The sequence below is a fragment of the Patagioenas fasciata genome, chromosome 20 (genome assembly GCF_037038585.1).
Source record: "Patagioenas fasciata isolate bPatFas1 chromosome 20, bPatFas1.hap1, whole genome shotgun sequence".
Lineage (NCBI taxonomy): Eukaryota > Metazoa > Chordata > Aves > Columbiformes > Columbidae > Patagioenas > Patagioenas fasciata.
In genome coordinates, this window is record NC_092539.1 from 9,277,511 (window position 1) to 9,414,992 (window position 137,482).

General features: G+C 53.2%; 6 protein-coding genes, 1 long non-coding RNA gene and 2 other non-coding genes across 17 annotated transcripts; 6 read left to right on the plus strand and 3 right to left on the minus strand.

The window, feature by feature from the left end:
* The first annotated feature begins 40,662 nt into the window (after positions 1-40,662).
* Positions 40,663-52,362, plus strand: PPP1R26 (protein phosphatase 1 regulatory subunit 26). Of its 4 annotated transcripts, none has more exons than XM_065853542.2 (4): positions 40,663-40,861; positions 43,591-47,685; positions 50,688-50,810; positions 52,087-52,362. In XM_065853542.2, exons 2-4 carry the CDS (start codon positions 43,652-43,654, stop codon positions 52,133-52,135), a joined length of 4,206 nt encoding a protein of 1,401 aa, XP_065709614.1. In that variant the 5' UTR covers positions 40,663-40,861; positions 43,591-43,651; the 3' UTR covers positions 52,136-52,362. The 4 variants fall into 4 exon arrangements, with proteins under 4 accessions (XP_065709614.1, XP_065709617.1, XP_065709618.1 ...); XM_071817205.1 differs by lacking the exon at positions 40,663-40,861 and adding an exon at positions 42,638-42,752; XM_065853545.2 differs by lacking the exon at positions 50,688-50,810 and having other exon boundaries at positions 40,664-40,861; positions 52,087-52,361.
* Positions 52,363-52,426: 64 nt separating this feature from the next.
* Positions 52,427-53,535, minus strand: PIERCE1 (piercer of microtubule wall 1). The gene is made up of 3 exons (XM_065853550.2): positions 53,329-53,535; positions 53,164-53,242; positions 52,427-52,933 (listed from the first exon to the last, which is right to left on the minus strand). The coding sequence occupies exons 1-3, from the start codon at positions 53,439-53,441 to the stop codon at positions 52,751-52,753; spliced, it is 375 nt and encodes a 124-aa protein (XP_065709622.1). The 5' UTR covers positions 53,442-53,535; the 3' UTR covers positions 52,427-52,750.
* A 22-nt stretch (positions 53,536-53,557) lies between these two features.
* MRPS2 (mitochondrial ribosomal protein S2) lies at positions 53,558-55,249 on the plus strand. Of its 2 annotated transcripts, XM_065853549.2 has the most exons (4): positions 53,558-53,690; positions 53,766-53,828; positions 54,031-54,160; positions 54,373-55,249. In XM_065853549.2, the coding sequence occupies exons 1-4, from the start codon at positions 53,663-53,665 to the stop codon at positions 54,914-54,916; spliced, it is 765 nt and encodes a 254-aa protein (XP_065709621.1). In that variant the 5' UTR covers positions 53,558-53,662; the 3' UTR covers positions 54,917-55,249. The 2 variants fall into 2 exon arrangements, with proteins under 2 accessions (XP_065709621.1, XP_065709619.1); XM_065853547.2 differs by having other exon boundaries at positions 53,583-53,828.
* Positions 55,250-55,735: 486 nt separating this feature from the next.
* On the plus strand, positions 55,736-59,719 carry LOC136110451 (uncharacterized). The gene is made up of 5 exons (XR_010652618.2): positions 55,736-56,026; positions 56,309-56,364; positions 56,829-56,873; positions 57,600-57,649; positions 59,341-59,719. It is a non-coding gene; the product is annotated as an uncharacterized lncRNA (long non-coding RNA).
* On the plus strand, positions 56,544-56,676 carry LOC136110633 (small nucleolar RNA SNORA17). The gene has a single exon (XR_010652639.1). It is a non-coding gene; the product is annotated as a small nucleolar RNA SNORA17 (small nucleolar RNA).
* LOC136110634 (small nucleolar RNA SNORA17) lies at positions 56,911-57,044 on the plus strand. The gene has a single exon (XR_010652640.1). It is a non-coding gene; the product is annotated as a small nucleolar RNA SNORA17 (small nucleolar RNA).
* Positions 59,720-61,316: 1,597 nt separating the features above from the next.
* Positions 61,317-67,442, minus strand: DIPK1B (divergent protein kinase domain 1B). 2 transcript variants are annotated; one of them, XM_065854198.2, is made up of 5 exons: positions 67,269-67,442; positions 64,732-64,866; positions 63,376-63,483; positions 63,036-63,212; positions 61,317-62,541 (listed from the first exon to the last, which is right to left on the minus strand). In XM_065854198.2, exons 1-5 carry the CDS (start codon positions 67,329-67,331, stop codon positions 61,729-61,731), a joined length of 1,296 nt encoding a protein of 431 aa, XP_065710270.1. In that variant the 5' UTR covers positions 67,332-67,442; the 3' UTR covers positions 61,317-61,728. The 2 variants fall into 2 exon arrangements, with proteins under 2 accessions (XP_065710270.1, XP_065710271.1); XM_065854199.2 differs by lacking the exon at positions 67,269-67,442 and adding an exon at positions 66,671-66,775.
* Positions 67,443-77,470: 10,028 nt separating this feature from the next.
* On the plus strand, positions 77,471-84,617 carry AGPAT2 (1-acylglycerol-3-phosphate O-acyltransferase 2). The gene is made up of 6 exons (XM_065853877.2): positions 77,471-77,723; positions 81,350-81,483; positions 81,826-82,001; positions 82,197-82,292; positions 83,497-83,569; positions 84,250-84,617. Exons 1-6 carry the CDS (start codon positions 77,536-77,538, stop codon positions 84,399-84,401), a joined length of 819 nt encoding a protein of 272 aa, XP_065709949.1. The 5' UTR covers positions 77,471-77,535; the 3' UTR covers positions 84,402-84,617.
* Positions 84,618-87,516: 2,899 nt separating this feature from the next.
* EGFL7 (EGF like domain multiple 7) lies at positions 87,517-104,319 on the minus strand. Of its 4 annotated transcripts, none has more exons than XM_065853892.2 (10): positions 104,150-104,319; positions 100,123-100,192; positions 94,908-95,091; positions 93,294-93,416; positions 93,004-93,116; positions 92,234-92,329; positions 90,906-91,070; positions 90,030-90,094; positions 89,579-89,741; positions 87,517-87,792 (listed from the first exon to the last, which is right to left on the minus strand). In XM_065853892.2, the coding sequence occupies exons 3-10, from the start codon at positions 94,985-94,987 to the stop codon at positions 87,770-87,772; spliced, it is 828 nt and encodes a 275-aa protein (XP_065709964.1). In that variant the 5' UTR covers positions 94,988-95,091; positions 100,123-100,192; positions 104,150-104,319; the 3' UTR covers positions 87,517-87,769. The 4 variants fall into 4 exon arrangements, with proteins under 4 accessions (XP_065709964.1, XP_065709965.1, XP_065709966.1 ...); XM_065853893.2 differs by lacking the exon at positions 104,150-104,319 and adding an exon at positions 100,522-100,542; XM_065853894.2 differs by lacking the exon at positions 104,150-104,319 and adding an exon at positions 100,274-100,302.
* Positions 104,320-137,482: the final 33,163 nt, after the last annotated feature.

The following is a 137,482-nucleotide window of genomic DNA, read 5'->3' on the forward strand; positions in this document are numbered from 1 at the left end:
CACAAATCAACACAGCTCCACTAATTGCTGGGATGTTAATGATGCTCACACCAGGACATGGTCCGGCTGAGCAGCCCAGTGCCAGCTCTGCATGGAGCAGCAGGACTGTCCTGCAGCCTACAAGATGCCACCGACCCTGCAGTCCTGGTCCATGGCTTGTTGTGCAAGATAAACTTGCCTTGAGATAGACACTCCCAGAACCTAAAATGAAAAGGTGACAGCAACTTTGGCTAAAGGAAAAGGAGCGATGATGTAAAGAAGGAATTTAGCCCTGCAGATAAGCTGCCCCACAAATGCCCCGGTGCAGAGAGGAGAGGGCTGGTAGTGATAGACCAGTGTTGGGTGAGTCTTCTCTGAGAGCAGATGGGCTGAAATCCTTATCAGCAGATACAGACGGGGAGAATATGGGAGTCAGCGCGGCGTGAAAGCCAGTGCCGAGGAGGTGTTGCAGCAATCAGCACTTCAGAAACAGCCAAGCAGCTCCTGGATCGGGCAGGCTGCCTTCCTGTGGTCCTCCTGCCCATCACCTGCCTCCTCCTGCCCATCGCCTGCCTCCCTCCTCCTGCCCATCGCCTGCCTCCCTCCTCCTGCCCATCACCTCTCTCCTCCTGTGGGCACAGAGCGGGGCTGATGCTCTGGGGATGCTGCCCAGAACAGTGACAGCCACATCCTGTATCCCCCCAGGGCTGGTCCTACCTCGACACTCCGGCCCCAGCCGGAGTTGCTGCTGTGCCTGCAGCAGAGAGACTTCACTCTCACAGTTAAAAATGACCCTGTCACTGCAAATCCACAGAGCTGTGGTCAAGCGGCAAAAGAGGAGCCAATTTGGGAACCCGAAACAAATGTATTCCCGTGGCTGGTGATTAGGAAGAGGCTCAGATTAGATGTAAGGCTTTATGTGTGTCTACGCTGGCTCATGGCTGTGAATCCTCAAGCATCCTCCCCAGTAACCTTCCCTTCGTCTTTATTTTGTTCTTTCATGACTGATCAGTGACTTCTCTTCCCAGCACTTGAAACAGGAGAATAAGAATTTCAGGGCACTCTGCAGGAGTCATTCATTTACCTGTTACCTTCTCCTGCGTGGAGGAAAAGCTCCTTTTTATCCGCTCAGTCCTCCTGGGACAAGGGCCAGCAGCGGAGCTGAAGCCCAGCCAGGTTTGTGCAGAAACGACCTGCAGGAAGAGCTACGGGCTGGCACCGAGGACGATGCCCGGCTCCAGAGAGCCACAACCAGCCCAGGGCCGGACTCTGCTGCCAGCTGGCTTTAAAACATCTGCCCCTCTCTTCCCCTCCTTTTTTATTCCTCGTTCATCAGCAGTGGCGTTAAATCCTTTAGGAGTTTTCCGCAGATCCCCTCTGAGGCTGAGGAAAGGCAAGCGAGCTGCTTTCATGCTGCCCCGGTGTTTGCCCAGCGCTGATTTACACCCTTTCCCGGAGGGCACAGGTCGTACATCAGGGCCAAGCTCATGCTGCTCACCGCAGCAGTAGTTCTCCCCCTCTCCTGAACCGTGGCCTATTTTGGAGCTAATAAATCCCCCCAGCAGCCTGCCAGACTCCTCCTGTTCAACCCCAAAGAGTGGGAAAGGGAAGGGAATAAAAACAGGGAAAATAAAAAACTGGCATCACCATGGCAACCTCCTCTTTCCTGGCACTGCAAAACCTTGAAGATCCCACTCCCCATTTATCAGTTGCGTTCGACCAGGCAGTGATGACAGTCGGCATCACTACGTGTTACAAGTGTCAGATGCTCATGGTTGTGCTTAGAGCAAGTTGTACGGTTTACGCATCCTCCCTCGGGCCGGCTGGAGCTGTGGGTCCCTCCGTGGGCTGTTTTCCAGTGGGTGACTGTGTGGTTTGGGGAAGCAGGACCATCCCTGGGACATCCACCCGGGAATTACCGAAGTATTTATCTACTGCGTGAGATGTTTGACCAGACAACTCACCCCAGGTCAAAATGGTGAAATACTTCTTCCCAAAGCTGGCCTTTGCCAGGGTTTTCCTTTTCCACAGTGCTGCTGGACATCATTACCTCTCAGTCCAACTTTGCATTAAATAGTTGAGCTGTCCTTCACCAGGAAGGAAACTGAGGCACGGACAGGACCTTCTTGTGAATGTCCCCCTGCAGCAAAGGCACCATAGAGCAGCCCCTTCCCCTCTGTCCCCCGCAGCTGAGCCACCTCCCATGGTTTTGTGCAAGGCAGAGGCTCCGGCACTTGTCCCATCTTGTCCCCCACCCTGTGTGCCACCACATCTCCCCAGGGCGTTTGCTTAATGGAGATGAAAGAAGCGCTGCTGCAAATATGTCAGTCATAAAATAACATAAAATAATAAAAGAAATAAAGCACTCCAGCTATCAGCCCGAGTGGAAGTCTCAATTAGCAAATATATCAATCATTGATGACATCTTAAGTGGCATTTACAGTGAGAGTATTACAAAAATGATTTGCAATTACCGCGCTGCTGCATCTTTGCTGGGAGCAGAGCTCCTCGGGAAGTGACATCACCACAGGGAAGCACCATCCAGGCCCCCAGCCCAGCACAAAGCTGGGGTTCACCAGCCTGGGTGTGATTTGGGAGTAGTGGCTCTGCAACCCCAAGAAATGTTGTTGTCTTCAGAGCTGTCAGGACAGAGCCCTGGAGGCTGGTAAGGATGCTGTGGCACAGCTCTATCGAGGGGTACCCAGGTATGTCTGCTCCTGCCTTGGTCACTGCATTGCTGCTGTTGGCACTGGCCGAGGGTGGGTGGATGTTAGATTGGATATTAGGAACAATTTCTTCCTGAAAATGGTTGCCAGGCACTGGAACAGGCTGCAGTGGTGGAGTCACCATCCCTGGAGGTGTTTAAAACACGCAGAGAAGAGCTTCTCGTGGACATGTGTTAGTACCAGGGTTGGGGTAATGGTTGGACTTGATGACCCTGAGGGTCTCTTCCAACCAAAATGATTCTATGATTCTATGATGTGATATTCCCATCCAGCCACAAGTTGGGGATGGAGGGAGAACACGCAGCTGGGTCTCACGCAGCTTTGCTCCAGCCTCCTGCCCGGGAGGGGTTTTGCTTTGCAAAGCAAACGAGGCTCTGAAAGAGCCAGGCAGCCAGGTCCCATCTGGCTGGCCCTGGCCCTGGTACCAGGGGAATGAGCAGCCCCGTGGCACTGGCTGCAAGGAGCAGGATAATGGTCCAGCACGCTCTGCCAGCATCATTGTCAGGTACCCGCTGCCTGCCCCTGCCCCTACCAGCCCACCGGGGATGGAGCCAAAGATGATTTACAGCTCCACTGCTAATGCCTAAGGCCCAGGATAAAAAGGGACTGCACAAAGGCACTGGAACATGCACAGTCATTTATGAATTTTGCTAGATTACAGGCGGCTTACAGGCTCCCAGCTGTGATCAAACCCCTCCAGACAGTCCCAGTGAGATAAAGATGATGGCGTGTGCAGCAGGAGCAGTGAAGGCTCTCCCAAACCTCCCCTAGCCCTCAGATGTGTTTCTACACAGACACACACAAAATCCCACTGTTTGTTTGTTCGTTTGTTTTAAAACAATTTGTTGGATTTTGCACAAAGCCCCAGCTGCAAACATCCCGCCTTGGCCATAGATTTCAGCAGTGGGGAGAATCAGAAAAGCGCCCACACACCATCCTGCAGACACAGGTACTTTGCTGGACTGATTTAATCAGCTGTGCAACCAGATGCAAAGGCTGAACGGAGGGAAGATGCCTGGGAGAGCACAGCACAGCCAAAACATTTCTGTGCTCAAAATGCAACGTGAGCTCCCGGGGCTCCAGCATCCCGGTGGGATGATGCCCGAGTCCCGCAGGGTCCCGGCTTTGCTCCGTGTCACTGCACATGTTCACAGGGAGCAGCGGGGAGTGAGTGCAGCAAATCTCTCCTGGGAGTCCCCCACTGCCCTGGGTACCCGCAGTTTTCTGCACCAATGAAGTCTCGTGCTCAGCTGCAAAACCTCCTTTAGCTTCAGGGCTTCATGATGGAAAGGGTGGAAGGATTTCAGGTTTCCCAAGGCAGGTTTCATCCCCGCAGGTTTGGGCACCAATAGGGGACTGTGGTGCTGGTGGGACCTGCTGTCCTGAGTCCTGGTGCCGGCAGCATCCTTGGGAGCATCCCCTGAGCCTGCAGCCTCCTCCCAGCTCAGCTGCTTTTCCAGCTCAGCTTACATTTGCCCAGAAGTTCAGGAAGTTTATAGCAAATTTGCCCTCGGCGGTTGGTCTCCTTACAACTCTCTCCAAGGAACTGCAGCGGTCAAAAGAGAGAGGAATTATTCAGAAGAGTGTAACGAGGAATAATGCATCGGCAAGGGAAGACAGGGAGATGGGAAGTAAGAGAGTAGCAGGAATAATAACGATTATCTCTAGGTGAGTAATCTGCCCCAGGGTTTGCTTTCTGGAGCAAAAGGCTGAATGGGGACTGAGGGAGCCCAGAGGATGGGGGGAGCTTGGGGTTGTCCCGTGCAGGACAGCGGCGCACAGCTCGGTGATTTTGGAAGGTTTCTGGATGCCTCCTGCCAGGCTGTGCTACCTGCCTGCTCCCAGCCCTCTCAAGGAGCTGCCCCAGAGCACGGGGTTCAGATTTGGGCAACCTCCAGTTATCCCAGTGCAGGGTGGGATGTGAGCTGGAGGCCAGTGCTGGTCTCTGCAGCATCCCGGAGCTCCCCATTCTGATCCCACGCTGGGGCAGCTCGTGCGCAGGCGCCGCTCCGATCCGGCACCGTCGCTGTGATTCCATTAACGCGCAGGCAGAGCCACTAAATCACATTTAATAAATACCTAATGAGAAGATGACAGCCACTTCTGGACTCTCAGCAGTCGCTTTGGTTATTCACAAGCTCAGGAAAGTACAACTTGGCTTCAATAATTGATAGTCCACTGATGCAGAGCTCAGGGGTAGAAGGCACCCCATTAATTACTGCTGGGCAGCCGCATGGAGCAGGCACCAAATGCCACCAAGTGAGCGCTTCCAAAATGATGCTAATAAATACAGCAGCTCTGCGTCCTGAAAGGAATCAGCGGGTCCTGTCTGCTCCCTCCAGAGATGAGCTGGTGGTTCTGGGCCTTCTCAGGGGACCACACCAAAGTGCAATTAAAATGAAGGTGCTTTAGGAAAACCAACCTGACTGCGGGTCTGCAGTGATTTTTTGGACACAGGAGGTCTTGGGGTGAGGTGTGATCCCTCCAGCCCCAGCCCCAGGAGGTCAGCCCAAAGCCATCTGCTGCTGCACACCCCCTGCTCCAGGGTGGAAATGGGTCTGGGAGGGCTCTGCCATGTTTTCTTGCCTTAGAGCAGGGTGATGATCTTTCTGGAATGCTTTTTGAGCTGCTTGAGTTACAGCCAGCAGCAGGTTGTTAGCATTGCCCTGGGGCTGGAGGGTGGGAGCTGCACGGCTCCCTCCGAGCTGGCTGTAAGGTGAGGGAAGAAAAGGGATATTTGCAGAGTGGATCATCCAGTAAAGATGAAAACAGAGGCAGACAGAGGAGAGCTGCTCTCCAAACCACCCAGGAGACTGAACCCCATATTCCTGCTCTGCTCCAGCCTCAGCCCATCCCCACGCTTCATCCGTGCAATAAAAATGGGGAAATTTCCATCTACGGCAAGGGAGGAAGAGAGGTGGCCCCCAAGTCTGTAAAGGTCTATAGAGCAAACAATCAAAAAGTTATTGTAAATGCAATCACATTAAACCCTACACTTCAGAAATGTTCATGCAGCTTCCTAAAGCCTTCCCCTGCTGCGGCAATGAATCTCTGGGTAATCTGCGCAGCACCTGTCAATGAGAAAATTTTCACCTTTCAATGAGGTTTTTAGGATGTTTCGGTCAATGGGATTTGGGGGGGATAAGAGGGGAGGGAGGGTGCGGTGGAGGCAGAGGCTGGTGATGAGCCCCAGGGAGCCTGGGGTGCATGATGGGCTCTTGGAAAGTCAGTGTAAACCTGGGCTGTGACCCGGGTGTCCTGTCTCCCCCAGAAATGCTTTCCTCCCCCTGCCACCAGGAAGGGCTGCTCTTGTATTTTGGTGAGAAGAAAGCAATTTTTGCAAGAAAATATGGTGTTGCAGAAGAGGGGACACAAGGAGGTGACAGCAGGTCTGGAGAGGAGAGGGCTCACGATGTCCCCACGCAGGTTGTGGGGTCCCATGTCCCCCCAGCAATGCTGGTTTGAGGGCTCCCGTGTCCACACCACCTCCCTGCTCTTGGCATCTCTGCAAATCCTGGGTTCAGACAACTGGTTTTCCCTCTTAAAACTCCTTTAAAAGTTTTAGCTAAAGTATCCAGCACAAGCCAGGCATTCGGGATCCAGGCAAGTTGTCCTGGGAGAGAAGGGTGTTAAATAAGCAAGACCCACACATATATATCCACCAAAGATGCAGGAGTTATTAATGCATATGCATAAAAATGGCTTTTCATTAGGAGCCAAATAATACCTCGTCCATATGGTGTTATATTTACCATCCGCACTCCTGTCAGCTCTGAAAGCTTCTCGCTAAAAAGAGGGTGGAGGTGATAATGGATTTTCAAAGAGGCAATTATTTGCTGGCACTGTCCTGATGCAGAGATCAATGGCAGATGTTTCTGCCATATCCTGGCCCATTTTTGATCCTAAAAACGAGCGCATGTCGGGGCTGCCTGGACCATACAGAACTTGCAAAGCCAGGCTGGAAATTGTCCCTATCTGCTTGTTTTTTGCAGCTCTGGAAGGGACAGCAGCCATTTACTAATCTGAGCGACAGCTGGGTTGTGGTGGCGTTACTGGGGCTGATCCCCACCAATGGGCTGGTGGGGACAGTGGGATTTTGGTTCCACCTGCAACAGGGATGGTGATGAGACTGCGAGAAACCACATCCCAGCCCTCCTGCCATAGAAAACACACCCTGGTCCGAGCTGGGACTTGATGTGACACAGAAGAAAAGCATCAGGGTGTCCCTGCATCCCTCCCAGCCCCTTGCAGGAAAGCTGGTCTGGGTGAATCATTCTTAAGCATCGTGCGGTGCCTGGGAGACTGTGATAGTTCGGGTGAGCAGATGCCTCCCTACATCAGCTTCCTGCTACATTGGCATTAGCTTTTTACAACACCAGCAAGCTGCTGGCTTCCCAGAGCACACCCTTCTGCTGGGCTTTAAAAAGGGCTTTGCAGCGCAATAACCAGCCAGCATCACAAGAACAAGTGGTTTCAGGTTCCAGCCCCTGTGTGTTCTATGCCAAGCTCGGCAGGATGGCTGCAGAGAGCAAAGCGTTTCCCAGTGGTGCTGCTGACCTGCCCGGGTGCTGCTCAGCACGGCAGAGCCTGGAAATCGGGCGGGTTCCCAAAAAAGCGGAGCTCCCACTCCGCGCCGCTGCTGGGGCCAGAGCTGCTTTGGTTCCCAGTCCCAAGGAGCACTTGTCTTGTGTGGGTTGGTGGATAATTTATAGTTTGCTCATGAGGAAAGGCAATGTGGAGTGTGGAAGGTGGGGGGAGAATAAATATGTATTTATAAAAAATGGAAAAAGCTAAAAAAAAATAATAATATGCAAACCTACCCTGTAAACTGCTCCTTTGATCTAATCCAGAATAAATTATACATAATGGAGTTGGTTGATTTTGCTTGCCGACAGCATGAATAAAAAACCAGAAAGCAGGAAAGCGAGCCAAACCATTTGAGCTAATAACAACGTGCTCAGTGGATATGCTTCATCTGGTATAATTTTGCAGCAGCTAGTGCAGATTTTTATGCAAAAAACCCCCATTTTTAAACTGGGGATGTGCTGTGCAGGCAATGAGCGGGCGATAATGCTCCATGGGCCTGGAGCATCCAAGGAGAATCTTCTTCTTTCTCATGCAAGACCACGAGATTCCACAATATCTTCCAATAAATAATCTGGAGGTCACCAGGTCTTTCAAGGCAACACTTTGCTGCAGGCCTTAGTGCAGATGCATTTACCAAAATTCCAAAACAATATTGTTTCAACAAAAAAACCCCTAACTTCTGACTTACAAAATAGAACCACAGGAAAGTTTTGAGGGTCCCAGGTTATTTTCCCAATGCCTTCGCTCTCCTTCCTCCTCCTCCCCTCTCTACCCTCCTTCCCTCTCCTGCAGAAAGGAAATATTGAGTGAAGCAACTTAACAGAACTGATTGTTCGCAAACAGCTTAGCTTATTGCTCCAGGATGCAGATTCATCAAGAAACACAGCCCATAAAGAATTCCCACCCAGCTCGGGAGCCGATTCCGTTTCAAAGGCTAATGGAAAATCACTACCGCTAAGAAGTCAGGCTGCACTGACTTTTCCAGGCAAGAAGGGTATTGACCAAATAGCCAATGCTCCAAAAATTAAAAAAAATATATCCCCCAGGGTTGGTTTCAGCATCCAATTAAAAATCCCAGCAAAAATCCCAGCCCTTTGAAACAAGCAATTACAGAGCCGGGGAATCAGACAGGTGCTGATATGGGGGCAGAAGGGGTCAACTGCGAACCAAAAATGCCTCCTCGAATTTAGTCTTTTGTCAAAAAATGAGAGAGATCACCAGTGGCAAACGGCAATCAATTAGCTTGGGAAGAATAAAAGGTCTCGGAAGGTCTGCACTGAATCAGCATCCTCAGCTAAGCAGGGCTCCAGCCTCTCCCACCATGCCCTGGCAGAGCAAGAAAATCAGCCTGTCCTTTTTATTGAGGGAAAGCCACAGTTTTCCTTCTGGATCGCTGCTTTGGGAGCAGAGGGAGTTTCCATCTCAACCAGGATGCTCGGGATGGCTGTGGTGTGGGGACAAGCCAGGAGCATCGTGAGCAAACATGGAGCTCATTGAGAGTTCCCCAAGAGCCTCCTCAGCTGAACACCTTTCACACGGGGAGGCTCGCAACAAAACCCAGGGTGAATTTCATGTTTGCATCACTAATTGGTACCTGGTTGCTGTGAGCTTTGCAAGCCCTGAAGCCCGGGAGGAAGGAAACAAGTTACCTGTGACCGCGCGGAGATGTGGAAGGAGCCAAGCAAAGCTTCGGCACCTCGTGGATCAATCACAATTATAAATCTAGTTAGAAGTAGATGAATGTTCACTGGGGGTCACCTAAGGGCACCCTTATTAGAGTAGTCTATTAGCAAAGAGGCTAATAATATATGTTAGACTGCCAAATAGCCTAATTATAAACATCACACGATGGCACAGGCTCATCTGCTCCCTGCTGGTGTTTTGCTTTGCTCCAGACATCAGCTTCACGCTGGAGGTGACACATTTTCTTGGGGAAGATGCAGAGGTTCCTGCAGTATCTGTGGGCCCAGCTGTGCCCACCGTGCAGCACAGGGGTTCTGCAGCTCGCCCCAAAAGCACTGACCTGCTGTCCATCTTCAGGGGAAGGCGGTGCCCTGCAGAGGTGACGGTACCCAGGCAGTGTGGTCGTGTCCTTTGCATGGATGAGCAATGAAGACCAAGGTCCCACAGAAACCCGCCATCACCTGCAGTGCATCCTCCAAATGCAGCTGAAGCTCATCACCCAAAGCTTTGCTTGCCCTAGAAGTCCCTCCTGTGTGACCTCTGCAAACCTCGTGTCCCCCCAGCACAGACAGGAGGCAGCCAGGAAGGGCTCAACCCCCCCAAAATGTCCCAACAGGACCATGTGCTGCCCTGAACACTCATCATCCTCCAGAGAAGGGACACATTGGTACCAGGGCCTCAGGAGCATCAGCAAGGGTGTTGGAGCAGAGGTAGGGGGAGCAAGGCTGACCCCGGCCGCTTTGATGGAGACATCTTTCAAGGAATCCTAAACAGCCTTATTATATGTTTTATTCAGTTTTTATAAGTATTCCTTGCTGTAAAAGAGCAAATGAGGAGCCTGGGGCAATGCCAAGGGGTCTCTTTTTGTTCCTCTTGGCAGTACAACAGCTTTCAAACGATTTTTGCCATAAGGAAAAACAACATGCAAATTCAGGCCCCTCTCCCTTTTATCTCCCCCTCCCTTCTCTTCTCTGCAACCACTCTCCTTTCTGCTGATTTCCCCTCTTTTAAATGCAGATCAGCCCTGGCACTCCTCATTCAGTCTCTCCCTGTTGTTGGGAGGTGGCAATTGTATTTTTCTTATTCAAACTGTTATTGGGGGTTGGTGGAGTCCTTCTTTCTGTCCTTCCTTGTCCCATTTTAGGATGCAGGGCAGGAGCTGATGCCCAGGCAATGCAAGGAGGTCACAGAGATAAGGGTGGGGTGATACATCACTAAATGCCATGTGTCTGGGTCCATCCACCAGCCTGAGCTGCTGATGAACATCTGGGATGGTATATGAGAAATGCTGATATCTGGAGCAAACTGGGCATAGGAGAGGGATGGCGGGTTCCCCGAGGGGGCAAATGGCCACATTGAGTGCAAAGCACCAGTTTGCACAATCCTGAGTAAGATACAAAGTGACAGTGATGGGGAGAGGCCGAGCAGGTCTGAGTGAGCTGCTGCCAGAGCAAAGGTTTAACCTGGACCTGGGCATCAAAGGAGAAATGATTGCTGCCCTCAGCATGGGACCAGACTGCAGTGCAGGGCAGTGAGCAGTCAGGTTCCCACTGATGGAAACCCACCACGAGCACAAAGTCCCTCTCTTCGAAGCACCAAACATGTTTCCCTGCGAGCACAAAGCTGAGAAATCCCCTACTGCTCTTCTTTCCTATTTGAAAAGCCATTAAGAAAAAAAGAAACGCTGCAAACATCTACAGAAGTTGTAAATAAATTATAAAAGCAACAGAAGGGAAAGCCAAAGGGGAAAATCCATCAGTGGCTGCGGCAGCGACGCTCTCCCAGGGCTCGCAGTCGCCCCCGGCACCGACACAGACACAGCACCCACTGGGTGATGATGTATTTAAGAGGAGACTCGCACCTCCGTGTCTGGGTAGACAAAAGGGCTTTGAGTAAGATCAGGTCTTCTGATCCTGCCCAGAGAGCCCGAGTCAAACACCAGCATTTCTCAAAGCGCGATAGGAAAAACCCAACCCATTAACTGTTCCAAAGCCTCGCGGTGCTGTGCTTGGGGTGCTGCGGGTGCTCTCAACAGCATCCCGAGCTCCGCGGGATGCTGATGTGAACGGCAGGCAGGGATCCAGCAGTGGTCCTGAGCGGCTTGATCCAAAACACACATAAAAAGAGAAAAGTTGCTCTGAAGAGCAGCCCTGGAGATGCAGACGGCTCCGGTCAAGGGGGCTGGGGGTCACATCCCCAGCGGGCGCGAATCGATGTGGTGCCATTAAATCCCAGGCAGCTTATCTCCTCCCGGAACTCTGACCCGCTCACCTCCTGGCCCTCTTCTCGCCTCCCAGCCTTTATTAAAAACCTGCCTCAGGAGATGTGAATGGCATGAAATATTGCTGGAGATTTGCATGAATAAAACTCCCTGAAACAAATCACTTTTGCGGTGCAAAAGTTCACATCAGAATGGCCCACAGGGCACCGGGGTGACTTCGGGAACATCTCAGTGTTGCTTAATGCCGTCAGCATCATACACTGATTTTCCCAGCAATGAGGCGGGAGCAGAGCTGTGCTGATGTGAATGAGAGCAACCTCTCCCAATAGCTACAAAGCAACATTTCCCGGGGCTGCAAAAGGACCCTTGGTGGCTTTGGTGAGCCCGTCCAAGTGGCACCTCGGCTGGTATGTGGCCAGTCAGCCCGGACGGGCATCCAGACCCCTCTCCCCATCCCTCGGGTCCTGCGGGGGCACAGATCCCTCTGGGGTTGGTTTGATTTGCAGTTCGGCTTCAGCATCTGCCTGGGCAGGTTGGAGCGAGCTCTCAGCTCCTGGAAATAACTCCTGCACCGCTATTCCATCAATAGCAGCCTCCGCACAGTCGATTGCTTTTTGTGTTTCTTCCCAATGCACTGCAGCACATGTATACACACATAAAAAACACAAACTAGTATAAATTACCTTCCAGGCAAAGCCTGAGGACTTATAAATTGCTTAAAAATCAAAGCACATTCCAGGGGGAAAATGCGGTAAATTGGAAGGGGAAAAATGTGCATATAGGCTTTTAATAAAAACAGTGTCATGGAGGAATTTCGCAGCCCTTTCAAGATGTTAATTAACTGAGTCCCAGCGCACCCCTTCGAGGCAGAGAAGAGTTAATGCCCCTCACCATTTTCCAGATGGATGTGTACGCACAGCCTGCTGAAACCTGAAACACCCCAGCCATGGCGGGGGGAGCATCTCGGGGTGCCCTCTGGGGTGCTGCAGAAGCAATGATTTCCCAGCTCCGCTGTGCTCTGAGCACCAAGAGCCGGGGCTGAATCCCCGGGGTGTGTGAGCCAACAACGGCTTTTCCAGGGGAAGGAAATAGGGTCAGAGGGAAAATAGTTTGGAAGGAAAGCAAAACCTCCAACTAAAATATAAAAGAGGGGGGAAGGGGTGGCTCTAAATGAAAAATATAAATTTAAAATGTAACATCAGCTTTTGTCATTGCAAAGCAATGAAGTTTTAATGTCTGATGCTGGAAGACAACCAGCAAGTGATGAAAAGGAGGTTCAGCCCGAATATCCCTGTTGGGAAAGCAGAGACCTCCGCGCTCGCTCGACTGCAGGATGTGGAGCCGTGATCAATACACCCAATATTGCAAGCCGGGAGATCGTAAAATATTTCCTTTAATTACTCACATACTGCAGCTGAACAGCAAGCCCGGATTTAGGACCCAAAGCCCCTCGGGGGCCGCGGTGGCTTTGCCGGGCAGCCCCTGTTATGTTTTCCTGTTGAACTCGCCCCAGATCCAGCCCGCTGCCCATTCCCCAGCAAGCTTTAGTATTTCCCTGGCTAATCTTAGCAAAGCCTGAGTCAGAATAGGGATTGATGTGTGAAATGGAATATATTGAGATATATTCTGAATATATAGCCGGGAGCATTTCATGCTGTGAAACCAGCAATGACTCTCGCGGTGTTTTTTCCCCAGACTCAATCTTGGCACTCTTTGGTTTTTCCTCCCAAGGACCCATTAGTCACTGCCCTGAATATAAACCAGACCTGCGAGTAGCAAACCACCCAGTTCCTTCAGTCTCTCCAAGATTCCTCACATTGCAATTCCAAAATAACATCACACTTCTTTAATGATCAATAGCAATTACTAAGTCATTTATATCCAATAAAGTCTGCAGCAGGAGGTCTGTGTGATGCATTACTGTATAAATTCACACTATGAAACAGATTAACAAAGCATTATGAAAAGCAGGCTTATTATTTGCATGAATACGAGGCTCAAGAGCTAATTGAAGCAATCCAGCAAAATGTCAATGACTTCTTTTGTATATGAAATATTCATTAAAGGCGAGCACTTATTTGCGAGCGATTGTTTATTTATACCTTTTCATTTGCATTCTGCTGTAAAACTGGCTGTCTTTCCATTAGGGTCGCAGCCAGCACCGCTATAATTTGGAAATGCTGTGTCTTTAAAATTGCCTCCTGTCTTGGGAGAGCGGCGGGGGATTTTTCTCTCGCTGCTCTTGTGGCTGGGGAGGGAAGGGGAGCAGCCAAATGAGTGATGAGCATCCTCACCCCTCCTCATCCTCCCTCTGCCCTTGTCCTGGTGCTGCCCTTCTTGTCATAGAATCTCACTTAATGCCACGTTGGACACCCCAGTCCTCTGCAGGAAACCCCAGGGCTGTGCTCATCCCAGGACAAGGGCAGGTTCTCCTTCCCTCCCCCTAAACCCACTGGAAATGGCTGGTTGGGGTGTTATTGCTCTTGGTGTTGTGTCCAAGCCGCAGTGCAGCGAGTGCTGAGCAGGGCCCACGGGGCTGGGGAAGACCCCGTGGAGCCATAGGGAAAAGCATCCCAAAGAAAAGAGAGAGAGCTGGAAGAACATCACTCCGGGGTTCGCATCCCCTTGTGCCCCGTGTCCCCAGCGAGAATGGGGACACGGGGTCCGGGCACTGCGCCCCGTCCCCATGCTCGCTGCTCTCTCCATTTTAAGCCACAAATGAAGTTTTTTCCCCAGCCCATCTATTTGCGAGGACAGCTCTCAGACTACAAATCAATGCGCCACCGTATCTTATTTGCTCTGCAGCCAGCTGAGCAAAACAATGTAGCACCAACAGAGACATGAATCTCCTTCATTTATCTTCACGCTAGAAAAATTTCAAGGCTGAAGCTTTTTTTTGGCCATTTGGCGGCACTGTCAGGAACGTGATGTGTTACAAATGGCTGGATGGGGGCTCCGTATTTGTTTTCTCCTTGATTTCCTTGGTCTAAATTGCAGTTTTACTAACATACGTCCCCAGTTACCGGAAAGACAAATGTTTGACCAACGGCTTAGGACGGGACGCGAGGATCAATCTTGCATTGCCTCTTGGAGGAAGGCTGCGGGGGAGATGAAATTGTAACTATCCCTAACAACACCAAAGGAAAATGCCACCAGCAGAAGCCCATGGAAGGGGGTTGTCCAGACCCCATCCCCGCACTCACCCCACAACAGGAGCGAGCAGGACCTTTGCTGGCCCTTCCCAAAGCCCTCAGCACATCACCGGTGCAGTGAACCCCCGGGAACCCTGTGGCCACATTGCAGAGACATGTCCGGTCCTCGCAGGTGGGAGCACAGGCTCCATCTCTTGAGCATCAGCAGGAAACACCAGACAAACACAGGCAATAACCCGCATGTCCCACAGCCCCCGCACGTCCATCCTGCCATTAACAGCAGCTGTTGTTTTCATTGCCAGTTTATTAACAGAGATGCTGAGGGGTAAAGACTTCATTTATTTTTTGAAGGCACCTAGCAAGCCCTGCCCGGTGCTCTCCCCTGAAATGGAATTCAGAGTATGATGGAAAAATACCTGCTCCTGTTGCAGGAGCTCAGCCCCAGGTGTCCCAGAGACCAGCAGCGAGCACAAAGATGCAGGAGATGAGTGTACTGAGGATGCAGGGGATGAGCATGCCCAAGGATGCAGGGGATGAGTGTGCTGAGGATGCAGGCGATGAGCATGCCCAAGGATGCAGGAGTTGAGTGTGCTGAGGATGCAGGGGATGAGCATGCCCAAGGATGTAGGGCATGAGTGTGCTGAGGATGCAGGAGGTGAGTGTGCTGAGGATACAGGGATGAGCATGCCCAAGGATGCAGGGGATGAATGTGCAGTGCCTGATGATTAAGACACAGACAATTGCCACCCACGCTGCAGAGCTGCAGGAGGAGAAGGATCCCGGCACTGCTGAAGCCCCACACCAGCAAACACATGGTTTTTAGAGCCAGGAGCAGCACTGGGAAACTGCTGACACCAATGCACTGGCTGGGGCCTTTAATGGCTTTTAAATCACAGAGGTTCAACAGGGAAAAACAACCCCTAATGTTTACTCACACTTGCGCAGTCTCTTATTTGCATATAATTGCTTCCTGTCACAACACGGACCATCCAGTGCCACCTTAATTGCAGCAATCAGTCCTGGCGCAGCGCAGGGCGTGCGAGCAAACAAGTCCTCGGATGCTCCAAGGAGCTGTGGCCACGTCCCGTGGCAGCGCAGGGGTCCTCGTGGGCATTGCAGCAGAGGATTCATTATAGAGGAGAGCACAGCAAAAAAAAATGAGGCTGGTGAAAACAAATGAGCCCCCCTCCTTTCTTTTTTGATCGATCCCCGTTAATCACGGGGATCCCAGAAACACCCGAGCACAGCTCGCTTCTGCAGCAGACTTTTTTTTCCTATTTAGCATGCACTGCTATCATTTAACTTCAAAAGCGCCTAAAAACTTCCCAATAATCACATTAAACTGGGGTGATTACACAGACCTGCTGCACACCCCGCTGCCCCAGCCTGAACCCAACCCAGCACCCTCCAATGCAGAAATGGCTTTGATGGTTCATTTGCCAGTGGCCTGGGCCAGCTACAGGGTTTTCTCTTGCTGCTGATTTTCAAATTTGAAGTAAACTCACTGCAACGCCTCCCAGGCCTTTTTGCAGGAGAAATAACTGCTGCTCCCCCACTTTGGCGCTGGATTTGAAGCGAGGTATCAATGGCACGGGACGGCTCAGATGATCCAGGACTTAGTAAGCGGCACCAGCAGCCCAGCACTGGTGGGGTAGGCAGGCGTGTGGCGAACATCGTGCTTGTCCTACTTTCCTGCTCATGTGATGGTGCTGATGATGATGATGCACTCGCGATGCATTTTTTAAAAACCCGAGTCTGTCTTGAGGCTTTAACTCCAGAGACATTTGCTGAGGATGACGCTAGAGAAGTTGGAAAACATCGTTTCCAGGGAAGGCTGAGAACCAGCTGAAACCAGTCCTCTGTGCATCTCCAAAGCTGTTAATTAGACGAGAATTAACACCCAGGGAAACATTTGATTCCTAACAACGGCATATCTCTGTTTCTCCAGGATTAGCATCACTTGGACTCCTCAAGCTCAGTAACATTCTCTGGTACATATATCTGCTTTTCCCCCTCCCTGCCTTTCTTAATACTTTGGTGTTAAGTGGGCTTAGAAGTTTTTTAGGGCTTTCAACCTCCCTCTTTACATAGAGCATCTGAGGTTCAGGGAGAAACTTTGGTGGAGAAAGCCTGGTTACAACAGCAAGGCAACAGATTTAGGCTGACATGTTACAGGAGGTTGAGATGAGCTCGTTTTTCCCCTAACAAAAGCCCTTAGTGGGGGGGAAGTGCCCCATATTTTGTTGCATTGCGTTTTATTTTTCCTCTTTCCCAGTCCCGCGCTCTTCCCTCAAAGCCGTCACCGCGAGCGAGCACGAGTGTGAGCTCCCATGATTTATTCAGAAGCCACATTGGCTCTGCCTTCCACTCTAGCGGTCTCAGGATCTCAATATTTCATGTGGAAATCTCCAGTTCTCTGCCCCTGTTTCCGTTTAAAGCCGCTTGGTTTGTACACTCATCTCCGGGGTGCAAAGACATAACAGGTGTCGCGCTCCTCTGCCGCTCCGAAGTTCCTTCTGAGTTTTCTGGATGCTTTTGGATGTCTCCTCCCCTCGGTCCCTCCAGCAGCCCAGCCCGTCAATGGAGTGACAGAGCGTGTGACGGACCCGGGAGGGCACCGTGTCCCCAGCCAGTGCCACCATCCCCGCTCTGTGCCTGCAATTCATCCACGAGCCGCTTCCCCGGGTGACAGCCGCAGCGCGGCAGCAGGCGGCAGCCAGCCGAGGTTGTGCCTGGAGTTAACCGGCTTTCACCTGCCACGAACCCCTCTTTTGGGTTTAAAACTCTCTTTCCCGGAGCTGAAGAAATGGCCCCTTCCGGGGTGGGCACAGGGGATGGAGGGCAGGTTTTGTCTTTTTTTGCACTGCAACATCTACAAAGATTTGCTTTGTGCACGGAAAACAGCACCTGGGGTTTATTAGTATTGGGGGATGCTAAAATCACCGCATTTCTGGGGTTGCATCCTGCATCCCCGTGGGCTCACCAGCATCTCAGGTGCTGTGCTGGGCTTTGGCGCTGCTGGCAGCAACATTTTCCTGCCCAAAACCACAGGTAGCACCTGCACACTGATCTGCTTGTAGGGTTGAAAACTGTTCTGAGGAATAAGGCAGTGAAACATGTACAACCTAATTGCTCCTAGGGAGAGGGTAATAGCATTGATTAATATGATTCTCGCAGAAACACTTGGTCGTGATGTCGTGTAACTTGTTGCCAGGGATCAGTTGCCCCAATTCTGTTCAAATTTGGGGAGGGGAAGCGGGATGGAGAACTTGACTGGTGGGGATGTCTGGTGGGACAAGTGGTCTGTCCCCACAAAAACCAGCACGGTCCTGTCCCAAAGTGATACACTGGTCCAGAGGGAGAAGCAGGGACGGAGCAGAGGGGCTGAGATGATGCTCAGACCCTTCTTACATCTGGCTCAAAGTTGGGGAGTTTTTAATTTTAAGGTCTGCATTGCTCCACAAATAATAATAAAGGTCTCTTTTGGAAGGCAATTGCAAACCCACCCCAAATCCTTGGTTTCTCAGGCCGGCTTTTGAGCTCCTCAGCACTTTTTAAACTTTTTGAACGCAAATTCGGGTTTTGGTTGAAAGGAGTGAGGGATGTCAACCAGCTCGATGTAAAGAAACCAGAGCAGGAGGTTCAAGAAACTGCTGTTCTCCCCTGGAATGTATCAGAGAGAAGGTGTGAGGATGCGCTGGGTGCAGGCGGCTGATTTCTGCTCCATATTTCCATCCCACTCCATCCCACAGCATCCATATGGAACAGGGCCGCTAGCGAGAGAGGCGAGAGCGAGCAGAAAGTTATGGTTCAATTGGAGAGAATAAAGGGAACAACCGAGATAAATCAATTTCAAGAGGGGGGAAAAATTCATATCTTTTACTGCTCTCCCAACAAAAACATAAAACACAAACAAATCAAAGGGCTGGAAGTGCTTCCAGTCCGGGACATGACCTGACTGAACAACAGGCTTTAATGTGGAGGAAGCTCCCACGAGTATTAAACTGCTGATAATAAATTATTGAGAAATATTAAGCAGCAAATAGGCCTGACGCCAGATTGATTCACCGCGACATTTGTGGAGAACAAATGTAAAAAAGAAAGAAAAAAGGAAAAAAAAAAACAACTGGAAAGAGAAGCAAACAACAAGACCATGAGCTTTGAGCTGAGAAAAAGGGAGTGAAAGCCTCACCCAAAAGCTGGTTTGGGGCATGAAAGGGACCTGGGCAGGGGCTGGTGTTCACAGGGAGGATCATGACACCTGGTTCAACTCATTTTGGCTGCAAAAAATGTTGAGGAGCAAGAAACCTGCTCATGCTGCTGTGTATGAGAATCTTGAGGGCACAAGCACCCCTGGTACATGAGCATCCTGGGTATGTGAGCATCCTGGGTACATGAGCATCCCAGGTACATGAGCATCCCTGGTACATGAGCATCCTGGGTATGTGAGCATCCTGGGTACATGAGCATCCCAGGTACATGAGCATCCCAGGTACATGAACATCCCTGGTACATGAGCATCCTGGGTATGTGAGCATCCCGGGTACATGAGCATCCCGGGTACATAAGCATCCCAGGTACATGAGCATCCTGGGTATGTGAGCATCTTGGGTACATGAGCATCCCAGGTACGTGAGCATCCTGGGTATGTGAGCATCCCGGGTACATGAGCATCCCGGGTACATGAGCATCCTGGGTACATGAGCATCCCGGGTACATAAGCATCCCAGGTACATGAGCATCCTGGGTATGTGAGCATCTTGGGTACATGAGCATCCCGGGTACGTGAGCATCCTGGGTATGTGAGCATCCCGGGTACATGAGCATCCCGGGTACATGAACATCCCAGGTACATGAGCATCCTGGGTACATGAGCATCCCGGGTACATAAGCATCCCAGGTACATGAGCATCCTGGGTATGTGAGCATCCTGGGTACGTGAGCATCCTGGGTACATGAGCATTGCGGGTACATGAGCATCCCAGGTACACAAGCATCTGGGGTGCACAAGCATCCCGGGGATGCAGGAGTGATCCTGCCCGCTCATCAGCTGCCTGATGTAATGAAGGGAACAAAGGAGCCACACACAGACGCAGCCATTAAAGGCAGCTCCATGAATTTAATTTAATTTTTTTTTTTTTTGTTAATGCTATTAATCACCATAGCACACGTCAGGAGCCTTATGCATATTTAAACTGGGCCAGGAGCCAGTGATTTCTCGTATGCAATTTCCTAATGTTAATAATGTTTCCATTAGCCATATTCAGGAAATCTGCCATTTTTTGTCCCCTTCTGGCCCATACTTTTTACTTTTAATTATGACCCAGTGTCAGCTATTGAATAGGTTGACGCATTTGAAGCGTCTGCAGAGATTTCTTTTTAATAATGCAATTTCTCGGCTGTAATAGCCCTATAACTTGAGTAATTAATGAGCCTCGCAGGCAGTGTGCTCTCAGACGCTGCCCATTCATTCGCAGCAAAACTTGCTGGTGGAAAAGACGCTGCAAACGAGGAGAGATCCAGGAAAAACGCAACAGGGCCAGTTGCCACCCTATTCCTTGGGAGAGCAGAGCTGGGTGCCACCTTGCAGGTGACGCTCAACCTGTGTCCCCTCCCTGGCAGCCTCTTTAATTCACGCCGGTGTCCCAGTTGTCTGATTGCATTGCTTTCCCTCACGCATAGTGATACATGCAGAGATTTGGGGGAGAATTGGTTTGTTTTCTGTTCTGTGCTCTCCTTCCCCAGCCTCGGTCCCTTCGAGCGCCGCCGTTCGTTGCTCTCGGTGCTGCTTGTTTGGGAGCTGGTTTACATCGCCCCGAACAGAAGCTCTCGGTGAGGAAGTCATGTAAGGAGCAGAGCGAAGGAAAATCTATTGCTGAACGTATCGATCTGCACATTTTTTGAGGCGAGGCGGGCTGAGATGGTGGCAGCTGCTCTCCAGGTCTGCAGCGCCGGGGGCTGCCGGGGAGGAGGTGGAAGGAGAGAGGTTCCAGCAGAAATAGCAGCCTGCGAGGGGGCTGGGGTGCTGAACGTGGTGCCAGGAGCCCCGTTTGCCCAAATCCTGCTTGGGATCGAGAGGCAGCGATCCCTGGAGCACTGGGGCTCTGTGTCCCCATCCATGTCTCCTTCCCCATCTTTTATGCCCAAAGCACGGCAGAGATGGGTACATAGCATCCTGGGCAGCCCCAGAGCCCAGCAGCTTAAATAACCTGAGACCACATTCCCAACCTCCCACCACTCCAAAAATTAATAAAATCCAGCAGTAGAAAAAGCAGATAGTTCATTCGAAAGTGACTCCCTCGTAGGAGGATTTATCATTTATTTTGTACTGATGTGGCAGTCTGTCGCACTGATGGGATACAAGGAATTTCACCTACCACTTTGCTACTTAGAAAAATATCTATGAAAGCAAGAAAGGCTCAAAAGAAAAAGCCTGGGGCTCAGAGAGGGTCCCGCTGTGCCAGGCAGGGGGTTTGGGCTTTGGGGCTGGGACTGCCAGCACCGATGTTCTCTGCAGTATTCCACACTGGCTTTCTGCTTCCCCTGTTTTTTTGCCGACTGCTCAGCCGTGTGAGACAGCTCATTAGAGCAGCCGCAGATTTGAGCAGGAGAGATGATCAAGTTGTATGGGGAAAAAATAATAAACCATTTAAAAAGTGGCTGGTTTCGGTTCACAGCTGTCGGTGGTGTTAATAACACAATCGCAGCCCATCTCCCCGCTGCCCGGGGAGAAGTTTTGCTTTGCTCAACATGATGCACCCACATCTGGGGCAGGAGCTGCTTCGGGGAATAATACTGAGTTTTGACTGAGGGTGAGGAAAATATGGGCCAGGACTCAGGGTATAAAAGTCCTTCTTTCTCTCCAGGGCATGTTTGAGTCTGTGTGAGGGCTGGGCAGCCCAAGCCTCAGGTGTGCAGCTCCGATGAAGCTCCAGCAGCAGGTTCCAGCCAACACGCTCGCTCCCGGTTCCCCGTTCCCCCATTGTGGGCACAGCTCGGTGCGGAGCCGGCTCTGCCTTGGCAGGAGCCACGCGGCATGTTCCTGGGCTGGATGCCTGGGAAGCGCCGGGGAGCCGGGCTGGTGACACATCTTGGCTGTCGCAAGAGGTTGGGATGTCCTGGATGAATTTTTAAAGCGTGGGGGAGGAAATCAAACAGCTAGTGTTGGCTCGGGTCTTCTTCAGCGTTCAGCCAAGGCTTGCGCTGTCATCAATGCTGAAGTCACCAGCCAGGGCACGCAGAACCACCGGCACCTGGTGCCATGGACAGCAGTGCTTGTGGGTTGGTGCCTTCCATGGCACTGCACCCACAGTGGCACCTGGAAATCCTGTGACTTCCCGGACTGTCCCTTCTGCCAGCCCTGCTCCCAGCAGATGGGTAGAAAAACCCTGATAAAAGCCGTGGCCGAGCATCCTGCCGGGCTCCGCATCCCACCAGCCCCCGCATCCAACCTGCCTCTGCAGTTCAGATGAAACATGACAACGAGAGTAAAGCCGGTCTTTGGGGAACCAAATGGGGGTTTTGCAGCAAAGAGTCATGAATCAGCCTCCTTGTTGGGAGCTATTAGTGTCTCCCTTGCTGCACCTTCGGATACTCCGTGCTGAATTTCATGGCAGGTCGTATGTCTGTTACTAAACCAAAGGGGCCAAAAAGCATGTTATTAAATAAGCAATTATGCCGTTCCCCCGCCTGGTTTATGTCTTAAAAAGGAGCTGGGTTTGCAGGGCTGCGGTGTGTGACAGAATCAACGCACAGCACCGTGTCCTTTGCCCAGGAGGAGGGGACAGACCCGGATGACTGTAACAGGACAAAAGGTGGCAGCTTCCCGGTCCCCACACCCGGGCTGAGGGTCCTGTGGCACCTCCCAGCTGTCCCCATGCTGTCACCTGCCTGCACACTGCCACTGTTGCCGGTGACACTTCAGCTCCTGCAAACACACCACCATTTATTAGATAAGTGCATTGGGGCAGCAGCGAAGCGACAGCGCATCTGAGGCACCGCTGAAGCCCATCGCCTGATTCATTCAGATTTCTCGATGGGAGGAGTTCTGTCCCTGCTGGGGACAATGCTCTGGCCCTGTCCTCATGCCACACAACCACTGAGGCCACGGTGACAAGCGCAGGGCTGCAGGGAAAGGTCTCCTGCACTGGGGAGGATGGAGAGACTGTTTCTGGGTAGCGCAGGTTGGGGCATCCCATGGTAAGAGGTTAATTTATTACCCACATTTGGTAAGAGGTTAATTTATCTGAAATGCAGGAAAAATACAAAGCACTCTCTTCTTTGTAGCAACCAAATTTCAAAGGGGAATTATTTTACTGTAAGGTAAAAAATACCCCCATTGCCTCACTGTTGCGATGCCCGGGGAGCGCCTGCCCCTCCAAGGACCGTCCTTTGCCGCAGCAGCATCCGATGCGCAGGGTGGGGAGGAGGGCGATAAATCCCCGCTTCGCCCAGCAGCTGCCTCTGCTCGTGGCTGATATTAAAAAGAGAGCGAGAAGGGAAATGAAGAGGGCCCTGAGAAGCCTGAAAGGTAATTAAGGTAAAACTCGTTAATATTTCAAGCCAACGCTGTGCCTATTACAGCAAAAGGCCTGGCTGGAGCCGGGGAAGTGACGGGAAAGAACTTGTCTTGTTGCATAACAGCACATTATGGGATCAAAGCAATAAAACTTGAGAAACCTGCTGAAAGCCCTTGCAGGGCGAGGGGGGGGAAGGTGCCTCTGGAAAAGCCTGGGAGAGCAGAAAATAAAAAAGCTGCCAGTTCTTGTTAGACGTGAATAATCACGCAGAAAAATTCCCCGCGATCCTCTTAGAACGGTGCTAAGTCTCCTTTGTTTGAGAGGAGCCCATGTAGGGAACGAGGCTGTCGCTCCTGGGCTGCTGGGGGTTTAGGGGCTGTCGGGAAGGAGTTTGGTCCCGGCTGGTGCAGGGGGGGCCCCTGGGGAGCAGAGATGGGGGAACCATCCAGCATCCCTCTGTGCCCCCCAACATCTCCCCCAGAGCAGCCCTGAGCAGGGGTGGAGGAGCTCAGCTAATTATCGGGGCTGGAGGGGCTTGACTGATTATTGGGGTTGGAGGAGCAGTTAATTATCAGGATTGGAGGTGTTCAGCTAATTATTGGAGTTGGAGGGGCTCAGTTGATTATTGGGGTTGGAGGGGTTCAATTCATTACAGGGTTGGAGGAGCTCAACTAATTATCTCTCGCAGTCATTGCTATTCTGGCGGTGGCGGTGAGGGCGGCTCAGCTCTCTGGAGCGGCTCGATCTCCGTTTTAATCTCCATGAGATGGGGAGGGGAGGAGAAATGTGGCTTTTTCTTTGCTGTAAAATCTTCCAGCCATCTCCCGGTCACTATTGTCGGCACAGGCTGCTCAGGGAGGGGAGGTGGCAGCAGGTCCTGGGGGTCCCCAACCCCTGTTCCCAGGACTGAGCCCACCCCATCCCTCCCCGTGTAAACCTCCCCCCTTTGCAGAAGAGCAGAAAAGCCCATGAAGGCCCAATGCCCCAGGCTTTCTGAGGTCCTAAGGCAGCAGAAGGTTCTATTGAAGTCCCAGAGCTGGCAGCATCTCCTGGGATAGGGCTTCCCCACAGCCCAGACCCAACCCCAGCCTCTCCTGTGATGTTCTCAATGCGGGCTGCCTTCCAAATACTGGATTAGCAGATATGAGAGCAGGGACTTGCCGAGGTAAGAGTGGATTAGAGGCACTCCAGTGCTCTGGTACCCAGTAATTAATGTCCTAGATCTGCCAAGAATACATCAGCGAATGTTTGTCTCCTAAGCAAACAAACTAAACCAACATTAATTCCCCATTTCACGCATCTCTGTGCAAGGGTCCCGCTGCGGATGGGCCGGGGGCGAGGGATGCCCGCATCCATCCCACACCATGCAGTGTTCTATGCAGAGCTGTGAAATTCCCAACTTGTCATGATTTATTGATGCCAGAGATCTCCACTCTCCTCCTCTGCGGCTTCTCTGAGCAGAATGATTCCCAAATCAAATTGCGGCATTTTCTATAGCACCCGCGCCTCTGAATACACAAGGCATGCAGGTTAGGCAAGGAAAATAACACAATTGCAGCAGAGAAATTACAGGATGGCTTCTTTATTTGTGCTTCAAAACATGGAGCTGGTCTCTCCCAGCTGGTGCTATGGGGATCAGCCCCGGGGAAAGGAATTTGGGAGGAAAGCAGGCGGGATTGGAGGGGGCTGTGGACAGGGGATTTTCTGGGGGAACTGTTAGGAAGGGAGAGAAATTTAAAATGCATTGAAAACATATAACATAAGATTTAAGGGCTGGCAAAAGAGCACGAAGGAATGAAGGGCTGGCCGGAGCCAGTAGCTGGCCAGGAGGGGAAGCCCCGGGATTTGGGGTCTCCTTCCAACCCCATGAAGGATCTGGCCCCGCTGGCCTTCCCCGCATCAGGCAAGGGAAGCAGAGAGCTCACTTTCCTGCTGTGCTGGAGATGATACCCGGAATATTCTACTTGGATCCCTCCAGCCTCCGTGAAAACCAATTTCCCTTGCACCAGCAAAAGTGGGTTTTATTAACAGCAATTTGAGCTCTCCGATAAATCTCGGCAAGGCATAATTTCTCCACAAATGGCATGTCCACATTGTTACTATCTTGCTCTGAACCATTTAGGACAATACTTACTTGATGGAGTCTATTAAGCAGGATATTTTGGGTTGTGCAACAATTGCTGTCGTTAAGCCTTCTCAGGGGCTGCTCATTGACCAGGCAATGGCCCCATCTGAGGAGAGGATGCTCACCCATCCATCTCGGGTGAAACCACCTCGTTTGTGGGCTGGATGCTGCTACCACCACATCTTTGCGTCCTGATCTGAGGAAAATGCAATAAAACGGGAGCTGAGCTTAGTGGCGAGGCAGGAGGTGCAGCGAGCGTCTGCATCGGGTGGGCATGGGGTGGGAAAAGCTCCTGAGTCATCTGGGACCCAGCACCAAGGGTGCAAAAGTTAAGATTTCCAGCCATTTATTTGCAAGTTGGACTGCACAGAGGGGATGGCAGGAGAGCACCTTCCCTTCCCCTTCCCCTTCCCCTTCCCCTTCCCCTTCCCCTTCCCCTTCCCCTTCCCTTCCCCTTCCCCTTCCCCTTCCCCTTCCCTTCCCCTTCCCCTTCCCCTTCCCCTTCCCTTCCCTTCCCTTCCCCTTCCCTTCCCTTCCCTTCCCCTTCCCCTTCCCCTTCCCCTTCCCTTCCCTTCCCCCTTCCCTTTCCCCTTCCCTTCCCTTTCCCCTTCCCTTTCCCCTTCCCTTCCCTTTCCCCTTCCCTTTCCCCTTCCCTTTGCCAGCAAACCCAGCACTTTTGGGAGAACACGCTGGCCTCTCCAGCAGCACCCATATATCTTTTTTTAATTTGAAGAATGAACAGTTTCCAGGAACTGCTCCGAAGTTAGAAACAATATAATGCCGCTGGTGAATAAGTCATGAGGGCTGGAGCCTGAATCTACATATTTATGTGCACACTCCCTCATCCGAGGGGATGATTTATATAATTTATACAAGTGAGAATACTTCGGTGCCAAACCGCAGCCATCAGAGCTGCTCTGCCAAGGGTCCCGCTCACCCCCGGGTGGGTTGTGTCCCCCAAAAGCCAAAGTGCCACCCGGAGTCCCACTGCAAGGCTGGCACTGACCCCCCAGCTTCAGCCACTGCCCAGGTGGCTCTGGGGTCACACCGGTCCCTGCAAAATCTGACCTCAAGTTGGCGGTTTCCGCCTCTCAATGCTGCCAAAGCCACCGACGGGAGCTCTCTTACTAGAGAAATTTAAAATATTGCCAGCCGACAGTATCTCAGAGTGGGGAAGTCGGCAAAAACCTATTTTCATATCCTTTCCATACCAACTGTTATTATTTTTCCTTGTTTAATAATGGAAAGTTTCTGCATCGAAAAGCTTTGCTGCTCTCGGGGGAAAAAAATATAGATTAAAAGGGCCTTTTGCTAATCTCTGCCTTTGAATCCACGGCTGAGGTGCAGTTATCCAGGAACGCTGGCTGCAGGGCCCCCGGCCACCTCCCCTGTCTGCAGCAGCATCAGCTGCCCCGGGGTTTGCTTCCCGCTCCCCGCTAAGAGAGACAGCAAAACTAATTAAATCACAAAATTGCAACTGGTGCTTTTCCTTTATTTTTCCTATTTATTTTTTTTTTTTCACTCAGCACTCGGTTTCACCTTTAATTACCACCTTCAATTATTTGTCACTTCAAGGCATAAGTCCCACTTTTGAAACGCCTTTTGCTTCAGTCAAGGGACAAAAACTGTGGAAAGCATTGGAAGGCAGGAGGAGACGAGCTTGTGTGTGGATCTCCTAGGCACCCGCTTAACTTAAGCACGTGCTTAAGTGCCTAAGTTAGGTGAAGTGCTTTTTGAGGCTCAGAGCATCTCCGTGCCTCAGTTTCCCCCGACCACCCAGAGCAACACCTGCCCCTGGGGCTGGGTTTGTCCCTTTCTTTTGAACCGACTGGAGCCACCAGCATTGTCACCACTCTGCGAGGACACGGGCACCCCTTCTCACTGCCCTGTGGGGACCAGCACAAGCACCTGACACAAGCTGGGGGGCACATAGAGCCCTCCGGCCCTTGAGCAGCGCTGGAGCCGGTGACAGCATGATGCATCTGCCCTTCCATCCTGGTGTCACCAGCAGAAATGCCCCCATGGACTTTTCCCCCTCCAAGCCATCCCCAGGGCCCCACTGCAGGGGTCAGAGGGGAGTTTGAAGCCAGTAGAGAAAGTTTTTCTCCTGGAGAAGCGTTTCCCAAGAGAGCGGCTTCACGAGTGCCCCAGGCAGGAGAGATCTCACCATGATCACAAAACCATCAAGGATTTGGTTGGCGATCAAACGTTTTCCCAGTCTGCTTTCAAAGACAGCTGGGGTAGTGCTAAGAGCCTGGGATTTCTCTCCCAGCAAGCGTCCTCCTCCCCTTCATCCTTCTGAAACACCTCCACGCTTTCATGTATCCATCAGTGCCCCCTCCCTGCGCTGGCGGAACTGGCCAGAAAAATCCAAAAAGGGAACTAAAACCTCTCTGAGACACTTGTAAGCTCTCCAGCTGCCAGACCTGCCCCTGCATAGCAGAGGGAAGGGTGGGGAGAAGCACAATTTGAGGAGCCCTTGCTGCTCCCCAGTGGTGGGTGCCCAGATGCTGAAGCATCACTGGGTGCTGAGCAGCAAAGCCAGCGCTTGGGGACCACAGGGATTCAAACCGCTGGGGTTCCCGGCTCGGAGCGGCACAGGGAGATGCCAAGCAAAGTGTCCTTGTGCATGAGGATTCCTACAAAGATGCCGAGGGGTCTGGAGCATCTTCTGAGAAAGGACTGAGGGAGCTGGGTCTGTTCAGCCTGGAGTAGAGAAGGCTGAGAGGGGACTTTATTTTCGCTGATAAATATCTCCAGGGTAGGTGTCAAGATGATGGACCAGACTCTTTTCAGTGGCGCCTCTGGGCCCAGCGGGTGTGCAGCTTCTACCTGCTCCGTCTCTTTCTGAAAGATCTGGGGGAGAAAAAAGAGAAGGAAAAAAGAGCTTGTGCAAGGAGCGGGGAGGAGGAGGATGCGTTTCCTGGTAATGAGTCCTTTGCATCAAGTGAGGAAGGGGAACTACGAAGCATTAGCACAGACATGAAAATTAAGAGTCAGAAGCAATTAGAAGAGCCTGGATCACTGCTTAGCCCCAAAGGAACCCCTGCTAACGGTGTGGGTGCTCATTAAAGAGATATAATTAGGATTCTGAAGCCACTGATGAGCCACTCTGCATCCCCAGCTCCGCAGTCTCCGCACAGGCAGCTCCCGCTCCCCCTTCTCCTCTTGCAGGACCCTGTGGAGCTGAGGCACAGGGCAAATCCCCCCAGCCCCAACGCTGCCAGAGCAGCAGCAGAGGCGACAGGCAACCAGGAGCAAACCTGAAGCATCAGTCACTGCTTCCATCTGCATTTTGCTTTTTGCAATGAGATGCTAAACCCCATGCGAGGGGTTTATTGCCTGGGGCAGGAGCAGGGGTTTGTGACAACTGTGTGTATCATAAATCCCAAAAAGATGAAATGAGGAAAAGTCGCGTATGTGGGGCTATTTGTATTTTGTGGAGCTATTTTGGTACTTGCCAAGAGGGTTGAATGAGGCTACGTGGCCTCAGGGAGCTGCTGTGCCCTGAGTTTGGCCAGTTCAGCTTTGAGATGCTCTTTGATAGGGCTCTAAGGACAGAGCATTAACCCCAAGGGCAGCCCGAGCCCCAGCAGGAGCAGGGGACACGTGACAGAAATAATTGAAAGGGCCCCACTCACACCCCAGCTGGACGTGACCCTTGGGCTGCCGAGAGCTGCGGCCGCAAAGATGCAATGAATTGTTTGAACACATGATGAAAACCCTTGAGTGAGCTCGGACTCAACAGGGTGTTGTGAGGCTTAATTAATTTGTGTCCGAAAGCACTTTGAGGGCGTCAGATGAAAGAGGTTATTACAGCAGTGCAAAGAGATCCTTTATCCCACAAGATGGAAGCAGGAACAGCCCCGGCCATGCTCCCTCTTTAAAGAGCACAGGCTATTAGCACAAAGGCCAGTGATGAATAGGAGCTATTTTATTATTTTTATCTTATGGAAATAATCCTGCAGCTTCTGGTGATGACACATCATCCTGGCACAAGAGGGCATGGAGGGGGACAAGCTCCTGGTGAAAAACAGAGAGCTAATTATTCCTTCCTAAAAGCCTGCGATGAGCAAACGTGAGAGTTTGGACCAAAATCCCCCTTCTCCACAGTGCGCCGGGGAGCGCTCACCTCTGCGCCACCATCCCACCGAGCTTATCTGCTGGGATGGGCAAAATGGGTTTGAAATCGGCCCCAGTCCCACAAGAAGGTTTGTTTTTCCTCTGTTTCCTTCCTCAAGCTGGTGACTCTTCGGCTGTCAGGGCAAGACCAGGCCCTTTTGTGGCTGTAGATCTTGGGAACTGCAACCTGCAGGACAGATTCCTTCCCAACCACCCTCGGAAAAACCTCTGGGGAATTCAAAGCATCCCCACACAACAGCCTGAAGCATTCACAGCCCCTGTGCAAGCCCTTCCAGAGGTCAGCAGCACCCATCCTGCCCCAGGCCAGGAGAACTGGGGAGCTCGGGGTACGGAGGAGCTGGCACAGGGACAAGGATGGGGACAGGAGGCACCGCAGGTTTCTCATTACACTGCTCTTGCAGGAATGTTTAATTGCAGCTCCGCAGCAGAGATAATTTGTAGGTATGAATGCCGTCCTCGTGGGCGTTAATTTTTGTTGGCTGTTTATGTGAGCAGGGAAAGCTTCCACTCCCAGGTTGATGCTTCCCGGCTGCCGAGACACCAGAGCGCAGACACACATCCCGCTGGGGACACCTCCCCGGGGGGGAACACCGCCCCAGACACCCCCACGCTGCGGAGTCCACTGAGGCAGCAGCTCAAGGCATCTCAGGAATGGATCCTCCTGCTTTGCTGGGAAAAATCCCCCCAAGGGAGCTGTTTCTGATGCCCAGACCTCCTGCATTCGCAGGACGAGGTGCTTTGGTCCTGCTGGGAGCCCAGTTGGGTGCAGCATGGCCCCCCCAGCACCCCTGCACAGCACAGGGACGTGGGTGGGGAGGTCTCACGGATGCAGTTGCCATGGAAAAATAAAGCCCCTCATCAAGATTCAGAGGAAGCTAATGAAATAATTAGCAAGTAGCAAAAATGAAAGAGAAGGATTGTTGTGGTGCTTCTGCCCAAGGTGGGTAATGGTGGAGGGAAATCGGCCATGAAAGCGAAGCAATGGAAAAAGCGGGGAAATAAATCCCACCAAAATCTGCTCTGGACTATGTTCTTCCTGGGATTGGAATTTTCTGAATCTCTTTTTGTTTTCTGCCTGGGAGCGTCTGTGCAGCTGAAAGCTGGGGGGACACTGGGAGAAACCCCCAGTTGCATTCATCTAAGATGTCTGGGCACTGTCACAGAAGGACCAGTTTTCAGGAATTATGAACATCCTGATGGCAAAAGGCACCAATGAAAACCCATGCTCAACTGCTCTGAGGGCTCAGTACCGGCCTCAAGCCGGATGGACCATCTCTACCGTTAGCTGAAGGCTATGAAATGAAATACAGCATCAGATACATCTCTGCACCAATTTGTGCAGGCTTGCAATGTGTGCCTTCCGTCTCCTCCAGACACCATTTGGCAGATCTGTGCTGTGAATGTCACAGCAGTCTTGCATAAGAACTTCTCCCACCACCCCGACGAGCGCGATGAGACGGGTGTACCATCTGCTGGGAGCTGCCATGTGCCGAGCCGCATCCCTTCCTCGCTGGAGAAACCCCCAAACCCTTCCCTGGGCTCCCTCAACCTGTCTCGGGGTGTAACAGTTCTGCCCTTGAGCAGTCTTTACATTTCTCCCAGGGGGAAACAAGCAGCTCCCTTTTATTTCCCCCCTGCAGATGCCCCTCATGTCTGCAGTAATGGCTCCGTGGGTGAGAAGGTGATCAGGTCCATGGCTTAAAGCACCTTCTTGCGTGTGTCTTTTAGGATTCAGCCCTAACATCATCTTCCAGGGTTAAACATCAATAGGATCATCTCCATCTACAAGACTCCTTCACTGAAACAAGTAAGCGGCAGCACTTCAAGCCGTCATGGATAAGAGACGCTGTAATCTGGTTTTCTCAGGCAAGAGCATGTCATTCACCAGGGGAAAAAGATTTGATCAACTTTGCTGAGATGGGCACAGAGCAAGAAGCCTCCACAAAAGGGAGCTGCAAACCCAGCAGCACCAGGGAGAGGGTGGCTGGGTTGGACAAGGCAGCCAGGTTTCCAAATTTCCAGCTGATTAAATAAGTGTTCCTCAAAGAAAGCACCTAAACAAGAGAGCATCACCGGGCATCACTGCTCCTTGCAGGAGCGTCACTGGGTGTCACCGGGCATCACCGGGGCAGCATCCTTTCGCTTGGGCTGTACAAAGCAACAGCAGCAAGGTGATTTATACCTGAGTTTGCACTGGGGGTGGGAGGAATCCAGGCCAGAAAGGCAATTAGCGCAGGAGAGAAAAATCTCAGGGCAGTTTAATACAATTTTGTTGACGATGTTGCGCTCAGCGCAAGCTGGGAAAGGCCAGTGCAGCCCTGCCCTTGAGGAGCACACACTTTCGGCAGCTTGGATAATAAGAACAAGTGTTTTCTGAGGGAGAAGAAGTGAAATGGGTTTTTTGTCTTGTGAAGCACTCACTTTCTCTAAGCTGCCTGCAACATTTTTCCTAATTAAAATAGATCTATAATATCATGGAGTGCTTTTTGATACTTGCTCTCTCTAAAAGTGTGTTTTGGATCAATGAAAATGTCCTAGGAGCTCATGGTAACAACCTGGCTCAGCGGTTTTTTCACTTGAAAGAAACCCAAGGGGAAAAAAAGGTTCGTGGTTGTGCAAGAAGAAGGATTTTCCAAAAGGGCTATTCCCCACCCTGGGAAAACAAAAAGCGATAATAACCTCACTCTGGAGTTTCTCATCAAGGCTGATTTGCATAATTAACACTAAAATTAATCTCTGTTCTGTTGTATCAACTAGGACGGCTTGCAAAGGGAGCCTGGCAAGAGCAGAGCTTTGCCCAGGATGGGTCCACATGGGGGACGTCCCCAGGTCCCCCCCATGGAGGGGTCCTAGATGAGCCAGGACCAACTTTGTGCCTTGCGATTGCCAACCCCAAGCACAGCCAAAGCCTGGCCCAGGCACTCACACAGCACCGAGAGCAATGATAATAGCAGTTAGATTTGATTTTGCCTCAAAAACACACTTTAATCAAACCTGATTGGATTAGCATTGAAATCTGAGCGTTGCTGGAACCCAGAGCTGCAGCTTCCCTGCCATGAAGTTCTCCCGGCTTCTCAGCTGGGTTCTGTTTTAAACTCCCCTCCCACCCGCAGCAGTTGTGCTTGGACTGGAATAATTATGAAAAGGGACTTTGGTGCCAAAGTGAAAAAAAAACCCAACAAAAACCAACAAAACCGAACTCCAGCCCCCAAAGCTGCGAAGACTCAGCCGCGCTCGCGCTCCGGCGCGCTCGGCATCACGAGGATTTTATTTTCTTTTCCTTCCTCCCAACAAAATGTCAAAAATGTACTTAACGAGAAGTTCTCCTCTTACAAACGGAGCGGTAATCTGTCAAAAAAGGAAAACGTGCTGTAAACTTAGTCAGAGCTCATCCCCTGACTCCTCGCCAGCACGTTCAGCTCCGGCAGCTGGGCGGGCGGCAGGGCCCGAGTGCCATCTACAGCGGCTGCGGGGAACGGAGACATCCCGAATCCTGCAGCTCCGGGCCCTTCCTTCCCTCTGCTCATCCTTCCCACTGGGAGCACACTCCTTGACCTCACTGGAGGCAAAAAAAGGCTTCGATGGGTTTTGGGGTGTTTCACAAAAAAACCAGCGTGAGGCTGCAGCTGGTGGGAATCGTGACAGGGATGTGCGGCATGTCCTCTGCAAATTAATCAGCTCTCCAGCAAAAATCACTATGATTTCTAATGAGAGTTTATTCTGCAACCCGTGCTCATGGCAGAGACTTCAAGAAATATGCCGGTGCCAAAGGCAAAGGATACGGGGAGTCCCCATGGGGCTTCTTCACTGGTTTGAGGAGGAGTTGGGGCTGGGGATCTGCTCCGGCAAAACACACCGGGCGAGCTGGTGGCGCGGGAGGAGGAGATCCAGCCGAGAGCCACGCTATAGCAGCTACCAGAAAGATCTGCGGGAGAACATATGGTGTGTTTTGAAATGCACCCATAACATTTATTTAAAGTATAGGCTGTGAAGCTTGCCAGCAAAGCTTAATAGGAGGAAACCTTTCTTTATGCTGGAATGTCTCCTATTGTTTCACCCAAATCGTTAAGCTTGTATTTATTTGTTTTTAGCCTAAACAAATGGGGAGTATCACAGGGAGAACTGCCTAGGATTCCCCTTCTGTCTGCAGGGTCCCAAATCCAATCTGCTCGGCTTGTTGGTGGCTCTCCTCACCTGCTCAGGGGGTGGCAAACCCAGCGTCCATCCTGACGCACCCCCTGAGCCACAATTGCTTGTGAGGAGATGCTGCTCCTATAGTGGTGCTCTTGGAGGAGTGGGGCGTCTGTGTGTGTCCTTCTTGCTGCCATCAGATGGCTGGAGAGGCTGGATGTCCAGGAGGATGGTGAGGTTCGGTGTGCCCAGCCTCGAGATGCCCATTGCAGGGGTCGTTCTCCTGCCCAGCCCCACGGGTTTGGCAGCCGCATCCCCTCTTGCCTGGAGATGAGTCAGGGGATGGATGGCAGGCGAGCGGGGTTTCTAACAAAAGACTATGATGGCATCGCGGTTCCTCCATCCGGCCCGCTTCACACCCAGCGTGAGCGGAAAGAGCCCGACTGCCGCCAGGCACAGGGTCACCCCCAGATCTGTCCCCTCTCCTCCACCTTCCGCTGTGCTCTGCCAGCATCTCCCCCGGGCACTGCCGGGACGCGTTCTGCCAAGGACAGAGATGCCAGGAACAGCAGGAGACGGTTTTCTCATCCCCTTGGTTCCACAGAGCAGAGTGATGATGCTCCACCGGTACCTGGCGCAGACTCCAGGGTGGGTGACGCACGGGGGGTTGTGCCCATCAGCACCCAGAGGGACAGACCTGGAGGGGGTCACAGGGAGACCCCAGGGCTGGCTGTACCCCCGATCTGCGGCAGGGGCTGGGGTCTGTCTGCATCTCGATGCCTTTTTGTGTCCAATGGCACTTGCACCATCTAGAGGAAAAACGAGTATGGGTCCCTGCGCAGAGGCCAAGTCCAGGCAGAGGGGCTGTAGGAAAATGATAAGCAGAGCAGTCCAGTCATGAGGGAGAGGCAAATCCTTCAGTGAGGCGCAGGTGAGCGATTTTGGGGTCTCATGAATAAGCACAAATGGCCCATCTTTCCTAGAGAATGGGAACAGAGGGAACAGGACTCCAAGATGCTGGTACTGCCTGCTTGATGTGTGACTGATCTCTGCTGGCTGCAAGGAACAGGGCAAAGGAGAGGGGGGAAAAAAGAAATTCAAAATCCTCAGCCTGCAGTCAAGCTGGCCACACACCCCTGAGCTGGGAATCAACAGCCCTGAAAGCAATTTTGCTGCTCAGGTGGACCTGTATTATTTCTCCGTCTGTGAGCAGATGTGCCAGCGGCACTCATACGAGTTACCGCGGTGGAGATGTGAGGGGGTGATGATCAGACCCATCCTCCCGCCTGGCAGCAGCGCTGATCCTTTCTACACTCCCCGCTACCCTTTCTGCATGGTGCTGAGGCCAAGGCACTGCCCAGCGAAGAAAAGAAGGCTGCACATCAAGGGGTGGCTGTGCCAGCAGCACCCAACAGCCATGCACAGCCAGCTCCTGGGACCAGTGGGTTGCCTCTGCACCCACCAGCTCGCTCACCTACTTCCCTGCAGCAGTCAGATGAGCTTGTGCTGCTCTCACTCGCGTTGCCCTTGCACAGGGTGTGAGGGCTTCACCCTCTTTGCAGCCTCCTGCAGCATAAGGGGAGGTAGGACCTCCCTTCCCACTGATTTGGTTTTTTTTGGTACCACTCGGGCCCCTGCAGATTGTGCAAGTCACAAGGAAATGTTGATCACATCCCAAATACAACCACTAACACATCTCAGCTCTCAATCTGCCTCGTTTGCTGACACCCAGTTTTCTCCTCCTCCTCCCACGAGCTCCTCGCAGCCGGTTCCTTCCTCCCAGTCTGCGGCACATCCCTCTGCAAGCTGCTCCGGCTTGTCCGCCCCACGCACGGCTGCGCGCAGCTCACCGAGGCGGTGCCGGGAGCCCGGGCTGCTGCCCCCGCTCCCTCCCGTCCACGCTCGTGGGTTTGCTGAGCTTTGGCCAAGCTGTGTGGAGGGCTGGGGAGCCGGTCGAGGGTCAGTTCCAGCCCTCACCCTGCACAGTGTAGGGCATCGTGAGGAGTGAGCAAAATGCAAAGCATGTCAGGTAATGGGAATGGGCTTTTTTTCCTCTCTGATTTTCCCAGGTCAGTTGGGGCAGCACCAGGTATCGGTGCTTCCTTGGACCTTCTCCATAGGCCACATTTAGGGTTTGTAGCCCCATGCTGCCATCTCAGCTTAGCAGCTCCAGGCTCCTGGGGTGCTGGATGGATCGGAGAGGGTTTGGGTTGTTTTTCAAGGGGCTCAGAGCAGTGCAAGAGGATTCAAGACCAGGATGAGGAAACACTTCCAAAGAGCTGTTGATTAGCACCAGCAGCACAAGCCACATCCAGGCTAAAATGTCTCTTTAAATACCGTGTTTTGCTTAATGCTCACCAGGACAGGATTTGATCTCCTCTGTTTTCAAGCTGTTATGGATCTGTTGCACTGAAGGCATCTGCGATGTTCAGTCAATACTTCTCCATCCCTGACAGCTCTGCAGAATGGGAGGGTGAATCTGACACTGCACTTAGTCCAAAATTGCCATCACTGGACACATGCCATGGCCCTAAAAGCCCCAGGTAAAAGAACTATCAGCATGGTTGCTAAATGCTGAAACTGCTCCTGGGAGGACCCATCCCCCTGTGGAGCAGCAGGGAAGGTTTTGCTCTGTTTGGCTGCTCTGCTGAGGGTGGTTTGCTCTGTGCTGGTTTGCTGGAGAAGAACCCAAGTCCAAGGATTGCACGGCCTCTCCAGCCCAGCATGTTTTTTGCAGTTTGATGAAAACTCAAAACAGCGGTGATCTTTGGTTTGATCCAAAAGCCATTTAATGAAGCACGTGAACCACTGAACCAAACAGCAGTTGTCTGCAAATCTTTAATCAAAGCCAGCTCAGGCAAAGTGCATTTTGCAATTGCAAAGGTGGCGGTGACCAAGCCCCATTGTGCACCGCAACCCTGGCCCCTGATGTCCTCACCCTGGTGTCACTGGGCAGGTAGCATCCCACAGTGGCAGTGTGGTGACAGTGTGGACTCAACCTGCTCCACTGGGACCTCGGGGACAAGTCGTTTCCTTTGTGCCGTGCTTCAGTCGGAGACTTTGAACACCCCCAGCTGCCCTGTTGCGAATTCACCGCAGAGAGGTTCCGCTTGTTTGCAGCCAAGAGAGTCCACGGATGCTAAAAATAGAGCACTCCTTGAAGGTGATCTGAAAAGCTTTCCTAAGTGTGAAGATGCCTTTTAAAAACATCTGTTTAGAGCTAATGGGGGCTGGATGGTGCTGGTGAAGGCTCTGTCGGGAATCAGGAGCTGCTCCACAGATGTTATCCAGCAGTCCCCTGCCTCAAGGGTGATGCAGGGATGCTCCTGAGCATGCAGCCGGTCAGGAAAGGCGCTCTGCGGATGCAAAACATGGTAATTGTGGACAGACAAGTCCACGGCTGTGCTGGGACTTCTCAGCCAAAGTCACAGGAGCAGTAATGAGGGGAGCTGGAGTGCAATGTGTTTTCCTTTCCTCTCCTAGCCCCCTTAAACCTCTCAGCAATTGCAGCACAAAGTCAAAGCAGAGCAATTGCCTTTTGAAATACATAGTGAGCACAGTGTCTCAGTTTCATTATGGCTTTTCTTCATGTAGCGGGAAGGTATGTATCTCACTGTGCATCTTTGATCTTGCCCTTTAAATAGGCCATTTTCAAACTCACAGCCCCCTTTTCATCACCTTCCACCTTGGCTCATGGCACTAATGCCTGTGTTTATATCCCGGCTGAAATCAAAGTATTGCTGTGGGAAACCCTGCACACGGTTCATTAAAAAGGAAAAAAAAAGACTGACTTTCTGTCTCTGAACAATCCCTGTGTGTTCATCAGTGCTCACAAGCCCTGAGATGTGGGAAACATCTGAGCTGCCCCAGCGCCTTGAACTCATACTGATGACATGACTTAGCACCAACCCTCAACACTCAACATCGACTGCTCATTCCCAAGAGGATGATGGATGAGCTAAAATGTCAATAGGACCATCTCCGTCTACAAGACTCCTTCCCTGAAACAAGTAAGGGGCAGCACTTCCAGCCATCATGGATAGGAGACAATGTAATCTGATTTTTCTCCCAGTGAGCACCACACCACCCAGTTTGCCCTTACTGGGGAGGACACATATGACGGTGCAGCCGGCTCCTGGCTTCTCATACTCCCCACCAAATCCCAGAAGCTGAAGGAGCTTCTGCCGATAAGAGTCTGACACCTAATGGGCACAAGCAGAATTGTGACAACAACAGGATCTGGCTGGAAATGTCCTCATGGGAGTACACACAGCATGAGTACAGACAGCATCACCCCTGAGCAAAGCCATGGAGCTGGACAGAAAGGGAAGACTTGCATCAAGAAAAGACTTGAGAGCCCATATGACACATTTCTATTATTGTAAACATGAAAGCTTCATAATTTAACCTACGTAGAAATGAGCTGTATGAAAACTATTAATAGGTTCTAGGTGAAGATTATGAGAACTGTGCCATCCTCTCCTTTGACATTTTACAGGTCTCTGCCACATAATAGCAAGGGAAGGTCAGGGTTGCAGTCAAACCTCTTGGTACTAAATAGTATTTCTCAGGTTGTGTTCTTATGCCAGATACACTGGGAGTTACTACTGAAAAGGGACATGCTCAAAACCCATCAGTTGTGCCCCACAGAGACCTTCAGCTACATTTTGTGGAATGGTCAGTAATGAGCAGGAAGGTCACCAGATTTGACTCAAAAAAACATTAAATGTATTCTGTGCTATACTTTCTACTGGATGCGTTTCATGGAGCTGGTGGGTCTGTGTTCTTAAAAGAATCTGGCATCCAAAGTTGATTTACAGCAATGGTGTTTTCTAAGGCAAGACACAGCAGAGCTTCCCGGGACCCAGCTCCACCGAGAACTGCCCTGGGACCTCCTTGTGTCCTGGGACCTCCTTGTGTCCTTCGATCTCCTTGTGTCCTGGGATCTCCTCCCGTCCTGGGACCTCCTGCCCCCGATGCTGCTACCCTGGGCAGCATCCAGCCCGGCTGTGAGGACGCTCACAACATCTCTGCTCCATTCAGAGTAAATAGAAATGTTCAATACCCAGAGCTGTTTGCTGGCAGCTTTCACAAGCATCTCTGTTCCTTTTGTTCTGAATCAGATCTTTCTATTATAACTTCAAGGCCTCATGAGTCTCCTTGGCATTTATTCAATAACAACTAAACTCTTCAATTTACCATGTTATGACATGATCCAGTTGTGCTCTATCTATTACGGTACCTGTGATCAGACCGAAGGAGCTGAACAGGGCGGGGGGGTGGGGACCAGGGTCAGAAAGGACTTTCAAAGCTGATCTATTCCAATCCCTGCCATGAGCAGGGACATCTTCACCAGCTCAGGTTGCTCAAAGCCCCATCCAGCCTGGCCTGGGATGTCTCCAGGGATGGTTCATCCACCACCTCTCTGGGCAACTTGGGCCAGGCTCTCACCACCCTCAGTGTAAAAGATTTCTTCCTCATGTCCAGCCTAAAGATGTGCTTGGGCAATGCTAAACTGCCACCAGCTGAGGAAAAGCTCTGCAGAACCTAAAGCTATTGGCTTCCCTCGTGTCCTAGACATGGCTGTGCCCTGGGCTGGTGTCAAGTATGACTCACATTCCCAATGAAACCACAGCACGGCAGAAACACCTGGTGCTCTAACACGGCTCCATGTGAGAACTTTAATTGGCCACGAAGCCACAGGTTACTGACAACAGGAAGATCTGCGAGGTGAGTCCTTTTATTCTTACTATGTTGTTTTTAATCTTGTCCTTTTTCTTGCTGGAAAAAAAAAAAAGGCCATCACCTGAGCTCAGGTTTCAGCCTCTGATAATCCACAGCGGCTTTTCCCTCTCATGTATCCAGAGTCACCTCTAATGAGCGCCTGTTCCTACCCCCTGCAATAAGTGGCAAATGGGATGAGCAGATCCTGAGGTCGGGGAAGATGTTTCATTTTGAAAACATGAAATGTTTCCCTGCCATTCTGGCCATCCTAACAAGGGGTCCAATTAGTGCTCGTGACTTTGTCATCCGTCCAGCGGGGACACGGGGACCACTGCTTTCATTTCCGCAAAGATCATGGATCAGGAAGACAAATCATCCCTAATGGGACCTTGGGGAGAGGCTCTGCTCTTCTTTCAAGTCAAAGGCTGCACATGGAGGCAACTTGCTCTGCAGAGCCATGAAATGCCATCTCTGCTGGTTACAGCAGAGGTTTCCAGCATCCCTAGCCCCCCCCTTCCAACCAACTGCATGTGCACAACATTTATCAGGCTTCTGGCCACAGCTTTTATTTTTAAAGTGCACTGACATCTAAATTGGCTTGGCCTGAGTGGATGCATGAATAGAACAGCCCTTTCTTCCCTCTGGAGTGAGTGGCAGTCAGAGGAATACGGTGAAAGGTGAAAAGTTTCCTCACCTCCAGGCTGCAATTCTGCAGCTACGGAAAAGCAAGTTCATTGTTTCGTTCTGCACACAGATGCCGGCTGTGCTGTTTTCAGCAGCCTTCTTCAAGCAAGCCATTTCAGAATACAAAAGCATATTACATATCCCAGGGACGAGAACACACAGCCAAATGTGTTATTGGCTCTGTTTTATCTATTGTAAGAGTGCGAGATAAATGGAGTCTCTAACTGTGTGTGACAACTTGAAACGTGGTCCTGTCCCACATCCCCTGGTCAGACCTGGTTTGGTAGGTTGAGGACTCCTGGAGAAAAAAACATTAGAATGTGAGGTTGGAGTCCAGGAAACAGCCCAGTTCCTCAGGGAGTGAAAAACCTGTGCTCCCAAAACGAGCATCTCTGGGGCGAAAGCGAAACAAGGCACTAAAACTTTGCTGTTTCTCTACATGAAACCTCCAACACTCTGGTAACTCCAGGAGCCAAAGCACCGACCGCTTCAGCTTCCGAAAAAACGGGCCTCAGCTCTCCTAACCCCACTTCTCATTTTGGTTCCCCAAACTTCGGGTTTGGGACAGCCAGCGGTGCACTTTGCTGGTGTTTTGAGTTTTCCCCACCCCAAAGGGAGCGTGAATTATTCTCCTGTGCGTTGTACTCGACTCTTGTCTCAAAAGCAAACGCTGCAAACACCCAGTGCCTGTGTTTTCAAACAGAGCATTCGAGGATCGACGTTTCGACCCAAATCTCGCCCCGGCTCTACAAAAGGCCCCGGCTCCGCAGAGCCAGCGGGGCTCCCCTTCCTCCATCAATCGCTACCCGGGCTCCAGCCTTCATCCGTCCGTCTGTCCCTCCCTCCCTCCCCTCCGCGCCGGCTCCCGGGCTCCAGCGGAGCGGCCGCGCCTGCCTTTGTGCCCCGGCGGCGGGGCCGCCCGGCCCGGCCTCTCCCCGCCCCGCCGCTCCCGCTGGCAGCGCCGGCGGCCGCGGAGGGCCGGGCAGTCGCCCCCGCCTCTCCGGCGGAGCCCTGCGGCGCATGCCTCCCGCTCCCCGGGGGCAGGGAAGGAAGCGCCGCCCGCCCCTGCACCAGCGCGGCGGGCAGCGGCGGAGCGGAGCCCGGCGGAGCGGAGCGGCGCGCCCCGGGACCGGGCACCGGCGTCACCATCACCTTCCCCTCTCGGCCTCCCCCCGCGGCGGCGGCAGGTGAGCGCAGGGGGGGCGGGCGGGCGGTGCGGTACCGCGGGGCCCCGCCGAGGCGGAGGCCCAGGCCCGGGTCCGGGCCCGGCGCGGCCGAGGGCGGCGGAAGGCGGGAAGGGGGAGCCATGGCGGCGCGGGCAGGGCCCGGCGGGCGGGGCGCCCCGCGGCGGTGGCTCCGCGTACGCCGCTTCCAGGCGGCCCCCACGGGTGGGTGTCCCCTCAGTCACCCTCGGTGGGTGCCCCCCGGGTGGGTGTCCGCTGGTTTCCCCTCACAGAGCTCCGGAGGACACCCCCCCGCAGGAGGGTGTCCCCAGGTGGGGGTCCCCTCATATCGCACCTCACCAGGTGCCCTTGGGTGTCCCCCCACACACCCTCCATGGGTGCCCAGTGAAGCGGGTGTCCCCTCACACAGCCTCTGTGGGTGTCCCCAGGTGGGTGCCCCCTCAGAACCCGCACCCCTGGGTGCAACCGCAATCCCAGCGTGGGGTAACGAAGGCACCTGCCCCTTTCCTGGGAACTGTGGAAATGGGTTAATAGCGAGTAAGTTGGTTTATTTATTTATTTTAAAATGAAGCTGGGAGCTTAAGTGCGTTAATTGCATTTCTTCAGGATAATTAGGTATTCTAATTTCTGTCTTTTTGATCGTTAGCTGCTTATCACAAGGAGGAAAAAAGATGTTTTAAATGTATTGTCGCCCCAGTAGATGCGTTGGAGGCTCTTGTAGAAACTGTCAGTTCGTTCACGTGTTTCTGAAAGTCGGGGTTCCAACCAGCGGAGTGGTTGCTGGTGGGACGCCTTGGGGTTATTTCATGGCCAAATGCATGAACGGTCGGGAAAACCTTGGTGTTTTGGTATGTGTAGAGCACAAGTCAGTCTAAAGTACCTTCCGTTGACTAAAAGGTGTAAATGAAAACAGCATGTGCTGGGTTGCTCCAGGTTGCATCCCAGAAGGGGTGTTATCGATCGCTACACTTCAATTCAGCAGGAACGGTGTTTGGAAAGGAATTGGCACTGAGGAAAAGAAAATGGGAAATGGATGGCCAGAGCTTGGGTTGTTGAAAAATGTATTTCTGCTGAGATGTTTTGCAGCAGAGAAACAGCAAAAAGCAAAAGCATTATTGGTGATACGTTCAGAGCAAACCGCCCCATGGACATCATGTCAGGCGTGTTCAGGGCGGCTCTCCTTTGGTCAATAATATTCTAAGAATATTCTGGTCTACTCACAAGATGCCATTAAAACTGCTTCCTTAGCACACATCCCAGAATAATTTTGACAAAAGCTTTCGTCGTGTTAAATGTAACGTTACTGTGATCTTTCTAAAAGCGGCAAGGAGTTGTCTTCCCTGGTTGTCTGTTTTATTCTCAGCAGCAAATAAATATGCTAAGTTTAGAATCATTAATTCTTTAAAGTATTTATAGGCAGTGATTAATTTCAAACCAGAACTAGGCAATCATTGACAAGGGCAAGGTCAGAAAGGATTCGAAGGCAGCAGCTGTAAGTCGGTAGAGTCCAGTGCCGGGCTGCAAGCAGGGTTCGCTGGGTTTGCACAGGAGATTTGGAATTGAGCTTGAAGAACCGCTCAACCGCTACAGCCTTTTGTTGGGGTTGCTGTGTGCTTTGTGTCAGCTTGGATCCCACCAAATAATGCTGTGGGTGAAACCTCCAGCCCTCGTGGGACTGCGTGAAGTTGTGAACTCTTTGGGGTGTTCTGTGTCGTTTTCGGGACGGCGTTTTTCACTATTCCACAAAACAGGGCTTCGCTTGTTGGGTTTTCTACTATAATACAAAGAATAGTTTGTAGTCTTCATCCTGCTGTTGCAAACTCCAAAAGATTTGTGATTACCGGGAGCTTGTACCCTGCAGTGAGACCAGAATGACTGATGTCTCGGGGTTATGGTGCGTTTAGGAGAGAAATAATCTCCTTTTCCTTCTCTTTGGGCTGCCCCAAGTGCCTCAGTTGTGTGTGTTTCATGCCAAGGCAGAACTTGCTGTCTGGGGTAGCGGGTGAGCTCAGGCATTGCGCTAACACAGTTTCTCTGCCCTTTGAATAAGAGTTGCTTTGTGTTCCACCATCTCGGATCGTGGGCAAGCTCCCTTCACATCCGCCCATTATAGACCGTGCGGACATAGCCAACATTGTTTTCCTTGCAAAACTGAAAAGCTGAGCTATGCATGGCAGGAGTTCTTTAAAAAAGGTCAATTATGCCAAAGGAAACATAGGGAGCAGAATATTTTGCAGGCTTCTCCACTCCCACCAATTCCACTTTATTATGAGATTCCCTTAAAGTTGTTTTTCTTCTTTTGCCGCAAGTTCGTTTCAAAAATACTAAGACCATTTTAGTGCGGGAGGGGATGGCACATGCCTGTGCATTGAAATATTCTCTGTGTGTCTTGACAGTACGTGGTTATTTAGGAACGTATGCAAAAGAGAGTGCGACCTTCAGTGGAAAGGGCAGGGAGAGTTTTGGAAACGAAGGTAATTACCTGAACTGGGTTATGGTTGTGCCAGAAAATACTGGAAACCACAGATGACGAGTGCTGTGTCTTATCCTTAATGGCACTAGTGACTGATTTACCCCTTAAAGTGAAGCAGAGGAGTAACTCTTGTGATTATCTGGCACAGTAAGCCTGAGCGTTAATAAGTTACAATTTATGTTACAGTATTATTACATGGAACTTGTAGAAGGTAGACGCCTAATAGGAAATAATTTACTCTTTTATTTTCTTGTTATAGGATGGAAGAGAGGCCAGTCTGAAAAACGGTTCCATTGTGGACTTGGCTGTTGTCTGCTAGAATGTTCCTTATGAATGCTTCTCGTTTGGTAGCTCTTCAGACAAAATGGGAGTCCTTTGGAGCTGCGAGGAATTGTAGATACCCCGTTTGCTTCTCTGACGCTGAAGGGGACGTCACTAGAACCTCTGTAAGTGCGAAAGTGCAAATGATCATAAACAACCTGCAAAGTCAAGAGTCTCCCCTGGGTATGAACAATGAGTATGATTGTATTATGCAGAAGAAACAAAAGGGAGAAAAGGGCACTAGTAACAGAGTCACATCTAACACCACGTTGCTACAGAAGCATCCTCAATATACCAAGTGTGGATGCCCCGCAGATTTGGACGACACCGAAGTGGAAGAGAACGTGGGGTTTGGGACTCTCTTGCTCGATTCTGATAGCGACGATTCTGTTGACCGAGGTATCGAGGAAGCCATTCAAGAGTACTTGAAAGCAAAAAGCAAAAGTGACCAGTCCTTGCAAAGGAATGCAGAGTGTTCTGAGAATGTAAGCGGAGACAAAGGGTTTAAGAGAGAATTCTCCCAGAACAAAATGGCTGGTAACCTTCTCCCCGTGAACTTTAAAGCTGACGTGCTCTCTGAAGAGTACCTGTCTGACCACCTGGGAATTGGTAAAAGGCTGCAGCCTGCTTCCCCTCAGAGCATCAGCAGCGATGACTCTTTTGAACAGAGCATACAGGCTGAAATAGTGCAGTTCCTGAATGAGAAGAAGCAGCAAGAATCAAGTAAATGTGTAATCGGGGAGGATAAGAAAGACTCCCATGTGAGAGCTGTCTTAAAATGCAACAAAGAAACAACAAACCAACCAAACTGTGGTGCTATAAAGCAAGGCTGTAATGCGCTCCTCTTGAGACACCATCCCCAGCTACAGAAAACCAGCGCGCAGCCCAAGTGTTTGCAGTCGAAAACCCAGGAACAGCCCAGTGATTTCAGGCAAGCGAACCAAGCGTATCTAGAAATGGCCACTGCCAGCCAGCCCTGGTTAGCAGAGCGAAATGAAGAAAGTGGAGCTAATTACTGGGGGACGAGGGGAGCGCTGATCAACGAGAGCGTGCACGCGTCTGACTCGAGCAGCGATGATGGTATAGAAGAAGCCATTCAGCTTTATCAGCTGGAGAAAATCAGGAAAGAGGCAGGTCATGCAGCAGCCCCTGTGCCTTTGCAGAGGGAACAACTCGACACAAAGGGTATGGCGGACATTTCTGCGAGCCTGACGATTAGCTCAACAAAAAGTGCCTCACCAGAAATCCATAAAAGCCGTATCGGCAGCAAGAGAAAAGAAATTAATTCAAAGTCAACAGAATTAGAAAGCACCAGCAATGAATTTAACAAGCTGTTTAAACCACTGAAAAAAGCCAGGCACTTTGCACCTCCGGGAAACAAGATCGCTGCTTGCGAGCTCACGTTGCAGGCCTCTTGCAGAGCAGACACATCTGCAGAACTCATGTGTGCGGAAGCTATCCTCGATATTTCCAAAACAATCATGCCATCCCAAATGGGAAGTGACAGCAAATCACTGGCCGCAGACTCCTTCTTTTCTCCCCAGCTTCTCTCGTCCTCCCGCTGTGAAAGCGACAGCAGCCTTGTGGACAGCGATGACAGTATAGAGCAAGAAATCAGGGCTTTTTTGGCTCTGAAAGCACAGTCGGAAAGCCTCGGAACAAAGCCTCCCAGCCTGGCACACTCCATCCAGATGCCTTTGCCTTCTGAGCAAAACAGCCTTACCAGTACCCTTGAGCCTTCTCTTCCCAAAACACTGAAGCTATCACTGAGTCAGAAGAGGAGACTGAAAAGGGAAGGAAGGATAGCAAAACAAGGCGCATCAAAACCACCTGAACAGCGGGAGACGGGACTTTTCCAGCCAGGTAACCATTCCAGATTTCCTGTGCTCCAAGAGGGATGTGCCCTGAGCAGCCCTGCGGAACTCTGCGATGCTCAAAGGCTGGGCAGCAAAGAGACTCGGCAGCAGCAGCCGGCAGCTTCCGAATTATCGGGATGTGTGGCCTTGGACCCTGTAAACCCTTTCATCCAGGTTCAGAGTAGCACAGGAAAGCTTATGAAAAATACCATCCAAACGCAGGAGCGGGATGGTTCGGATGATGAGAGCAGTTCTCTCGATAGTGATGAGGACCTTGATAGCGCTATCAAGGACCTTTTACGGTCTAAAAGAAAATTAAAGAAGAAATCCAAGGACCAGAAGTCTCAGTGCAAGAAGAGAGTCAGATTTAGCGAGACCGAAACTCAGCTGCTAGATGAATTCAGTAGCCTCCAACAAAACGAGTGGAAATGTAAAAACCCCATGCTACTGAAAAGCTGCTTCTCAAAACCTAGAAAAGCTGTGAAAGAGAATGCAATCAGAAACCCTCCAGACAACACGAGTGTCAAACTTACCAATGAAAAACCAGAAACCGTGAAAAACTTAGAGTTTAACCTACAGCTTAAAAAAGGATATAAACCGAAACCAATTTCAAACCAGAATAACCTGCGGATAGCTAAAAATAGAAAATGTGCTTTCACAGCTGCATCAGACGCCGATGACAGCAGCTCAGTGGACAGCGATGACAGCATCGAGCAAGAAATTAGGAAGTTTTTGGCAGAAAAAGCTAAAGACACCGCAGGCAATTCAGAGATGCAAAAAGATGATGTCACTCTGGACCTGTTGAGCGTGACCAAACCAGCTGCTAATAAAGGAAAAGCAAAGCAACAGCTGGTTGAAAATGAGCTTGACCTCATGCTGGGCCAGGGTAAAAAGACTGAGATGTCTCAGCAAACTGATGAGTTGAAGAACTCTCAGAGAACGGAAGGGAAAAGTGCAATTTTACATGGCAGTGGGAAATCTGCTTCCTCTGCAGAGAATGTTCATACTACTGGCCGGTCGAAAGCTAAGCAAGGAGCGGTGGAGGTTAAAGGTGTTGCTGGTGGTGAGTTGGCCGGAAACGCAATGGGTAAAAACGATGTCCCTCCTACAGAGCCCGAGCAGAAAATGCTTCCACCTAAAACCAGCAAAAATGAAGGTCGTAAAGTGCAAAAAGCAATGAATGCAAAGTCTCGAGCTAAAAGAAAGAACACCTTCCATCTAAAAATTTCAAGTAAATTTATTGCAGGTCTAAAATATGCTCGGGACAGGAAAAAATCCCTGCTTTTGAACAAAAGGCAGAAAGCAGAGTGTTTGCTCGCCCAGAGCAGTGCGTTAGGAGCAGAGGTGGCTTCCCAGGACACTGACAGACTTAACCAGGGAAGAGGAGCCCCCTTGCCGAAAGGTGAATTTAGTGGGGAGAGCACGACAGCGACAAAAGAATCCAGTTCTGCTCAGAAGCTCCCTGTGGAAGTGTTGAGTCCCCATGTAGCAGAAACCTGTGAAAGTCTGGAAGCTGCTCCTTTGTATATCAAAGAGGGAGCAGGGGGTTGCAGAAGGGCTGGTGCTTCGGGAGATCAGTCACATTCACACGTGAGTCTCCCCTCACAGGAACGGAGTGTAGCAGCAGTAAAAGCAGATAAGGTTTGGGGAGGAACATCCGAAGCTGAGAGCATACAGATGTGGATCGAGGAAGGAGATAGCCACAAAGGCAGCTGGGCCAATTCAAATTTAGATCCCCCACGCCCTGAGCACGGTATGGCGGTGGTAAAAGCAGATAAAATGAGCAGAGACACATCTCAGCAGAGCGTACGTGTGTGCAGCAAGGGAGAGGATACCCAGCAGGACAGGAGGCCAGATCCAAGTTTAGGTTGCCCACTGCAAACACTCAATGTGACAGCAGTAGCCATGGATAGAACTAGTGGAGGAACATGTACAAATACCAGTATGCAGATGTGCATTAAGAAGGAAAAAGTTATCTGCCAGGACAGTGAGAGGCAGGAGGAAATTCAGGTATCCAGCACCAGTTTGGAAGGAAAAATCCCTGTCCTGCAGGATAGGGAAACTGCTGGTGAAGTGGACCAAGGGCAGGAAGTTTTAGACAAAACCTTTGCAAAATGCTCTGCCGTACCTGCAGGGCACTGCCCAGATTCCCTCTTGAAAGGAAAGCTTTCAAATATGTAAGTACACTTCTTTTTTTCTACAGTATCAGTCTTTTTAGAAAAATAGCTATCGTTGTAATTACCTTGATAAAACTTGAGCTATGAAAGGAGAGACAGTGGGAGATGCTGATATCTGTATATCATAAACACGCTAATGTGAAAAATGCTTCTATTTAACAGGGATATCATGGATAAACATACCTAGTTTTTGTAGAATTTTGTAAATTATTTAAAGCGCTCTAAGGAAATATTTTTTTATAATGATTTTTAGGGCTTGCATTACTACAGGATGCTGTAGTTACTGTAGATAAGATACTGGCTAATCACACTTTAAATTATAAGGCCTCTAATCGTACATCAAAAGGAAACCTGTTTGCGCACAGAATGTATTTGGCAATCTGTGAAGAGATCCGAGGAAAACACAGCATTTGGTAGCAATACCGTGGTTTCGAAGCGGATTATCTGACACCTGTTCACATTCGAGCTGCCTTAGGACAATCCTATATAGTGATTTCATGCTGGGGCCTCAGTTCTCCCACCTCGGGGACGTTGGGTGAGTTCCGTTGAGCAGAACTCGGCGCAGTTGGAGGTGCAGAGATCCCTCCTCGAAGATACAAATGCACATTCAGGTGCGCAGATCCCTCCTCGAAGATACAAATGCACATTCAGGTAAATGAAGTCGGATCAGTCTGTCAGCACGTCCCATGTAAAGCGATCTTGGCAGCTGCTGAAAGGACCTTTTAATACTGGAAACCTCCCACTAGCAGATGATTCCAAGCACATTTGCAGTTCAAGAAAAGTGAAGGAGCGTGTGTGTGTGTGTGTGTGTGTGTGTGTGTGTGTGTGTTCAGACAACACAATTTCTGTGGATATCTCTAGTTTGATGAACTCTTGGGCCTGCAAGGCTGAAAAAGATTCCTCATTATCCTCAAGTCTGATTTTGATGCCCTGCAGCTCCCCAGAGATGGCTTTTGGTTTCCTGAACGAACTTTCTTGAATCGAGTGCCCTTACTTTCCTTTTTCAAAAGTGGTTTCTAAAATGTTACATTTCTGTGAACTTTTCTTCTCATTTACAGGTTTTGTGCAATAGAACAAAGCTAGATTTGCTGTAGGAAGTCCCTCCTGTAAACGCCAAGGATCTTTTCAGCACTGTTCTTTCATACTGGTGGTTCTTCCTCTGCCTCCGTTTCCAGCAGCCAGAATAAAGCAATTTTTCACTACTATATTTTTATTTGTACTAACTTTAAATGGGATTGAAGTAGCGTGTTTAAATCACCAAAAAAGTGCCCTGCTGCTGGTTTCACTGAAAAATCCACAAAGTGTGAATTTAAGCAGGTTGGGTAGTTCTTTCCTTTTCATTTGTGTGTAGCAAAGTCCTTGAGTAGTTTGTCCTTACATCTTGTCCCTGTGAATTGATCCAATATTCCCTTTATCTGGTCTTCTCCAGAACTTCTCTCAGCCAAACTCCCCCTCAGTCTCACTTTTTGTCGTCGCTCAGCAGTCTGCCCGCAGCCTTAATGCTGCAAAACGCAGCAAAACCAGCCAAGAACGGATCCACTGTCGCATGAGAGATCCCCGGTGTGATGGCGTTCGCCGAATATTGGCAAACTAGGGCATAGCGTAGAGTAGAACAAGTAACTGTGGCATGTAGAGAAAAAAGACAAACCAACATCCTCTGTGTGTTTATACTGTTGTGCAGTTACATTTAAACATGTTTATAGTGGTCACTTGACATTTCTCGCTGTCCGGCCAACTCTTTATAGCCCTTGGGTGGGTTGGTTGGTTTGTTGAAGAGATCAGTGTGCTAGATCATCTCATTTTTGTGGTAGGATACCTTGGGAAAGTGGTTTTTACTTAGCTCGTGTGCCTGCACTCGGTCTGCACAGGCGTTTGTTTTTGTCTGCCTTGATTCAGTTGCAGGATTTGGGCCTTTTGTTTGGAATAGGTGAATAGGCTGGTATTTTAAAATAGAAGTTTTCGGAGTACCTTGCTTTAAAAGGATTAAACTGTATACTTAATTTGAATAGAGATGATGGAAGCACTGTACTGTTTGTATAAAATAAGCTGAATGTTTCTCCTCAAAGTTTTCAGTAAATCAGCATTAAGACTTAAAATGTGTCTCGTGCCCCTGTCGATGTGTCTGTGTTCTCAGTGCTACTCGTGAGCTGATTCACTTTCAGTTGAGATGCAACTCCCATTACCTTGTGCTTTAAATAAAACCTACTTTCGAATGGCACTTTTTAAAATTGATAAACTTGATTTGTATATAGGAAACCGTGTACATTGGTAAGTTTATAATGTTTAATAAATGGGATTCTGACCATGGACCGTGAAACCAGAGTCCTTCTATGGTTTGTGTCATCGTCTGTAGTATTTCTGTGTTACCTATTTTTCACTGTAGCTGGAAGATGTAAGTAGCTTGTGCCAGGAACATTGTGAGCGAAGGATGTTGCCCTTGAAGGCGATCACAGCGTCTGCGTTACCCGAACCTGGGGACGGGATCTGGGGTCACCTACTGCTCTTGTCTCCTGTTGTCTCCGGCCACCCAGTCTGAGCCTGTCTTCAGACTTCCTTGTGACCATGCAACAGGATCCAGATCATAATTAAAGACGTGGCTGTTTAAGGGGATGTTGTTCTTCATAATAAAAAAATGAAGAAGCAGAATCTACAAAGTACGTAGGCAAAAAAGAGTTGTGTGTATTCTGGGGGGTGGGAACGCTGCTTGTTGTTTTAGCAAAACCTTAACAGCAGTTTTCTTTCCTGGTGTTTGTCATCAAGAGGCGCAGTCTCTCCTTGCCTTGTCCCTTTCTGTTAGCAGCAAAAGGGGTTCCTTGTTTTTGAGGCAGAGCTGTGATCCATGTGGAAACAACTCCGTGTATCTCTAAACGGCGTCCGCTGTAGCGTGGGATCATCCAGGACGAGCTCACAATCCTTCCTGCCCCACCGTCCAAGGGGGTGGTGCTGGGTCTGGGGGCCCTCGATGGTGCAGGGGCAGGATGAACGTGCTTTCTTGCTCACAGGGGACGTTGTGACACCGAGCATGAGGTTCTAGAAGACCAGGAGGTTGGGAGGGAAGGGAGACAGCTCTTCCCATACACAAACCATCCTACCACCCTTGGTGTTCCTCTGGCAATATACTACAGGTATTTCTTTCTACCTCTCAGTCTTCCCGGTCACCTGTGGTCTCAACAAATGAGTTTTCAAGACTTGGCAATGGAAGAGAATAAATGAATGAGTGAGAGTCTCACGTGTGCGGTACAAGGCTGGGGACTGGAGTGCGGATCTCAGAAGGCTGAGTCTTGATGGACATGGTACCAAAATGGAAAAGCTTTTGTTTTCTGACTGTTGATCCATCCAGCCCTCCTGGCCCTTTGCAGCACTCCAGTGATAGTTTTTCTGGACCCAGAACAAGTTATTTTTTCCATAAATTCAGCCTTCCTGAGTGATGAATTTGATCCTTTATGTATTGCAGTAGATGCATGCATGGAGCCATGACCTCAGGTCTGCTCAAGCATCTAAATAAGTTACCCCTTTTAAAAAATGAGTGCTGGTTTATATTTTTTTAAATGCACAATGATTTGTTTTTTTCAATCAGAAATCTTGAGCCAAAACCAAGACGCCTGCTCATTTGGATGTTAAGTTATTAAACTCCTTGGTATATTTTCTAATGGCTGTTGGTAACTTAGAGCATCCTGACTGCAATACCATGCTCAGGTAAGTCTGGGCTCACTGGGGACTTTGAAAATAGGTACAGTGTTTTAGGTTTGATTTTATTCCTGTGCTCAGGAAGGACAATCTCCAAGGATCCTCAGGGTACCACAAGAACTACCTTTATTTTTTATAAGCATTTCTTTGCTGCTATTTTAGGAACATGTGTTTTGACATGTTTCATGCAAGGAAGGAACACACCATCGCCATTGCCATTCCTTTTATTAATGTGTATTTTTCAAACCTTTAAGAGCTGCAGCTTGCCTTGGTTTGATAGTGCAGCCTCACGGAATGTTATCTGCAAGTGTGAAAATACCTTCAAAATACAGAGTAGAAAGACTTTGGGGTAGATTCTCTGTGGTAAATGTGACATCTTTAGGGCGATGTTTTGAATTTGTCCATCATCTCAGGATCCAGGCTGTATGAGGGTGATGTACATGGTGTGCGAAGCTGTTCAAAAGAGCTGGTTTCAGTTCAAAAGTAAAACAAAAAGGAAAGGAATTAGTGAAAGGAAGAAAAGAAGTGGGTGTTTTTAGATGGTAGCATGAAAACAGGTGGAAAACGTGACAAAAGCCACTAAACGTATATTTTTAGGAGATAGTCTTACCCCTAAATTATTCCACCTACAGAAAAATCTGTGGATAAAAGAATATACATTAAATTGTCACAACTGTTTGTATTAATTCTGCGCTTTGTTATTTTTCATTTCAGGAGCAGAAAGGGAAGTTATGAGAAGCTCGAGGTATTGCCTAGAGCCTAATAGAAGAATAGCAGTGAATGATAGCAAGTTGCTTGTTTCTTTTCATGTGTTAAATATTTTAAAAGTTAACTTTTCAGGCCCATTTCTGCTTAGCAAACATAGTAGTACACTCATTTTTAATATCTATTATCGGTATGTTTTACATGTAAGGCAGGACCATTCCTCATCCATAAACAGGCTGACCAGTTTTTAAGCAAAACGTGCTGAGGTTTTCCCTTTAGCACAGATACCAAGTGATGCAGATTCACTGCCTGTGTAACTACACTTGTTACAATAAAACTTAAGAAAACGTTCTTATCAGTTGTCTTTATTTGAGTAATTTCTTAAAACATTGTAGTTTTGAGAGATAAGAAAGACAAACGTTTTCTGTAAGAAATCCAAAGGCTTGATGAACACCTCTGGAAAACACGCAGCTTGGTTATTCATTTAATAGTACAAAAACCATTTAAAATCTTAACTTGTAATGATACATCCTGCTTTTAGATGAGGCTCAGCACCAGATTTAGGGTAAGGTCACTGATACTGTTTGCTTGGTGGTGGGTTTTTTTCGTGTTTTGTTATATTTTTAACCCAGGCGGCCAGCGGTAAACCGAAGCGGCTCCGCGTGGTGCGGATCTAACAGTGCGACGGGCCGCTGGGGTTGTAGCTGGGGTGGAAGTCGCAGGCGTGGGCGGTGATGAAGTTGTCCGGGCCGGTGACGTGGCTCTTCTCCAGGGCGGTGTTGAGCCCGTTATCCTTGTACATGCCAAACTGGGACAGAGACTTGGAAAACACGTGCGAGGTGCCATGGAAGGAGGTCTGCGAGAGCGAGAAAAGGGGAGGAAGGTGGTTTAAATGCCAGCACCAGTAGCAGAAGTTTGGATGCAATGATGGGGGCACTTCATCTGCTTTGGGGAGCTCATCGCCTGGGGATGGGGTTGGACTAAATGATCTCCAGGAGTCCCTTCCAACCCCAACCATTGCGCGATTCTGTGGATGTTGCAGAAGCCCCCGGGGGCGCCTCCATCACCCTGCACCCCACAACCTACCGGCACCTCGTGCACCGTGGGGGCTTTGCTGCCGTAGGCCTGGCTGGTGGTCCGGTACCGGGGGTGCGGCTCCGGCTGCCTGCGGGGAGAGAGCATCGGAGGGAGCGGGACTGCCGGGGGCGCTCGGCGGGGCCGCGCTCGGCCGGGACCGGGAGCCGCGCTCACCCGTAGCCGCGGAAGCAGCTGGGCTGCTGGAAGCGGCCGGGTAGGCCGGGGCTGGTGCGGTACCAGTCGCTGGTGCGGGGGCCGGGGCCTCCCGCGGCCGCCGGGCCCGACATGGGGACGGGAACGGGCCAAGCGCCGCGCGTTGCCCCGGTGACGGGACGCGGAGGGCGGGCGGCGACCGCTCCGCGCAGCGGCACCGCCCCGGGGGCGGGCGGAGGGGCCGGACCCGGACCCGCAGGAAGCGGAAAGTGCCGCCTTGACCTTCCTCCTCCTCCTTCTGTCTCTCCTCCACCTCCTTCTGTTCCTCCAGCCCTGCGGCTGGTGGGCACGGAGCATGGCGGTGCGGCGGCTCCTGCGGGCAGGTGAGCGGGTCGTGTCCCGCACAGCCCAGCCCTCCCGGCCCGGTCCGTGTGACCCTCGTGTTTCTCTCCCCGCAGCAGCCCCGCGGCTCTACAGCACCGTCCCGGCCCCGGCGGCAGCGGCAGCGGCCCGGCCCCGCGGTGAGTGCTCCTGCCCCGGGGAACGGGGGGACCCCCGAACCAGGGTCCTGCACCCGGGGCCAGGCGCTGAGCAGTGTCCTTGCTGCTGTCACCATACCCTTGCACTCAAGTGACCCTTTCTCTACTGCCAGCCCATCCCCTGCAGACACAACAAGGGGGAGCAGCGATTTATGGATTGGTGTGTTTTTTGCCCTCCTCTCAGCTGTGGATGACAAGCTGCTGACCGGGCCTCTCAGCCACCCCGACTTCTTCAACGTGAAGGAGCTCTTCTCCCTGAAAGATCTCTTCGATGCTCGCGTGCACCTGGGGCACAAAAGGGGATGTCGGCATAGGTGAGTGATGCCATTTCATGACCCAGTGCTTGTTGACATCAGGAGTGTTTCCCCAGTCCGTGTAAGCTCTTGGGGGCTGCGCTAAATTGGTCTGGGGCTGGAGTTGCCCACACAGACCCACATTTCCCCTGGGGGCAGTTATTACCCTGCACAAGTGCCTTTAGCACCATCTCCCTGCGTCCCCTTGTGTCGCCCTCCCGCTGTCCCTGCAGGTTCATGGAGCCCTACATCTTTGGCTGCCGCCTGGATCAGGACATCATCGACCTGGATCAGACGATGCAGCACCTCCAGCTGGCCCTCAACTTCACCGCCCACATCGCCTACCGCAAGGGCATCATCCTCTTCATCAGCCGCAAGCGCCAGTTCTGCCACCTGGTCGAGACCATGGCGCGGGACTGCGGGGAGTACGCCCACACTCGCTACTGGCAGGGCGGCCTGCTCACCAATGCACACATCCAGTTTGGCTCCGGCGTCCGCCTGCCCGACCTCATCGTCTTCCTCAGCAGCCTCAACAATGTCTTCGAGCCCCATGTGGCCATCCGGGATGCTGCCAAGATGAACATCCCCACGGTGGGGGTGGTGGACACGAACTGCAACCCCTGCTTGATCACCTACCCCATCCCCGGGAACGACGACAGCCCCAGCGCCATGGAGCTCTACTGCAAGCTCTTCAGGATGACTATCATCCGCGCCAAGGACCAGAGGAAGCAGAGCGAGGTCTTTGACGAGCTGCGGAGCAAAGCGGAGGGCAGTTAGGGCCCTGGGGACAGGCTGTGTTGCAGGACTGGCCCAGCACCTGCTTTGGGCAGAGCTGGGCTGGTTGTGGAAGGGACCCCCCAACTCTGCTGTTCTGCCGAGATCCCGTAATGGTCACAGCTGCTCTGGGTCTCTGACTCAAATAAAATTGTCTGGAGCAATGCAAAGGGAAATGGAACCAGGGCAGACCCGGCTCCTGTCCTTGTGTTTGTCCCTGTTGCAAGGAGGAGCCTCTGTCCTGTGGCCTTCCTGTTGCTGAGCTTGTGATCTCGCTTGAAAGCGCTTGTATCTCGTGCCTTTTCCTGACACGACAAATAAAGAGCCCTGTGATCATTTTTCTTGCTTTGCTTGCAAAAGGGGAAGGTACGGGGGTGTCTGGTGAACGTTTATGGTCACAGGATGGGGGAGTGAAGGGTGTTCTCAGCCTGGGGACCTGCGGGCCATCGCAGTCCAGGGCAGGGGGTGAGTCTGGCCAACGGGCTGGGTGGTCCCTGCTTCGTCCCAGGGTCCAACTTCTACCACCACCACAGGGAGTGGGTGATTGCGGGGTGCAGCTGTGAAAGGGGAAACTCAGCTCCTAATGCGCTTTGTGGCTCTGTGGGAAGGCTTTGGGCAATCACTCAGTGCTGGGTGTCCAGCGCAGGGAAGAGGTTTGGGCGGAAGGTCCCTGGCCCCTGCCCTGGCCCCGCCCGCTCCGTGCTCGGCGTCCTCCCGTCCAATAGGGGGAGCCCGCGGGCAGGAACGCGCTGCGCGGGTTGTCCCCACGGCGCTTCCGTCCGCCCGCCCTATATAAGCAGAAGGCGGGAGCACGCTCGTCCTTTCTGCGGGGTGATCGGCGCGGGGGGGTGCGGCCTCCCGTGTCCGGCCTTGGGGTGCTGGTCTCCTGCTCTTGCTGGTCTGGGTGAGCCCCAGGAAAACCAGGCTCAATCCCCAGCCTTGCGTGCTCACCCTCCCCAGGTTTCTGGGGCTCAGAGGGGACAAAATGTGCCCAGCTCTGGCCGCATGGCCGGATACAGCCCGGGGGAGGCCCTCGAGTCCTGTCCTGTGCTCTACGTTCAGCGTACGTCTGGTATATTGTGAACTGATGTATAAGGAGGTACTAGGATTAAGGTAAATAAGGCAAAAAGGTGTGGTTGTGGTGAAGGAGGGGAGAAAATTGAGAGCTGTCACCTTCTCAGATTTTAAAAAAAAAGGTTTTAAAGATTGGTGTAACGAAACTAAATCTATTAAGCAAATTTTAATTTATTGTTATTTCTATTTATGGTATTATATATTTTATATATTTATTTTAATCTGGTTTTCTGTGGAGCGGTGCAGTTCACAAGGAAGGTTGCTGTGCTCTCAGCTAAACGCTTGTTTGTTATTAACTGCCTTTTTCCTCTCTTTATTCAGCCTGGCAGAAGACAAAAGGTGATGTGAGGAAGATTGTGTGCCTTGAAAAATCAAGGGTAAGTGGTGATTAACACAAAGGCTGCCCAAGTGAGTTTCTGGTGTCTCATTAACTAAGTGTAGTGTCTACACATGCACCCAGTACCTTTGTAATACTACTTTCTGAGTAGGTGATGTGATCTTGTTTGCATAAATACCTGTAAATATCACCTTTTTGGGTCTTCGTGGGCTTTTTCAGCCTGCCACAGGCGTTGCAAAGGTGGCTGCTGTGGCATCTTTGTGTCATTAGGTGGCAGAGAGAGACAGGCTATGTTCTACGCTCGTTTGTTCTGACACCCGTGAGCATTCAGAGTGATTGATAGCCTGACATCTATAAATAGGAGACTCTTCATAAACTAAGCCTTTCCAGTTCTTTTTAATTGCCCTAAATGTGAGATTTCTATGTAGTAGGATATATATATATATGCTACCAACCAGGATTTGAAGCGTGTCTATGTAAAACAAATGCTCTCTATTTTTCCAGAAAGCCGTGTGATGCAGCGGAGCCAGGAGTTCTTCAGGCCCTGAGGTGAGCAGCACTGACGCCGCTTCCCTGCGGAGCAGCTCATGCCCCAGCTCGTGTTGCAGATTTGGCTTCGGTGCCATGTCTGTGTCATTGGGTGGCAGAGAGGAAGAGGTTTTGTCTTTCCTAGCGCTCCAAAACCTGTGAGCACTCAGGAATGATGAGCAACCTGACAATTATTTCTTGCTTTTCCTGTTTCTTTCCTTCAATGTTAATCTTTAATCATAAAGGATGGATAGAATTGCGTTAAAAGCTAATTTGGGTTTCTTGTTTATCACAGTTTTTGTCGTTATGGAGGAACAGCAAACCTCCAGTATTCTTTATTCTAATAGTCCTTGGAGATTCACTCTCCTGACATGTTAATATCGTTAGGGGTCAGAGATTAAGGGGCTTCCTGTGCCTGAAACAAAGAATCGTGTCTGGGAGTGGATTAGATGGGGGAAACAGGCGCTTAAGTTTGTTGTTTCTAAAGTATTGGCATGATCTAGAAACAGTTGGGTGGGGATTTCACGAATGGAGAAAATTGAACCCTGTTCTTAACATGAATAAAACACTCAGCCAACAACTTCTTGACTTCAAGGGTGCTGAGTAAGTTTGACCAGAAGGTGCAATCGGAAACCTTTGAAATGCAGCTTTATAACCACGTGTGCTTCTGGGAGGGGGGAACAAAACAAAACCCCAGCCCTCCTTCCCCAGAAAATGCCAAACTGAAGTTCTTTCTCCTTCTCACAGTTACTTCTGAGAACAGGACTGAGTTCTGGAACCCGCTTCAAATGTTGAAGGTGGGTGTTATTTATGTCATTTCGTGGAAAAATACTAAACCTCAGTGTTACCAAAACAGTGTCGGGGCAGAAGTCCTTGGGCTGGTACATCTTGTCCTGGTTTCTTGTGGGAGATGGACAAACAAAGTAGTTTTTAAAAGAAGCTACTAGTGCATACTTGCAGAAATAACCTCAAATTCAGTGTTTTTTCATCTTTGACAAAGCTGTACCTTAGGTGGAGCACTTTCAGGTTTGTCTGTTTTGCTAATGCAGTAATTTTGTAAGGAACCATAAAAAAAACCTGATTAACTTCATTTCACTCAAACCGCTCTTCTCCGCTCCTCAAGTGCATCCTTGGGGAGCTGACAGAACAAGACACTTTTATTGAGAGTTTACACTCTGATGTGCCTGAGGTTACCAAAGCAGACTCTTGTAGTGCTGCAGCCTGACACAAAACACTGCTGAAAAAAGGATGTTTGTGTCACAGATGTGCAAGGTGACGCAATTGTGGCTTACGCATAACGAACGAAGAAATAAAAAGATTGATTTTTGGTAATACAACCAAAAAATTAGTGAGAGCAGCTCTGGCTACACATGGGCAGTGGGTGAGACTCTGAGGCTTTGCAGGGGCTAATAGCCTGACAAAATCTGGCAGTGCTAAATGGGGGAAAATGCCCTCATTAAATGGGCATTATGAGGGCCAGAGGTGCCACTAACCACGCCAGGAGCTGCTGGCTGCAAAATGAGCCATTTAATTGGGAAAAGTCACTGCCCAGCAGCGGTGGCTTTGGAAAGGAATGCTAATGAGGTGGTTGGGGACGTGGTTGTGCAAAGAAGACGGTCTTAAGATGTGACTCTTCTGTTTAAATTTCCTGACTTCTTTTAACCCTGCAATACATATTTGAGTTATTTTGTCAGACTTGACTCACATCAAGGGTCCTGTGGAGGTGGTGAGTGTCTAATGAGTGTCTCTTCAGAACTTTACTGCATGAGGCACAGGATAGCTATTAAAATTTTCCTAATAGCATTTGCTGTTAGCCATCTACCCGAGGCTGAGCAGCAATCCCAGGCTGTGAATACTGCTGTACTGAATAAATTATCTGGCTTTCGGTTGTGGAAAATATGAATATTTTGTATTAAAGTGACTTGGAGATACATTAAAAGTCAACTTAGCCCATCACCGTTTAGAACTGGTTTATGTCATGGCTGGGAACACTGGAATAAGCTCAGCTTTTCTCTACTCGCACTATTAATAGTTTGTCTCTGCACTGGGGTTGGCAAACTCGCCTTTGCTATTTAGGGAGCCTGAGAGTGAAAGAGAAACCAAGAGCGGGCTCCAGCTATTGTGCTCTTTAATTACCCCCTTACTTCCGAAGATTCCCTGTGAGTCGTGATCACCGAGCCCAGCTGATGACTCCCTTAAAATTTGGTTTCATTTTATGAAGCTTTTTTACTCTACTCTGGGATGTGAAAAATCTGTGGACGGTCCCCAGACAAACCTGATGTGATTCTTCAATTAGCTGGAAATGTTGCCTCTGAAAATAAAAGCAATTCCCTGTCCCGACACGCTGCGGTGCCTCAGCTCAGATCAGCCTCAGCGTGGTGAACAGTGGGAGGCTGGGTGGTACGGGTTAATTAGCTGCTTAGTATGACATTTATTACTAGCTGTAATTTGACATTGTCTAACATCCTGGGCCATTTTGTATTTGTAGATTGTGCCTGGAGTTACGGAATTCCTAGCAAACCTGGCTGTGGCAAAAGAAATGGCAGCGTCTGCATTTGAAGATCTGCAGATTGCTAAAACTTCACCTTTTCCCATCCGTGGGTCCAGAGCGCTGCTGGAAGTTCTGTCTGCTGCAACCTGCGGACTCAAATGTCCGTTCAAAACAAATTACAGCTGTTCTGCTCCCAGCGTCCTCTCTGCTTTTGTTGTGCTCCTGTGGAGCAACCGTACAAGTTGTCAGCTCATATGCTGGTTTCCCAGCCGTTTTTTAAAGCACTGCTGTTTCAGTCTCTGTTTTCTCTACATCGTTAAGAAGGGTATCTTAAAAAGAAAACTGAATAAAGATGCCACCTATAATAAGTCTGAAATGATTATGCTTGTGTATTTGTAGCACCCCAAGTAATACTGATTTTTAACCAGGTGGGGACTTAACACTTTTTATTTGTGGACATGAGAACTGGGCTGTGCTTTTACTTTAAACAGCTGAAGGTAGAAGTCTCGATGCTCACCTCTGTCCCCAACTGGCACTTTCTGGACAAAATTTCCTAAGAAATTTCAAACAGCAGGGAGGGTGAAAAATGGCTCTTTCCTGAAAATCTGAGGAGAGGATTTGGTGTGGTTGTTGGGTTCCTTTTTTCTAATAGCAGGAGAAGATTAATCAGTGGAGCTGGTTGCCATGGGAATGCAGGACAATAGATGAGCTGGGGTGGCTGCATGGAGCCTGGTTACCAAATTTCACTAAATCCAGCTCCTCAGTACAGGTGAAGCTGCACCCACCAGTGCAGTGCCCACAGGTGGGACCTTGGCCACCTTTGCAGTGTTTTTACTAAATTCAGAGTGACTCTGAGGGGCGGAGAACTCGCCAAACAACAAACCTGACAAATGCTCAACCTTCCCGCAGATGAATTACACTGGGAAGGCAACTCCTCTGTGAGAAGCGAGCAACAGCAGCTCCCCGTTGATTTAGAGCTCTGTTGACACCAAAATATTTCCTCCATAAATAAGACCAAGAGGTAATGATGATCCTATAGAACTAACAGAGGGAAAGACCGATATCTCTCCTCCCAAGGGCTCATAAACTTGCAGCCAGGACACCGCTGATTGCCTTCCCAGGTTATATATACTGTCAGATGTGGTTTTTTCCTCAGTGATTGTACTTCAGATATACGCTCCACTTCACTAAGCAACTGTTGGCAGGAGCGTCAACATATGGTCCAGCAGCAGGAGTACGATTGTGCTGGGAACAGAGCGAGCATGGGGTAGTTTACATAAACTCGACCTCTCTACCCCGGTTTTAAAAGGTTGCTATAATTGAGCTTTTAAAGGAAACAGACTGTAGTTAGAGACCTTGGTAGTGTGTACACAGCCAAGCAAATGACTTGAAACCTGCTGAAAGCTTGCCTGGAAATTCGATTTTAATAAAGGGAGAAGCAGTGGATTATTCTCGTACTAATCTCTTAACCTCTGCAGTGCAAGCCCAGCTTAGTTTTAGGAGAATTAAACCAAGAGGTTGGCTTATCCCTGCACTGAGTATTGTGGGAAGTAACACACGGAGCACCTACGTTAACTGGTCAGAATTGTTTGTATTTAGCCCTTTTCCTTTAAGCTGTTCTTGGCCTCAGATGCCACCAAAGCCAACACGTGCGAGGGAACGGCCTGAGCTGCCGATTTGAGCCCGTGGGCAGGAGCAGCCGGGTGGGAACCTCACACCAGCCATCGCATCACATCCCATCACTGCCTGGGGTCAGGCACTTGGAAAAGGAATCAAAGATCTGCCAGGATGCTCCGCTGTGGAAAAGACAGCTTATCCACTTCCTAAGCTACAGCTGGATCTGATGGCGGGATGACTCAGACACTTAAGGAGAGACATTTCAATAGGGAAATCTACCTTTTCTCCTCCTTTTTAGATCACAAACAAGCTGGTACTTAAAAGGCTGCTGTTGCGCTATTGATGTACTGGTGTGATTCACGTAAAAGCGATTTATTTACATCAGAGACGTTCATCAAAAGAAGATGTGACAAGTACAGCATGAATGTTTCATTCTCGTTGCTCTGCGCTGCTCCCCTGTTCACCCAGGACCAGTCAGACGTGTCCAGCTGGGCTCCGCTTCCTTATCGCTCCCCGCGGCATCTTCTCCCCCAGCCCGTCCGGCCCGGCTCCTGGTGCCCCAGCTCCGCAGCCGCTCCTGCCAACCGTACCGATGATTCTGCTGGGCGGTGGAAGTCATGACGCTTGGTTTTCCATGAAGGAGAAGCTGAACTCCCTGTGTAAGGTGTATTTTTTCCCATGGGGGAGATGATGGAGAAACAGACCTTCAACCCTTGGACTTCACTCCAAGACTGCGGGTTCTAAACTCCAGGGCCGTGCTTCCCACCATTAGGAATATTTGGTGTTTGAGATCTTCTTCCAGAGCAAGGTCTTGAGGTTGTTCAGCACCAGGGAGTGGTGCACTTCCATCTGGCTGGCCAGCCCGCTGAGGGTCATGCAAGTTCGGAGCTGCTTCTGCAGCTCGTCCTTCAGCTCCAGCGGCGCCCCGTACAGCAGGTAGTCCTGCAGCAGCCCGCAGACCTTGGCCAGGTTAGGCTGCACCATCTCGCTCTTGCACTGCTTCAGGAGTTTGTCGCACGTGGCCATGCAGTCCTTCCCGTAGGTGCAGTCCACGTTCTGCTCACAGTGACGGCCCTTGAGGAAACCTCGGATTGTCATCTCCGTCGCCACCTTCCTCAGGTTGACCATTTTGAAGTCGTATTTGTCGTTGTAGCCCACGTTCTTCAAGCTGGTCTCGCAGATGTAGAAGTTCCCGTAGGTCCCGTGGAATATCTCCTCCACAAACTCCAGAAGGCCGATGGAGATCTTGGCCCGCCGGGGCCAGGCTGGTGCAGACCACTGGTGGATGAGTTGGTGGACGACTGAAGGCAGCAGCGACTGGAGGAAATCTGGGACATCCACTCCATAGAGCGAGGTGTGGGGGATCTTCTCAGTGACGTAGAGGTCCCCGCAGTGCCCCAGCAGCTTGGACGTGTGCTCTTTCTCGTGCAAGGAGAGCATGAGAAGAAACTCGTTGAGCTGAAGTAGCGCCCAGATGGATTTGGCCTCTGCTAAAGACACTTTGCCATCCCGGTTCACATCTGCCATGGCGATGATCCGGCTCACCAAGGCTGCCAGAGAAGGCTGATCTCCCAGGTTGGACTGTGAACGGAACAAGAAGTGGCATCAGACCCTTGCGGCTCCCTGTGCTCGGGCTCAGGATCATGAAACCAAACTGGAGAATCAAAACCTGAGCTCAGGATCATGAAACGAAACTGAAGAATCAAAACCTGAGCTCAGGATCGTGAAACCAAACTGAACAATCAAACCCTGAGCTTGGGAGAGGAGGAAACAGCCACCGTGTTCGAGCAAATTTGGTGCTGTCCCATAGCGTATGGCTCTTAATTCAGCTCCAGCAGAATTTTACCAGCCTTGGAGCAGCTCTAGAACCAGGTCTTGCAAATAAGAACTCCTGGGTGAGAATGGAAGGGGTTTTTTCTTGGCTAATTCAGCACCTGCTGTGTGTTAAGGGTAAGGAGCCCTCCCCAGGGCCCAGCTGGTGGACTGTGAGCCGGAGGAGCTCTTGTTTAAGGGGAAGGAAAGACACAAGTGGCATCCCAGGCCCATGAGATCCCAGAAGGACCCTCCGCACCGACCTTGAGGAAGTTCAGGAGCATTTCTTTGAACTCGTCCATCGACGTCCCCCGTGTGGGTTTGTCAAAGAGGACCACGTCCCTCCTGGGCACCGAGGCTGGGTGGCTGTCTGCCTTGAAAGCTTCTTCGATGCCGCATTTGATGATCACCTCTGTCTCCCTCCAGAGCCCGCTGTAAACCTACAGCCAGGGAGAGAGGACATGGTGGGAAACAACAGCAAGTGCTGTTGGGTTTGGGATGGGGATGGGGGATGGGGTGAGGAACAGATGTGCCAGCAGGTGGGGGAGGACATTTCCCATCTTTGATGCTCTCGCCCGTCCCCAGCAATGCGGGGAGACCTACCTGCTGGGTGGGAGAGGAGGAGAGGCAGTGCTGGAAGTGGAGGCTGCGTTCCTCACACAGGTCTTTGCACGTGGAGCCAGAAATGATTCCTTTCTTGTACTGGTCGCACTGGGGAGGCAGAGAGAGGAGCTCAGTGGGGGCAGCTCCCTGTTTTCCTAAGTGCTTTACGCAAGGTGGGATGGGGATGGCAGGGACCCCCATGCTGCTGGAGGGACCGCAGGGGATTTGCTCCCGGGTGCTCCTGCTGCAAGCCCAGGGGCTGGGGAGCTGCTGGGATGGAGGAGAGGCCAGTGTGGGGATGAGTGAGGATGAGGATGCTCAGGCTGTTCAGCAGAACAGCAGCCCCTGATGTGAACCGGGCTGGCCCCGGTCCAGGGGATGGAGGGAACACGGACAGAACGTGGCTCCGAGTGCAATCGGGGTGGCTGGATGAGCTGGAGACGTCCCTGGGCAGGAGAGGCGGCAGCTCCGCCAGGCACAACAGCCGCAGGGCTGGAAACAGGAGCTGCGGGAATTCACTGCATCTTCCCCTCTTTTTGTTTGTTTTCCTCCCGACATGGATGGGAATTAACCCCTAGACCTGTTCGCAGGGGACACAGCCAGACACGGCATCTTAAACCCCGAGCTCAGCGCAGGAATTAGCGCCCGAGACCCCGTGGTCAGAGTCATGCAGAAAATCAAATTAAACGATCGTCGCTGTTGTTATGGCAATTCCTGCCTCCCTTCTCTGCTGAAGAATTGATGAACGAGGCGTTCTCAACCAGAGCCTGGCGTCCCCCTCCTCGCCTGGGAGGGTGCCCTGTACCCCCGCCATGGGGCACACACAGCAGTCCTGGGGTCCCATGGATGCTGTGGGGTGCAAGCTGCACCCTCCTGCAAACCCCAGATGTGGCAAAACACACCGAGCCAAGCTCCCATGAGGGCTCAGCTCTTGGTGCAGGCTGGTGCTCTTTTTCGGGCACATCATTAGGCACAGAGAGGTACCCATGGAATGGCTGCTCCGTTTTCCTCTGCGGAGCTCGGGGGGGCTGGCGCGATGCTCTCTCTGCCCACAGATCCTGCTCTGACATTGCAACTTCATCTCCACAGACGTTAATCTGCCCACGTTTGCCTGGCCTGCCCTGGCCAGCTTCCCTCCAACATCTGATTAAATGGTTTTGCCGTCACCCTGGCAGGATAAGGTCACCTCTCCCGCTCCGTGTGACACCAGGGACGCCGCTGCCAGGAGGGCTCCTTGTCCCAGCTCCTGTGCAGGGTGCAAAGCACCACGCAGGGCTCGGAGGGCTGGAAATGGGGTTCCCACAGCCCCGCTCACCCCGGTACCCCAAACTGGGACCAGCACTGGCCGCCACTCACGATTATCATCCGGCAGACATGGCCTCGGCAGAGCTCCGAGTAGGACGAGTAGTGCATGTACGCCACCCAGCTGCCCACGAAGATGCCCAACCACACCACCAGCAGGTATTTCACCTTGATGCCCGGGAGGCGACTCTGGAAGGAAAAGAAAACACTGGTGAAGGCCGGGGGTTCTGGACAAGGGCGACTTCTTTTATACAAACCAACCTGAGCACTGGTGAAACCTTCAGCTTATTTTTTTAATATACATTCACCAGCCTATTATGCAACTCCTGCTGCAAGTAGGTCACTTAACATTCCCTAAAAGCTGGGAAATGACAGCGCTGGGCTGCGAGGGGCCGGCTGCGCCCGCTCTGCTGCCCACACCAGGGCTGAGCCGCTGCCTCTGCAACCCCAGGACTCACCGCTCGGGCTGCCAGAGGTTCTGCTCCTGCCCAGGGAGACCCTTATCAGCAGAACCCCCCTTGCAAATCCCTCCCTGGGCACAGCAGGCGGCTGCTGCCAGCTCCCGCGTGGGAGCGAGCGAGTAACAAACCTGGAAGCGCGTGGATAATACTCGGTGCAAGCGGCTCGCAGCGTGATTTTGTTTTGCTGGCTTCATTTCTTCCCCTCTGACCCTGCAAGCGGCAGCGCTGCTGCCATCTGGCCTCCCTGCGATACAGGTTGTTTACCTGACCTGTGTAACACGGCGCAGATCCCCAGCAGTTCCTAAGGGCAGGGAGCTGATCCTTGCATCCAACACCTCCCGTTTCTATAGATATTTCCTGCTTCACGCCAGGCTAAGAGAGCCCTTGGCCTGTGGCCCCCTCCAAAGCCTCCTCTCTCCTTGCGCCCAGACCCCACAAACGGGCTTCACAGGAATCAGGCAGGCAGGTCTGTCTCAAAATTACATCTCGCGTGTTAATTGGAAATGCCAAAGTGTGAAGTGGGCCGGGATGCCCGTTTTGCCCAGCAAGCAGCAGCGCCGCTCATTAACGCCCATAAAAGAGAGCCCAACCACGGCGAGGACGCGGCAAAGACAAAGGATCCGTGGCTGCTCCTGGGAGCTGAAAAGCAGCTCAGGTCAGAGACAAAACACTGTGACCCAGGAGATACTCCCCAGTACAGCAGCCCCCCAAAAACTGCCCAGTGGAGGGTATGTGACCCACCGGGCCTCCTGTCCTCAGCAAAGGGTCTTTTTCCGTGGATTTCTGACTAGAGACACTGGAATGGCAAAGATGTCCTTTTTTTGCTTATTTGGACCTAGAATCCATCACATTCCCGGGGCAGAGGAGGGGTCAGGACTGAGAACTGAGCACGGCACTGGGAGCGCTGGCCTCATTGTCCCTCTAAATGATGGAGAGAAACGTGGAGGTGGGGGATGCATTGAAACAAAAGCTTCCACTGGGCTTTGGTAATATTTTGGATTCATGTCTGGTGCTAAGGTTTCTTCCAGGGGCTCAGTCTCAAGGCACAGGGACTTCCCTGCCCACCGCCTCACCAGCAGCCTGCACCACAGCCTGTTACCCTTCGCTTGAGTGAGTAGCTGTGTTTAGTTTTACGGTGACTCTGGGGGACCTGGAAGTGACTTTGGGTCACAACTATTCAAAGGCTAAATGGATGCAGCATCACAAGATCCCGCTCCATCCCTGCCGCTCCCCTGCAGTTCCCTGGGAACATGGGGGGTTGTTTCGCAGTGGGTCGCAGCAGTGGGGACGGTGCCAGGGCTGGCGTGCTCCCAGGGGCAGTTGGTGTGGCTGTCACGCCCTCCCAGGTGTATCCTGGCGCAAGCGCTACCCCAACTCCCACCCACCCTCTCCCCAATGCACCCGGCTTGGCCCTCCTTGCCAGACTTGGTCCCCAGCCCCTGCCCACCCCTTTGTCTTGCAAGAAGACAACCTGCATGGCAGCTCAGCAGCCAAAGGCCCATTTTCCCTGGGAGTGGAGCCACAGCACCCACCTGGCTCTTGACTGTCCTGGGGACACACAGAGCCACCTTCCTGTGTCCCTCCTTTTTCTCTCCAGCCACGATAACCTCTCTGGTCCAGGACCTTTGTCACTCAGGGTTTCTCATCCCATGACTGCAGAGAAAACACCCAGGCCAGCATCCCCAACCCCACCACCGCTGGGTCCCAGGAGCACCGAGACGGGTTCCCACCAACCCCCCAGCAATTCAGGGAGGGGAAGCAGGGAAGAATGAGAGGGAAGAATAAGAGGGAAGAAGTCGTCCCTGCCCTGAGCTGCTGCATCGGCTTCTTCATTCACCGCTGAGGGATGGGCTGCCCTGGTGCTTCGCGGCCGGTGCGGCTCCCCCAGCACCGCAGAGCGCGGGTTATGCAACCGCCTGCGGCTCCCAGGGCCGCTCTGGGCTCCCCCGGTGCCGGTCCGGGTCCTCCCGGTGCCGGTTCCCGGCTCCCCAGCCCCTTGCACCGGCCAGCGGGGGAACCGCAGCGGAGCGTCCCTTTGTGCGCGGCCGGTGCCGGGATGCAGAGACGGGCATCACCGAGCAGCCCCCGGACGCGGCGCATCCCCCCGCCCCAGCGCATCCCCCCCGGTACCTGCAGGCCCTTGGAGAGGGGGCAGAACAGCACCAGATGCACCAGTCGCCGGATCCTCCGCATGCTGCGGGCGCCCCGCGGCCGCGGGCCTCAAGCACCGGGGGGCATGGCCGCGGCCCCCGCCTCGCCGCCGGGGGGGAGCCGGGGGGGGGCGGCGGGGGTGGCCCGAGCCCTCGCCACCCGCTCGCTCCGCCGCAGCGCCCAGCCCGGCCCGGCCCGGCGGGGCTCAGCGCGGCTCCGCCCGGCTCGGCTCGGCGCGGCGGGGGCGGCGCGTCAGCTCCGCCGCAGCTCGGGGAGGCGGGGGGCGGCCGCCCGGTACGGCCCCACCGCATCAGCCCCCACCCCACCGGACCCGGGGGTAAAACCCCCCCGGGAGTCCCACCCCCAGGCTCACGCCACCGCCCGGGGGTACCCGGTTGGAGGTTCATGGAGGTGCTGATCCCTCACAGCGCTCACAGCAGCTCGGGGTTTATTTAAAGCGCTTCGGGGGGCAGCCTGGTAGAGCCCCCCCGGCCTGCAGCGGGTGAGCTGCACGCACGGCCCCAGGGCTCTGTGCCCCCGGGCATCGCCCCTGCTCGCTCGCTCCCTTCCCCGCTGTCTCCCTCCTGAATCTTAAACCCGAGCAGCAGTGTCTGTGTCCCTGTTTGCATTGCGTCTGGGCAGCGAAACCTCCAGGCGAGACAGGGGCTGCTTTGTGTCAGCTGCGAGCAGACAGCCCAGGGACAGCCTCTCATCCAGGGGGGCTGCAGGAGCAAGGAGGGAGACCAAAATATGATGCAAAATGGTCTGGGAAGGTCAGTGACGGGGCCATTGTTAAGATAATTCCTTGCTCGCTATTAGTAAATCTTCAGATTATCCATTTGTCCCCTTTTCATGGTTCAGATTGCTTCCTTCCTTTTGAATTTGGCTCAAAATGACCTTTGAAAACAAGCTGGTCGCATCATACCCAGCGGTTCCTACTTGTCAAGCATCGGGTGCCTGAGGACTAACCAGCAAAAGCCTTTGCTGGCCTTATCTGATCAGCTACTATAAATAATGAGCATCACGACAAATTTGCACCAAAACACCCCAAATCCTGCAGCTTGTTTGCTGCCTTCTTTTACTATCAAGGAGATCCCTGCTGCTCTCCCGCTGTGCGAAGCCAGAGCGGCGCCGTGACCTCCACGCTCGCCTCGCCGAGCAGACATTGCCCGCGGTGTTGCTTCAGTAAGGGGCCGGGTTAGCATCGCCTTGTCTGCCTGCAGCTCTCCTCCGTGCATCCTGCTGAAGCCAGAATGGTTCTCTGGAGCTTATATGGTTTATTTTTAGTTTTAATTAGCCCAATAAAAGAGAGATCCTTTGTGATTATTTTTCCTGGTGGGCTTGGTGATTTGGAAAACGGTGGGGACAGGAAGATGCGTTGCTGGGTGCCTGGTGGCTGAGGCAGCTGTGAGGATGAGGAGGGTACTGGTGCTATGACATGCTGCTTTGCTTCGCAGCTACAGGAAAACAGCTCCTCCGCTCAAGCAACAATAAATCCCTTATTTCCCTCCCAACCTGAAGATGGTTATTTTCATGCTCATCAGAGATGGGAAACTATATGCCTGGGCCAAAGCTGAGAGAGGCTTGAAGTGCCATGGATCTCTGCTGTGGGGCTCTGCAACGTTCAGGGGTGGATTGTCCAGAGAATCTAATTAAGAATGAGCAGACCTTCCCGAGCTGTAATATGCCAAGTAATTAAGTGATTAGTATTGATTGTTGGAATGCCTAATGAGCAGTTATCACTGAATGATTAATTAATCCAATCAAAAGAGTAATAAAAATTCTGCAGGTGTGATTATATCTTATATTCAACGCACAAGGGCAGTGGGATCTCTCCCCGTGTGCCTGTCTCCCCTTTCTACCCTGGGCATGTGGAGGACCAGAGATGCTCACGTTGCCACCCCGCTCCCACAGCCCGGGCTGCCCTGTGCAAGGGGTCTCTCTCCTTCCCAAAAACCCCCCAGCAGTGTCAGGCCAGGCTCCCAGCAGCAGGCAGGCACACATTGCTGCTCCATGTGGCAGGGAGATGGGGACAATGGTCCCCAAGGAGCTGTTAGCATCCAGAAGATGCCAAAACCAGCCGATGCTGATCTCTTCCCTGGGAGTCTTTCACTCGTTCCCTTGATTAAGTGGCTTCAGTTTCTCCTGGGTCACTCGGCCCAGGAAAGCCCAGCTAATCTCTGCTAAACCCGTGCGCTGGCCTCTGATCACTCCCAGCCATGTGGTGGCTCTGCGGGCACGTCCCCAAGAGCGCTGCGTCCTGGGGACACGGAGCTCTCAGGACACCCACAGCCTTGTAACGGTCATTCGCTGGCCCATATTATTTGCCCGATTACATGATAATGTAATTCAATACTGAATAAATTCTCTTGCCAGCTGGTGCTAACAGCTCAGTACAGACCAGCCCTGACTTGTGCGCAATGACCTCCAACCCACCTGTCCCTTTGTCCCCTCCTGAGCACCCTTTGCCACCCACCTTCTGCAGGGGGGATATCAGTGGTGGGTGACAGCTGGGGACAGCATGGCCAGGTGACACCCACAGTGGCCAGAGCTGCCGCTCAGCAGAGGGTGCAGGACCCAGAACCGAAATAGGGACACACGCTCCCCCCGCCACGCTCTCCCAATCCAAGCAGCACCGCCAGCATCACCCACATGGCTGCAACCCAGAGGGATTCCTGTCCGGGGGGAGTGTGTGTGATGATGCTCAGCATTCCCAGGCACTGCCGCAGCTCAGGAGGTGACAGATCCAGGCTCTAATGCTCTTTTCTGTGCATCCTTTAAGGATTTGGGGCTGATGGCGGGTGCTCCCTGCGTGGCATCCACAGCTGGCTCTGCACACCCGTCAGCTACCTCTGACGGGCCCTGATGGGGCTGGGCGCAGCCGGTATAGTTAGAAATGCTAATCAGCTCTTGTGTTTCTGGCTTGACAGCCCTGCCACCCCCAGCACAATCTTCCCTTCAATCTGTCCTGTGCTCGCCCCCTCCGCTTCCTCTCCAAACCCTTGCTACTTGTAATTAAGCGCTCCGGAATTAGAGAGGGGGGAAAGCTGGGGCTGTGGGGGTTCCTTGTGTGCTTTGGGCCAGACGTGTACCCCCCGCAGAGCTCCTGACTTGCTGGGGGTGGTTTGGGGGTCTCACTCTCCATTCACTGCCAGCCTCTTGGGCTGAGGACACCCCAGGGGTGTCCCTGTCCCTCTCCAAGAGCTCTGTGGGGTGGAAGGGGGGCAGCCCAAGGGCTTTGCAAGCAGCACCAGGCTTAAAGGCAGAGGCTGGCGACTGTGGCAGGGAGCCCAGCAGCTCTGCAAGGGGAGCCGCTCTCATTAGGATTTCTGTCATGTGCCAACCACGGGCTCTTCCCAGCCGAGGAGGAAAAGGAGCTTGCAAAGCAGCAGGGACAAGGAGGCTGAGCAAGCAGATCCCTGCACAGGCTTAGTAATTCATCGTCACACCTTAGAGACACAACCCAGGGGATTCCTCCGTCACCATGCCCACAGACAGCCCCTGCCAGCCCCCAGCCCCTCCGCATGCATCCCCACACCGAGCCAGAGCCCTCCTGTCACTGCCAGAGCCAGGACAGACTTTTCTGCCCGAGCAAAGGAGACCCCTCGCACCCACCCTGCCCGGGACCCCCAGGCACGGCCACGCTCCACCTGGGGCACACACCCGCTCCCCACGGCATCTCAGAGCAGGGGCTGGTGGTGGGAGCAGCAAAGGGCTCCCCACACACCGAGCACCGCGATTTCTGGAGAAAGGGAAACAGGAAAAGCAAGGAGGTATCACAAAAAGGGTGCTGGACGGGGCAGGGTGGCTCTAATGGTGAAAAGGCCCCTGCGGCACAGGCAGCTGACCGGGAAACGTCTGGGGATGAGTCAGATTGGATTTGTCATGAGTAATTGACTCCCCCCAGCACTTGCGGTACAGGTTTCACGTGTCGCGTGAGCGGGATCCCAAGCATCCAGGAGTTAATGAGGCTTTGACCCTGTCTGTGCAGCCAGTTGAGTTTTTCCAATGCAGACAGCTGGCTTAACAGGTCCCTCTATTCTTTACATATCAGATCAATCGGGATAGTTATAATCTAGTTCTTGTGCAAGCTTGGGGCAGCCTTTGCAGCCTGGCTAGCTCAAGGGGAAGAAAAGCAGGCGAGAGGGAGAGGTCATGATGAACTATTGATCGAGCGGGTGGCGGTGCTGCTCCCAGAGATGGCTTTTGCAGAGAACTCGCCCGGGACACTTTGCCTCTATATCTCTCACTAATGCTGCTCCATTGATCTTCCGTGACAGGCGGCAGCTACAAGATTTTTTTAGCTGGAGTCATTAAGAGGCATTAATCAATAACAGGGGAAACAAAGTGTTTCATGGAGAGATATTCCCCATGTGCGTTTTAGCCCGCTGAGGTGCTCCTGTTTTATTTCCAACGGCCAGGGAGGTGTGCCAGGGAAAGAATTCACCTGGTGCTGGACTCTGGCACTTGGAGGAGATCCTGAGCCATTGTAACACGCTGGCAGCTCCGGCCGTGCTGTGCAATGAGAAAAGACCAGCTGGGAGTTCATGGCATCAGATACCAGGTACCACACACATCTGTTCCCACACAAGTATCCCAGGAAGAGCTGGGTATTAATTTCACAAGCCCAAAGTGCTGGGTACTGGTTTCACATCGTGCTCCTGATAAATGCAGCTCCCTCCTGGCCATGATGCGCTGGGTCCCGGCGCTGGAGCTCAGCCCATGCCCTGCTCAGCCCGCGGTGCTGCTGCCATGGGCAAGCCCGGAGCTCATTCCTGTGGCAAGACTGGAGTTGTTTGCAAGAGAAACCGTCCTTGTGCTGAAAGTGCCTCGGGACGCACCACTCCCCAACGCTGTCAGTACATTTCCATCACTCTGCAGCTGCAACACCTATTTGTCTTCTCTCGCAGCTCCCACCAAGTGTCTGTGCAGGTGCTGGAACCTGTTTTTACATGGAGAGCTGGAGCAGAGGGCTGGATGCTGTGCTCAGGAGCAGGAGGAGGGAATTGCCTTCAGAGGTGGCTGCGAAGAGAAGCGGCAGAGCTGGAAGGGCAACTGGTGGCCCCAGGGCCAGCTCGGGCTGTGGAGTTGCCGCGGGGTCCCACACGGCTGAGCTCAGCTTGGGAACAGCCTGTGACACGGAAGCTGAGCCGATATTTAATTGCACTTGCGGACATAGCCCAAAGGCCCATTAGTGCTGCTGCATCCGGGGTGCAGCCCGGGGACACGGTGCCCAGCACGATCCTCGCTGCCTGTGCACCGGAGAGAGCACGGGGAGAGAGCACAGCTCCTGCTAACCGGACCTGCACCGAGCAGGTAGCAAGTGATGGTTCAGGGTAAGAGAAATGCCCTTCTGGAGGCAGGGATGGAGGTCGCAGGGGAGATCAGCTTCCCTTTGTGCCCTGGGACACATCTCGCCTCGGCTCCCAAAGCCCCAGCCTCCCGCTGCTCCAGCTCTCGTGGGTTGGTAATTACTGCAGCTCTCCGGGGAAATGGGATCTTCAACTTTGCTGTAATTACAGCTACTCATGCACAGCAAAGGGATCGAGGGGAGCAGGAGAAGAGGGGATGAAGCAGGTTGCACCAGCGGTGCACACTTGGGCACGCATTGGCCACGAGCACCTGGGAGTCACAGCCCTGAGAAGACACACACAGGGCTCTGCACCATCCTTCGAATCCAGCCCAGATGGGGTAAGTTACACTGCTGAGGGCTGGTGGTTCCCTGAGGTGAGGGTCTCTGACGTGGGACCCCTCTTCAAACCCAGGGTGCCCATCAGGAGAAGCCCTTGGCGAATGGTTTTGCCTTCCCTGCTCAGTCCGTCAGCCTCCAGCTCAACCACCCAGCTCCATCCACCAGCACAAAAGCCATTAGAAACAATTTAACTTCCTTTATTTACACCCGGTGTTTGGGGAAAGCCTAATCCTATTGCAACTGAGTAAAAGAAGGAAAAGTAATTCCAGTTTTATAGCCTTGGGCCTGGAGGAGCTGGGGCGCTGCAGCCAGACAAGATGCCCTTTCCAAGGCTGGGTCCTGTGCCTGGAACACTCTCCTTTAACTCCGAGCTTTGCCTGGGGCGGATGGTGCGAAGTCTCACAGAGACCAGCAGCTGAAGGGGATTTCCAGCCTGGGTTTGCAGCTGCAGATGCGCGGGTAAGATGTGCAGCCTCACGTTTTGCTGTCTCCTGTTTCTGGCAGAGTCTGCCAGGGGGGCAGTAATTGTTGGCTGATGGTGCATTGACTCTGCAAACACAGATCTCCGGGCTCAGGGGCAGCCAGAGGAGCAGTGCCCTGGCTCTCAGTGGGGCTGCCTGGGTGACGTTCCTCATGTGGATAAGAGTTGTGCCAAATCAGCCCTGGATCTGACGTGGATTTCAATAATTGGTTGAGTTTTTCAAGGCAGAGGTGAGATGAGCTCAGAGAAAGCAGATCTTTAAAAAGCACAGCTGAGAAATGGATTTAGGGGTGTCAGGAGCAGCAGGGCTGGGTGTCCCAGGGCACGCACAGAGCACGGGGACGTTTCCTGGGGGGCTGGCAGGGGCTCATGGGGCCCAAAACCTGCCAAGTGCTCGTGACCCTGACAAACGGGACCATGAAACCACAGCTGGCGGGAGCAAACATCAGATAACACAGTCACTTTCTCAATAACTATTTGTAGGTGAATAAAGGTTACAGGAAGGAAGGCTCCAGTTATCTAATACACACTTATAATATGTTTCTTTCTTAATTGCGTGCTCCCAGACTCCCTCAAGCTCTCTCTCTTTTCCCGGGGACCCCTGTGCATGCAGAACCCCAGCACTGGGGCAGTTTGGCAACCTCATGGTTCTGGTTTTCCTGCTCAGCCCTGCGGTGACAGCAGCGTCCCAACCGCGCTGAGTCAACGGCCCAGTTCCTCCCCAGGTGTTTACTCTGTTGTCAGGCGAGCGCTGATGTGTCATTGCAGCAACTAAAGGGAGGGTGACCATGGGGCAGCAGGCGCCGATGCAGCAGCTCAGGGTCTGTCTGAAGCTCTGCCCCTGCAGACATGGGCTCGGCCGTGGGCTTCGAAGTCACCCACACGAGGGCTTCACCTCCCAGGCATTCATGTCCTTTTAGGCTGAAACAAGTGAGACGGAAATGTGATTCACGCACATCCTTTGCACAAACTGCTCAGTTTTTCAGGGCAGCTTTTTGAGGTCTGTGCTGGGGGCACTGGGTGCCACACGCACCTCCAACCGCGGAGCATTTACTGCCTGCTGGGTGCTTGGCCAGACAGTGTTTCTGGACCCCGCTCAGCTAGGCTACCTGCAGGGGACACATGCAACGGGTCTAAATAATTCAGTCAGTAGTTTAAATATGCAAAACACATAGTGCAATCTAGTGAGCTGTGGTTCTCTTCTCTTCTCTTCTCTTCTCTTCTCTTCTCTTCTCTTCTCTTCTCTTCTCTTCTCTTCTCTTCTCTTCTCTTCTCTTCTCTTCTCTTCTCTTCTCTTCTCTTCTCTCCTCTCCTCTCCTCTCCTCTCCTCTCCTCTCCTCTCCTCTCCTCTCCTCTCCTCTCCTCTCCTCTCCTCTCCTCTCCTCTCCTCTCCTCTCCTCTCCTCTCCTCTCCTCTCCTCTCCTCTCCTCTCCTCTCCTCTCCTCTCCTCTCCTCCTCGCTTCTCTTCTCCTCACTTTGCTTCGTTTCTTCTTCTTCTTTTCTCTCTCCTCTTCTCTCCTTCTCCTTCTCCTTCTCCTTCTCCTTCTCCTTCTCCTTCTCCTTCTCCTTCTCCTTCTCCTTCTCCTTCTCCTTCTCCTTCTCCTTCTCCTTCTCCTTCTCCTTCTCCTTCTCCTTCTCCTTCTCCTTCTTTTCTTTTGAAGTTATTTGGAACTCCTTCATTCTGGCTGCTCAAGCTTGCGAGGGCAGGGCAGGAGTCGCTTCTTCCCCTGCCCAGAAACAGCCACATTTCAGGGCTGATGACACCGTCCCTGTTGCGTTATGCAGCGCGCTGGGGCTGGCGGGCCCCCTTCCATCAGGCGGTTCGCTATGGCAATGTTAATGCACAGGCTGTCGTCATCTGGCAGCAGAACCGCTTGCCTTATGAAATAACTCAGCATGACAGCTCTGCTTGCTAGCAGGCAGGCCCATGTCTGGCTTCTAATCTGGCATCAGAAATCACTCCCCTTCCTTGAGCTACAGACTAATATTAAGCATTTTATTTGCATTACTCTGTTGGAGAGCATGGGGAGAGCAGCCCAGCTCCTTTAGGAGCCCACACAAGTAGCAAACATGCATTTGCCATCCCCCCCGTGCCATATCTGCTAATGCCATTTGCCGTGAGCACCCTGGCTGTGCTGGAATTCGTGTTTCAGTTTCCTCATGCCAGCCGGCATTTGGGAGTTGAGCAGATCGGCTCTCACGGTGCCTTAGTGACAGATCACCGGTGACTTTCTCCCCGTGTCAACAGAAGCAAAAGTCACGAGGATAATGCAGAATTGCTCTGGGCCAGCGTATGTTCATCTGAAAAGGTCTCGGTGGCTTCCCAGGCATATGCTGGAGCAAGGCTCTGCGAACAGCCTGTGCGATGTGGGCTGGAGGGATTAACCTAATGCTGCGTCGAGATGCTAATACAATAAAGGTTCTTTGTGGCATTAGCAGGAATCATGAGACCAGCTCTGAGATGTCATTGCCTGGCAGCTGTAGGGAGCGCCGGCCTCGAGCAGAGAGAAGGAGCTTGTCTGCTGCTTCAAGCATTAAATCTGCCGAGGGGCAGTGAAAATGCACCGAGCCCCCTTCCAATTTGGTGAGAGCTCTTTCGGGAACAGCCGCTGTGTCTGTTGTTGAGTCTAGGGAGAGCTGAGGGAACAAGGATTACATGGAAAGGGCTTTTCCTTGACTTTTCCAGGAGCTGTAAAGCTGCAGATACCATGAAGGTGCTCAGGACTGCAGCTCCAGGGTTGCATCGTAGCCCAGTGAAGTCAGCGCCACGCGTGGGACTTTTGCTATAAAAAGTGTTGCAATACCTGCCGAGGCCGGTGAAAGTTTGTGTGGGTTCCAGCAGACATGTTTTCCTCTCCCTTGACAGCTTCATACCCACGAAGCCACTGGGTCTGATCCTGATCTAACCCCAGAGCCATCCCGCTCAGCACGTTTGTGCCCGTGGAAAACCAGCATCAAGCACCAGCAGAGCACATGTGTGACACAAGGGACAGGAGAACGTGGCGAGTGGGAACCTGCTGTGAACATTCGCAGCTGACCCATGCTGACCTTGCTCAGTTGTGAATTTTCGTGACAGACCCAAAGACCCCACACCATGCCATGAAGTGACCCAAAAACCCCATGTGACACCATGAGAGACCCCCAAAGACCCTACTGTGAGGGGACCCAAAATCCTCCTCACATGCCAAGAGAGACCAAAAGCCCCCACATAACATCATGAAGAACCCAAAGACCCCACACTACACCATGAGGGTCCCAAAAACCACACACAGCACCCTGAGGGCCCAAAGACCCCCCATGGCACCATGATGGGACCCTAAATACCTTATATGGCACCATGACAGATGCATGTCCCTTATATGGTACCATGAAAGGACCCCCCATATACCTTATATGGCACCATGATGGGATCTAAATCCCTTATATGGCACCATGATGAGACCCCCTCCACCCCATATACCTTATATGGCACTATGATGGGACTCAAATCCCTTATATGGGACCATGACGGGATCCAAAAGCCTTATATGGCAACATGGTGGGACCCCAAATACTTTATATGGCACCATGGTGGGACTGCAAATCCCTTTTATGGCACCATGAAGAGACCCTATACACCTTATATGGCACTATGATGGGACCCAAATCCCTCATATGGTACCACGATGGAACCCCAAATCCCTTATATGGCACCATGATGGGACCCCAAATACTTTATATGGCACCATGGCAGGACCCCAAATAGCTTATTTTGCACCATGAAGGGACCCTATATATCTTGCATGGCACCATGGTGGGACCCCGAATAATTCATACAGAACCATGGCGGGACCTGAATCCCTTATATGTCACCGTGATGGGAACCAAAACAGCCACATGGCCCCACGAGGGGCTCAAACCCTCACGGTCCCCGCCGCTCCCGTCCCTGCCCGGCCCGGCCCGCCCCGGCGGGGCAGCGGCGGGCGGGGAGCGCCGATCGCTCCGCACCGCCCACAAAAGGCGGGGGCAGCGGCGGGCGCTCGGCGCAGCCGGTAGCGGCAGCGGCTCGGTGTCCGTGTCCGGGCGGCAGCAGCATGGAGCCGGGCTGGCTGCTGTGGGGAGCGGCGGTGCTGCTGCTGCTGCACGTCCTGGCGGGGCTCAGCCCCGCCGTCAACTTCGTGCTGCGGATCGGTTTCTACTACGTGCTGTGCATCGTGTGCTCGGCGTTCACGGCGGTCGTCTGCCTCCTGGTCAACGGCGGCCGCACCGTCAAGAACATGCGGTGAGGTGGGGGGCGGGTGGGGTGGGAGACCCTGAGTGTTGGGGGGGTGAGACATGGGGAGGTGGGTTTTGAGCCAAGCCTCTGCCTGGGGACTTTGTGTGGGGGATGATGGTGGCCTCCTTCATGTGACTGCAGACCCATGGGTGGCTGCCCTGGTGACAGTGATGTTGCTTCTTGGCTCATGGAGGGTGCTGGGGCTGCGGTGAGGGGCTTTTGGAGTGGTCTGGAGGGGGTGAGGATGATGGTCAACAGCCGCGCTTCAGGGACTGCACAGGCTTTGGGGAAAGTTATATGACACAGTGTTTATTTGGGGGTTTTCCCTCCCCTCCCGCAGAGGCTGTGCCAGCAGATGGTGCTTAATGCGCTGCCCTCAGCCTGGTGCAAGGAGCAGAGCGCCCATGCAGCTGCCCGGGGACACTTGTTGCTGTCAGGCCACGCTCCTTGTGTCCTCTGACGGGCGCCTGGGGCGGCGGAGCTGCTGGAAAAGAACAGCTCATCTACATACGGCGGTGCATTTTAAGGGCAGCGCTGGCACTTCTGCTGGCAGCACAGGAGAACTTGGGTTCCTTGCTTTACTCACCTGTAGGCAGCTTTTTTCTTTAACCGTCCGTGTCCAGACCAAGTTATATGGGTGGGAGGTAGAGGAGCCCTGTTACCTTACTACTTCCTTTTGGATCGAAGGTTGGGCAACGTCTCAGCTGGCGGAGCTGGACTTTGCTTTGTGATGCGGCTCTGGCAGGCAGGGCTCAGGGTGGAGGTGGCGGGCACAGGGCACCAACGTGCTGCCTGGTGGGCTCTATCCTGCCCGTGCTCTGCGATCCGCTCTGGTGCTGCGGGCCTGGGCACTGGAAACATCGACCTGCTCCGGGAGCTCCGGCTCTGTCTCCAGCCTTGGCTTGCTCAGGAGCAGCTTTTTGATGTGCGAGCAGCTTCGCTGCTGGGAGAGTTTATGATGTTAGTTATGGAGACTCTCTCTTTTTCTTCCCCACCCCTAAAACTTGGTAAATCTCCCATAAACTTAGAAGGAACTCTTTGGAAACAAGGACTCCTTGCTTTGGACAACCCCTCGTGTTGAAACACAGAGCTGTATTTTGGCCAGAACCGCCCTTTTCCTGTAACTTAAACCCATCATTTCCATGTGCTGGTGCTGGCTGATGATCCTGGTCGCGTGTCCCAGCCCCTGGGAGGGCCGAGGCTGAGGTGATCCAGTGAGCTCCTTGTTTCTACAGCGTCCCAGCCTGTTTATTCCAGCTCAGGGAAGGGGGTTGCAGCAGAGCACGTGCTGGTGGACAGACTGTGATAACGGGGTCGCTGCCCAGTGCAGAACACCCCGTCCTTGCAGCGCTCCTGGCTCTGGTGCCAAGCTGGTGTCACTTGGAAGAGGTTGCCCTCAGTGTCTGATAGCGATAGAGCTGTTTATCTAGCGGTGAAACCTCTTGCAAGGGCTTCCAATCTGGTCAGCATACTTCATAAATCCCTGAAAATCAGAGGATCCCTAAAAGGCCCCTGTCACAAGCTGTGGAGCACAGTATGTGGAGCTGAAGCTGCAGGATTTCAGACTCAGGCTGTTACAGATGCCCTGAAAAAACACATTCCCTCTCGTTTTTCTACTCTCTCTTTGCATCTGGCAATAAGTGCATCAAATTTACAGCTCTCCGCAGCTGTGACTGCACCGTGTCAGGATCATTCACACCAGAGAGAAGCTGCTTGCAGGGTTGAAGGGGAGCAGGACCTGTCTTAACCCCGTGGCTGACGTGGCCAGCTCAGCGAGGCTGCTGGTTACCTGGTGGTTCTTTGCTTGCCCTGGGCTCTGCCCCTTTCCCTCTTTTAGTGGCTCAGGCCACATCTTGTGAAAGGAAACGCCGGCTCCTTACTGGCAGGAGGAAGTTGGGTGGTTGCTCTTGAGTAATGTGTAACCAGCCTCTCCCGGCAGTTACTGAGCAGTGTGACTTCCAGAGCGGTGACCTCTTTTTTTGGTTGGCAGTCAGAAGGGAGGAGAAGTGGGATTTAGGTCAGTTTGGTGGCATGGCATGCAGCATGACCTCACTGATTTGTGTCACCCTGCCTCTCCTCACCTGCCCCCTTGTCCTTCGGCCAGGGTGCACTCCCATGACCTCGGTGCGGGGCTGTGGTGCTCGGGAGCTCTGCAGCCTCTGAACCTCCCCGAGCCCTTTCCCTGGGTGCGGCTCCAACCTGTGCAGCGAGTTTGAGTGACAGGGGGCTGATAACTGCAATGTCACTCAGCTGTGTCACCTGCGGGTGTTGGCCGGGCCTGAACTCCATTGTCAAAGCCAGGGCTCGGGCTGTCGGTGTGGTGGGGCACCCCACAGAAGTGTGAACCCTGCTGTGGGTAGGGTTGGAGTTCCCTTGACAGAGGCGTGTGCTTGGAGAGTTGATGGCAGGGATGGGGAGGCTTTTGGAGAACAGATGCTGGGAGCTGCTGCCAAGCCAGGATAAGATGGCTGGGTGTTCACCTCCCACGCTGGCTGACGAGGATGCTTCCCAGGCTGATGGTGCTGGACCCTTTTACCGGGGAGAAGCTGACACTGTCCCTTGGTCTCCTCCTGCTGGGAGATAATGGAGCCAGAGACTGAGCATCCAGGTGTGTGTTGGAGGGCAGGTCAGCCCCTGGAGCTGCGCTTGGGGAGAGCAGAGCAGAGCTGGTGGCTGCTCCTGGGGACATTGTTCACGTGCAAGCTCCTCTGCCTCCTGTCCTGGCAAACAGCTGCTCCCCTGCCCAAAATAGCCCCGGTGTGCTGCCAGCGTCTGGCTGCGTCCTTTGGCCCAGTTGGAGGGTCCCCAGCTCCCACCTGTCCTGGGGGTGGCGCAGATGGGCCCTGCTCCCATGGGCTGGCGGGGTCTGGGTGGGTGACCCGGGCTGGGGGTGCTCACAAGGGCACGGCAGCCGCTCTGTGCCTGGGCAGGGCTGAGCAGAGCTGCTGGCGTTTCGAGCATGGGGAGAAGAAGCTTTGTGGACAGACTTGTAGATCCACTGAGGAAGGAACTGACAGGCAAAAGCCTCTGGCTTGAAGATGGGTTTGCCAGGGCCACCTTGCCAAACTACCTGGGGAGTATCCCATTTGCTGCTTGCATCCTCGCGGTGTACAGGGAAGTGTTTCTCACCTTCCTTCTCCTCCGTTCTTGGACTCTCCTGAGGTAACGACACTCCCAGCATCTTCCAGCACTGCAAGGAGCAGAATTGGCAGAGCCTTCCTTGGGTGATGGGAGTGCAGGTCCATACTCGTGTGCTGGGGAGTGGCAGGAGAACTGTTTGAACAGCTTGTGGGGCTCTTCCAAAGACCTCGTCATGATCCTGGCTGTGAGCTGATGCTGTTGGCTTGAAGGGAGCACGGACCGTTGAGTCCAGCTGTGCCAGCCTCAAAGTTACAGTCAGCTTCCCCCAGATTTCCAGGAAGATTCCCCCACTAGAAGTGGACAGGGCTTAGCATGCAACTGAAGCACCTCGAGCACATGGGACCGTGCAGGACAGACACCTGGGTGGCCCGTGGGACAAATGAGACTGGAGGCTCTGTCACAGACCTCTTCTTGTCTCCTTCCAGCCATCCTGGGTTTAGCAGACCCTGTCACCTCCCTGCCCTGCTGCTGACCGCTCTTTTCTTCTGCAGAATCATCAAAAATGTAGTCAAGACCTTCAAGTATTTCTTCGGCCTGAGGTTTGAGGTGAAGGGGCTGGAGAACTTTGAAGTGGAGGGCTCTGCTATCATTGTGTCCAACCACCAGAGCATGCTCGACATGATGGGTGAGCAGCTGCTGGGAGGGAGGGAGGGAGCGGTTCTCTTGCTCACCACCAGAGAAATCCTGCTCGCATCTCCTGTCCAGTCCGTGCTGGTCCTTCTTTGTCAGTGCTGGTTGCAGGAGGGGTCTCCCCTCGCTCTGAGATCTTCTTGTGACCTGCAGCCACCCTGCCCCTGCAGTTCTGCTCTGTGCCAAGTCTCCTTCTGCTCTGTTGATGACAGAAGCAGAGAATTGAGGCGCTGGCCTGTCCCTCGTTCTTCCACCCTCAGATTGTGTCTCTTGTCCCACGCAAGTGCAGGCTGGGGGGGCGGTGGCTGCTGGGTCTGACCCTTTGCCGTCACATTAGGGATGATGGAGATCCTGCCTGACAACTGTGTCCAGGTGGGCAAGAAGGAGCTGATGTACGCCGGTTCAGTGGGCCTCATCACCTACCTCGGCGGTGTCATCTTCATCAACAGGAAGAGCACCAGCAGCGCCAAGATGGTGATGGCAGAGGTGGCCAAGACTATGACAGCTGAGAATGTGAGTGTGACCGCGGCATGTGACAGGGTGGCCTGTGCCTGGGTGTCCTGGGGTGGCACGGGGGGGATGTGGCACTCCTGATGCTGGCTTGCCTGGAGTTCCAGCCACCTGCAGCTCTTGGCAAGTCTAGCTGGTGGCTCGTCCAGCGGGAGGGGGGTGGATTGCTGGAACAGAGCCTTCTGTCCCCACGTGCAGGTGAAGGTGTGGGTGTACCCAGAGGGCACGAGGAACTGCACGGGGGATTTGCTGCCATTCAAGAAAGGAGCGTTTCACCTTGCTGTCCAGGCACAGGTAACAGCACTTTGCTCCCGTGTGGGGACCCTGAATGTTTCTGCAGTGGCACTGCAGGCTGGTCACACAGTGGGATGGTTCGTTTGCTCTCAGGTGAGCCGTGTTCCCAGCCCTGCGGGTGCTGCACACTGTGAGCTCGCCCAGGGAATCCCAGAGCTGCCGATGCATTTCTCACTCCCCCAGGTTGCAGTAGCATATTGTTGGTTCAGGATTGTTAATGCAATGGCTTTAGAGCAACGTCTGGGCTTGCTCTGGGTGGAAAACTGCTCCTTCCCAGACAGCCATATGGCACTTCTTGATATGCCCTAAATGCCTTCTTTCTCCAAAATTACAAGATCTGTGAGTTGGTGGGGGAGCAGACAAGCAGCTCCAGAACTGTCAGTGCTCCTGAAGGAGCTGTGGGCACAGCTCTGGGACAGCGTGATGGGGACACCAAAGATCTGCCTGTGCATCCTGGGCCACCCTGCTCTGTCACAGGTGCTGGGGACCAGGTGACTGGGAGGAGATGGGTGTCCTTCCTCCCCATGCATCCTCTGCCTCACGTCTTCAGGCCGGAATGACTGGAGCTCTGGGGGGAAACTGCTTTCCCTAAAAGCTGTTGAGAAGGGATGAGGTGCCAGATCTCTGGGTGGGTTGAGCATGGCCAAGCCCAGGGTGTAACCTGTGTTGTAGCATCCCCATTCCTGTCTGGGTGATGCAATCAAGGCGGGGGCTGCAAGAAAGAAATGGTGCCACCTCTGCTAACACCGCCTGGGTCACCAGTTGCAGTCTGTGTTATCGGCACTGAAACAGTGACTGCGCTGCCCTCCTGGCTGTGTCTCTGCCTGTCTGGAGCTTCCCTGGTGACTCCTTTTTGTAGAAAATGAAAGCACACTAACCACGTGCTTGTGCAGCACAGCAAGGCTTGTCAAAACAGGCGTCCTTCAGTGCCTGCAGATCACAAAAAAAATGGGTTTTGAAGCCTGGCTTGGGACAAGTAGCCCCAGGCCAGTGCTGACCTGAGGCTGAAGTGTAACTTGACCCTGGTGCCTTGAACATCCCTGTGCCTTGAGATGCTGGGGAGTGGATTTGATCCCATGTGTCTGCTGACTGTCCCACCCTTTGGAAGTGGGTCTTGCTGTGGGTCTGTGTGTGCCCTGTGGGTCTGAGAGCTGGGCCAGGTCAGCTCTGCAAGTAACTCCTCTTTTTCCTCTTCTTCCCCAAGGTCCCAGTGATCCCTGTGGTCTATTCCTCCTTCACCACCTTCTATAACCCAAAGAAGAATCTATTTACATCAGGTACCAGAGAGCCAGAGGGTCTTTACAGTTGTGTGGGGCCAGGGTTGATGCCAAACCCATGTGGAGATCTGGTTTGCAAGGGTGCGGGATGGAAATGGAACTGGGGTGAGCAGGAGGAGTCTGGGAGATCTGAGGAGTCAGTTCAAAGTGCTTGACACCAGAGTCTGCACTGGGTTCACGCAGGGAAGGACATATTGAATACGATGAGGAATATTTTCAATAAAAATTGGACATCACCTCCTCATAACTGGCACAGCCCAAGTTGTTTGGTGAGGGGTTGCGGGGAGGAAGGAAGCGTGCTCTGCTCCTGAGCTTCCAGAGCAGCGACCTCTGCAAGCAAGCTGAGGAAGCTGGGCAGACAGTTGGCTTTCAGTCAACTCGGAGCAGTCATTCTCATTTCTGGGAGGCAGCCCTGCCTGCTGTGGAGCCAGCCAAGGCTGGGAGGGCTGGGTGGGAGCAGATGGAGCAGGCTGTGCCCACGCATGGCTGTGGGATCCCCCTGCTCTTGGGCAGGTGAGGGCAGAGCAGCGACACCGACGAGCTGTGGCTGGGGTGTCAGTTTGGGGCACAAGGGGAATGCTCTGCCTCCTGTGGCTGTTTTGAGGGCAGGGTCTTTGGGGAACAGAGAATGGTCCTCCTGTGACCTACGGGTTTCTCACGGGCTCTTCTTTTGTTCTCAGGAAAAATCAAGGTTGAGGTGCTGCCTCCAATAGAGACCAAAGGCCTGACATCAGACGATGTTTCTGACCTCACTGACAGATGCTTCCGCACCATGAGGGAGACCCTCTTCAGGCTGTCGGGCCGGCCAGGCGAGGTGAAGGACTCATCCTAGATGTGTCTGCGGTGGCGTCACCGTATGGTGGTGACCAAAGGGACCTGTCCATTGCCAAATACCGAAGGAACTTCTCTTCCTCTGCAGCAGCTTCTAACTCTGGGAACACCACGGACTGGCACACATGGGGTGTCGAGCCAGCGCTGAGGTGCCCCTGTTGAGTGGATTTCTCTTGTGGGTTCATTATCTCGCAATGAAACGTCTCCTTTTTCTGAATTTCTCAGGCATCAAACTTGTGCTACCAAAGGGCTCAATGACCGGAGAGATAAGTCCCCCCAGCTCGGGCAGCTGGCGTGGGGTGACGATGAAAACCTGGCTGGATGCTGGGCTCTGCCTGCGTGTTCCTGCAGACTCTGCTAGTGCTGGCCTGTGCCGTCCCTGATGGAACCACCTGGCAGCTGTTTCTACCTGCACAACCTCGATGCCACTCAAACGGGGCTGGGAATCGGGTGGAAATCCGGACTCTGGCTGTTTGACAGCACGGGGGGCTCGCTGTCCTCGCTGGGCAGCCCAGAGTGCTGCCGTCCGGCACTGTGGAGCCCCCAGGACGCATCCTTGGGTCACAGCAGCATCTTGTGCTGGGCCTTTGTGTTGCCCAGGCACTTCTGAGCCATCTTTCACTTCTGAAGAAAGCACCTGGGGCGAATAACCTCAGCTGGGCTGCAGAGAGGGATGTGTGGGGCAGGTCAGCCCTACACTGTGTTTTTGGGCTGGTTTGCCTTGTTGGAACAAGTGCCCTTGGCCACTGAGGGGTGCAACAGTGGAGGGTGGAGCTGCAGTCTGACCAAGCCAGTTTATGTAGTCTGGGCAGGTTTTAGCTGAATGCTGTTGTCTTTTGAACGAAACCCCACGCTTGTTTCTACCATTCAGACCCTACCAACTTGATTTGAAAACTGTGTAGATCTGTTAGAGTCCTGGGCCAGCCTGTCCCCATGTATGACCTGTTGGTGGCACACCTGGACACTGTGTGTGACACGCACCTGGGGTGGCTCAGAGCTTCCTCAGTGGTGGGGACCTGCTGTGGCTTGTCCTTGTCACAGCAGTGCCTGCAGGACTTGTTGCAGGTGCAAATGGCTCTGGCACGCTTGTTTTGCCACTTGTCATGGTCAGCAGTGGCCGAAAGATGGTGCCTGTCCCTCATGTCTGTGCAGATCTCTGCGGAGCTGCTGCTCTGCAAGGTTTATGAAACTGCAGAGCTGCAGGGGGGTGAGCTGAGGCTGTAACGGGGCTGGGAAGGTTTCAGCTCTCCCTTTGGGGGAAACGGGCTCATTCTCCATTCAGATAAAGGGGTTTCCCCGGTGCTTTGGGGTGATGGACCAGGAGAGCTTCTGGATCCCTCACTGGGAGCTGCCGAATTGTTGGTGACTTCTGCAGAGAGCGAGGCTGGGCAGGGCCCTGGGGGTGACCTTCACCTCGAACTCAGGTTCAGGGAGGCTTCAGCTCTCCTGTTCATGGTGCAGGGTGTAGAACCATGAGATAATCCACCTGCGGCTACTCAGGTAACCAACACAGCGGCATTTGCAGCCTGTCTGGGGCTGTGTTAGTGGAATCGTGCTTGTGTGGCATTTTGGGGTGAAAGTCTCAGCTGAAAAAGGTGGGAGATTCCAGTACAGCCAGTGGTCCCTGAGGGACGGAGCCCTCCAGCTGAGCTGCTGCTGGCAGGGGCTGTATCAGAGGGGCCTTACAGTACAGACTCAGGGGTCAGACCCACCGTGGGATGGGTCGGGAGGAGGAGGAGGGTGGGAACCGGACCAGCACTTTGTAAGAGCGGCAGATAAAGGACATGGAGGTTAAACCCAGGAGGGCTCCTGGAGGGCATAACCACATCCACGGAGTGACTACTGCAGCATCCTTCCCTTGGAGGCGGGAGCGGTGCCTCCGTGTGCTCTTATCTGCTGCTCGCTTCTAATTGGGTCGAGAATCATGTTATGTGCAAAAAAGAAAAAAAAGAAGTACACCTTTGGTTATTTAAGTAAAGGAGAGTCCTGGTCTTGTGTGGGAGCTGGGGGAGGAGGGATGCTGTGGGAAGGAGGGTGCTGAACCCCCAGCTCTTGTGGAGGGGTTTGGTGACTGAGGGGGGTGGCAGGTCCTTGTCCCCTCCCTGTGTCACGCAGGCAGAAGGGCCGTGCAGCTGCACCCCATGCTCACAGGAGGACCCACACCTGCAGGGACCTGTGGCAGGGGAGAAGGAAGGTGGTGCCCGTGTGGATGGGAACCATGTCAAAGCACCTTCCCAGCCAGGAACGACCCCAGAGCCTCGGTGTGTGCCGCAGGAGGCTTTATTTGGTACAACCCCCGCAGCACCCCCTTGCCCATGCAGCTCCGCTCCAGGCAAGCAGGAAAGCGCTGTACCAGGTCAGTCACGTCTGCTCTGCTCTACCGGTGTCCTTGGCCTTGAGCAAACAGAGCTGGGGTGCTGCAGGCGCGTGTGCTGCGGCTGCCGAGTCCAGGGGAGACCGGCCACCCCCACAGCTGTGCCCGTGCCAGGTAATCACAGGGGTGTCCCAGCCCAGGTGTGCTGAGGACTGTCCCTCCCTCCTTGACCTCACCCTGTTGGCACTACTGGGTGGCACTGGTTTGTCCCTGTCTGCTCTATGCTGTTGACAGGAGTGTCACAGGGAAATGTTTTCTATTAAAGCAAGTAAAAAACAGCCTCTCTGCACCTTTGGACCCATGTAAAAGCTTCATCCTTGTTATGGCCCAGGGATGGTGCAGAACAGGTAATTTCAGAGCAAGCTGCTGTAGCTGCCATGCTAAGGAGCAATGAGGCACCAGTTCAGCTCCAGTGCTCATGGAGGGAGGCTGGACCCAGGGAGCAGACCAGAAGCTGCGGGGATGGTACCCGGCCAGTGCGGTACCTTTGCAGGGGCCAGTTGCACCCATACCCTGCTGTGACGCCTGGCTTGGGGCTTCCATAAGCCCTTTGTGGTCATAGTCCTCCAAAAACGGGACTTAGCCACACCTTTTCTTGCAGAAGCGTGGTGGGGTGCACCTGTCCTGCCTGGGCTGGGTCTGTGCTCTGCTGGGAGATGATGTCCCAGGGTAATGCTAAGGAAAAGCCAGGCAAAGCTGAGCACCATGCGGCCCCTGGCACAGCCCGACAGGCACTAACGGCATGAGGTAAGGCATTTATTTTCTGCTGCTTGAGCAGGAAGGGGTCGAGATGCTGAGGGCTCAGAATCCAGTTTGGAAATAACTGCGTGACCTTGGATAAGGTGAGTTCGAAGAGAAAATGAAGGAGATGCTGATGGGAAACCAGCATTCTGCTACCCTGTGCCTTTCTGTAGATGATGTGGCTTCATCCTCACTGGCTGGAGAGTGAGATAAGAGCTGTGGCTGCACTCTGCTTGCTCCCGTTCCTCGGGCACTCAGAGCTCATTCTTGCAGGAACCTGGGAAGATGGAAAAAAAGAGTAGAATTCCAGCAACATTGTTGGCCTGAGTTTGGTTTGTCTCTTTGCCCCAGAAGGATGACGTTGGCCTCAACCTCTGTGAATGTCACCCACAGTTGCTGCTTCCCCTGTGCCAAACCCCCCCAGGCTGGCTCTGTCCTGCCACATTTGAGAGTGTCACTCTTGTCCCTGGCATGTCACAGTCTTCGCCTGGGCCCGGGAAGTCCTGTGCAAAGTGTCCCAAGGGGTTGGGAAAGTTGGTGACAATACCACTGGCTGCCCTGGGACTTGGGTTGGGACCAGCCTGTCCCCACTGCAGACACAGCCGGTGGCTGTGTGACAAGAAATCACAAGCAGGTGCTGCTGGTCACCAGAGTCCCCAGACAGCTCTGTGGGCTGGGAAAGGGACCACGAGTGGTTTAACAACGAAAAAAATGATTTTTAGTCCTCACACACATCCCTGCTGGGCAGATAATTGGTGGGTGAAGTTGTATCTTAGCATTCAGTTGTGAAATGCTCTGCAAAGCACAGCAAATGGGTGGCAGCGTCACTCTCCCTGGGATGCCCTGCAAGCCCCAGTGCTTTCTGGAGTATGAAAGGACAGTCTTGTGTCCTCTGGGGACTTTCAAGCCCATGACAGGGACAAAAACAAGTCTTGCTTGCCGGCACAGGCTTGGCAGAATTAATTTCAGGACTTTGGAGTCACCCCTTGGAATAAATCCATGTTACCTTGTGACACTGCTCACATTCCTTGGTGCTGTCACTAATAATACGTCCAGGGCAATACTAGGAAACTCAGTCTGCTGGAACACTCAGTAGTTCTAATAATTACCCCTTTCTGAGATGTTTTTAAGTGTCTATTTGCAGCTACTTAGGCTTCAAACAAATTCTTTGAAGTCTTTTCTATCTAAGCCATTACTGCAAGCAGTGAACTGGGACTGGAAATGCCCTGAACCAGTTTCCCCTTAGTCTTTCCAAGCCCTCTCACCCCTCTGCCCTGAGCACCAGTTCCTGTGCATGTTTAACTGGAATTATTTAATGGAAAAATGAGCTGCCTGTCAAAATACAGTTTCATATGGTTTGTGCTCTGGTCCGAGCCAAGCGGCTCCAGGAGAGCATCGCACACACCGCTGGGACCTGGGGAGATGCTGCCCCGCTCTGCGGTGCTGGGGGAGCCCACCAGGCAGGACCCCCCCTCAGCCATTTCGCACATGACAGCTCTCACCGGTGTCATTTCTTCAGAGTTTGCTACTTAGGAGACCCTCTCTGGTCCACTGCTTGGCAAAGGACCGCTCTGTAGACTTCAAAACGAAATGCCTAAAACTTCCCAGGCTCGTAAATCTGCCAACTTCTCCACGCTCCCTAAACTTTCCTGATTGACTTTTTGGACTGTTAATTTCCTAAGAGTTACGGTTTATTTTCTAAGGACTAGGTTATAATGGCAGAGGAAGGGAACAGAGCCGGTGAAGGTGCCGATTGTGAGACGTGACCCACAGCTCACAGTGGGCTCCCTCTGCTTCTGCCCCAGAGCCACATTTCCATATGCCAATCTTACAATTTTTGCCTGCTACAAGGGCAGCCAGTTGGTGCAGCCGTAGAAACAACTTTGAAATTAAGCTAATGTGCTGTTTGTGTTCATCTTTTATTAATTACAGGCCACTGAGCTTGAAAGAGATATAGATTAATAGTGGCATATGTGTTACTGATCTCGCTGGCCCGCATCTGCTCGCCGTGGCCAGCGTGGGTGGAGGGAAATACTTCCACCCTGTTTTTTCCAGGCACTTACATGTCTCCAGGCGCTCCTCGAGGAAGGAGATCTGCTCGCTCAGAGAATCAATTCTGTCCAGTTGCTGGAGGGAATGGGACAAGCGGCTGATGGGGTCTGCACCGACGTCCTCCGGCGCAGACGGCATGAGGTTGTGGAAGGGGGCCAGCACCAACTGGAGCTTCTGCAGGGAGATGTGGAGCTGTTAGCATGTCCCCCAAGCCACGAGGACCACCCGGCGGGACGCAGCACACGGGGCTTTGGTTGCGTTCAAAGGGCCGGGGGGGCTGGATGAGGTGTTGCGTGGGCGCTGCCGGCAGCATGGAGCACAGCTGGGATCGCTGCGGCGTGAGGCCAACGGGACGTTAAAAATCAAGCCGGGGTGCAGTGAAACCCCAGTTGTGCAGAGATGGGGTGGGAGCTGAGCACAGCCCTGAGCCACAGCCAGGCAGGGTGTGTGCTGAAAGCTCACCTGCTCCAGAGCTTCCACTCTGCTCCTCAGCTCATTCATTTCTTCCTTCATTTCACTGGGGGGACCTGAAAAGTGACGGAGAAAAGGTCAGTTAGTCAAAGCCCATTGCCCAAGGTGCAGTGAAAAGTGAGCTCCTGGGGTCTGCCCCACTGGGACCAGCTCCCAGAGTATCAATTGGATCCAACGCCTGCTGCAAATGCTGGAATCTTGTCCTGCTGCTAATGTGCACAAACCTCTCCTTGCTGCTGGAGTACCTGCAACAAAGCGGGGGAATTCTTCAGGCAGTGGGGTGATGCTTAAAGGACAAGATGTCTGGGAAAGCCTGGCTTTTTGGCTCTGCGCTGTCCCATGGTAGGCACAAAGGCTCATTCCTGCTGAGGGCCCTGGATAAAGGCAGATGGGTTGTGGGCTACGTGCAGAAGGTGCTCTGCTCTCCCAGGTGTTTACTGCATGATGCCCGTGCTGGCCACAGCGCATTATTACTCACGGTACGAGTTTGAAGTGTCACAGCGCGTACCAAAAGTAATAATGGGCCGTCACCAGCGGTGCCCGCTGCTCTTCGTGGCTCCAGGCTTGCCCTGCGGGAGGATGATGAAGATGATGGAGAGAACAGCTGCATCTTGGCCACTGCATGCTGTGCATGGGCTCTGTTGCCCTTGCAGATGGAGCAGTGGCTGGATTTGTGTCAGAGGAGGTAGTTTGGGTGGTAGAGGGACTCCTTGGTCACTGGAAATAAAAGTAAGGGTTCTGGTTGTTGTCCCCTCGCCTGTCCCTTCCCACTCCTGCTCCAGCCACCCTGTGATGCTGCACATAAATCCCAGTTTTCATGGCAGTTCCCAAACAGCCAGGGCTGTCCTGCAACAGGGGCCAGGTTACCTGCTTGACTGAAGGTTTCTGGCTCGGGGGCCGGCACCAGGGGCTGGCACACCTTGTCATCGGCAGCGAGGCTGAAGCCGTCCCAGCAGGCGCAGTGGTAGCTGCCGGCCGTGTTGATGCAGAGCTGCCCGCAGCCGTGGCCCTGGCTGGCACATTCATCCACGTCTGAAAGCACAGTGAGGACAGGGTGGTGAGGAGATGCTCACGGGGGGCGAGGGGCACGGCTGGAGTCAACCTGGGCTCACCCCAGCAGGGAGCTGCACTCCTCCCCTCCGCCCGTTTTCCCCACAAAAGAGCCAGAAACAAAAGCTGTGGTCAGAATGTCCCAGCTCTGGCCGGGCAGAGCTCAGCTCTCATCCTGGATTCACAGCCGGGGTTTTGGTTCCAGCCAGCCATGGCGAGGAGCTATTAGCCTTTCAAGTGCGTACAAAACCCAGTAACCTCTCCTCACACGGGGGAGTTATTAAAGCTGTTCCCACAAAGCAAAATGAGCTGAACCGCTTCCCACGCCCGGACGAATCTGTTTTAGGCAGTGGGAAAATCCTTCCTCCCCCCTGTGCTGGAGCCAGAGCTGTCAGCAACGGGCTCAGCGCTGCCTGGCCCAGCGTGGGTCAATGCCACACGCTCGGGAACACCGTGGCAGGGGTTTGCCCCACGCTGACACGCTCCACACTGCCTGACTGCTCTGTGGAGGAGCATCGGGGCTGCTCCCACACCAGAGAGGAGCTCAATGCTTGGAAATCGCCTGGCTTCCTCTCCACCCCCGGATATTTTTGGTTTGCAGATTTAGTCTCTGCAGCAAATGGGCATCTTAGTTTACAGCAAGAGTTTACAAAGCCTGGGAGATGGGTCAGTACAAATACACAACCTCTGGCCAAGCCCACGGCTGCTCTGCACAAGGCCCTTTGCTGACTGCACAGTCACGGCACAGAACACCCTCTGCTCACACTGACCTGTGCAGAGCAGCAGTGGAGAGAAACCACAGATGCCAGAGCTGCATGTGAGGGCTGGGAGCCCCGACACAGGCAAAGGGGGCTCAGAGCCCCTGTGAGCCAAACTTCCCATCCTTTCCTGGCCTGACCATCAGGTATCACTGCCCTGGAGAAACGTAAGTGTGTGTGGAGGGGTCACACACCAGTTCTGCTCTGAGGTCTGAGTAGCACCAGGCTTGTTGAGGAGCCACGGTGCTGGTCCCTGTCCCCTGCCAAGGGGTCAGTCTGTGGGCAGAGGACACTCAGCCCCATGGCAGCTCTGCTGCTCCCCAGAGAAGATCTCCCAACCAGCAAGCCCGACGCAGGGAGCCAGGAGGGGAGCAGGACGGTCAGTACCTGTCTGGCAGGCTCGCCCCATCCAGCCGGGCGGGCAGGCACATCTGCCAGGGAAGGTGCAGGTCCCGCCGTTCTGGCACGGCACCCAGCAGAGAGCTGCGAGACAAAACACGAGCACAGCGTCACCGGGCAGCTCTGGGGGTCCCAAGCTCCCTCCCCTGCCACCGTGGATGTGTGTACACACACAGAGCACAACACGCACACAGCAAAACACACACCAGCATCAGCCCGGGGCCGGGATGCTCTCCTGTTCCAGCCCCAGAGCAATGGGCCTGAGCTGTGAATGGGGAGCAGGATGGGTGGGATGAACAGGACCTTCATTTTGCAGCCTCTGACAGGCAGCAGAAAGCCCTGGGCAGTCTCTGGTATCGCACTCTGAGCTCATCTGGGGACAGACTAGCTGCTGATGTATTGCATTTGTTTTGTGCTGCACATCCCAATTGCCTCCTGAACGCATTTCTCATCCATTACCGCTGATTTATATGGAAAGGACTTAGTTGTTTTATTTATCCTCTGGTAACTATAAAGTTAATAAGCGATCCCAAAGGAAAAAGGCCTGAAAGGTTGGGAATTAATCAGAAATTGAACCACATTTGGTTGTGACGCCAAAAATTCAAATGCTTTCCTACAGGGAGAATCTCCCTGCCGGACAGAATGCCCGTGAATGAGCGAGCTGGCTGCCAGGGTCTCATTCAGGGACATGAGCTACCCGTTCCATGGGAGCTGGGGAAGGACGAGTGCTGGCCCAGGGTGGCACCGCAGCCCCTCACCTCTGTCACAGCCGAGCGCGTGGCTGTTCGCTCTGCTCCAGCCGGGACAGCACGGGGCCGTGGGCTGCGGCACCTGCCTGTACGCCTGCCGGTACGCGACTCTGTAGATGGTCCTGCAATGCAAAGATGGGGCTGAGAATCCGCCCCAAGCCCCCCATCCCGCTCCCATGCCACAGGTCACACCCGGGAGCTCCTTCCCCACGGATCGAGGCAGGAGTCCCACAGGTTGTCACCTGGCTGGGATAGATCCCGGTCCCTCTCGGGGACCAGGACGGTGGCACTGCCCTCACCTGTAGGTGCTGCAGAGGCGGTGGCCCTGGCAGGTGGTGAGGTAGGGCTGGTAGACGGGCTGGACATGGGACTCGGTGTAGGCGACCGCCCGGCTCTGCGGGGCCGCGGCACAGACTCTGCGGCTGCGGAGAGGGGAGCAGGTCAGACAGCAGCTAAACACCAACCCCACCCTTCTCCCTCCGGGCAAGGGGGCTCCGCTGATTTAAACCACCCCAGGACATGGCCTGACAGTCCCTCTCTACAAAAGGCCCATTAAACAGCAGCCACTAATTGCCCGAGTGACCCAAGAGGTTACTTCAAGCTGGTTTAGGGCAGCACCACAAAGCTGGAGCTCTGTGGGCTGCACAGGCTCTTCATCGCCAGCCCCTGCACGAAGGCGCTGACGCCTCCTCGTACGCTCACCCCGGCACAGTCCCTCTGTCCCGGGAGAGCGGTTGGGGCCCAGATTTAGGGAGGATTTTCTCAAAGCAGTCCTTCCCTTCGCCATCTCCCTTCACCTAAAATTACTCACTTTCTAGATGGATTTTTCTTTTCTGAGACTTTTGCATTCCTGAAATAGATGCCCCTGTGGTCGCCAAGAAATCAGTTATTTCACAGGAAGGGTCAGGCTCACCGCAAAAAAGGTACAGGCCAGAGGAAAGTCAATCTCCAGGCTTTCTAAGCCAACTGTGATGCAGTCAAAAACTTTCCCAAGGTTAACAGATGAAGTGGTCTTGGTTAAAAGCTCTTATTGTTTTCAACATTTTGCAGGTCAGCCCCACCGAGGAACTCATCTACTTGTCTCAGCCTCCCAGCCCAATTAGAAACTAGAATAAAAAGCCTGGGAATTAGCACTGAGATCAGCTGGCTTCCATTAACTCCAGAAAACTCCTCACAGCTTCACTGATTAATGCTATAGAAGATGCAATTTTAAATGGCAATTGTTTGCTTTGCAAAATTTAGAATAAAGCTATAGCTAGAGCCTGTGCATGCGAGCGAGGAATTCAGCTCGTGGTTTTAGTCACGACCAGAATGCAAAAGATCTAATGCTGGAGGAGAGTATTTCACTGTAAAAACAAACTTTGCAGAAAATGTGAGCTGGATGTGGGGGGCGGGTGTTGAGCTCGAGCTCCTTTTGGCTGGGGAAGAAACTGGGGCACGGAGCTCTGGGTTTTCTCTGACCCAGCGGGGGCTGAGCTGCGTTTCCCAGTCTGTGCTGGGATCCAGGACACCGTGTTGGACACATTCCCCACAAAGGGAAGGGGGATCGCTGGAGCTGCCACTCCTGGGCTTGCTGGACCATGGACCGCAGCCACCGCAGCATCCCAGGGAGCACAGGACAAAAAGCCCAGAGTGTCTTTGTGTCCCCTGCATGGAGCTAAATGAAGCCGGGGTGTTTCCTCTGAGAGGTTTCTTTTCTTTAGTGACAAAACAAATAAACAGCAGCGAAGGGCTGCCGAGCCCCGGCTGTCCCAGGAGGACTCTGCAAAGCCTTTTCCCAGCTCCTCGCCAGCCCGGCGAGCTGCCCGTGCAGCCGGTGGCTGAGCAGGGCTCTCCATCACCTGGAAAGGATGCACCTCGCTGTGACATGCGACAGCACAGGCGCAGGAGATGGAGACAAAACCGGTGCTTACCCTGCCCGGGGAAAGCCGTCTGTGCTGGCCACGCAGAGGATGAAGAGGAGTCCCAAGAGGAGGCGGCCGATGTGACGCATGTCCTGTCCCTCCCGCGGTGCCCTGGGCCGCACAGCACGACAGTCTCGCTCTCGGGTGGGAAGCGCTGGCTCCTACCGCATGTCTTGTCCTTCAGCGAGGAACCCTGCAACCGAGAGAAGAGCGGTGTGAACATGCAGCATCTGTCCCCAGCTGGTGGCATCTGATGGGGCCATGGGGACAGTGCCAGCCCCTGCTACCAGGATCAGAGGGACAGTGCCGGGTGTGCACAGACCAAAGCACAGGGGTAGGGGGGACATGAGGGACCTGTGAACCCCTTGTAAGGTGAGTGCTCCTCCAGGCACAAACCCACTTTGCCCCACTCGTTTCAATGGTGTGGCAGTGATTTACCCCAAGAGGACACAGGAGATGCTCCTGCAGTGCCGGGGGCCGCACAGTCGCTTGTCGAGTGGCAGGGAAGGGACCTGTGTCACATGGAACGCGCTGCCAATTCCAGGCAAAACAATGACCCATAATTTCTTAATCTATACAGCATTGTAAAGCTGCGTTTTCCCACCACATAACGCACTGAAATCTGATCTTCTTCTCCTTAAAATACAAGCTCTTGCCAGAGAAAAGTGCTGTAAGGACCATATGTACTATCTGCAGAGTCAGTACGAACAGAGTTGCAAATAAAGAGGATTTGATTTTCTAGCAGAGGACAAATATGAAACAAAGCTGAAGAAGGTCAATAGCAGTATCTAATTTAAACAACATCTAATTTAAACAAAACAGTTGGCTTCCGGATGGCAGCAGTTAAAGGAGGAGGAAATAAAGCAACCCACCTTAAATATACACCAATTAAAGAAAGAATCCATCTTTCTGGTTAAACCTTAAGAAAGGAGAGGCTTTACGGGGAGGCAACACAAAATGCAACATCCTTCTGAAACTGTACATCTCATGAGCTGGAAATAAACCTTCTAAAATCCCCAGATGACGTGGGATTGGGGATTGCGGGTTCATCCCAAACTCCTTCAGGACAATTGCTAACTCTGAGCCAAGCTGCTGGGAATAACCAGTATAACCATCCCCAATCTACAGAGCCTACAGGTCTCAAAGCCCTTCGCCAAGGCACTCAGTATCAACTTCTCCTTTGTGCAGGTGAAGAAACTGAAGCACAGAGAGATGCAAACCTGCATCTGGAGAGAAACCTGCCCATTGCCTTCCTGCCCCATTATATATAAACGTTTTGTACGTGTTCCCATGCAGCAATAGTGCTGAGCAGCCCCTTCCCATGTCTCAGCCCATGAGCAGGGTGCACAGCTCTGCTTGGCTGAGCAGATGCCTGGGCCCATCTTAACCTCTGCACAGGCTCAGCTTTGAGGATGTAAGGAGGATTTTTAGTGATATAAAGCCTGTAGTCCTCCATTCTCCTCCAAACATAGCAATAAATTTCATCTTTTAATGGTTAATATGTGGTATCTCCACCATGAGAAAATGAAATCTGGGTTGACTTGCAGGAAAGTTTAAAAAAATTAGTATAGAAATCTTTCTCCCCAGTCCTTTTGGAGACATCGAGGGACACCAGCATACAGAGACGTACAAACTCCCCACTGCTCAGCCAGTGGCTTTTCCCAGAGCTATACTGGGACACATATTTTCCTTCCAATCACAGCAGCAGTGCTTCTGCAGAAGTCTGTAAGTCAAGCTCTGCCAACCATCTCCATCCTCCCACAGGATTCCCGTGACCGCTGTGGGAGCTTTCCCTGCAGGGAAGGCAAGAAACGCGGGGCACGAGCTTAAAATACAGACGGTTTGTTTTTTCGCTTTGAAATGGAGCAGCATTGCCCTACCTCAAGTGGTCAGAGTATCCCTCTGGGTCAGACAATTATGGTTGCTTCATACCAGGAAAAGTTTCAAAAGTGGAAAATATGACAGTCTATACTTGTATTTTTTATGAGCTTATGAAAATCAGCCTCTTAAAAGCCGCTGAAGATCCTCCAACCTGTTTTCATTATCTATTCTAATACTCATCTTTTAAAGCACATAAGGAAAATCTTTCCATGATTAAGAAAAAAACTTGGGTTTTTTGTCACTGCCTTTCTCGTCTCTCAAATAAAGAGGTGAAGCCGCATGGTCTTGCAAGAGAAACAATGTGGGTGCATCTGAGCTTCTGCTGTTTCAGGGGCAGCAAAGTCTCCTGGCGGGCCCTGTGCTCCTGTGAGTCTGGGGGTCCCTCTCCCACCTTCCAGACACATTCCTGTAATCCTGTCTGCTCTTACCTAGCCCACCACAGCAACCCACGGGAAAATCCAGCCCCCTGTGTGGGTGAAGAGCGCTTTGGCCAGCTCTGCCCATGAAACCAAGGCTAAAACTCCAGCTGATGGCAGCAGTAGGAACCGGGGTCTGTCTGCAAAGTGATGCAAGACAATCCAGTCCCTCAAGAGGATGCAATTACCCTCACGGGAACACGACGGCTGCACTTTTCCAAACAGCCTGGCCTGGTTCTGCAGGTGGAACCGCTGCTCCCAACTGCACGTTGTACCCAGTCTGTGCCCTTAGAGCCAAGCGCTCCTGGAGAGAATCAGCGTCAGCAGTAGAGATGGATTTTCCTTCACAAACACCCCCAGCTGTTCTCTCCACTCAGGCTGGGATGCAGGCGCTGCGGAGCGCAGGCACAGGGATGCGATGGAGCAGAGCTGGGGACGTGGGCACAACGGAGCTGGGCACAGGGAGGGGGACACCGCGGAGCAGGCTGCGGGGGTACGGGACTGTGCAGCAGGGCACAGGGACACGGCACGGCTGCAGGGACGCGGGTGTCACGGAGAAGGCTGCAGGGACACCGGTTATCACGGAGCAGGGCGCAGGGACATCGGTATCAGGGCGCAGGGACGCGGGTACCGTGGCGCAGGGATGCTCCCCCCGCCGCATCAGGCCGAGCCCCGCTCCCCCGGGCGCTGCCCTCCCCGGGGCAGGCGGAGCCCTGCCCGCCGGCCCGGCCGCTGCCCGCAGCGCCGTCACCGCCGCCGCTCCGGAGGCACCTCCCGGGCTGCACCCACCCCGCTCCGGCCTCGCCGGGACCCCCCGAGCGCCCCCGCTGCGGCACCGAGTCCCGCTGGGTGAAACGCCGCCCCCGCTCCCCCCGTCCCTCCCCGCCGGAGGATGCGGCCGCGGCCCCCCCGGGCGTGCCGAGCCCCCGGGCGGTGCCCGCCGGGACTCACCGGTGACGACGGCGGTGCCTGAGCCGCGGAGTCGCCGCCGCGCCGCGGCCCCCCGCGCATTTCCTCCCCCGGCCCGAGCCGGTCCCTCCGCCCCGGCCCAATGAGCTCCCGGCGGGGAGGAAAGCGGAGCCTCCCGGCCGGGGGGAAGCGCCGGGGCCCGGGGAGCCTCTGCCTGCCCCCGCCCCGCCGGCCCCCGCCGGCAACCACCTGCCCCCGCGGCCCCGTCGGGGTGCCCTGGCTGCCTGGGCAGGACCCCCCGGAGAAGACTGGTCCTGGGGGGACACTCAGGGACACGGCAGGACCCCCTGGAGAAGCCTGGTCCTGGGTGGACGCTCAGGGACAGGACAGGACCCCCAAGAGAAGCCCAGCCCAGGGTGGGGGGACACGCCGGCGTTGTGCCCCATATCTTGTCGCTGCTGCGCTGACCCTGATGGAGATGGAAGTGCAGGGGATCCCTATCCTGGCATTGATCTGGACGCTTACCTGCAGGCTCGGTCCTGTGTGCCTCATGCTATGAGGACACAAGGACCCTGACCCCCGCAGACCAGCTTGCCTGCGGATTAAGAGCAAGAGAGGAAGATCCCAGCGTAGCCCCCAGCCCCTTGCCTGGGGGTGTTCAGGCTCCCAGGTGAAATGGTCCAGCACCAGTGCATGATCAGGGCAAATTTATTTCTCTTTGCCAAAAAATACTGTAGCCGGTTCTGCGTTCCCCAAAAGGACACATTGTAAGAAGAGACAGCATCCTTCCCTGGGGTAGAGACCTAACACATGCCTCCCGCCATGCCCCGTTAATCACCCTGAGCTCATTACAACAGCAAAGTCTTCCTGAAGCAAGTGATGAACTGCCAGGACAAGGAGGCTGATTTCCAGTGAGCCCTAAAGGATGCTTAAAGGATTCCTTGCACACTCCCCCAGGCATGGAGCAGCGTGAGGATCGCCCCAGAGAGGTGCCCAAATTCAACACACAGACCCACGCAGGGCGCAGCTGCCCAGGGACAGATTGGGTTGATCCAATCCCCCTGCTGCCTGCAAGCTTCTTGTGTTAAATGCCCTGTTATTAATCAAAGAAAATTCTGCAGTTTGGTTTGTGCCAAACTGCCACTTGTTTTGTCTACATTTTTCTCTGGGAAATTAGAGCAGAGAGGCTAATTGTTTTTCAAATGACTTAGGCGCCTGCCCATGTACAGAACCAGCCTTAAAGGTAGCAGGGGTCTGATCTGCAAGTGAATGGCTGGATACAACCCCCTGGGAATATTTGTTCCCATTAAGCTTTGCAACTTTTTTGAAAGCCTGTAGGCATTTGAAGGAAATATTTACCAGTTAAACTATAATGGCTCCAAACGAGCAATTGAGATCACTGGTCCATCCCCTGTATTTCCTCATGGATACGCTGAGGCTGCTGATTGAACTGGAGCTGCCTCGGGTTGTGCTGTGCCCTCCGGGGAGGCTGGTGGGTGATAGATGCGCTGGCATGGGGCGCTCAGCTGGACCCATGTAAAAGGAGCATTAACAGTTTTGGGCAGATCCTCCCTGGGGAAGGGAGCAGAGCAGAGGGGAATCAGCTCTGGCATGTGCTGGTGAAGATGGAGCGTGTGGGAGATGGGATCCCTCCCGGCAGCGAGGGAAAGGATAGCTGATGCTGGTGGAAGCGCAGCTCCGCGTTACACGGCATCTCACACAGCACAAACAGGTTTGCTCGCCCGCCCTGGATCCAGCCTACCTCTGGGGAATGATTTCAACTCACTTAATCTCATAAGCACAGAGCACAGCCAACTTTTCCCAAGAGCACTGAAGGGACGGTAATTATCCTGTTAAGCAGAGAGCGTTATTGTCTTTTCTGGTGTACGGGGGAGATGAACAGAGCCTGATACTCAACTTGTCTCATAATTGCAAAATACATTTGGAAGCCAATGGAAAGCTTCTCCATTTGACCATAGTGAAAGCGCAGGATCTAATTTCATGGTCAACACACTCACCTTATCTGTGGTGCTCCATCATTTATCCTGGGCAGGGATCCTTTCCTTATGGAGCCATCTTGGTTTCTTACTGTCAAAACAGAAAAAAAGAAAGGCACTGTAACACTCATTGTCACGGAGGCAGAGATCAGTGGTGCAGCCCATAACGGACCCAGTTGGGGGGTTCCCTGGGTGCTCCTTGTGGAACGGGATGAAGGAGGAAAGCAGGATCGTGACTGCAGCGTGCCTGTGCCTGGCTCTGGGCTCACATTGCACAGGTTCGCCAGCGTGCTCCGCTGGCAGGGCACGGCGAGCCTGTTCTGTCCCTCCTGTGCTGTGATTTAGGAGCATCCTACGGGTCCTGATCCTTTGTCCCACGAGTTTGCAGTGTGACCCTGATGGGGTCCTGCCGACACTCACCAGGGTGTATCCAAGTTCCCTTTCTGCTCATTTCTGATCCCATCTGCTATACTCCAACACTACACTGAACCATTTTTAGCACATGCACACGTTCATTTAAGGCTCCTAACTGCCCAGGCATCCTTGGCAAGAGTCCCCGGGTGATGGTGAGAAAGGGGATGGACTTGTTGGCACCCAGTGTCCCTCATGGCACTCAGCTCTCAGCTCCTTGTGGGGCAATGACACCCAGTGCATGACCAAGCATGTCACCATTCAGGGTCTGTGTTAGAGCCTTCTCAGCCACCAGACAATTATTCCCTAAGTGCACTGCAGCCTTTTTAAATTCTGCAATTATTTTAATTGCAAAGTGTTTGCTTTTCAGTTCCGTTTACAGAGTCAAATCTTTACTCAAACAAGTGCCCATGTCAGCTGCTTAAGAGCTGCATATTGTCCATTAAAAGAGCATTTAATCCTCCGCTCTTAGGGAGTGTTCAGTGTTTTATATGCTAATATTCATTATGCTGGGAGAAAATCCCCCAGCACACAGCCTGGCAAAGTTCCCTTAAAAGAAGAGGAGTGATAGCAGTTCAGAGTGGAGGAAGATCAGCTCTCTTGGCTCAGTTAATACTGGTGTGATGGGCTTCTGACAAAGGCAGTAAGAGATTTTGGCTCCTGACTACAAGTCTGCCTGAATTTGAAGCCCTCCCTGGATCGGTGTTTTACATGTTTCCTCCAAAGCTTTCTCCCTCGCACACTAGAAGTGTACTCCCACAACATCTAATATTAATGCTTGTCTCTGAGCCAAGAAATAAATGTTTCTGCCCAAAACTCAACTTTGCTGTAGCTCTGTAGGCAGGGAAAAGGAATAATTAACAGAAGAGACCAGGTTCCCATACAAGGAACCTGCTCGCAGAGATGAGTTCTTACAGCCCCTTGCAGTGAAGTGGATGTGCCCAAGCACACAAATTCTTCCCCAAACTGGGGCCAGACGTGCTGAAGTGGCAGATGGAGATGGATGGATGGGGAGACAGTTAGAAGAGTGACACACATACAGATGAAAAACTTTTCAACGACTACAAGCCACGGCTGACCCCATACCTGCTGTGTACAATGGGCTCTCGCTGGCCCCTGCGGGGGTCTCGCACAGAACTGGAAGTACTTGCTAAAGAAATAGGAGGTTTTGATGCTCCTGAAAAGAGGAGGAATGGCTTTTCCTGTTTTAGGACAAATTCTTCTGCTCAGGCTTTTCATAAGGCTGTTTTTAAACTTTACACTTAAGTTTAGGCTTTGGAGCAGCCCCGGTTCTGCAGAGCTCTGTAAGGAAAACAACCTCCCACTATTCTGTTATGTCTCATATTGTTCTCAGTTGCATCAGCTGCAGCCCAGTTATCGCAGTGGAAATCTAGAGGAGTCCACTGATGTCAGTGGGATCAAAGAAGGTTAAACCAAGAAAAGTACTTGGCCCGTAGCTCTCGGGCTGTCGTCACCAGTTGCGCAGTGCTATGCCTATTATGACCCAGATCTGATTCCCACAAAGTGATATTTTTATTTTCCCCTTAAAGCTTTACAAGCTTTAAGTGTCTCAGGACTGGTATGTTATAACTTAAGGCAACCATAGAGACATGCAGCAGCCTAGCTGCAGCTGTGGGAAAACAGATGCATGAACAGGGCGACATCCTGTAGCCAGGTTTATTTTCTCTTACGTGCACACAGATGAGTTCTTATTTACATTTAGAGGAGGCAGTAATGGCTGCTGCGTGAAAACTGGGAAATGATTCATGTCACTCAGGAATACACTGAATTTCGCAGCTTTCTGTGAAATTTCCCTGGCAAAAAGTAGCATTAGTCAGTAGGGAATGGTCCCAGCCATTCCCCTCTGCATTTTCCCAGTGAATCATTCCCCAGGGAGCACATGGGAAGTGCGGTGGGAATAGCTGTGAGTTGCTCGGACCCTTCACCACAGCGAGCAGCTCAGGAACGAGCATTCAGCCCAAGACAGGTTTTTGCTCTAATTATCCTTCTCTATCAGCCTCCAGCTCCAGAAACTTGCACCAAGCAGAGCTCCTCTCTGCCGTGAACTCCCAGGCTATGGGAGCATCACTTTGGGAGAGAGGATGGAGAGCGTAAAACCATTTTTGATCACCCTCTTCTGTTTGTAGAGACCCTTTTCTTTCTCTGTCTGCTCTGAAACCTCAAGCTAAATCTTCCCTTGCGTTTCGCCATGCCCTCCTGCTGCTGGTGCGTCTGCGAGTCAGGTTCGTTTACTCTAATTTGTTGCAGTTTGTAAATCTGTCTCCCCAGAGCCAGCCCTGTCTGCAGCAGGAGCGGCTGGGAAATGGCTCGAGTGAGTCTGCAGCCCGGATCCGATTTCTCTTCCTTACCTCTGGGGAAACTTGTGCAGAGCTGGCAGTTTAACAGCGTAGAGAGGGACTAACTCCATCAGCAGAGTGAATGCTGGATCACAGGGAGCAACACTGCAAATCTGCCAGAGCAGACTTGGTGTTTGCTGCTGCTACCCAGAAAAGAGGCGGATTTTCGAGGAGGCTCAGGGTCCAGCCACCACGTCTGGGCTTCTGCCTTGCACCGCTTCCCAATCCACTTTTAAATTAATTTTATCACTTGTTATTCCTTCTCATGTTTGATTCTCTACCCAGTGAACCGGTTCCGTGAATGTTAGACCCTGGGAAAAAGTATGCCGGGTTGTTTCTATTGAGTCTTGCTCCATGTTCCTGCAGAGCCCAGCAGTGCCTGGGCATCCCAGCTGCTCCTACACACAGCCAGCCTTTTATCCCAAAACACCCGCATTGTGTAATTGCATTAGGATGATGTGACCTACAGGTGTGCAGGTAGCTGAAAACAAACAGCACGCTAATCGCCCAGCTCCACGGTTATAAAATTGAGAGGCTCTGCTGAGCTCCTGGCGTGCAAACACCGGCACGGTCCCGGCTTGGTGTATGAGAGCAGGGGCTGTCCCTGCAGCAGCCCCATGTCCTCCCGCTCCCCAGGGGCCGAACTCTGTGGTCTGTGTCCTGGCTCGGGGTCCCGTCACCAAGAGCGAGTGGCACCGGCATGTGCTGTACAGAGGGGAGAGAAAAGGGGACTGGGGAGCATGGGTGGGAGGATAAACAATGTGGGGTTGTATCAGAGGCGTTCAGAGAGCAAGCAGATGGAAAAAGAGAATGAGTTACGGAAAGAAAGGAGATTTGCTAAGAATGTCCAGCTACCTTGCAAGTACGTGCAAGGGTTTGCAGCCTTCGTGTACAGGCACGTGAGGTAAAATTGACCCTCTGAGTTCTCTGCTCCTGGAAAACAGCCTGAGTGGGATGAATTAAAAACGATGGTGCTGCAGGTTGGGCTCCGCTCTGAGCAAACCAGCGCTGGAGACGTTCCTCAGCCCAGCACGTGCGCGGCTGACAACAGCCCCAGCCGAAGGAGGCTTTAAAAACCCGTTTGCTCTGGCGGCCCTTTGCCAGCGCGATGTGTTCGACCAGCCCCTGAGGCTCCCGCCATCATCTCCACCTGAGCTGAGGCAAAAACCCACCCCAACCCCATGGGGTCTTGCCTGGAGTGGACACACTCCTGCTGCCCCCAGCTCCCCATCCCATCCACCTCACCCCCTGTGCGGCGATGGCCACGGCTCGTACGGTACCTGCAGCGTCCCGGCGTCCCCCGCCGTGCCAGGAGCAGCCCCGCCGCCATGCTCCCCGATGGCTCCCAGCGCCATCCCCGCCTGCCCGCCCCGGCTCTGGCAGGCCTGGGCATCTGCCTCGCACCCTCGGCATGGCCGGCTGCCGGCCGCGCACAGGCAGGAGGTGACTGCTGAGGTGGAAGGGTGGCTTTTTATGCTTTTCTTCCTGTATAAATCAGGCCGGGGATGGACAATCCCAGACAGGACTTCCTGTGTGTGTTGTGCGCTGATAACAGGCGCCGCGAGGAGAACAAACACGGCCGCCCCGCGCCCGGAGGGGGAGAGGGGCCATGGGGCGGCACCCCCACCCCGTGTCCCCTGGGGATGGCCACGGGGTGCCAAAATGGATGGGAGGCAGCCATGTGTCCCCAGGGACTCAGGAAAGGAGCGGGCTCCCCACCTGTACCTCACAACAGACATAAGATGGCTGCTGCCCCCGTCTTCCCGCCTCACTGACATGGGGCACGTTTCAGCATCACCCACCACAGCCACCTCTCATTCCCCTCACAGGAGGTGGGTGGGGGGCCCTTGGGAACCCCCACAGCACCAGGATGTCCCTCACAGCCCATGGCAAGCATGGCAGGGCTGGCAGCCATCTGCTCAAGAGAGTGCCATGTTGGCATTGGGCACTAGGGGACCATGTCCTGGGCTATTTGTGACCCCCTAAAATTTGGGTTGCAAGGTAGCAGTCAGTCAGGTTGTTGGATGCCTTGTCACCTCTGTCACACTGTCCCTGTGTTTGGAAAGAGTGAGGTATGGACAGTTTGGGCCACTAAACCTGCATGACGTGACCCAGCGAAGTTGGCATCTTCAGTGCTGGGAGGTGTGGAAACAACTGCCCCAGCTCCATAATTTTCAAGGCCATTCTGGTGCAAAGCTGGTTTTGATTTCAAATCAAACATGTGTGTATGCGTGATGTTGGTTCTGCATAGCCAAAGGAAGAATAGTATAATTTTTAATCAGAATTTGAAACTTTGGTCCAGACTTTATACTAGGAAAGGAGACGTTTTGGAGCATGGGGGCTGTGGAGGTGGTAATTATTTCTCGATTCTCTCCCAGGTGACCAAGCGAGCGGCTCCATGGCTGCCAGGCTGTTGCTGCCTGCTGCTGCCCCGTGGCAGCCCCATGCTTTCACAGAATGATCATAGGATGATCCTCCCGTCCCGGCAGGGTGCACAGCGTGGGTCTGGGGACACGTGTCACCTGGGGCTGTCCTGGAGCAGAGCCACGTCCCCCGCTCACACCACACACGCCTGGGTCCTCCCGGTCCGGGCAGCGCCAAGCGCTTGTGCGCAGGCTCACGGGGAGAACAGGATTACTCCCACCCTTATTCAGCAGAATATTACACTGGGCAAATCCCTTGGGAGTTGCAAAATATTCCTGTGTTTATTTATATAAATGCATGGCTAAAGAAAGACCCCACTTGTTTTCCTTGGCAGGCGGGATTTTAAAAGGCTGTTTTCTGACACCCATCGCTCTCTCCAGCAATGAGTGATTTTATGCTGCATGCTTCTTGCTTGAGGCTGAAAGTGTAAGAGGAAACCATTTCAAACCTGAACCTCTTTGTGAGGCAGGGGAGGAAAAGCAAAACCTTTTGCTGTTCATCCTCTGCTGAACCCGGGTTGCCATCCTCATGCTTTAACAACCTCTCGGTTTCTCCAGCTGCTAAAGATGCTGCACATGGATGCGCAGGGGCACCCTCCAACCCATCCTTGGAGCGAGGATGATGATGGAAACTGCAGGCGTGTCACAGGGGTGTAATTTAGGGTTCTGGGCAGAGTCCAGCCCGGAGATTACAGTGTGCCTCTTGCTCGTGGGGCAGGAGCGGGAGTTTTGAGGGTGCTATGGGAATACCTGCGCATTGCAGACGTAATTAATCAAGTTCAGAGATTGCATTCTTCATTAGCGCTTCTGGCAGCGCAGGGAGAGCCTCGGAAGTCTGGCAGGCAACCGCAGCCTGGCTGGGAAAGAGATCTGGCTTCTCCTGGTGAAAATCTTCCGTGAAAATGAATGTTATCTGAATTTTGCAGAGAACGTTGCAGATTTTAGAGAAATCGGGGTTTAGGAAACAAGTTCTCTGAAATTACCGAAGTCTCTCAGGTCAAAAATTGAGTTTTGAACCTTAAAGGCTGGAATTTGGAAGGTTAGCTTGTGTGTGATTTCCCATGAAACACATTCCGGCCAGGGCAGTGCGGGCCGTGCGGGATGAGCGCCACGCCAGCCCTTGCTGTGCTCCGTCCGAACGGCCCCGTGGGCTCAGCCTCCCCTCTCACTCTTGCTCTCCACAAAAAGTTCAGGGGAAGCCTGATAAGAGAGTGGGGGAAATTGAGAGAAGCAGGGAGCAGAGACTAAATATTGTGCACATCAGTGTCCTGCACCCTGGCAGCAAACCCTGGGCCAGGGGACAAACTCCCCTGCTCCGCAGCAGAGCGGTCTGGGGTGCCACCGGGACCCCAAGGTCAGGGACGTGGCCGTGTCTTGCTGTTGCGGTTGTGATAGCATCAAGGACAGCGACAGGAGAAAGCCCAGAGCCTCTCTTTTGCTAAGCCAGCTTGGTAAAGGGCTCCTTTATCTACCCTTTGGTGTGAGATAAGGTTTCAGTGTTGTCCTGCCAGAGCAGCTCCGTATCGCTCGCAGAGACTCCTCTTGCTGCAGAAAGGTATCAGGCAGTCAGGAAATATTTGAGCGAGACTGTATCATTTTGAAACCCGTGTGCAATGGAAAGACACACACAGGGTGGATTAGATCTACACTGCAGGGGTTTCAGTGTCTCCCTGTCCATGGGAGGACAAAACACGTTTCCTCAGCTTGTAAGACGGGGCTGCAAGGGCCTCTCTCATCACAGGTCCCTATAGAGAAGGATTATCACAGGGTGAATAGGGACCCCAGTGCTCCTTACTGGGCTGGGAAACGATCTGTTTTTACTATCCTTTGACAACACAGTTCGAATCCTAAATGCAGACCTTTTCTTTCAGCAAAGATCCAGAATACACGTTGTGAATTTACCCACAAAGTAACACCAAATGGTCCAGTGAGTAAGACCACAGACCCGCTTCATTCTGAGCATGCAGAAAGAAAACATTCTCTCCCTGCTTCAAAGCTTAATGGGTTGCTTGGGTAACACATGGACATCTTGAGAGCTAATCAAGATGAATGTTTGTTCTAATGAGTCAGTGAGAACTGTATCTTATTGCAAGAAGCCACATACTTTAATGTCCCTGGCATACGTGTGTTTGAAAACGCTGAGCTGGATTTCTCCAGGATGATTTATCATCTGGGAGTTCAGCTCTTCTCTTTGGGCTCTCCCCTCCTCTACAAGTGACCTGTTTTGAGCCCCTCGGTGACCATTCGTTTCTAGGAAATCCTTATGCAGCACCATGAGGACTGACGTGCAGGAAAAGGCATATAATGAAAATAGAGGATAAGGGATAAAAGTCATCCCTTTGCAGGGCACAAAATGGTGTTAGATCCTAGGGAGGCTGCTTCTGGGCTGCTCCATCCTTCACGACAGTCCTGGGGGCTGAGCCCTCTGCCCTTTCCCAGCAGCTCTTGCTGGTCCTTACAGACAATAATTGAAATTTTAAAACTGCTCGGTTGCAGAACAAAACGCTTGCAACCGATTCAAAGTTTTCTACGTCAAAAAATACTTGGTGTATTGAAAAATGCAGTCAAAGGGCCGGTTCTGATCTCATTGTGTGGGACAAAGTCCAGAGGAGGTCTCCACGGAGAAGACCTGAAGAATGGACAGGACATTACAATAACAGTGTTCTACAGAAATGATTAAGACAAATAACATGCAGCTGAATAGAGCTTGATGTCTTTTTTATAAAATTAATAAGGCGTGTAATAGATAACTATCTCCACATTAGTGGATCTAATACTTTGGCTTCAAAGTCCTACCCAGGAAACTCTCATGGCTTTTCTGCTGACTTCACTGGATTTGAGCGACATAATAGAGAAGTGGAATTCAGCCTAAAAGTCAGACAGTGAATGCAGAAGTCAAGACTTAGGAAAAAGCTACAAAAAAAGAACTGTTGATATGTCTCTTCTCTGACACGTCGCAGCGTATCAAAATGGCCACTGCCTTTATTGTGTTTAATCACTTATCTCCACGGAGGGAAGAGGAAATTCCCAAGAATGCATGATCGTTATAAATATTAGCCAGGGCCTGGTGATTATTTTTGGTAGCTAAAAACTTCCTGACTGAAGGGTTTTGGTTTGCATCGGACTTCAGTAAATGTTTTAGTATAACTTTCATAAATACCCATTATACTCAAATCAGTGTGTAGTTTACAATTCAACAGGGAAGGGCGGGGAGATGTTTCTCTTTCTTTTGTTTTGCCGTGCAGCATGCTAAAGTGCACAGCGCTCCACCGAATTAGCATTTAGCTATTTTCTTGTATCCTTAAATAAAGGACTAGTTCACACAGGCAGAAATCTCTGTTTCCTTTCGGGCAGGAAAAAGGAAGTGAATGCAAGGGGCAGATTTGGAGTTCGCTTGCAAGAACAATTGAACTCCCATCCAGAGGGGAAGGGGATTTGCGTCAAGAGGAATTCACTTTTTTTTTTATTTCTTTTTTTTTTTCCTGGAAGGGAAGAGCGAATGACCTTTAGTTTAAAAGCCTGAAAGAATAAAGGTCTGAGCATTTAGAGCTGCCTGCACAAATAGAGTCATCAAGGCGTTTTCCTGAGCGAGGGCTCCCGCAGCCGCTCGCGCCGTCCTTCAGCAGCGAGACCCAACTGCGGATGCTGCATCGCGCGCTCCCCTCTTAGTGATCCGAGGTGAAGGCGTCACCAAAACCTGCCAGCAGTTCCTGCCTAGGAGGGACAGTCCCTGCGCTTTTCTTTGCAAAATAGTTACCACTTTTCTCTTTCTCCCTCCCCAATGCTGCCAGTCTAGTGAGCTGGATGAGGTTTGCCGGATGGGATTTAGTGAATCCCCTTGTCTTCCTCCCCAGAAGTCCTGTTTATAGCTATTGGTACAAGCAGGCAGGGCATCATCTCAACCTGTTACGTGGTCAAGACCTCACGTTGCCCCCCCGTTTTTTGTCCCTTTTTAGTCAACCACAAAACCTTCTCCCAGCTTCCCTGGGAAAAGGATGTGAACCAAGACCTCAGGGGCTTGACTAAGTGTCAAAATATTATCTGCGTGGTCTGTCTTTGAGTCTTAATCATTTTAGTGCCCACTACTAGTGTCCATTTTAGTGGGCCCTGAATATCCATGTTTTCCTATGCATTTCTTTCTCCCCACCATGCAAGCCAGACGCCCAAGGAAGCTCCTGAGCTGGCGAATATGGGAATTGAGACCTTAAAAGATGGTTAAGCATCCTATTTCCAAGGGCACTAAGCACTTCAGCCCCAGAGTCAGACAAGGCGAGTGCCGTGGTCTGCGACCTCCTTGTGGTACCAGCGCTTTGAAATCCTGGGTAAAGAGCATCAGCTTGTAACCTGCCATAGCTGAAGGGACTCATCACCCTTCCATCCTCATTGCTCTTCACAGCATCATTCAGACCTTTACCAAACCCAGCACAACCCTGCATCAGCCAGCGGAGGGGTTTCCGCCCTAAAAACCGAGCTTAACAGCTCGCAGCGTGGATGCTGCAGCAAGAGCATCACGTTCTCAGGCCTGCTTTCCTCCAGGGATGCAGGTAATAAACAGGGGATCCAGCTCCAGTTTGGGTTCCCACATACTCACACAAGCTCCTTGGAGCAGTTTTTCTCCCATCCAAGCAAAATATTTGCTCAGAACGTGAAGCCGCGGCTGGGCAGTGTCAGCAGCAAATGTCAGCAAGTGTCAGCAGGAGAAAAACTAATTAGACAAAATGGGCCAAATTTCTCTCAGGGGGAGCTCCTCTGCAGGAAGGATGAATGTGGTGCACTGGTTAAATAGATTGTTTTGTGCTCGCTTGTTGCCTCCATCCTGGTTTTATCCAGGCTCACCTGGCCGCAGTGACTTATCCCAGGGCAAAGCCACCTGGGTGCGCGGAGTCCCCTGACAGCACATCACGGGCACCTCGCAGCTGAGCCTGGGTGAAATCATCTCTCCATACCGTAGTTCTCCAGATATATTTTGGCAGGCTTCCACTTTTCTTCTCCGAAGCTGTCCGGCTTCAATGCGTGCAGCTGGAGGGACATCCCCGCCAGTGCTGCGAGGGACAGAACCGGAGCCAGAGGGACATCACCTTTGCTAAGGTCACACGTCTGCAGAGCCTGGCACCAGGCAAAGGTGCACCTGGAAATGCTGTGGCTGCCGTGACTCACTGCGTGAGGAAATGGTGTCACCACCAGCTCTGTGCCGCAGCTCCGCTCCCTCGCCTCCCCCACTGCTCCAACATGCATTTTTACCCTTTGCCACCGAAACGTTCAGACCAAGCCCCCCAAGCTGAAGCCTGAGTGTAACTCAGGTGCTGCATACATGTCTGTTGGCACCAGGGGAGCCAAGCTGGACAAACCCATCCCTGTGTCCAGCCTGGGATGTCAGCTGCAGAGCGGTGTGAGGGGTGTATGGAGCAGGCAAGGATCACAGCGCAACACGTGGAAGGGAGTTTGCCAGGCCCATGGTTTTCTATCCTTTTTTCTGTTCCCCTTGAACTCCCAGCCAGCACCTTGGCGCAGAAGGGTAATTCATTAACCTGCAAGAAGAAGGAGGCCTAAACTTTCCCCTAGTCACTGCTCACAGTGCTGGGGACAGGCGCAGTGCCAGCAATGCGGGGAATGTGTACACGGCTCTGCAGGAACGCGCCCTGCGAGCGGGGATGGGGGAGAGGTGGAAAGTCCAGGAGAGCCCTGAGGGTCCCCCAAGGGCATGGCCAGGGGCAGGACAACACAAATCCCCATTCACTTTCCCCAGGCTGTCTGTGCTCCCAGCAAAGGTCAGCAAAGGCACTGCCACTCATGTCACAGCAGGAGCGATGACATTTACATCGACCGGTGGGTAGCAGAGAAACCAAGTCATTGGAGCAGGACGTCGTCACATGCCCAGGTTTTCCCGGTGCACAGATGAATGCTTCAGTTTGGATCGTGCATCCGATTTTCCATAAACACACCAGATTTTGCATCCTGGAGTTGCAGGAGTGCGCTGCTGGGGCAGCGCTTTGAGCTCAAGTATCAACCTGAAATCTCAGCTTTACTGAGACTAGTCCCAGGTACAAAGCCACCAACACTCAGTAGGTTCTATAGGAGCACAAAAATCAGTTGGATCAGGATTCCTGTGGCACACAGTGAACTGAATTACGTGTCTGTTACTTCTAAATTCCTTTTTTCCCCCTTCCTTTAATTTTTTTCTTTGGTGTGGGTTTGATTTATTTTTCTGCTGTCATAGGAAGCCGCTCAGAGACCGGTTGTAACGTACCCTGGGCTAATTCAGTGGAAAGCCTGCTTTCAAAAGGAAACATTTGCCATCTTGCTCCCAGCTTTGATTTCCCTGTCCCTGCTTGCTTGCCAGAGCTTATTCTGCAACGTAAATAGGAAAGTTTCTTTGCACGGAGCCAACCAGCTATTGTGCCCGAGTGATTTGGTTTAAGGAATAAAAAGCACATTCACTTTGTGTTCGAGGAGATGACATTTGTGTGACTGGTGTGTTTGAGAACGCAGCAGAGAAAAAACGTTCTTCTGAGGAGCTATTTCAAAAGAAAAAGAATCCAGGAGAGATAAGAAAATGAATGTTTGCAGAATCTGGGAAAGCCTGGTGCAGAGGGATGGAGACAAAGTACGAGAATGCACTTTATTTGTGACAAGCTTTCCATCCTGGGCAGCCAAACAGGACATCCTGCTTCAGTTCTCCTTCCTCTCTTTAATTAGAGTTGTGTTCAGGACACTGCCATTAATGTCATCTCAGCATTTCCATGACAAGGCCCTGTTTTTGCGAGACTTTAGGAACTTGGCCTTAGAAAAATCTGTTATTAGTGTAGAACCACTCAGCCCAGAGCCTGGGGCAGGTTTGCAATCAGTTGCTGTGACATTTCCATCAAGACAACGGCAGCTCAGAGCAAGGTGGCCCCAGGGGGGATGAGGGAGCGATGGAGGAGACCGAACCCCATCCCTGGACATGGTGGGGTTACCGGTGCCTTGTGTGCCCCAGCTCATACCCCAGCAAACGGCTGGATCTGAAACGTGGCAGCTCTCCGAGGTCCATAACGTTGCTGAAAACACAACGCCCACATTTCCGAATCTATAAGTGGAAACCTCTGTGCTCGAATAGTATGAGAAATAGCCTGAACAGGAAGCTGGATTCTCCGGCAATGATATTTTCACCACCTGAAATCAAGGCCTGGTTACAGCCCTCTCTGCTTGAACTCGCCTCAGAAATGGAGACCCCTAAAAATCGCTGCCAGTTCAGCTCTGTCAGGGCTGGGGCTGTCACTGCTGCTCCAGAATCATAGAATGTCCTGAGTTGGAAGTGACCCACAAGGATCATCAGTCCTGTGTGTTGGAGAAGCTGCTGCAAACAGTGCCCTGCCAAACTTGCTGTTTGCAACAGCAAAGCGAATGAGCCCAAGTGGGGTTGTAAAAGCCATCGAAGAGGGGCAGAAACCACAGCAGCGCCATGTGGGAGCCCAGGGCTGGGGCAGCGCTGGCAAAGCACCTGGCTGACAAATGAGCTATAAAAGAAACAGGTTTGAAAGAGGCTGAAATGCACCTTAAACACCAGGAGAGCCTGGGTGAGTGTTGAAACCCGCTCTAGCGATAAACCTGGTTTCCCAGACCCTTCAGGTCTCCACAGCAGGACCTGGGGTTTGTGCGCTGGCTCTGAGCACACAGGTGGGAGAAATCCTCGTCCCCATCCCACCACTGTCACCAAGGGCTCCGTGACATGGGCCGGGCAGATTGTGCTTTGCTGAAATGGGCAGCACAAGAGCAGGCGAAGCCACAGCTCCGTCCAGCCAACACCTTTGGGGCTGGTTTTGGCTCGAGAAGTGCCAAGTATTATTAGTAAAAAGAAAACACTTTTTTTTTTTCCACACTGGAAAAAACAGTCCTTCCAGCTGAAAATATTATTGCAGTTCTTCCACTCCTAAAAGGAGAGAAAACAGATTCCTTTGTTCTATTGCAGTCCCAGCACATCACTGGCATCCAGAGCAGAGCGGGCTCTGCGAGAAGCTGCGAAGCAACATTTCAGCACAGGATACTCCAAAGCAGACAGGGTTAAGCTAAACATCCTTTTACTGCTACTCTTTCACTTCCCATTTCAGAGAAGATGACACACTGGTCCCGCACCCCTGTGCTGGGGGATCCCCTCCCTGCGTAGCCATCTCCAGGTCCCCCAGGGCCAGCCCCAGTCCCTGCAGCTCGGTGGCACGGCCGGGATGGTTCGTCCCCCGTCCCAGGCTCGTGTGCCCATCAGCCGGGGGAACACACGCAATGTCCTGCCCTTTCCTCCCCTCACTGCCGACCCACGGATTGGGGCCAGGAGCCAGCGAGCTGCCAGTGGTGCTGCAGTGGTTTTCCTCACCCAGGGCTCTGCTGGGAAGCCAAGTCAGAGAAATGATCTGATTTAAACAAATGAACAGGTGGAAAGCAGCTGGTTTCAGGCTCTTCAAGCCAGCTGGGGCTGTTTGACCAATTTCCCACCTCCTGGAGCAGCCGTTTTGGGCAAAAGCAGATGAAAAGGTAAAAGGAGTTGCTGCATGTGTCAGAAGCTCACCCGGCTTCTGAACGCTTTAGCTCAGAAGATTTAGGATGTGCTGGCATATGGCTTCCCCTGCAATGCCCACTGATACCCAGCACCGCTGGGACAGGCAGCTGGGCTCTGTCCCCTGCTCGGGACCCACCGAACCACAGCGCGGGGCGAGGCAGCGCAGGAAGGGAGCCGGCGGAGATGAGTGTTTCCTGGCTCTCGGGAGCGAAACAGAAAAGCGCTGTCACTCAGCGGCACCCGCAAGTGCAGCGGCAAGATAACTCCAGACACGGCCGCCATCACTTCCCCCCTTTGTCCCTGGCTTTTTTCAGGCCTTCCTGAGCAGAAACGTCCCATCTCCGAAGGAATGTCGCTGCTGCCGGCCGCCCACGATACACCGAGCGGCCGTGCTGCCCGCAGCTCGCTGCTGGGGTGCGGGTACAGGGGATGAAATGCGGTTGAGGGTCTCAGAGAAAAGGCCACTTGGGACTGTCCTACATGTGCCTCAGGCTCCCAGGACAGTGTGGGTCCCTGCCAGCCTCAGCAAATGCCCCAGCCCATGGCTGGAGGGTGCTCACGGGACATTTTGTGGCTGTGCCAGTCCCTGCGTGCCTGTCCCTGCTCTGGCACTGGCTGAGCCAGCTCAGGGTGAGCCCCAGGGATTGCTGTCCCTGGCAGGGGACACCCATTTCCTGCATAAACCCCAGAGGGACCTTCTGAGCTGAAAGCAGGAGCACTTCCACCCCTTACATTACACTATATTTTTTTCCCCAGGCTCCTTCTCAAAAGAGGGATCTAGGTTTGGCTCTTCAGATGCTGCTTATCCTGCAACCATCTCTGCAGCTGCAGAGGAGCATCCCTGCAGCAAATGCTTTTGTTCCCACAGCAGCATGGGGCAAGAGGGGCCTTGATAGGAATAAGGGGATGACAGGGCACCCCCAGACACCCGCTTGGGTAGCACAGCATCAGCATCCCCAGAGCCAAGGCTGGAATGCAACGAGGCTGTTTTATCATCTCCCTCCCCCGCCTCTCAAGGACAGAATAATCTTAGCAGTTGTAGAAACACATTTTTCTCCAAGGGATTCTTCATTAGCGCTTGTTTCCTCTCCCGGCCGGTTTCCTGGCAGCAGTTTGTGCCGAGGGGGTGCGCAGGAGCCGGCTGGGGGATGTTGGGGCCGTGTGTGTGCGTGCGGGCGCTCACCTGTCCCTTCCACGCTCCATGGCCCGGGGTTACAGCGGTGCTGGGGACACACTGCATTGCTGGCCACCCCTTGAAACCCCAGGTGATGGAATTTTGTTGGAACAAACCTTTTTGTGTGTGTTTATTATAAAGCGGACGCCCAAGCACCTTGCAGCAGGTTCTGGTGTGCGCAGCCCAGAGCCCACCCGGTGTCGGAGCAGAGCGGGGGCTGGCACGGCATGCAGAGCCAGCGGCTATGCTGGAGCAGCTTTCCTCACAGGCGTTTACACTTCAGCCATAAATATTTGCTCCTGGCTGCAGTTTTCCCAGGCAAGGTTTCAGCCCAAGAGCGATTGCTCATGGAGTTAGTTCTTCCCTGGTTGTTTACTTTTAGAGTTCCCCAGAGTTAAACACAGCTTTACTCCTAGAGCAACAGGAATGGCAATATCTATTATCACTAATTATTGTAATAAACCGATTATGGGTCTTGTGGCAAGCAAATAACAAAAAATGGTCTTATTACTGGTGCCACTGATCAGACACTAAACTCGGGAGAGCAGAGGTCCTGCCTTTCCCTATATGGGCCATTTAATCACCTTCTCAATCCCTTGTGCAGAGTCTGGGGTTTGAGGTCTGTGGGTGCAAAGCAAAGCTCAGGTCTCCCAGGAGAGAAAGCTGCAAAAACTCTCTGTACAGTTTGGTTTTGTTTGGCTTTGGGATGTCTGTGCAAATGCTTGTGAGCCCAAAGCAGATGCGTACTGCACAGAACACACCGAATTAAATTATTCCCCCAAGAAACGCCATCAGAAGCGCTGCAGTTTGCATCTTGCCTTTTCAAACCCTGTGAGCCTGAATTAGCTGCCACCCAGCCCAGCCCAAGAGCAAAACTGTTCCCCGAATTCCCTGAAGTCACCCAAGTCCAGACAACTTGGGTGCAGACACGGGACCCAGAGAAAGGCTGGTGGAGGCGGTGGGACCCCCACACCCCACAGGTGCAGCAGGGAGGGCTCACATCACCCCACACATCACTTCAAAATCAGCCCATGGTCCTGTCCTTTCCCTGAGCATCTCCCACCAGGGGGTTTTGCCCCTCTGGGCTGAGCGAGGATGTCCCTGTGTCCCCCGCTCTGCCTTTGGTGACAGCCAGCGGGCCCCAGGGCGGGAGGGAGCTGGCAGCAAAGGAAAAGGATATGGTGCTTCTGGGAGCTGCGGCAGTTTGAAGGCAGCGAAGGGAAACAGGCCAGAGGGTTATCCAATCTCCCCGAGCAGACATTTCCGCCTGGCACGCCCCGGCAGCGCAGTCACTCCGCTTCATTAATAAATCACTAATCCCGCCCGCTGCGGCCGCCCCGGGGAGGAAACGGGAGCCGGTGCGAGCGGCCGGGAGCGGGACACGTGTGTGAGTGCCCGCGGTGGTGTGTGCACGGGGAGCTGCGCAGGTCACAACCGGCACCCCCAGGAAGGTCCCCCCGGGCATGCACAGCCTGCAAGGGGATTTTCTTGTTCTGTTCTTTAACACGAATCTCGTTAAGGAAGAGCCAGTATCCCCTGTGACGGTTTGATTCTCCGTGTAGATGAGGTTCTTAGGGATACGGTTAGGCTTGGGCTTGGCAGTGCTAGCTTAATGGTTGGATTTGAGGATCTTAAAGGTCTTTTCCAAGTAAAACAATTCTACGATTCTGCGGTCTACAGGTAGCAATTCAGAGCTGGGAAGCTGAAATCCAGCCCTGGCACTTCCCAGGGCAGCAAGCGGGATTTTCGTGCATCCTGGTGCAAACCCTGCGGCTGCCACGGCCTCTGTGCTGAGTAAACACCAGTGGAACGGCGTGGTGTGGAAGTGTGAGCACAGATAACATGGGGCGCCCCGCTGGACCTGGCCGTGTGCTGCTCCCCATCACAGCACTGTGGCTATTGGCCACAGGAATGATCAGTGGCCGTTTGTCCTTGGAGCCATTCTGCTCTGCACAGGGTGTCCAGGCTGGCATAAGTCTGGTTTGCAGCCCCCCCATCCTTGTGGTGAGCTGGAGGGGTCCAGGATGCCCAGCACGGAGCAAGGGCCCACATTTGTGCACCCACCCTGGGGTAGCAGCATCAGCAGAACCCATTTATTTTGGAGCTGGAGGAGCACTATGTGCGATGGGCGTTACTCCCCACTTGCATACACCCTAAGCCATTCCATGAGAGCTGGATATTGGCACATTGGGGGTGATGGAGGGTCCCACAGCACCCAGAGACCTCCCCACAGAGACACCCCGGCTGACCAAGGAGGACAAGCTCTGCATGGCACATGGATGCTCAAGATCCGGCCTCCAGCAGCGTGATGCAACGAGCCCCAGCCCGAATTCCTGCCACCAGCACCGTTTCCTGTTTTCCTGCTACAACACATCACGCTTCCCCACAGTCCTTGACCCCGGGGACCGGTGCGAGAAAGGATGCGACAAAGCGTCCCCCCCAGCCCCAGGCGTGCAGGGCTGCCCCAGGGGCTGCCCCACGCGCCCCGAGCCTGCGGCCGGTTTGTTTGTCCATCTGTGCGGACACAATAGCTGCGCGATGCCTCCAGAGCAGGCACGGCCGCCGGCTTCCTCTGGGGAGAGGATCTGATAGCCCAGGGGGGAAAAGCAGAGCCACAGAACAAAGCAAAGGCCAGCACAGGAAAGCAAAGCTGAGCCTTTGATTCAAACTGTTTTCTTTTTCTCCCCTCTCCGAGCAAGACAACAGGGTTGTCTTCTCACTTGCACATCCCCACCATTGCAGCTGCATCTCTCGCTTGGCTCTCAGAGCCGCATCAACAAAAGCTCAGGGCTCGTTGCTCTTCCCTGCACACGTGGAAGGGCTTTCTCCACTACTGGCCCCAAATTCCCTTTCTAGCACATAATCCCCCTTTGCACAGGCAAGGAGACGTGATTTTTGTGACAGCAGAGGAAAGCATCTCCCTCCAAACTCCTGCCCTGGGCTGTGCAGACCTGCACGGACACACGAAATGTCCCAGCCAGGGCAGGTCGCTGCCTTTCGCCTCCTTCGGAGAGGCACCACCTCCTATCCCTGCGAGAAAATGATGCTGTTGTAACTTTTCAGGATTTCAAAGTGTAACATAAATGTTGATCACCCCAAAATGATGGGGTTTTTCACTCTCTTTTTTCTTGGGTTTGCACGACATTTCAGCGCTGGTTTTGTTTCATTTTCCATCTATTACAGCGGTGTCAAAGGCAGAAATCCCTCCACAGACAATTCCCCGAGCTGGTTTCAGTGCAGGACACTCCTCACACACATATCACTGCAGTGAGGACAAGCCAGAGCACAAGAACCATGAGCAGGGCTCTGGGGAGGGGACATACAAGGGCAGTGGGTACCAGTCATCAGCCGGTACCGAGCAGACCCAGCACTTGTGACCATTCTTGCGAAAGGGGGCTGTGACAACCATCTATTTCAGGGATGAAGGGCAGTTTTGCAAGCATATTTTCTTTGAACCCAACAGACCACCCAGCAGCACCAGCCCATCCTTCAGAGACATCACTGGAAGCTCAGCAAAGCGGTTCAGCTCCCACAAAGTAGATGTGAGGACACACAAATGCTCCATCCAGCCCTCTGAGACGTCCCAGCACACATGGCCGGGCAGGTCAGCAGAGCTCAGCGCTGCTCCCGCTTTGCAATCCCAGCAGATAACAGTGCCCCGCTCCCAGCGCCGGGCTCATGGCTCCAGTTACAACACACTTAATCCTTGAGCCGGTTTGACATTGCGGCTCGGGGCTGATTGCATGACCCAGTTGTAAGGCAGCGAGGCCCCACTCCGCTCAGAAATGTTAAATACATTGTAATTGGACCCCCACTGCTTCCACTTTTCTTTCTACGAAGAGGCCCCTGGTAAGTGAATTTTCCTGAGTATTCTGGTGCTGGAGTGGCAGCTGTGGCCCCGGAGTGTGGCCGATTCTCAAACCACCCCGGACAGAATATTTGGAGGCTCTTCCACATCTGCCCATGGGGAGATCCACATTGACAACATCAATTGCAAAGTGAAGGAAATCATATCCACCCATTCCTGGTTTATCCCAGAAGGAAACGGGAGTGGGGCTAGATAAGGAGTGAATTCCCAAGGGAAGGGAGGGGAGAGCTTTCACTCCCTGTTCCCGCTTTTCCTTTTAACTTTTCTATACCTTTAATATCAAACCTACACAACATTGCCAGTGTTCAGACCCCGGGGGAAAGGATTCGGCATGGCAGCCCCAGGAGCCTCCGCTGATAACCATCTCTGCCTGTGTGTGGTTCTAAGTCACCCGCCAACACCCATCAACCGGTTGCTCTTGAATGTCACAGATAAGCCACATCTTGTCTCTCCTGGGGCACCACTGGCCACATTGGGGCAGAGCTGAGGGACAGCAGGTCCGGTTGGTGATGGAGGGTATCCACGTGGGAAGCAGACAAGCTCCAGGCATGTTTGTGACACGGCTGTTGTGGACTAGACCTCAGATTTGTTATCTATATGCATAGAAACAGTGTTGGTGCTCCCCAAAATCCCAGAGCATCTTCCCTGGGCTGTGAGCTGTGCAGGGCTCAAGGCAGTCCCCTGGACACTGAGGGGACAGCTCGTGGCCCCATCGCGTCTCTGGCCATGGGAGGATAGGACACGTCCCAGGCCTGGGGTCAGCAGAGAAGGGCTGCCTTGTCACGATACGCCAAGGCACTTCAGGGAGGGAGGTGGTCTCGTTGTTTGCCTTCATTTGAAGTAAAAACCCTTGAAAGGGGAGCAATGCCAGAGCCTTCTCCAAACACACTTAATTAATTCAACTTGTCACATTAACAACATCAAAACAGGGCGACTGCAGCAGAGTCTGGGCCTCATCTCACACCCACCGAACCAAGAGGGCTCCGCAGAGCTCCCCCAGGCACAGTGCAAACACTTGGGCAGGATGCAAAGGGCTCAAGGCACAAGTTGTGCCTCGATGGCATTTGCACGGAATTGTGGACAGCAGGGCCAGGCCCCCAGTGGCGACGCTGGGAGCCCGCTGGCAAGACAGACTGCACAAAGAGCCCTGGCTTTTCTTCGCTGTCCTGCTTCCTCCAGCTGGGAGGTTTAGTTCCCCCCTCACCATTCCTATATCCACGAATTTGTGTGTGCCCTTTCCCAGGCGGCTGACAGGGATCAGCGTAAGCATGGCTGTGGCTGATAACCTTGGAAGATTCCTTCTGACCTGGAGAAGCTGGAAGGGGAACAAAGGTTGACTTTTAACCCCTCGCTGTGCTTCATCCTCCTCCTAACTGTGCTGAACCCTCCCCTGCTGCCTCCTCTCTACACCAAATCCATCCATCTGCTGGAGCTGGAGGCCCCCAGGTCCTCCCACGAGTCCATCTCACATCAAGGAGGGAAGAACTTCGCTTACAACCACAACCTTGCCTGGACCCACAGTTCCCTCCTCACCCTGGCCCATCACTGCAGGGCAATGGGACCCCAACAGCGGGTCCCTGGCCACCCATGTGACAAGGCTCAGTCACCCAAGGGGTCCTGGGGGGCAGAGCAGTTATGGCAGGGCTGCAGGCAGTGAGCTTGGTGGTTAAACCACAGAATTTGGCCAAGTCACTGAGCAAAACAGACCCTGACCCCTTCCCCTCTCTGCCCGTCTAAATAGAGCCGGCGATCAGCCCTGCACCCAGTGGGGCCCCGACGATAAAAGCGGGGCTTTGATGTGAAGGGGAAAGGAGCCATCCCGTGCAACCCCTTATCTCTCTTCGGTGTGCATGAGTGGTGTGGGAAAATGCACTTTCCAAAAGGCATCCCTGGCGAGGAGGGGCTGGGTACCCCAAGAGCCTCAGGAGAGGGGGCAGAGGTGGCAGCCCAAGCTGTGCATGGGGAGGCACAACGTGACCGCCGAGAGCCACCCACCCGTCATGCCGGGCCAGCCGTGTCCCCAGGGACACGCAGGAGCTCAGACACAAAGCTGGGACACACAGGTTGATCAGAGGAGACGCCAAGCGGTTCGGTGGGGCCCAATGCCCCTGCCTCCTTCTGCCCTCCTCCGGTGGCCACGGGAGGTTTCCCTTGGATCGTTCTCATCGGCAGCGCCGGCTAAAACCTGCTTGTTCACGTGGAGCCAGACCTTTAATGAAGCCCCCAGCGTGGCAGGGATAATTATCTTGTGCTCCAGGAACTGCCCTCATTATTTGTTATTAATACGGGATGGGGTGTTCCCAGCCCAAAGAATTACCATAAGTAATCCCACCCTGATCCTGCCAGAGGCTCTGCGGGAGTTGTACAAAAGGGTTTGCAGCGTCTGGGACTAAATATAGCCCCATGATGTGATGAGGAGGAGGAGGATGCAAGACCAAGAGTCGTGAAAATAAGAGACACGTGCCTTTCCTGGGGCGGAGGGGAGTTGCCTGTCCGTGCTGCTTGTGCTTGCGCTGCTCTCTCCCAGCACGCTTAGGAAGGAAAAGCACACCTCACCGCGGCTGCTCGCACGCTTATTACCCTGTTTGCATCAAAGATTTCCCTGCAGAAGAGCACCCATCTCAGCTCTCGATGCCATTCCGCAAGGGGAAACTGAGGCTTTCCTGCAGGAAAACCCCAGAGTGAGGGAGAGCAGGGGCTGGTGAAAGCAGACAGCTGCTGGGAGTTGGTTTTTCCTCCTTCACCCAAAGGGACAAAAGAATTTGGAAATGGGGTGTGATTTTGTGCAGAGAAAATCAGTGTTTCCCATTGCCTCTCCGGACAGTGCTGGCAGGACGTGGCTGCTCAGCCCCTGTCCCCACCTTGGGGTCACACATTGAAACATCTGGGCTGCAAAAGGCAGCGGGGAGGGTGCTGGGGGTCCAGATGGTTTTTTCTTGACATTATTTTAAACTTCAGAAACACATTTCAGGAAACCTCAGAGGAGAAAATATCTGAAGCGAGGAGGAGCAGCATCTCCAGGCGACAGGAAGGTGGAGTGGGAGAGCTGCGCTAGCGGAATGGTTTAAGAGCAGAGGTTTCTTTGGGTTTACAACTACGACATTCAAAGTTTGAAAACTAATAAAGCTGCTTACGTGGCTCAAATCAAGGCAGCATCTTCACAGAGAAAGAGGAAGGAGGATTCATGCAATAAAAACACTGAAACACTTTGCACTAGGGCTTGCCAATGAAAAGTTTGATTCTGGAGCCGCTAAATGTTTTGTTTCATCATTTTCAGATATGAAACGTGCTTTTGGGAAGCAGCATTTTCGCTGATAAATTGGTCTCAGCCTAAAAAGAAAAACGCTTTGAAGGATATTAAATGGCCCTCATGAAAGAAAGGAAGGAAGGTTTTAATTTCACGTGGAACACAACATTTGCAGAATGAACTAGAAAAGGAAACACGGCTCTCTCTTTGGGGCTGAGCCTGTCTGGCTTTGTTCTTGTAGTTTTCAGTTCAGATGCAGAGTAGAAACATCTATTTCCCCCCATTTCTCCCCCCTGAACCCTCAAGCACAGCCCTGTGCCACCATGGCCACAGGACCCCACAACCCAGAGATGACCGTTGGAGTCAGGTGTAATTAATTCACTTTGGGTGCTGCTCGTTAAGAGCCTCCCACCAACCCCAGCTCTCAGCTGCAGCTGAGGTTATTGCTCTTCCAGGCTCAGCCATGTGTTTCTGTTTATTTGCTCAGTGTGCCAGCGGAGCCCCCACGTCCAGATACATTATGTTTGCATATAAGCTGCAAATTCGAGTTTGATTTGGTGGGTTGGAGCTGTGGGGGCCTCTTGGCTGCCTTTGAAATAGTTGCTGGGTCTAAAGGGTCTCTAAAGCGTGGGGTTGTGTGGTCTGGGAGAGGTGCTGGAGGTGGTGTGTGGGAAGAGAAGAGAAGAGAAGAGAAGAGAAGAGAAGAGAAGAGAAGAGAAGAGAAGAGAAGAGAAGAGAAGAGAAGAGAAGAGAAGAGAAGAGAAAGGAGAGAAGAGAAAGGAAAAGGTGTGGGGACAAGATGAGGAGAAAAGAGAAAAGAAAAGGAGGGGAAAGGTGTGGGGATAATAAAGGAGAAAATCCAGTTGGAGGGGGACTGGCAGAGCCAGCACCCTCAGGGCTGTCCCCAGCACCGTGTGCTGCGGAGCCTGTCTCATGGTGGGGACATGGGGTGCTGCCCAGCCTGCGGTGACACAGCCGGTGCTCAGGTCACAGCACACATGGCCAGACCCCATCGTCCCACAGCCTTTACCAAGGGATGGGCACGAAGCTCAGCATCCCCAGCCCAACGATGAAACTCCCTCCCTTGAGACAGCAGAGGCTGAGCAGGCTCTGGCCACCCGAGCAAGGCTGCCACCTCCTTTTAACGTTCTCCAGCGCAATGTGACCGTGGCTTTCACAGAGCCCAGCAGCCCTGTCCCCCGCTCTCCCCCCGGCCCCGCAGCACCGCCATCCCCCGGCACTCCCGTCTGAAACACCCAGCGGGAGGCTGGGAACGTTTGGCTGCTCTCCCAAGGAGATTTCTTCCTTCATAAAACACCAGGCAGGCGGGGGCTTTTCACATGCGGTGGGCATGGCTGAATCCCTTTTCTCAGCAGCCAGTGGGAAGAAAATGGAGGGGGGACAAGAGACGGGCCAGCCCGTGCCCCCTCCTGCAGCCAGCGAGACGGCCGGTGCCTTTGTTGAGTGCTTCAGAAGTGGAGGCAGAAAGAACGTGTTACAGAGGAGCTGAAGATATAACGATGGCCCTGAATGTGGTGAAGGAGCAGTGTGGGGTGGGAAGGCTTTGGGCCACCGAGGCTGGGGACAGGAGAGATTTGGTGGCCATGGCCAGTGGCTCTGCGCAGGGTGGGTGCTGCGATGGGGCTGAGCCCCTTGCTTTGGGCATCTCTAGGGCAGGGGTCTTCTGGGCTTGTCCTGTCACACTCATGGTTGGTATTCACAGGGGAGAGGGCACCCAGCTGGGTGAGGAGTTGGGGGTTCTTTGAAAATAAATAATAAACCAGCACTGTTCTGCACTTTGGCATTTCTGCACTGCCTCACCCCACAGGAGGGAGCCCACTCCTGCACCTGGATCTGGCTTTTGTGCCCCTAGCCCCTTGTTTTCCCCCTGAGGAGCTGGTGGGGACAGTGACAGGGACAAGGCGAGGGACAAGGATAGGGACATGGACATAGGCCACCCTGGGTTGGAGGAGCAGGGCAACCCAGCCGCATGTCACTAGATGGCGGCGCCACCTCAGAAATGGCCTCAGGGGCCAGCCTGGGGGTCCCCTGTCCACTTCTGGAGGGGCCTCAGTCCCCATGTCCCCAGTCCGCATGTCCCCACAGATGCCATTGTCCCCACTGAGAAGGCCTAGGGCAGGCTGAGCTGGCACAGCTCCCTGCACCTCATGGGGACGAAGCAGGTCGGTGGGTGTCCATGGTGGGCCAGCACCACTCATCTCCCAGTGTGACACCCACCCGTGGGTTATTTACCCGGGTACAGAGTGTTGCCGCTGTCACCCAGGACAGCAGATGGCATGCAGGGAGCGGAACAGGGGGCCCATGTTGCAATCACCTATGAGTAAATAAAGATGTGATAGACCTCACCTATTGAAGCTGGAGGCTTTTCTCTTTCTGTTCACTGCAGCCTTGCCTTATGGGACTGTTCGTGATGGTCAAGACTTCATCAGCCATATTGTCCTCAGCACAGCCCCACTACGTGCACACCGTCACCTTCCCTTTGCAAACTTCACTTTCTGTCTCTCTTTTCTACCCTCAAATCTGAGTCTTTTGCAGCCTGAAGGGTTACTTTTGCTTCCTGGTAAGAAGCACAAATTTGTGGTGCCCCACAGTTGGACCCATGGCATGGTGTTCATGTTCCCAGCATGGCCAGTCCTCTCCAGTGCTGGGGCCCATCAATGGACAGATCTGCAGCTTTAAGGCACAGCCCAGCCAGGCCGTGGAGCAGGTTGCTCTTCCCAGCCTCCAGTGACCTGCCAGAGTCAACTTAGCTGAGAGTAATTAGTGTGGTTATCAAGGGAAGAGGTGGATTAATGTGGGAAAGTCATTGATGAAGGCAGAGAAGGGCAGATGCTTTCCTGGCGTCCCCAATCAATACAGACCTTGGAGGATGAATGAGGGCTTCAAAGAAAAGCATCAGTGAACAATTGAATGCTTTTAGCTCCCGGATGGCTGCTCTGCCTCAAGCAATGAGTGAAATATGGCACAGAGCAACCCGCACACTCTCGCAATTATCCCTCGCTTGTGCCGCTGAAGGAGCCTCTGCCCACCAGGCACCCACGCAGGGCAGGAGGATGCTGGCAGGGTGGAATGAAGATGAGCACCAAGGATGCGAATTTGTGAGCCGAAGGGGCTGAGAGCTCCCTCCAGACTCCCGTTCACTCTGAGCCTTCTGGCTGTATCTCACACCTCTTCTTCCCGGGAGGATGAGTGGACACCAACACGAGTGGGGCTGCTGGTGACTGCCAGCATGCAGCCCCAAGTGTGTCCCACACAGAGCAGGGGACAAGAGAAAACCAGGCAATCCCAGGTCCTCTCTCAGAGCCTGAGCAGCATCCAGCAGATCCACTCCCCTCTTCCCGGCCGTGCCCTGCCCGTGCCACACAGCCACTGCCGGCGAGCCGTGCTGCCGGTCACCGCACAAAGAGCTGGTGGCCTTGCCTGCGTCCCCTCCTCCTGCCCCATTTTGCTTTTGCTTTAATTGTGCGATGTAGAAAGTGGGTCAGGAAGAGCCAGGAGGAGCTGCCATGCTGCAGCCTCCCCGTGCTGGGGATGTGCTCCCCCAGCTGGCGGTGACACCAGGCTGCTGGCCACCGTGGCTCCTGCATGCCAGCACTGCTGCCCGCAGTGGACACGAGGTGCACACAGACACGTCCCTGTGCCCGGAGCTGACAGCTTCTGAGGCAAAGCCTTTCTGGTCTCGGAGGTGCAGAGATGTGTTTTTCCATCGCCCTGAAGGAGAAACTGAGGCATAGAGCTGGGAAGCAGCTCACCCAAAGCAGCCTCAGCAGGAGGAAAACATGCTAGCACAGCCATGCCTGCCAGTGGATGGGTGCTGAGCCATGGGCTGGCTCCTGGCACATGGGTTATTGGCCGTGGCCCTTGGTCCTACCCGGGTGGCAGTCGGTGCCAGGAGACTCCAGCCACACGCGGTCAGTGGAGCTGGGTCCCCATGTCCCAGCTCTCTACTCTGCCATCCAGCAGCTTTACTCGAAAGCCAAGCAGGGTGTGACAGAGGGGGAGAAAAACCAAAACAAATTGCAGCATGTTTGGGGTTTTTTTTGCACTCCCAGCCCAGCTCCTGGCCCCTCCTCTGTCATCCCTGCTGGAATGTGCCTCCAAATTCCTCGCTGGCTCTCTGCGTGCCGCTGCTGGCTTCGCCTCTGATTGTTTGCAGCGATTGAGCTTTTCCCACACTCCAGATCATGGCTCGGGATCACCCGTGGCTCCGTGCCGGCTCTGTATCACCCCCAGCACAACATGCAAGCGCAGATTTAGGCGAAGCGGCGATGGAAGGGAGCTGGCGGGGTGAAGTGGGTGCTGCGTGACTTGGCCGTGAGTCACAGCGCACCAGCTCAGCCTCCCCTCTGATCCCGGCTCAACACCTGCGCTGAGCACAGCAAGTTCAACACCTTTGCCCGCACGTCGGACACCCCTGTGGGCCTCACATGGGCTTGACCAAGCTGGGTCTGGGCAGATGCCGGATGAGCAGGCAGGAGGTGCAGGTGGGACTGCTGCCCTTTCACGTATTCCTCATTGCTTTGGCCTCAATCTCCATTTCAGAGTCCTGGCACAGCCCAAGAAGCATGGTCACAATTTTACGTGCCCCTCTTCCCTGGTGCAGAGGCTGCAAATATTGGGATTTCTTCACTTGCTGTTGAAGCCTTGGGAGCATTTTTCCATCTGAACACCGGGACTTCTGCTCTCTGCAGCCCCTGGATGGGGCTCCTGCACATTGTGTGCCTCCTGCACTTTGTTATTTCTGGCTGGGGCTGCGTCCCTCCTGCTTGGTGTCACTTCCCTGCTCCACACACACAGGACAGCTGCTGTTTCCATCAGTCTGGACACGCTAGGGAGACACCCATGCCCCAGTGCTGGAACATCATTAGCAGCAGGATGACCCAAAAGTGGCTGAGACCAGCTGTGGTCACACAGATCCCATGTCCATCCATCTGAGCATCTGACACATCTAAGCTTGAATCCACCTACTCACCATTGCATCAGCAGAGCACCTGGCAGCCATTTCTCCTTCCAACACCCCAAAATGCCCTTATCTGCATCATAAAGTGGGTAAGAAGTCCTACGGAGTGGTGTTGTCTCCTGCAGACATACCAGGTCAGGAACCACTTAGGACTGCGTGGTGCAGATTGATGTGCTGAATCCAGGCTTCCCAAAGCCCAGGCAGCTGCCATCCCCTCCTGTTAATGGACTACATTTTACACATGGACTCCATAAAGTAGTTAATCCTTATCTGCAGTTTATAAAAGGATAAACTGCACGTGATTAAGACCGTAGTGCACGGAACACCCAGCTCCAACACAACAGAAGCGCATCCCTGCAGGTCTCTGCGCTCAGCCCCCCTTTTGGGACCAGCACCCCGATCCCAGGTCCTTTGAGCCCTCCATGAGCAGACAATGGGGACTTCCCAGAGGTGACCCCCAGCCCTGAGCACCCTCGAGCCTCCTATCTCCCAGCCCAGCTCTAATCTCAGCGCTCAGGGCTCCGAGCATGAATAAACTCACCTGTTATTTGCACGTAATTCACCCACAAGCACTTGACAAACAAAAGCCTGTAATTAAGCAAATAACATAAGCCCTCTCCCCTGTTATACACTGCCCTAGATCAACTCCTGTTCGAATTGTTTTATTGCAAAGAGTTTTAAATCACTCTTTTTATTTGAGATGAGATGAAGTCTAAACATAGGGGAAAAAAAGTCCGGGAAAGAAGGTCGGGATGGGCGGCCAGAGCTCAGCCCTATCGCTGCTGTTCTCATAGGAAACCCCCATAAAACGGCTGAGAACGGGACACCCGCAGCATCGCCTTCTGTTCTGCTCCTATCGCAAACCAAACATCGTGGAAGGTGAATGCAAACAGTTTCTTTAGCCCGATCAAATCGCCAGATGTCAAATTAGCACACTCAGTTAAGCCTCGGCCCTAATTGTGCCATTTGTCATGCTGGAGCAGGCAGCAGCGTGGCACGTCCCCCCCACAGCCCTTTTTGGGGGACAAGAACTCCCTCCCAGCCCCAGTGCTGTGTCCTGCCCCCCCAATCCATCACCGCACCCCATGGGATGAGGATGGCGCAGGGTCTCGTATGAGACAATGCCCCAGGGGGTGATTCCCCACCTTGTCCTGCCCAGACACCCCCAGTTTGGGGACAGGGAAGAGCAGACGTCCCCTGGTGCTGCTCCCTAGAGCAGCATCTCCCCATCCAGCTCTCCGGTCCTGGCTCCTCCAGCGAGGGCTGTTTTCTCTGGGCACCGCAGCTGCTTCTGCTTCTGCTCCTGCCCCTCTCACAGTCATAGAGTCATAGAATGTCCTGAGCTGGAAGGGACCCACAGGGATCATGGAGTCCAACTCCCGTTCCAGCGCTGATGTCCCCAACCGCCCGCAGCACCCGGCAGTCACCGCTCCCCTGTGGCTGAGCACGGGCAAACTCAATGCCCACGCTGGCACACGCGGCTCAAACCTGGTGTCGATCTCAATCCTTATCACGTTTTCTCAGTAGCTCCCTCCTTCCCCGCACAATGAAGGACGTTTGGTTTCTTGCCATCAAAACAACCGGGTTTGGGTTTTCTTTTTCCTTCTTCCTGCCCATCACACCCCAGCTCCTGTACCCAGCAGCCCCAAAGCGAGGTGGACATCGCAGCCTGTGGGGACAGTCCCCAGCAGCCCCATTGCAGCAGAGCCCACGATCTGCCCGGCGCGGATGGGATCCTGCTCAGAGTCCCACCCGGGCCAGCCGGGAAATGACCAAAAGGGGAAATTAATGTAGCAAACAGGCTTTTGCGCTTTGCTTATTTTTTTTACTGCTTAAGGTTGGTTTTTTTTAAAGGGCTCAGAGGTTTTGGGTGGGAAAGCCTGCCCTGGAGCTAACCCGCTGGGACATCAACACCCGGGGGGACCAAGAGGGTTCTGGTGATTTTTTCTGTTAGAAAAACAAGTACTTGGCTGGCCAAAGACAAATATTTTGAGTGTTTGCTTTTAACGCTTTAAGCACCAGCCATCTGTGCCTTTCCACTTAACAAGAGCTTCTCACCTCGCAATGCTCCTTAAACATGCGCTTGCTAGTTTTTTAAATTAACTTGAAGTCAAAACAAAAAACTGTTTCACCCGTCCCAAAAGAACACGTTTTATTGTTTGGCTTTGCAAAGAAGAGCTTTCTCTGGCCATGTGGGTTTTGCATAAGCCAAACAAGCCTTCTCCTGCCCTCTTGGCCACCAGCCCTCGAGCTGCCCCCGCCTCATGCCCAGTGAAGCTCCATCTGCGCAGGAGCACGTATGGCCAAATCCAGCCTCCTCCGCCCCGGCAGCGACAATCTCAGAGCTGTTTGCTGCCAGTAAGTTTTGTGCATGTAGGCGGTGGAATAAGAGGTCAAAGAGGCCCCATTGGTGTCACCGCTAGTGTCACTTTGGAGAAAGAAACTGCGTGGGGAGCTCAGCCTTCTTACTAGACAGCAGAGCACCCACACACGAGACGCTCGCGGGGTGCTGGGTGCGTAGGAGAGCGGGCTGGTTTCCTGTCTGGGCTGCTCCGTCATGCGTCGCCGTGGCATCAAATAGTGCTTTGCTGACCTTTTGCTTCTCCTCTTGATAAGAGCACAGTCTTGCCCAGGACCAAGTTCTCTGTGAAAATGGGGTCCATCTAGCCGACACCCCCCACCATGAAGCCACCAGGCCCCAGGATGGAGACACGAGCTTCCCTGGGAACTGAGGGATGGGACGTCTCCTTTGCTTGGGCATAGCGAGAGGTGAGAAGGGTCAGATTCATGGGACTTGCGGTCCTGGTGGCACCAACCATCACGCTGTGGTCTCCACAAAATGCTGGTGGCAACATGGCCCAAGCGGGACAAGCTCGGGGCACAAATGGCTCAGTCTGGAGGCCCCCGCGGTGGCGAAGGGCTGGGGCTCTGCAGGCTGGTGCTCGCCGGGACTCGGAGGAGGATTCTCAGCTGTTCGTGTTCAAAGCCGGTGGCAGGAGGGTGCGGAGCCGAACGGCCACATTTGCAAACCCATTGGTTCACGGAGGAGCCAGGAAGGGAGGGGCAAGGGAGCAGCCTGCCTCATAATTGCGTTAATTAACCAGGCTCGCTCCGAGCAGGATCCCACACTGAGCACGCCACGTACAGGGCTGTGCCATCCACACCAAAGGCAGGTGCTTTGTCATCTCCCACCCCAGCAGTGCCACCATTCCCTCCTGTCCCCAGCATCCCAATGGGACTGTCCAGCCAGGTCTGCTCCCAAGTGATTTTCCCATCCCCATCAGACATCAAGGGTCACATCTGGGGTCACCCTGGCTGTGCAGCCCTTGAACTTGGTGACTTTTTGGAGAGGCGCAGAGCAGTCACACGCTGGTTCCTTGCTGTTGGTTCCCAGTGATGCTCAGGGGTACCATCAGGGTCCCTGTGTCCTGTCAATCAATGCGGTTGACACTGGACAGCATCCAAAGCTCAGGGCTGCCAGGACGCTGCTGTGCTCTGCAGGACCAGGCAAGGTGTTGTGTGTGGGATCTGGCCCTCGGGCGTTCGCTCAGCCTGTGTCGAGGTGACGCAATGGAAAGCGGCAAGCAGGAGCGTGCCTTGCCCCTACTTGCAGCTCTTCCAGCTTTAGGGCTCGATGGTGGAGATAAACGGCCTTGATGGGACGGCAGGACAAGTTCCAACACTGCTTCCCAGTGCCTGTTGCCAGCTTCGGAGCGTGAGAAAATACCAGGCAGGGAGGGAAGGATCAGCATCGCACGGATGTTTAGAGATGATTGATATTTTCATGGTGAAGTTGGGATTTTTGGGTTCCTCCGTCCCTCCATGGGGCAGGTTCCTAGGCTCGGGCTTGTGTTGGGCACAAGTGCTGGCACGGGTGCTCAGAGACATGCCAGGGGCCGGGCTGCACCCCAACATCTCACCCGTGCACCCACGGATGGGTGCAGGTGCCCGCTGAGGCCGTGCACAGCTCCACGCACCTCCCGCCAGCACAGCCCCTTCCCCACTCAGCACCAGCGTCCCCGGTTGAGCCCACAGGCTGGTGTAGGATGGACTCTCAGAACTAGTGAGTTTGAAAGCAAATCAAGCAAAGTGCCAAACGCACAAAGTCACCTATGGGGTTCTCTCCATCTCCCTGGCCAGGGACGCCAAGGCCAGGTGCCTGCAGGGAGCTGCCACCTCCCTGTTCATGGTGCATTTGGCTCCAGGCACTGGCCACAGGAGAGGGCTCTGGTTAGGGGAGCAGCTGAGACAACTTGTTGCTTCTTTAACAGACAGTGAAATAACCTTTCCACTCAGCTACACGTAACAATGCCGTAGGGATCAGAGGGTCCCAGGGCAGAGCCCCATTTCCCCCTCATTTTGGCTCTCTACATTTGTGGCCATTCTAGCACCGGCTGAGAGATTGAATCCTGATGGACAGTATCTCCTGCCTGGGAAGGGAGGACCAGACTCTTCTCGAGATGCTCTAGTACATGGTATTCAGCTCCTTTCACCGGCACTCCCTTCATAGCGCTAAGAAGACAGAAACCAGCCTGGGGAGTGCAGCTCTCATCTCCTGGCAGGTTGTGGGACATGTCCGGGCATAAACCATTCCCTGCTGCAGATGATGAGCCACCGCGTGCTCTGGAGATGCTGCCACCACACAGGGGATCTGGTGTGAGCAGGAGCTCCAGGACAGGTCCCCCACAGTGCCTGTGCCCCTCAGTGCTCCCTCGGGAGAGGGAAAAACACAAAGAGCAAGCGCAGCTCTCTGGGAAAGCTCCCTGCCTGCTATTCAGTGTTGCATCCCTTGAGGTTGTCTGGGGGAATTCAGCCTGATTATCATCAGAATAAAGGCCAAAGGAGCCCAACTCTCTCCCTGCGCTCTGGCTTGCTCTCAGTTTCTCTGAAGTACCCCCGCCGGGTCCAGCTTGGCCCCCACTGCTGTGCCCTGCGTCCAGAAGGATGCAGGCTTGATCCAAAGCCGATAGACATCCTGGAGCATCTTGTCAGGGCTTCCACTGGGACATGGATCAGGAGCAGATGTAGCCAGCTGGAGGGGGGTCTGCTCCTTCCCAGACCTACGTGACTCCCCAAAGTGCAATTGCAAAAAGGGGAGTTTTTTCCAAATGAAGATGAGACTGAGCCACAGGCAGCAGGAGTGAACTAAAAGGCACAGCCTGCTTCAAAATCAATGTCCTTGCAGCAGCTGCTTGGGGCAAGGAGAGGCAGCCCCAGCCCCAGCAACGCCTCGGGCAGCCCTTCCACACTGCACGGGGATGCTCCAGAAAAGGGGGAGCTAAATCCAGCCAGGGAATTGGGTGCTCTATCAATTAATTGGGAACCTGCACGTGATTCCTGACATTATTTATGTCTGAGTGTGCAAAAGCAACAGCCATGCATCTTGGAAGCAGGGCACGCTCTTCTTGCCTCCAGCTCTCTCAACAAATGCATGTTTCCTCTTGGATCTGGGAGGTTTGCTCTCACCTCCTTATCAGAGCCGGGACACGTGTGGTTTTTGATGGGGAATCGTGCCCCCAGGCTCTCCACCTGCCAGCTCCCCTCCATGCGGAGGAGGAGGCTCCGCACCGTGGGATCTCCGCGGCAGCGCAGGGGAGCAGCTGTGCCCGGGCACGTCCCTGCAGCGGGCAGGATGCTCAGCCCCATGGCCCAGAGCTCACCCCAGCGCTGAGCCCAGCCCAGACCTTTCCTCTTGTTCTCCTCAAGCCAGGACCCCGAGGGATGGGGGCTGCGTGGTGGGGATGGAGGGGAGCCCAAATAGGTGGGTGCTGCCCAGAGGTGAGGCTCAGAGCCCAGGCAGTCCCTTACGCTGCCCCTAAACATCTGCACAGCAGTTTAACCCTGCTCTGGCCCCTCTCCAGCCCTCGGGCTGTTTCCTCGCATGTCCGTGGGGATTGTGACCCTGCAAAGACCCCCTGTTGGAACAGAGGAAATATTTATACACACTCTTCAAAGCACCCACTTTTCAGAGAGCTGATGTGCAGGTGCATGAGTGCAACAGCCTGTCCATGTCCTCCTTGTGAGTAAACGATGCTGGCAGTGCCACACTTTGCAGCTGGAGGGCTGGGATGTCCCCCCTGTGCCTGTCACCGCCGTACTGGCACAAGGAGGGGTGCCCATCAGGCAGCAGCTGACGCATGAGTTCACCTGGAAAGCCCCAGCCCACTGTGCCAGGACAAGCAAGGGGACACTGAGAGCTGGATCTCAGCGAGCTGTTGCCTGTCCAGCAAAAAATAGCTTTGATGCCACCCCAGCTGCAGTGGGACTGGGGCTGATGCACTCACACCCGGGTGATGCCTTGGAACAAAAGGTTGGGGGTTTAATATTGCACCAGCAAAACAACTCACTGGAAACCTGCCACCGTTTGTAAATAAATCGGGGACGAGCCCTGACAAGTCCAGCTCGTATCTCCAGTGACACAGCCACTCTCTCTTCCCCATGCCCTTTAAAAAGCAAAGTGTGAAGGGAGAGCATCCTCCCTCCTGTGCTCTCCAGGGCCAGGGATTGCGCTTTGCAGGCAGCTGCTGCACTGGCTAGGAATGGAGGCTTTTTCCCAGGAACTGGTCATGTCTCATCCCAGCAAAGCCGCAGCAATTGTGGCCTGACACTCATCACAGCCACTTTGCCTACCCCACTTCCCCATGTGCAGGGCACTGAACACGTTGCGGTGAGGAGTGGTACCCAAGGATGGGATGGGGTGATGCTTCCCAGGGAATACCCTGACAAAACCTGCCAGGGAAATTCAGGGCAGGGAGAAGTCCCGTCTCCAGAGCCCCTCAGTGATGACTGACAGCTGTCAATCAGTGAATGACATGAAGCGGGCTGGGAATCGCAGTTTGGGTGCATCTGGCCTCTGGCGGGGGCCTGGGCCAAATATCTGCCTGCCAGCCTACTGACAAAAAATGGTGTTTTCATAAAACTGAGATTTGGGGGGAGGACGCGTGGGGGGTGACATTTCCAACAAAACTCTTCTCTAGTGCCGGAACAGCAATCATTTTTATCACTTTTTGGCAGCCACCCAGATTTACAACGGCCTTTCACTGAAGAAACAGAGCTTCTGTTTGTTTTCGGGGCATCCACATTCCCGGGGTTTAACAGAAATGACTATTTTCCCCCCTTTTTCTTCCAAATGTTGACATAGGAGTGAAACACTGCCTTTGCTGCCAGGTCGCCAGCCAAGAGGAGAAAGGGAAATGTGCTGTTTGCCGGAGGAGAAGCGGGGACGTGCCTGGGTTTGTCTGTGGCCCCGGGGATGTTCCACCTGCCCGGCCGGGTTTGCTCCCATCCTGGAGCTGCTCTGGCCCCGCTGCACCAGCACCATGTCCCACATGGTCCCAGGGGCTGTGACAGCTGAGGAACCACCATGGGGACGTGCAAACTCAGCAGAAGCAGCACCACTGTGTCTTCCTATCACCACGTTGAGCAAGGAGCCCAGGGCACAGAGCCACAACTGGTCATGGCTTTGCGGAGCCCCTGTGGGGGTCACAGCTCTGCAGGGGCCCCCATGATGGTCATGGCTTTGCAGAGGCTTTTTTTGCAGCCCCCCCAAGCACCGAGCCATGCCCAGACTCAGGCTTTGGGTTTTAATGCACCCACTTCAGGCAGGGAACCCCAATTTCTCCCCCAGCCTCTCTTCACCCCTCTAGCACTGCAGCAGCCATTTCACAGGGATATTTAGGGGCTGCTCATGGCCCCGACACACCATCCCCGTCCCATTCTACCCCCCGAGAGCGTGAGCTCGTCCCTCGCTGGCAGCAGCCCAGCCAGGGCCATGCGAGCGGTGGGAAAGCCGAGGTGTGTGCACCTGCCCCTGGCCCCGGGGGGACGAGCAGGGACGCGGGGGCGAGTGGGGGGAGCAGCATCCTCCGGCTGGGAGGGAGGAGGCTGGAGGGAGGCCAAGCTGGGGGATAGAGATCGAGTGAACTCATCTCTCGGTCCTTAAGCCAGGATAAGGTAAGGATGGGCCACTGGGTGCCTGTCTGACACCGTCCCTGCATGGAGGCTGAATCCTGCTGCGAGACAGGTGCTGACGGGAGGTTGCAGCATGTCCCCGCATGCCTGTCTCCTTCAGTGTCTCCTGCAAGAAAGCACGAGCTGCACCAGCTTCCCTGGCTCCCGCATTCCTGCTGCTGTTGTACCTGACCCCTGCAAGGATAAATTTGCAGTCTGGGGTGTGCAGGGTGGCCCCCAACAAGGCTGTGGGCTTGCATCTCGGCTCTTGAGGGCTGGTTGTTGCCCTCAGCCAGCCCAGCAGACCCACGGCTGAGCATTGGGAGCTCCCAGCCCTCTGCCCACCGTGGCGAAGCTGCGGTGCTTGGGAAGCTGGGAGCACCCTTCCTCTGGGTAATGGCAGTGCCAGATTCCCAGGGAACTTGAAACAAAGCAAATCCAGTCCAAGACACGCATCTCCAAGGTCTGTAGCTGGAGGGCACTGCGGGGAGCTCAGGGGGAGAAAAGATGAGGGGAATCAAAACCTTTTCTTGCAGCCAAGTGTGCTTTTTCCCAAATCCTTTGCAGCTCTTGCCTCAGAGGCTGTAATTACCAAGACTTGCCCTCTCCGTCTGCACGCGGCTGCCGTGCTGGATGCTGCCCCGACACTTTGAAGCCGCTCTTTGCAGCAGGGTAAAGGTTCGTTAACTCTTTGGGGATGAGCAGGATAACCTCCATCATCTCCTGACCCATGAGAGCAGTGGCAGCACCTGCAGCACCATGGTCGGAGCTTGGTCTCCACCACCGTGGCCACAATCTGAAGATGTGCAGCACATCGGTGCCGATCACCTCACCCTCCCTTGTGCCTTGGCAGGTCCTGACACCACCCAAGGGGACATCAGCCCAGCCAGGGTGGCAGCCGGTGTCCCCCACACTGGCTGTTTGCAAATGGTGACCAGTGGCCTGGTAGGGTCCAGGGCTGCGTGCCTGGACGTGTCAGCAGATGGCAATGTTTCTGTGCTCTGCCTGTCTCCGCAGATCTCTCTTTTTCAGCCCGCTTCCACACCCAGCGGCATCAGCAAGATCCCCCCATGGGGTCCCACCAGGCCCAGCCCAAAAAGTCCAGGGCATCAAGGTCTGGTGAAGCTGACATGACCAACCGTCTCCAGCACCCCGCTAGCAACATCTTGCAGTGTTTCTCCTCCATCCGTGCCCAGGACATGGCCTTGTCATCCTCTCCGTTGTGGCATTACTGTTTCTGATCTCAGCCCTGGCCAGGAAGGGCAGAGGCAATGACAAAAATAACCAACAAACTGTTCAATGAAGATTTTTCAGGCTCTTGGGTGTGGTGCAACTTTTGGACAAGAGATCAGGGGTTGGCTTTTTCCATCTGAGGCTGCTCCCCTGCACTGGTTTGTCTCAGCTTGGCTGCACCAGGGAGCTTGGGAGCACCAAGGCAAGCAGGCAGGGGCTGGGAATGGAGGAGGAGGTGGAAGAAGGCTGTCCTGGTGGTGGTCTTAGTAAAACAGCAGCCAAAACACCCCCGTGAGGAGCTCTGAAATGCCAAGTCTGAGCAGCAGCAAGTCAGGGCTCAGCACCTTCCGTCCTGCTCGCCCTGCTCCGGTGACAGCGGTGCTGCGGGTGCCTGGGTGCAGCTCAGCCCGTCCTGCTCGCAGCGGCAGGTTTCTGCTCCCCAGGCTTCCTCTTTCGGATGAGATTTATGATCACGGCAATTAGGAACTGGGAATGACCCGGTGAGCCTGCCCCAGGGGGTAAAAATAGCCCCGGGTTGTGACGCAATGGCTTGTGGTGTACAGAGCCCCGGGGCTGGGGACACGCTGACAACACTGCCACAGCTGCGTCACCCGCACTGCACGGTCCTGTCCCGCAGACGTGTCAGGAACCTGCTCTGTCCCACCAATCGGCCACACGGGAAGGTGCCAAGGGCATCAAGCCATGCCAAGCCCACACTCATGGGATGGAGGCTGCTTCCCAAGCGACCTCGCACCCCACCAGGGGAAGGCACCACCGCACCGAGCACCCGGAGAAGCTGGATGGGCTGTTGGGAATGTTTTGGGGTGACATTTTACCTCCCGGTGTAAAAGCCTATATCCCGACAGCCCTGTCCCTCCCTGCCCGCAGGCTGGGGCTGGATGGGGGCCGGACCCTTGGTGTGGGCGCAGCACATCCTGCCGTGTCCCCATTCCTTTACTCTGTCTAATCCCATCAGGTAACGACCTTTGCTGATGCGAAGCCCCAAGCGCTCAGACACACTCGACTAAGTTGTATGTCAACTCTGCTGAGCAGAAGTGTCTGTTGAGGGTGGGTGGTTACCGCAGGGTAACGTGTGCTTCCTCTGTGCAAGCTAAAAATAGGTGACGGAGCACAAAGAAACAAGGTGCTGGGTGCACCTCTGCACGGGGGAAGGAAGATCCTGACACAGCTTCTGGGTGGATGTTGC

Bases quoted from the DNA above. Each gene is read 5' to 3' on its own strand.
- PPP1R26 (XM_065853542.2), top strand. From the start codon at position 43,652: ATGTTCCTTATGAATGCTTCTCGTTTGGTAGCTCTTCAGACAAAATGG. The intron at 47,686-50,687 runs GTAAGTACACTT...TCTTGCTCACAG, and splicing joins AAAGGAAAGCTTTCAAATAT to GGGACGTTGTGACACCGAGC. The intron at 50,811-52,086 runs GTATTTCTTTCT...TTTTCATTTCAG, and splicing joins CCTCTGGCAATATACTACAG to GAGCAGAAAGGGAAGTTATG.
- PIERCE1 (XM_065853550.2), bottom strand. From the start codon at position 53,441: ATGTCGGGCCCGGCGGCCGCGGGAGGCCCCGGCCCCCGCACCAGCGAC. The intron at 53,243-53,328 runs GTGAGCGCGGCT...CTCTCCCCGCAG, and splicing joins AGCTGCTTCCGCGGCTACGG to GCAGCCGGAGCCGCACCCCC. The intron at 52,934-53,163 runs GTAGGTTGTGGG...TCGCTCTCGCAG, and splicing joins CCACGGTGCACGAGGTGCCG to ACCTCCTTCCATGGCACCTC.
- MRPS2 (XM_065853547.2), top strand. From the start codon at position 53,663: ATGGCGGTGCGGCGGCTCCTGCGGGCAGGTGAGCGGGTCGTGTCCCGC. The intron at 53,829-54,030 runs GTGAGTGCTCCT...CCCTCCTCTCAG, and splicing joins GGCAGCGGCCCGGCCCCGCG to CTGTGGATGACAAGCTGCTG. The intron at 54,161-54,372 runs GTGAGTGATGCC...CTGTCCCTGCAG, and splicing joins AAAAGGGGATGTCGGCATAG to GTTCATGGAGCCCTACATCT.
- DIPK1B (XM_065854198.2), bottom strand. From the start codon at position 67,331: ATGCGGAGGATCCGGCGACTGGTGCATCTGGTGCTGTTCTGCCCCCTC. The intron at 63,484-64,731 runs GTGAGTGGCGGC...CTGCCTCCCCAG, and splicing joins ATGTCTGCCGGATGATAATC to TGCGACCAGTACAAGAAAGG. The intron at 63,213-63,375 runs GTAGGTCTCCCC...CCCTGGCTGTAG, and splicing joins CCTCCTCTCCCACCCAGCAG to GTTTACAGCGGGCTCTGGAG.
- AGPAT2 (XM_065853877.2), top strand. From the start codon at position 77,536: ATGGAGCCGGGCTGGCTGCTGTGGGGAGCGGCGGTGCTGCTGCTGCTG. The intron at 77,724-81,349 runs GTGAGGTGGGGG...TTTCTTCTGCAG, and splicing joins CGCACCGTCAAGAACATGCG to AATCATCAAAAATGTAGTCA. The intron at 83,570-84,249 runs GTACCAGAGAGC...TTTTGTTCTCAG, and splicing joins GAAGAATCTATTTACATCAG to GAAAAATCAAGGTTGAGGTG.
- EGFL7 (XM_065853895.2), bottom strand. From the start codon at position 98,206: ATGCGCGGGGGGCCGCGGCGCGGCGGCGACTCCGCGGCTCAGGCACCG. The intron at 89,742-90,029 runs GTGAGCTTTCAG...ATCTCCCTGCAG, and splicing joins GAGTGGAAGCTCTGGAGCAG to AAGCTCCAGTTGGTGCTGGC. The intron at 87,793-89,578 runs GTAAGTGCCTGG...CCATCTTCCCAG, and splicing joins CGAGGAGCGCCTGGAGACAT to GTTCCTGCAAGAATGAGCTC.